The 143875-nt window shown below is 41.1% G+C and overlaps 4 protein-coding genes and 1 long non-coding RNA gene across 8 annotated transcripts in view; 2 read left to right on the forward strand and 3 right to left on the reverse strand.

The window, feature by feature from the left end:
* INSIG2 (insulin induced gene 2) overlaps positions 1 to 8476 on the reverse strand; it is a 12992-nt gene extending 4516 nt beyond the window's left edge. The window contains exons 1-3 of one of the 3 annotated variants that reach the window (XM_066190327.1): positions 8404 to 8476; positions 4090 to 4427; positions 1158 to 1282 (exon numbers count right to left, since the gene is read on the reverse strand). In XM_066190327.1, the coding sequence (XP_066046424.1) occupies positions 1158 to 1282; positions 4090 to 4333 (369 nt within the window). In that variant the 5' untranslated portion in view covers positions 4334 to 4427; positions 8404 to 8476. Of the gene's footprint in view, positions 1 to 1157; positions 1283 to 4089; positions 4428 to 5246; positions 5935 to 7892; positions 8076 to 8403 lie in introns of those variants that run through there. The other 2 variants (XM_066190328.1, XM_066190329.1) reach the window with 2 other exon arrangements.
* A 35738-nt stretch (positions 8477 to 44214) lies between these two features.
* Positions 44215 to 79138, forward strand: CCDC93 (coiled-coil domain containing 93). Its single transcript, XM_066190330.1, has 23 exons — positions 44215 to 44369; positions 45397 to 45510; positions 47195 to 47289; positions 49814 to 49925; positions 52424 to 52522; positions 53548 to 53604; positions 57071 to 57171; positions 58240 to 58279; positions 59668 to 59760; positions 60237 to 60287; positions 61289 to 61375; positions 64365 to 64481; positions 65927 to 65989; positions 66176 to 66249; positions 66794 to 66875; positions 67892 to 67963; positions 69053 to 69124; positions 69393 to 69501; positions 72035 to 72117; positions 75156 to 75193; positions 75987 to 76071; positions 76726 to 76839; positions 77959 to 79138. Exons 1-23 carry the CDS (start codon positions 44328 to 44330, stop codon positions 78010 to 78012), a joined length of 1854 nt encoding a protein of 617 aa, XP_066046427.1. The 5' UTR covers positions 44215 to 44327; the 3' UTR covers positions 78013 to 79138.
* A 19-nt stretch (positions 79139 to 79157) lies between these two features.
* LOC136293500 (5-hydroxytryptamine receptor 5B-like) lies at positions 79158 to 90922 on the reverse strand. Of its 2 annotated transcripts, none has more exons than XM_066190332.1 (2): positions 89917 to 90922; positions 79158 to 83165 (listed from the first exon to the last, which is right to left on the reverse strand). In XM_066190332.1, exons 1-2 carry the CDS (start codon positions 90688 to 90690, stop codon positions 82839 to 82841), a joined length of 1101 nt encoding a protein of 366 aa, XP_066046429.1. In that variant the 5' UTR covers positions 90691 to 90922; the 3' UTR covers positions 79158 to 82838. The 2 variants fall into 2 exon arrangements, with proteins under 2 accessions (XP_066046429.1, XP_066046428.1); XM_066190331.1 differs by having other exon boundaries at positions 79158 to 83171.
* A 5448-nt stretch (positions 90923 to 96370) lies between these two features.
* Positions 96371 to 105757, reverse strand: DDX18 (DEAD-box helicase 18). Its single transcript, XM_066190333.1, has 14 exons — positions 105581 to 105757; positions 105280 to 105468; positions 104154 to 104294; positions 103503 to 103638; positions 103107 to 103207; positions 102805 to 103004; positions 102605 to 102719; positions 101652 to 101791; positions 101281 to 101442; positions 100221 to 100373; positions 99448 to 99561; positions 98914 to 98970; positions 97746 to 97923; positions 96371 to 97109 (listed from the first exon to the last, which is right to left on the reverse strand). The coding sequence occupies exons 1-14, from the start codon at positions 105696 to 105698 to the stop codon at positions 96967 to 96969; spliced, it is 1947 nt and encodes a 648-aa protein (XP_066046430.1). The 5' UTR covers positions 105699 to 105757; the 3' UTR covers positions 96371 to 96966.
* A 16470-nt stretch (positions 105758 to 122227) lies between these two features.
* Positions 122228 to 138329, forward strand: LOC136293011 (uncharacterized). Its single transcript, XR_010722047.1, has 3 exons — positions 122228 to 122285; positions 136297 to 136420; positions 137831 to 138329. It is a non-coding gene; the product is annotated as an uncharacterized lncRNA (long non-coding RNA).
* The last annotated feature ends 5546 nt before the right edge of the window (positions 138330 to 143875 follow it).

Consider the following 143875-nt stretch of genomic DNA (forward strand, 5'->3'; position numbering starts at 1 on the left):
AATACAGACAGTACATTACTGATGTCCTGGGATATAGGCAACAGCTGTTAGAGAACTGCAGGAAATTTGCTGTAAATCATCAGACCTGTGTAAAAAGGAGCTGTCAACTCTGATTTCTTAAAAGCAGCCAAGTTGCCATGGGCTCACCCAGCAGGTACAGGCCAGGTCAGTGAGAACCACAGCACCAGACCAGTGCATCTCTGGCAAGGAGAATGAGGTTTGTGAGGGACAGTGGGAGTGACTTGGAACCTTGGCAGCTCCAGCTCATCTGGCCACACTGGATGGCAGAGGGTGGGAAAAAAACCACACAACAACAAAACCCACCAGAGGCCAAACAACCTCAGTGAGAATTCGGCCAGCTCTCCCAGCTTTCACTTAACGTGCCCTCTCTTCCTGGGAATGAGGAGATTCAGTAGCACAAGAACAGAACTCTTAGCAGCATTTTTGTGGACTGTGTTGGAGCTGACAGGGATGGAGATGAGTGTTGCTGAGATGAACACCTTTCTCTACAAGACCCCACTTTTCACCAGCAGACTCTGGTTTTAGCTGACAGAGGCGGCACTGGGCATAACCGCAGAAAGCCTCTCACACCCACAGCACTGCCAGTAAGGTGCACCAGTCCATGAGAAAAGCATCCTGTAACCCAGAGTACTCTCTTGGCATCAAGGAAGGCATCCTTTGCAGAAGGGGGTAGCAGCATTTCCTGGCATTGTGGAGTCCTGGGTATTCCTGGTCCTGAGTTTTCCCCACTCTTTGCAAAGTGCATGTGCTTCACTCATGACCTCAAGACAGGGCCTCAAGCTCTCAGAACGGTATTAAAAGGACATCAGCTTGCAATGTCCTAAAGCACTTTTCTGTAATACCTACTGCATGATATCTTCCCACACTAACTTTAATTATTCAAAGAAAATAAAGTCTCTAAGTAAGACAAAGCCCCATATTGAGACATTCCTAATGAAAATATTTTTCCGAACAAAAAGACGTGAGACTCATCGCTCCAATACTGCTACAAGTCTGACACTAACACACATTCTGCATTTCTCTTGCAAAAATGCTGCATGTTACACCTTTAACACCAATTCACCACGACTGACTGTGTGAGCTTTTTTTAGAGGAAAGGCATTTGTTACCACCAATGTCATTGGATTACAGGATACAGCACTGGCATGATTTATTCCCACAAAGACTGCTACACATCTCATTACACTGGACCATTCTCTCTTGAACTTATGTGGCTCTCCCAGATGTCTGTCCATGCAGGGGTACAATAACCCAATCACAGCTGTGGAGACAGCAAAGAAAAAAGGCCCTGAAGTTAAAGCACTGGCAACATTTAACTAGAATAAAGGCTATCTAGACTTTGACAATTACAGTCACTATTACAACACTTCTTTCAAGGATAAACAGCACAAAAACATACATTGTAAAAGAAGAGGTATTTCAAAGAGTTTCGTTATTTTAAAAAGCCCTGTAAAGTTAAGCAGCATCTTCAGACACTGCAGCAAAAGTAGCAATACACAGACAGTCTTTACCAGGGGCAGAGGATGACAGAGCTCTCCTCCACACCAAAATCTGCACTGTCGTTCAGAAAGAGCATTAATAGCTTACAGGTTGGCACTTCCAAAAATCCCACCCATCAAACATGTTTGAAATAACTGCAAAACCAACACACCACAGTACTGGTTTATAACATCAATATTTTGTGTTTTCGTTTGTTCTTGTTACAAGCAGGCATTGGAGAATCTTTTTTCTTTCTTCAATGCTGCTCTCAAGCTCACCCAGAAGAAAGCCAAGAGCCTATGGGAGCTGTTGAATACAGAAAGCAAACAGGAATTCCAGCCCGAGGGAATTGTGATGCTCTTTCAATGCTTCTTCACAAATGTGTTCTCTACTGCAACTGCAGCTAAAAGGACTTTTACCAACCCCACTAAGGAACAGTAATGGTGCCTTAACGTTAGACTGCAGTGGTGTGAGCACAGCAGAGCCTGAGCCATCAGCAGAGACTCCAGTGCCCTCAGTCCAGCACACTGCTGGGGGTAACACTGCAAATGCTCTTTATTCTGCCACAGAGGAAACTGATCTCCAGGATTCGAGAAAATAAATCATCAGTAAAGCTGGAGCGGAAAAAAAACCTCCCTGAGCAATTTTCCTGCCAAAGGCCTTGGGCCAAACTCATGACTAATAACGGTGATGGATGAAAGGACTTCTCTGAATGCAGCCTCCATCACCACTGATTATAAATATGCAAAATACCTTTATTCTGTTCGCAGTAATAAACCATAATGCAGAGAAATGTTCACATCAATTCCAGGAAGGCTGTGCAAGTACAAATGGTAAGAAAATGGGTGAATTATCAGCATTTACCACAGAGGTTCCCTGTATGTATGCTAGCAGAGAAGATAAAGAAAGAAAATGGAGAAGAGACTGATAATGAAAGAAAAACCCCAGAACACCTCAACAGGGGGGACTCCTGCTGGGAAAAGCCAATTAAGGCTGTAGTATCTTTAAATCAGGTGGCTTAAAATCAAGTACTAAAATCAAACAGTACACTTTACAAGCCATATCCGGTCTCTCCATCAAAACCACCCACCCCTCAGACCCAGAAAGGCTCACAAGTTTCTTGTGAGATGACGGCAAGGTGTAGCATTCCCAGGGTCCCACTGGCAGCTGTACTGTTCTCAGCTAGCCCAAGAGAGCACAAGGTGCAGCCTGATGCAGACAGTGCAAATGTTGCAAGGAACACTGCAAACCTCGTGCACTGCTGCTGCAGCAAGTTGGGGCTCATTTCCACACCCACTAATCCATATATAAGAGGCTTATTTGTCAAGGCAATCAGTTTAATAAGTTTAAAGCATTAAAAAAAATGCAGGAAATGCAAGATATGAACCAAAAGCTAATCAACAATCTTGGCAAGACAAGAAGAGGACTAAGATAACTACAGATAAAGCAGGTATGTAACTGCCACCATAACATGCCAAATGCATTTCCATTGGAGAACACAACATTCAGGGACCTGTTTGGAGGGTTTCCTTTCCTTTCTCTATGACATCTGAAGTGTACTATTTCAAGAAGGTATCAAACAAAAAAAAACCAAACCAAACAGTCTATCAGGAAAAAAACAGACTTAAGCATTAGCATTAGTTAAACAGTGATGCCATCTCAAAAGCAAGTTTACTGACTCACACTAATACTCAGAATGATGAGCTTCTCAATCTAATTAAAACCTGCCATTAGGAAGATACCCCCTGTAAGAACAGATTCACCAAAGCAGAGTCCTCCAGTACTGGCTGCTGAGAATATTCCCCCAGTAAAGCATGAAACTGACCCTAAGGACCAGTGATTTTCAGAGCCAGGCAGAAAGTCAAATTCTATCACGCCTGTAACACGGAAAATGCCTTGAGATACTTGAGAGGAGAAAGAGGGTATTTCTTACTGCCTACAGCAGTCCACTCACTTCAACTGGCTGAACACAGAGAAGGCTCAACTCCCTGCATGGCCATGGGAGAAATGGATCATGTTCACATCACAAGACTGCATGGAGGTGCTCTGCTCTGCACTGGGCCGCTACAGCTGCCAACTGCGTGCCTGCCCTCAGCTCCCAGAAACACAGGCAGGGCTCTCAGCTCCACAGGGATACAGCTGCACCCTGGACTGGAAGGAGGAACAAATGGAGAGCTGGACCGCAAAAGGGAGCATTTCTCAGGGTGGTTTGCTGTGTCCAAACAAGGCACCGTGTACTGCACAGTCGGACACCACAAGGGTATTTTTAAGGGCTCTCTGGGAGCACACCCCTATAACCCAACTCCAGGTCAGCAGCAGCACCACCTTCTCATATCTGTTAAGCTCTAACCCAGCAGAAAAAAACAAAGGTTATACTCTGCTAACAATATTACAGTAAGACAAGTTAGCAAAAAACTAATTCCTGGACACATACAGATCTGTGTACACATGGGGAGATCAGAAGGACACAAACACCTCAACAAGGACTGTGATGCTGAAAGGGAATTTTTTATCTTCCCCACATCTCACAGTTTTTACAACTACCTAACTACCTCAGCACACCAGGCATGCACACAGGACTGAACTTACCAGATGCTGTGCCACAGCAAGGTGGCACCCACCAAGCTGAGGAGAAGATGCTTGTGATCACGTCAGGAGGGAAGAGAGTAACGTTCCTCTGGATCTGAAGCAAGTTTAATACTAATGCAAGAAATACACCAATAAAAAACAGCACTATGCCACGAATTACCAAATTCATGCCACGACTGGTTACAGATGAAATGTATGGGCCACACTTTTTTGGTAAGGTTGGCATTGCATCATTTTCTGCCATGACTTCTTAAGTTATCAGAGGCATCCAAGAGGCTGACTGAGGATTCACTTGCAATCAGTATTTCCACTCTCTTCAATTAGGAGACACCCAAACCCTGAAAAATAACAAGAAAGAGTGAAAATTCAGATATAAGAAACATTACATGTATTTTCCTCTTAACTTATTTGGAGATTAGGTTAAAAAAATGCCTATTATATTTTTTCTGAATTTTCTTAAGAGGCAGTTAGTCCTCTGATAGCAGAATCAAACACAGCTGCAAAAAAGCCTTAGAAAGAACACACATTTCACAAACAACTTTTTCTTTTTTTTTTTTAGGAGACAGAGAAGTAAACACGTGGGATGGGACAACTCTAGGAATGTGAAAGTACATTCCAGGAGGTGAAGAAATGACACAGGTATCAGATGGAAGAAAGGCTTGCTTTTCAGTAAGAATAAATTAGGTTTTTTGCCCTCCTTGAAGCAACAACTGGAGGTTATATAATTCAGCAGCACACAGCCCTCAATTCTAAGTCAGCCACAGAGGTTCATAGATCTCTCTTCTTGAAGAGACACCAAAAAGCATTTCTCAACTGGAAAGTGAAATCTGGGAAGTAAATTTCAGGCTGGAGTCAGAATTTCACCAATCCTCCAGCATAAGTGTTTTGTAACCTCCAGTAAAGAGCAAACAGCTCAGCAAACCAGAGCAGTAACTTCAACACAGAGAAACATTTACTGAAGTAACACACAGGCCTGGTGAAAACTGCCCAGTTTTACATTACTATAAACCCAAACTGTAATCAGGCACAGAAGCACCTGAGGGCAAAGGAAAAGGAGCTCCACCTGCACTAGGAAGCCTCTGACATGAGTAACTGCCAGCACTACAGGAATGGCAGCGCTCCCATCCCAATCCCTTCCTTGAAAAAAAAAGCAAAACCTGTCCATCATGAGTCTTGTTACACATGGATTCAGTGCCACAGTCGTGTACAACAACGATTGTGATCGACAGCTTAGCCACCTGGAACTCGGGGAAAAAAAGCCCTGACATTGTTTTTAAATCTGAAACTGCCAGCTGGTAGCGGATTCTGTTAACTCTTATTTATGGCACATGGGGAGCCAAACCAGAACATCCATCCCCTTTCCCCTCAGCTCCAGCTGATCCCAAGGAAGTTCTCTGGAGACACAGCAGCAGAGCAGAGGACTCGGCATTCATTCACTTCTGCTGACTGAAAGCCAAAAGGGAAGTTAAATACATCCAGGTTAGTTAAGATACTCCAGTCAACTACACAGATGTGATGCCACACCATGGCAAACACTCCAACACATGAAAAAAGTTCCAACAGACAGAAAAAAAGAAAAAAAAACAAAAAAGTTCTCTTTGTACAAAACTTCCCACTGGCAGTTGGGGGTGGCAACAGTGTCTTCCTAAGGACGCAGGTCTCTTCTACACAACCAACTCTCCACATTCCTTGTAATCATGAACACATCTTTGGGGGAAAGAGAACCACCAAGGTGTCAGGCTTCTTAGTCAGCTTCCTGAGTCAGACTGCCAGCCTTGGTGTCTGTACCAAGGCTGGCGCTGCAACACTTCCTTCAAGCAAAAAGAGGTGCTCCACATTTTTTTTCCCTGCTCTGGATGGCAAGGCGCTGGAGCTTGGATCACACGTTTAGCCTCCAGCAAAGAAACCACGGAGTCACAAAAACATCATTTCAGCTGAGAGTCTCCCTCATGTCCCTTGGGGCTTTGTCCACCAGGTGATCACTGGAATTCTCAGAATTTACAGGAGTCTTTTCAGCACATAGCATTGGAGGCTGCAGCTCACAATTCTTTGCAGGAATACTGTGCCTAACACGGGTTTTTAAACTGTTATGTCCCTTCTCAGCTTTAGCTCGCCTAGGGAAAGAAGCTAAGTTCTTAACTCTCCGATTGCTTCACCATCCCAACAGCTTTTGGCACTTCCTAAAGTCTGCATATCCATTTTTTTAAATGTATGACCCAAGCTGATACATAACAGAGTTCACACTTTTAGGTCTTTCTTTAATGAGCAGCACACAGTATAACTGTTTCTTTTTTCAGTCATAAAGTGGTTTGCTCATGTCCCGTGATCCTTTATTACATTCAGGTCCCTCTTCTTTCCTGTTACTGAAGTCCTTGTACCCTGGTACCAGCTCCAGGCCTCACACACTGCATTTCAGCCTGTAGGTGTTATTTAATTCTGACACCCAACTTCAATCCGTTTTTCCTGCAGGATCTCTCAGTCTTCTTTGGCCCCGCAAATGTTGCCAGCTTTGGGTGATCAGCAAGCATTTTACTGCATCCTATCTTGTGCACCAAGGTGATCAACTAAAATAGAATCATAGGATGTTTTGGGTTGGAAGAGACCTTAGAGATGACCTAGTTCCACTCCCCAAATACTGAGAGAGATCAGCCCAAGTCCCTGTCTTTGATGAAATCTACTAATAATTTCCCTGCATTGACTACTTCCCCATTTTACACTCTCTCTTGGTATCTCCCTCTAACAAGACTCCACTTCTTGTAATTCTTCAACTACAGGAATCTTCAGCCTAATTAAGAATCATCAGCTGTCCCACATGGCAATACTGATGTGAACACTGATCAGCTCTTACTGGTTTTTGTCCTAAAAATGCTGATGATCAAATGGAAGTCCAACTTTATTCCGGTATAAATCACTTCCAAATCATAAAACCTGCATTTGTATAATTTCCACTTTTTTAATATGCCATTCAGCAAAAAGATATTTAATTGTAAAGGTTTATCTAAATGCAACAGGAAGGAAATCACTTACTGTTTCTACACAACCACTGCAGGTGCAAGTTATTCAAGACACGAGCAACGTATTTTTATTAGCAGGTAAACAGCCTGACCACAGCGAGGACACCTGGGTAGGTACATATTGACAGATGTTTATAAAAGTAATTCAAGGTCTGCAACTGGCATGATGCAGCCATTTGCACCCGGTGGTTTCTCACCCCACTCCTATAATTCTGAGCTGTTTTATCAGTTTCCAGATTTTCCACTGACCCTAAGACTTTCTGGCATGCCACAGAGCAACTGGAAATGATCAGTGCTCAGGAAAGATTCTTCAGTGCCCCAGGCAGCCTAGGCTCACAATGCCCTGGCACAGCACAGATATATACTATCATCACCTTTCACGGAAATTAAATTACTATCCCTAAAGACTCCGATTCCTTCTGACTAGGAGGCCCCTGTTCCTGCAGACAGTGGAGTCTGTCTCCTTTAAGCCTTATGTTTTACTGCAGGTTTCCTCTCCGGTAGGAACAGATCACAACATATTGAACCAACAAGACTTCCGAGCCTTCATTTCTCGGGACTGCACATTCCCAGCTGTAACACCGCACCGAGAGCTGCAGGCTTGGCACTGCCCGAGTCTCAGCTGCACTTCCTTCCTCGCTGGCACACATGGACTCCAGCCCGAGCTTTTCAACACACCGTGCTCCATATACACGACTTGCAAGGCGGCCACAGGGTGTCTGGCGTGGCGCAAAATGTTAACAAGTAAATTATCACCCTAGACATTTTTAAAACACTTAGTCACTTAACTGTCTTCTAAGGAGAGAAGATCCGTCCTGCTCGCCCTGTGCTCTCCCTGCGCACCGGGAGCGATTCACAACATCTGACACCACACAGACCAACCGGGCACGGCACGGTGAGGCCGAGAACGAGAAGATTTATTTGGTCAACACCACGCAGGAGATGGCAAGAAACACATCCGCCTGCAGCGAGGCAACGCCGAAAGCAAAACAAACCATCGCCTTTCTGGCATCGGGCGCGGCGGCTCTGCCCCGGACCGCGGGAGCCCAGACCGCCCGGGCAGCGCCGGCACCGAGGGCCCGGCCCGGGCGGAGGGACCGCGGGCCCGGGCGGCCCCGCCGGGCACCGGCTGTCCCGGCGCCGCGGAACGGCCCCGCCGGCCTCTCCCTCCCTCGCCCCCAGCCCAGCCCCAAAGCACCGCCCCGGCCGAGGGGCGCCGCTACCCGCCCGGCCTAGCTCATCCCGGCTTATCCCGGCTCATCCCGGCCCAGCCCGGCCCCTCCGCAGCGCAGGCACTCACTCGGCCACCGCCATCTTCCGCAGTCCCCGCCCCGCGCAGCCTCCGCAGCGCCCGCCGGGCCTCGGCCGGGCCGGGCACGGGCAGCGCGGGCGGAGCGCGGGGATCTCCGCCGGGACCCGCCTCGCACAGCCCGTGGGTACCGCGGGGATCTCCACCGGGACCCGCCTCCCACAGCCCGTGGGTACCGCGGGGATCTCCGCCGGGACCCGCCTCGGACTGCCCGCGGGTACCGCGGGGATCTCCGCCGGGACCCGCCTCCCACAGCCCGTGGGTACCGCGGGGATCTCCACCGGGACCCGCCTCCCACAGCCCGTGGGTACCGCGGGGATCTCCGCCGGGACCCGCCTCGGACTGCCCGCGGGTACCGCGGGGATCTCCGCCGGGACCCGCCTCCCACAGCCCGCGGGTACCGCGGGGATCTCCGCCGGGACCCGCCTCGCACTGCCCGCGGGTACCGCGGGGATCTCCGCCGGGACCCGCCTCGGACTGCCCGTGGGTACCGCGGGGATCTCCGCCGGGACCCGCCTCGGACTGCCCGTGGGTACCGCGGGGATCTCCGCCGGGACCCGCCTCGGACTGCCCGCGGGTACCGCGGGGATCTCCGCCGGGACCCGCCTCGGACTGCCCGCGGGTACCGCGGGGATCTCCGCCGGGACCCGCCTCGGACTGCCCGCGGGTACCGCGGGGATCTCCGCCGGGACCCGCCTCGGACTGCCCGTGGGTACCGCGGGGATCTCCGCCGGGACCCGCCTCGCACAGCCCGTGGGTACCGCGGGGATCTCCGCCGAGACCCGCCTCCCACAGCCCGTGGGTACCGCGGGGATCTCCGCCGGGACCCGCCTCCCACAGCCCGTGGGTACCGCGGGGATCTCCGCCGGGACCCGCCTCCCACAGCCCGTGGGTACCGCGGGGATCTCCGCCGGGACCCGCCTCCCACAGCCCGTGGGTACCGCGGGGATCTCCGCCGGGACCCGCCTCCCACAGCCCGTGGGTACCGCGGGGATCTCCGCCGGGACCCGCCTCGGACTGCCCGTGGGTACCGCGGGGATCTCCGCCGGGACCCGCCTCGGACTGCCCGCGGGTACCGCCGCTGCGGCTCTGGAGCAGGTCCAGAGGAGTGCCACGAAGTTTATAAGAGGAGCACTTCACTTTGAGTCCCGTATGCAGGAGTAGTGGGCACAAATTAAGACAGGACATTTGGGTTGGGTATCAGGAAGAAGTTCTTTACTGGAGCAGTTGCCCAGGAGGGCTGTGGATGCCCCAACCCTGGCAGTGTTCAAGGTCAGGCTGGGTAAGGCCTTGGCCAGCCCCGTCCACTGGGGAGGTGTCTCTGCCCATGGCAGGGGATGTTGGGACTGGATGATCTTTAAGGTTCCTTCCAACCCTTAACATTCCGTGATCCACTAGTTAAAAGAAGAGCTGGATGTGTTGGGCTGTTTGCCCCATGACCACGCTCCCAGCTGGGCTGGGGTCAGTACCACAGCCTCTTACACCTTCAGGCACAGATGTGGTGGGAATGAAGTCCTCATCCCCCGCTGAAGCTGCCGCCCAGCTCCCGTCTTCCTGAGCACCTGTTCCCACAAGGACTTTCCCGTGCACTTCACTTTATTGATTGAGGACAAAATCGCACTCCTCCGTATTCCAGAAGCCGCATTTTCACCTCCACTTTGGGCCTTTTGGGGAAAATGTGCAACATGAAGCAGAAAACAATTTGCTTTAGCCTGTCTTAGGGATGGTAAAGGCATCACAATAAAAAGCACCATTTATATACGTGAGATGGAGTATGTGAGAGCAATGGTGTGACATTCATTTGTACATCATATATATTCATTGTAACATTATATTCATTATTATTTTATTAAAGAACTCTTCCCTTTCCCACACTGATACTGAATACTGTTTATTAAAATGATTTGCACATTCCCCCAAGCTTGGTATTTCACTGTAAAGACTTTGACAGAGCTTTCCATATTACGACGTCTGCAGAGATTCGGTGCCTATCCCCTTACAGTTCCCAGAATAATGACTGGGTAGGATGGAATTTGTAGCTGTTTGCTGTAGTGGCATCTTTAGTGATAACTGTGGTTTCTCTGTGCTGGTATGTCGCGACCAGCAGTGTCACCAAACATGTACAAACTCAGAGGGGAGGATATGGGTCTGTAATAGACATAAGAATGGTAAAGCAAGATATTTGCAGCAGCAGAAACCCGTTGTGGTTTAGATGAGCAATAAATGAATTTTCAAATCGTTCAATTTTGGCTGTTGTAACACCGAAAAAAAAGTCTTTTTATTCTCAGTAATTCTGCTGAGCTGCCTGCCGTGTCTGTGGTTTAGATGGTTGTTTTGCTGTACTTGAAAGCCAGATTCTGGATTGAAAAAGACAAAAGGTTTTTTTAATCAAATAAAATATCTTTCCTTAATGTCAGATAAATGCCTTTGGCCAGCCACATGCCTGAAGCAGAACAAAGTGTCTTATCACTTTGTGCCGTAAAGACCAGGACCATCAGAAAGCCTGTAGTCAGAAACTTTGGGAGCATGAACTCTGTATGGCATAAGTAGATGGAGAATGCCAGTGACTGCTGGATCTTTCCTTCTCCAGACTTGTGTAAATATAGTCAGGTAGTGACTTGTAGATCAATAAATTTGGATTAGTTCCAGTCAGGTCTGCTGCTGTGTTTGCTACTATAAAATCACAAGATCTTAATTCCTACCAAAAAAAAAGTGACAAATATGACAAGTATCAGCCATACTAATAGTGGCGTATTAAAACTAATATGCGAGAAAATAAATAACCAGTGTTGGTGTAAATCCCTGCAACTCCAAGGACTTTATGGCATTGCCAACTCACAGCAGCTGCAGTCTCAGTCCTTACACCCATCTGGTTATCTCAGAGGGCACAATATCCTGTTGCACAAAAATGGGAGAAGCATGAGGGAAAAGCATACAAGAATGTATCTGAATTGGAAATTGCCAAAACAAATGCATTGTCAAATAGTTCTACAGAGAAAGGAGGCAGAGATATGACCTGCAGAGAAATGGCACTTGCTCTGAATTGACTGGAATTGCTATGAAACATCATGGGAGAATCATCTCTTGGAAAGCAGCACAGAGTTGTTTCATTGCGCTGGCTGCAGAACATGATAATACAGAATGTTCTGAATTTAGTTTGGGGACGTCGGTATTTCTCTGGATATAATAAATCTGACAGTGAAAAACTCGGGGAAGTTCATACAAAGCAGAGGAGCCTAAAGCAGCCACATACCTATAGAAAAGGTGGAATTGCTCTGCTGTCCCTAACAGTGGCTTTTTAAAAGCTGTACTGTGTAAAGGCCTCCAGAGCTGCCTGAGACACTGGTTGAGTGAAGCAAGGTCAGTTGGCTTGACTGGAGGTGTGTCCACAGCAGGACTATAAAGGAATAGTAAGAAGATAATGGATACACAGATACAAGTTGGATGGGTGAGAGGGTGAAAAAGAAAATAAGAGTAGGTAGAAAAACCTAACCCAGGTCTTTGTGTGGTGATCCATAGTTAAATATCAGGTGTTTCTGAACCTGTATCATGTGTAACTTGGGAAAAGTCTATGTGTGTGGCAAGAAAAAGCCTTCTGTAGAAGTCTGGAGCTGATTTCTGGTAGGCTGCCAGAATTCATATAAATAAAGGACAACATCGGGTCAAAGTTTTTTGTTCTTTCCTGAGGCCTTCACTGTGTCCCATAGTGGGGCAACCACAGACTGCACTCAGTGTAAGAAAACCATCTGTCTGGGAAACTTGTTCCCGGGGATTTAGCCGGGTTTCCTTTCTGTCAGGTGCATGAATGAATGTCCATAGAGCTCCTCATGCACAGCCTGCAGATCCTAAATATCTATGACAGACCTTCTGCAGAAGCCTGTTTGTGAGCTGTGCTGAAGCATGGCCAATGACCAGCAGCAGTTTTGCAACAAAGAATGCCTGTCCCTCCCTCATTCCACTCTGCAGACAACTATATCAAGTACTGCTGTTATCTGGGGCCTTTAGCTAGGATGGTTAAAAAGAAGGTACTGTAAATTCTAAATATTCTTTGGGAATATAAATCTCTTCCAAAGCCTTTTTGGAAGGTCTCCATACATACAGAAGCCTTCTGGAAGGCCTTCATAAATAAAGAATAATAGAACTGGGCACGTTTTCCAGAAATGCCTTTTATCTCAGCAGCTGAGGATGCTGTTTTGTGTTTTTTTATCTGCAAGAGGAGGTGCAGTAGGCACCTAGGTTAGCACACAGCTGGGTCACAGGCAGAGAGCAGCTGACAAGTCCTGCAGAACAGGAGCTTCTTAGGCACGAAGAGCAGCATGCTGGGAACTACTCTGGGGTCTTGGCAACAGCGCAGCGAGCAGTGGACAACTTCTATAAAATTGATTTTCCAATAGTGTTGGCATTTTAGAGAGAAAAGGGAAAAGAGACAGCAGCAGTGTGAAGCCACTGGATCACACGCGTTCTCACATATGAAAAGGGCTTGTGCTTATCTCAGGTTAGCAATAGGATATGCAGTTTTAGGGCGGCCATCAAAGGCATTTTTTGTTTATTTCTTTAGCTACTTGCAAAAGATGCTGGATTGTCAGCTCCAGTAGCTGAAATCCTTTATTTATGTGCTGAAAGGTGCTGCATGGACGAATGCAGCCTGGGTTTCCCTGTGTCACTCTGCCAGCGTGGCTCAGCCCTGATCTGGTTTCCACACTCATTCAGCACTTGCTGAAATAGTCACCTAGGGAGTAAACACTGCCAGCCACAGCCATGGTTTTGGAGATATGGAGTCCAGCCGAGTCAGAAGTTTGCCAAGATAACCTCATTGCATCACGTGTCAAAGAACCACAAACAGCTGGAGCACTGAGGGACTGTGACATTTAAACAAGATACTGAAAATGCAAGGTAATCATCATCATGTTAGAATGCATCCAACTGTGGAATTTAGAAATTAAAGACTTCCCACCATATTTTTATAAATGCACCAGGCAATATCTAGGTTCAAGGGACAGACAAAATAGCTGGGACACTGACCTTCAGTTGGGCATTTTTATTTCAGTGGTAATTTTTTCTCAGTGGTGGTTTCTGGTGAGAAGCAAGGACAGTGTGGAGCCTGAAGGTACCCAGGGAATGTACATGAATGCATTCTAGTCCTGTGAGTGCGTGCATCTGTCCTAAGTGTGTCACTTGCTAAGAGTCAAAATAAGGTCAGTGCAGATGAGTAAGTATTTGTAGAAAAGGGCAGGGAGGAAATTCATGTCAAATCAAGCTAAAAGTAGATGGCTGAGTGGATGAGGAAAATGGCATAAGAAATGCAAAGAGAAAAACTTCAGTCTTAGAATGAAAGCAGCCTTGCACAAGAAGTTAAGTTTTTTTCTGGGCTTGATTGAAAATATTTTAAATATATGTCTCATTGAACTTAGAATGAAAATTAACGTATTTAAATTTGGAGGTTCACAGTTTCTCTCCCCACGAAACTCAGATTCTCTCCCTTCCTGCCTCGTCTCCCTCCCTTCTTCCTCTTCCCTCTCCTCTTTTGTGGCATCTCAGGTCCACAAGGAAGGAGAAGACTCTAGGAACTGCACTTGAAAGCTTCTGCCCAGGATCCCAAGGTTTTCCATGCAGTTATAAGCAGGCAATCACAGTGACAATTGCATTTGCCAATACTGTTTGCTGAATTTATTTCAATTGGCACTATATTTGTAGAGGTACAGACTTTATACTTAGGCCAACAAAAAATATCAACAACTCATTTTAAACTATTGTGTGATAGGACAACAACCCACCCTGTCTTGCCCTTCAGTGTGCAAAGGCAGAGTGTGAACCTCTCAGGCACACATCCTGGGGTGGTGCTGTGCAGGCTCTGCAGTTGGACTCGATGGTCCTTGTGGGTCCCTTCCAGCTCAGGATATCCTATGAATCTATGAACAAGGCTACTCCTGCAGAGTTTACAGTCCAGAGAGAGCAGCAAACACCTTTGCAGGTGGTAGAAGGAAATAGCACACACAAAGTGTGATGATCCTTGTGCTCATTTGATACATCTATTTTTAGGTTAAAAAAATTATCTTCTGGAGAGACCTGTTTCTTTCCTTCACCTGTTGCAGATGCAAAAGGTACCAAACTTCATAGACATCTAACTTTCAGGCCTTAGAATCAGGAGATAATGATGTTATCCTGTGTAATTTGTTCAATAGCACAGGTTATCTGGGTCAGTGTTGAGGAATGTTTGTGTTGCAGCCGTCTCAGTCACTTCCGTCAGACAGCAATCACTGCTGGCATTGACAGTCCTGGGAAGGACACATTACAGAGCAGTTTGAAAAATGTCTATTTCTCTTAGCCAACGGAAATCCGCAAATTTACAGTGACAATTCAAATATCACAAGTTCTCATTTCCAACAAATATTTTCATTTTTCAGCATTCAGCTTCCTCACAAATTTGACCTTTCCCTCAGAAAGCACAAGATGCAAATGCAAAAATAAAGGAACCAAGAACTCACTTAGAAACACCATTTTCCATTAAAAGCAGTTTTAATGAAATATATTCCATCAGCTGGACTAGCTTTTGACAGTCAGTAAGCAATTCAGGTGCCTAAACACAGAATTCATGGTCTGTCTTAGAAATATTTTAGGGCATCCAGGACACCTGCATGGAGCTGGGGATGTGACAACCACCTGCAAGACCCTTACCTTGCTGAGGCTGGGCTGGAGCTGGGGAGGGACACTCCAGGGCATCTGGAACAGCACTGCACACCCTGTGGCTGTGCAATTACTCTCAGAATCTCTGCAATTTCAGACAATAAAACATCCCATCTGATGCCATTACTAACGGGCTGTCAGAGCCTGATAAAAGAGAGGAGGCAGCAGCACAGTGCCCTTGAATCTCACCCTAAATTCATTACATTCTTTTGGCCCTTTCTGGTTATTTTGCACCAGAGCAGCCAAAAATTCCTGCTCTGGCAGCTCCGTGCTGTGACCTCCAGCAAGTGCTGAGCACCAGGAGCCAGCTCACCCACTGCCTCCATGCCAAGGCCCAGAGCAGGAGGCAGGGATGCAATGCAGGCACTCCCAGCAGGAGCCCGTGCTGTCCTGGGAACACTCCGAGCACATGGCACACAGCCACAGTGAGCTCGGCAAGAAAAAAGCAAAGTCTGGCGTTGGGCAACTGAATTGTGCAAGGAACACCGGGATAAACAGAGCAGTGCCTAGTAATCAACTCTGTGTGAGTCTCCCTGGAGCTATAGAAAGACAAGGAGGATTAATAATCCTTGTCTGAGTCAGCATTATTATATGTATATTTTAAGTCTCAGGGTCACAGAGGCAACACTGGAGAGAGAAAGAAGACAAGAACATAACTGGTCCAGGTTGGCTGCAGCTCTGAGCAACCTGGTCCAGTGGAAGGTGTTCCTGCCCGTGGCAGGGGGGCTGGAATGGGATGATCTTCAAGGTCCTTTCCAACCCAAACCATTCTAGGATTCTATGGGAATATAATAAAATTTGAATTGGTATTGCAGAGCTTTCAGGCCTGTTTCATAATTATATTACCATTTTGGCTATAATCCCTTCAAAGAGATATGGAATTGTCTCTTTATTTTGTAGTGACCTGCTAGTTGGTGTCAGCAAAGAATTGTTAGGCTGCCCTGGATTTCTGAGCTGCTACTTAAACTTGACCTTTTCTGATGAAAGCAGGGGCTTAGCCCTGTTGTGTAAGATTTGATGTTACTACCAGAACACGGCGTATGAACCTTCTGAACTTACATCTTAATGTGATGGCAAATGGATCTGTTAACAGAATCAGTTGTATTCTCTTCACATATTTTAAGGTTTAATGAGGAAGCCTTAAGAAGGTTTAATGAGAAAGGTTTAATTCTTACCTCTTTTAGTTGAATTATCACACACAGGTTGAACTAAAGTACACAGGACTTCAGTGGCAGCGAAAAATATGTGCCTAGCTGTGTTGCTGATGTGGAACACTGAACTATGACCAGCTTAAAGTGGCTTCTGGATTTTGTCTTAGTCCTTTACTCCTATGCTACACATTTTGAATGTGAATTTCTGCTGGCATTGTGAATTTATCCCAGTGAAGAATTTGGCCTTCATGTTGCAGAGACAAAATCTCAGTACTGTGTTTGTGTTTGGATTGTTCTTAGTGGTTTTTTTGGTAAGTTGTTTTGTTCTTTTTGCTTGAGTGATTCATTTATGAAACAAGATGATGAGATTCAGGTTTCTGATGGTCTTTCCATTACCCAGGAATTGAAGTACTCTGAGCAGGCCAGGACTCGCATAAAGATAAACACACATACTCAAAGTGAACAGAAACAGTTTAAATACAACTTGTGCCCTGTGCTATTTACCCTGCTGATCTTTTGCTGTGGATTTATGGCTGTTGTCACAGTACTTTCTTTTCTGGCCTCTCTTGGAAGAAAGCTTTTTCAAGAACTAAATTAATTAAATTCACAGAGTGTTAAACTAAAGATACTGTCCGTGCAGATATGCACGTTATATACATGCATATACCTACAATTAGAAACCAGTTCTTCTGGAGATTTGATACAAATCTGGCTGATTAGATCATCTGATAATTAGTTTGTTTTGAGTTTGGATCTGCAGGGTAGATGCTGGACTCCAGATAACATAATTACTTTGGGAAAGGGCACCAGCTTCTCATATGTGCATCCTTAGAGTCTTATGAAGATCCATTGCAAATAAATTCAAAGCCATGGGTCAGTAGCCAAATATATTATTTTAAAAAGGGGAATTTCATGCACCAGTCTTTCTGAGAGTAATCTGCTTCTACGATTTCTGCACTCTTAGATCATTTTCCAGCATTTGTGGTGCAGCAGAATAAAGATCATGTTTTATTCCAGTTATGAGATTTTAGCTATATATTATTAGACACTTTAAAAGTAGTTTTACATGCCTGTAAGCAGAACATGGGCCAAAATGTGTAATGTTTTGCCGTTTCTTCTGCTTCAGAAAAAGTGATCTTAACTTCACAACCAGCAGTGATGTTACATCTTATATCTTCAGATGAAACTTGGTCTCTTGTGGCTGTGCTAGAAAACTGATACATTTTCTGTTTGCTCTATAGGCAGAATTTCAGTCATTCTGGCTTTCTCTTTTTCTGCATAATAAATAAGGAGTGTCATTCAGGTTTGTTTTTTTTTTTTCTTATTCATAAATAAGAAATCTCATCTTCATTTTGTGCAGAGCCACTTCAGATGCTTTACTAACTTTTTATTGTCTGCCTCACTAACAAATACACTGTCTACCCACAAACAGTGTGGCTTCCCTTAGATTGTTCTATTCATTTGATTCAAGTGGACAATAAAACATTCTGAATGACAGAGTGTCACTGATGACTAGAGAGCTTTAAAGGAAAACCATTCTGCCTCCTGCCTTTTCATCCGTTTTCATGTATCTGAATGTACCCTGCACACACACACACTGTATTTTAATCACCTTGTTGATATATTTCTGTTAATTTTTAGTGATTAAAAAATAAGTGAAAATAGGTACCCAGATGTTGAAACAATCTGATATTGAGAAATGTTTGTTACATGTATTTTTGGTAAACTATTCTGCAGTACTTGGAAAACTTGTGAAAACTGAGGGAGGTCCTTTAAAAGGAAAAAAAAAAATATTTATTTTTTCATCTGCTTTGGGCATAGATGAAAGAGATGACTGAGAAATTCCAGTCTTTGGCTTGTTATCAGGGTGTGAGTTGGTGGAATACCTGCATTGGTAACAAAAGACATTTCTTCCTCTCAGGCTGGAGTTTGCCATGCTGCAGAGCCTGGTACAAAGCCAGCACCTCTTGTGTTCCCTTTTCGCACACACTGCACAGGTCTCATGTGCTGCACAGGGAGAAGGTGTTTTTTACATTTTTTTTTTCTTTTTTCACTCTTCCTAGTCAAGCAGAGGTGTGACCGTAATTCCTCTCTCCATTAACTAGATGTGACACTTCAGCAACTTTTGTCTGACATACATCTGGTTTTCTGGAGCCCCTTATCCTGAGGGATCTACTGGACCTTCAGATGCCCTTCAGGTATTAGATACCCACTGTGTGATTTTCAAGGTAACTCAGGAGAGATTTCTTTCTTTTTGAAATGCAGGTAGGGGTTTTTTTTTGTTTTGTTTTGTTTTGTTTTGTTTTGTTTTTCCTTTTTATCATATATTCAGGCACTGTAAGTGTAAAATACAGACACATTGGGAAGTAGCAATGATGGCAGCACAGGCGAGGTAATTAAACGTATTATCCTGGAGAGGGGTGATACTGGATGCTCAGAATGTTACAGCTCCCCACCTCTTAAAATTACATGCGCTATTTACAACACCTCCTGATTGAGTAAGAATTTATTTGTGTTGCTGCATTTGCAGCTAAATGTTAACTATGACGTCAGGCAGTGCTGCTCTGTCTCTGGGTGAAGGTGTGAGTGGAAAGATGTGCACAACTTCCTTCTGTGACATTCCCATCTACAGACACACATGAACTGATAGAAATAACCTTTCCTAATACCTGCAATTTTCGGTAGTTCTAATTTTTATTGTGCCTGCTGCCTGAGGGATGATAAGACTTATTCATAAATTCACACTCCAGTGGTTTGATAAATATATAACAGTCTGAAAAGGAGTTTCTTTGTGCAATGCATGTTATTTATCAGGTCTCAGTTTTCCTTGGGTTTGGTCCTAAGGTTTGTTGTTGGGTTTTTTTGTGTTTTTGTTTTTTTGTTTTTTATTTTGACATTTTTGCCTGACTTCTCTGATCCTCTTCCTACTAAGAGCCACAAGGAAAAATAGCACTTGGGACAACTAAAACTAAATTCGTCGTGACAAAAAATATGTTTATATACCTTTATTATATTATCTCTTCCTCTCTATCTGATAAATGAGGAGGTGAGAATATTGTAAAGTGATATTCTATAGCAAGCACAACGCTTATCAGTTACTTTCCTTTGACCTTCTGCCTTAGAAAATTAATTCACTTGAGCTGTTCGTACACTAGAACATTAGGAAAAAAATAATGTTAGCACTGGTGAATATAATCTCTGCAGGAAAGCTGGGCAATTATTCAATGGTCTAATCTTATCTCTTGTTTCATTTTTATATGGCAAGTCTGCATTTAAAGTATTAGATATACTGTGCCTCTGCTCAGTACCATCAAACCCCAGTAAATAAACGCTGCTAAGTGCCACCATGAGTGAAGGAGCTTATAATGAGAAGTGTGAGCAGCCCTGTGCACCATTCATCATTCTGTTCAGGCCCATATTGGGGCTCTTTTTATCAGCACTACTCGGAGCGGTGTCATCACCTCTGGTATAAATCTTCTGTCAGTGTCTGTCGTCCCCGTGCCCTATTAAACTCATGCTCTCACATAATCACCAAATGACCTTTGGATGTCTTTCATTAACCTCTGACCTGAACCCCGCTGCCTTCTTGTTGGTAGGTAAATCTATAACATGACATTTGCTTATGGCTCAACCTTTATCCTTGCTTAATAGTTGTGCCTTTCAATTTTTTTCTTTTTTTTTTGTTCTGGAGCAAAAAGATAGTTACAATCTTTAGGAACAGCTTGGATTTTAAAGGTTGGAACACAATATTCACCCAAGTGTCTCCTAATAGACTTTCTAATATTTTTCCACAACTGCATATTGAATCTTATCAGTTGTAAACTGATGCAGGATGTTAGCCTCTCAAGTCATAATTTCATTTCTGATAGAAGTTTTCTTTCCCTCAGATATTTTCTTCTTGCTGTGTTTACCTAAATCAGGGATTAAAGATTGATTAATTCGAATTAAATTGTGCAGCTGTGCCACAGCTCAGCCTAAAATTTCTGATCCTGCAGATGAGAGTAGCTACTGCACAAGAATAATGACAATAAAAATAAGGCAAGATTTCGTTCCCATGAGGACCAAGTGGGCTGGAAAGTCGTTCCTGCACTGCTCTCTCTGTGTTGCCGATGTCTTACTGCAAAGCCTTGGTCAAGCTACTTGCCTTTTCTATGACTCATTTACCTCACTTGTAAAACGGGCCATGGTAAAACTGTGCCTGCAGAATAAAACATGAAAAATGGCTTCTATTTACCTCTTGTGTGCTCGGGAACCAGGCTGATGCTCTTATTAACCCTGCTCAGCTAAGTGTGTGTACAGAGTTGAAAGCATACTGAATTATATTTCTCCCCCTTCAGCCCTCCCTCCCCACTGTGAATGAGCCTCCAGTTACTCTTAACTATAATTAGTACCAATTAACTAAAATTCTAAGCAACTGTAGTGCTGTAAACCCATTGATGAAAGGGATTCTTGGCAGTGAACAGGAAAGGAAGCAATTGGGGTTTGTGCAGGCACTGGAATGAGGGGTTTGTGGAAAAGGCAGGAGTGGCTGCTGTTCACCTGGCTGGAGGGTTGGAGGAATGGGCTCAGCTTCTGATGGGAAACGGGAGACAGGGAATGGATGTGGCACCAGAGCAGCTCAGGGAACAAAAAATGCAGGTGTTAAGGGTGAGTGAGATTGTGGGGAGAGAGCAGGGTGGATGGGTGTGATGGGGGTCTGTCTGCAAAGTGCTGTGGTGCTCATTCGGTCTTTGGAGTGACCACAGAAAAGAGCACAGGGCTTCCTGTGGGAAAATTAGAGTAAAATTAGTAAAAATATGAGTGAATGTACATGGATGGCTTTTGTAATTCTCTGCTAAAGTGCTGTAAATCATCCCAAAGCAATGGTAAAGTAAGAAGAGATTAGATGGCTTTATCTTCTCCTGAATTTTACACATACCTTTAATCAGAATATTGTAGCAGAATTGTGTATGTATAAAAATTTCAACTAATTTATGTGATGGTGACAGTGTTTCCTGCTCCGTATAATGCACACACTCATTAAATCTGTCCTGATTTTGCTATGCAGGATGCTAAAACAAAAGTGCCAGCAGTTTGTTCCTGAAATTTTCTTTTGCTGTATTCAGGAATGGCAAGTAGGTTACGATTCTCTTTCCTGTTTTGGTATGAGGCTGTCTCCTCACAGCTGGAAGGCCCATCTCTTCTCAGCTTGTGATCAAGCTCCATCAGAAATGGAGACAATTTCAGGGACTTGGGAATGAACAGGTAAGCAATTTGTCTCCTTTTTAACTTACAGTGTTTTGATCTAGCATTTTCCCCCGGTTTTATCGGCGTTGCCCTCATTTCTCCTTTTTCTCTCTCATTTTTTCCTGTGCTTGGGTTTGTGTTTTTTAATATCAAGGGCAAAAAACCCCAGTGCTGATATTTTTTCACTCATAAAATACCTGGAACAGGTTACAGGGGTAGCAAAGGAAACTGGAACAAAGCACTGTGCCTAGTGCCAGTCTTCACTTGGGCCCTGGTGATGCCCAGCATCCCTGGTCGTGCCCATGATGTGACCTGGTACCTGGGCACAGGTTTACTGGACAGGGATTTGTCATGTCAGGTTTCATTGGGACTGTTATAATTCCAAACAATGGTAGCACTAGGGACAGTAGCAATAAGGTACAACAGTACTCTGGAGCTCTAGCTCTGGATCAGAATTATATTGTGCTAGGCACAGCAAAGCCCTTTCCATCACCACTGGAGAGTGGGATGAATCAAATCACAAAAGCATGGGAATAGAATTAGAAAATAAAGGACTGTCTCACTCTACTTTTTATTTGGATTTACAAATACATTTGGAAATGGTTGTCAGAGTCAAATTTGGCAAAATACAGTTGAGAACTCCTGGAAAAAAAATGTATTTTGAAGAGAAATGTATAAAGTAAATCTCTTAGGTGGCTCGGTTCCAGAAACCTGAGTGTCCTTTTGATCTGACCATGGCAAAGCAGAAGATTTTCAATGGATGACAACAACTGAGAGGATTTTGGATGATGGCAGCAAAGAAACACAAAGGGGTGGTTAATTGTGTGACCCACAGGGAGCACTGGATGACATTAATGGGTATAAAGAGGCCATATTTCCATAAGTGACCATTAGTCTTCTGCAAATGTTCCTCGAAGTATAAAGGAATGATTTTCTCTCTCCAATTAATCATCCTAGAAATCCTCCTTCGTGTAATCTTGAAAACACGGGAGAGGACTTAGTATCAGTAAATGTTGCCAGATGTACAAAATGGCAGAGTAATGTGTTGTATAAAATGATTTTGGGTGGCAGAAACTGGATAGGAAGCCAAGAATACTGCACCAACATTTGAGCTTTTCTGTGAGAGGCGTTGCCAGCCTCAGGAGGGAGCACTGGATAATTTATAGGTTAACATTTTCTTTTTATGTGAATAGCATTTTTTCTCATTTATAGTTAATTAGGTTAAGCATGCATGGGGAGTGAGGGAGGAAAGACTTTCAGAGAGAATCTAAACGATTAGTAATTTGAATGAAGTAAAAGAATCTGCTAAAGGATGTAGCTCTGGAATTAAATATGTTGCTATAACAAGTGTAAGTATCAGATAGGAATTTTAAAGGTTCGTACATTAATTATACCAGCAGCATAAAAAGAGATAGAGCATATTTACAGATTTGGCACATGGATTCTTTTCCCAAGTAGCTGGTGTTTCATTTTACTAGAGGAGGAGAAACTATTTGTCCCACCATTTCACAGGTTTATATCTTTTGCACACATTTCTTGTCTCAGGGGTTTTGCTTCACATACAGGATCAGTTAAGGTGAATTACAAAGTAAAATGAGCATTCCCTTAACCACTGAGTTTCTTCAAATCTTTTTTCCTGTATAAAATCTTCTTGACACTTTCTGGTTGGATGAATATTTTTTTTGGCAGATTCTGTGTGTCCATCTCTACTCAGGGACCGGAACAGTTTCATACAGGTCCCTCTAAAAATGTTGCACCATATCTAGTCTGGGACAGACTTCTATGAGACAGACACTCAAATGGCTCAGGGTATTGAAATCACCTGGGCTGCACTTTGTTTACTGGTGCACAGACCTGTCAAATCCAGCATGTTGATGGTGAGGGTTACAGTGTGGGCTGGCATCTCCCACCAGCAGGGTGGTGCAGGTCTCCTTTGCAGCGCTGCATCACAGGCTCTGTCCCATCCTGATGTCCCATTTCCCTGGATCAACTGGCTGGTTTCAACCTTAAGGCTTTTTTCACTCTCTGCCTCTGTTGAGTGATCCTGACATAGATGCTATGGCCAGAGACAGGATTTTGTGCTGCAGGATATCTGTGATGAGCATTTTCACCTGGAACACTTTCCACTGTGTAATTTTTGAAAATGCTCAAAACAGCTTTTAACTAATTTTCAGTACCGTTAAATGTTGGGTGGAGTTTTTAAATGTAAGTATATAAGTTCAAATTTGAGCACTTTTGTCCAAAGGATCTGATGTACAAATTCTCCCAGCTGAAAGGCGTGTAGTACTTCTGATGACCAGGCAGGACTTTGAGGTAGATACTAAATATAGATTTAACAGTTTATCCCTTGACACCCAAGTAATTCAAAAGGTGAATGATTTATGATTTCAAGAAATGAGTGATTATTTATACTGGAAAACACTGCCATTTTTATTGCACATGAGCAATTTCACATGGAGAATTATTCAAAGTAGTTTAATATTTGTCCTGTGCCCATAAATGCCAGTTTCTTTTTCTAGACAAGGATCTTTAAAATATCCTAAAGGAATTGAATGCTGAGCCCCAGTGAAAGTCAGGGAGAGACAAGCACTGAATTCCCTAATTTTAAAAGATCCCCATGTTTATTGGCTTATCCCCAGCTGAGACAACAACATTTTAGGATAAATTTTGGGTTCTTCTAACATGACAAGTGTGGTGCAGTGAGTTTAACTGCCCTGCCTTGGGTGACCCAGGGAAGAAGAAGCAGACACAGTGGAACAGAGTCACCTGACTCAGAGCCCATTCACCTCCTGAACCACAGGCCTTCTCTCACAAGCCAAGGGGATTCTTTCACATGTGCAAGGATAAATGTCAGACAAAACAACAGTTCAGCCAAGCTCATAGTGGGTTTGGATAAATAGGTTTTGGCCGAGCAGTCCATGCTGAGGAGCAGAGCCCAGACCTTTGAGTTTGCTTCCTGGCTAACTGCACCTGTGCCTCTGGTGGCTCCTGGCAAGTGCTCCAGCCTGAAAATCTGCGCAGAAATGACTTACTGAGTTGTGAGAATTAGCTAACTAACACTGTGCAAGAGCTCTTCCAGGGAGCTGTTCTGCCCTCAGTGGAGAGCCTGATACATGTGCTGTCTCCAGCCTCTTGCAGGGTCAGACTGAATTGCACCAGGGCTCATCTGTTGCTGCTGAGGTCGTTGGGAGGTATTTTGATGCATCCTTCAGCCCCTTGACTTTCCCAGGCAGCCCCATGGACTGAAGAGGGCTGAGACTGGTGCAGTTTAGGTGTTTTGAGCATCAACTAATTCCCACAGGGCAGCTCTGAGAAAGAGTTGCAGTGATCACTGCTGCTCTGGTGGAGCAGCACCAGGTCTGAAGGGCAGCATGAGCTCTGCTACACCTGATTGCTGCACCTCTAAAGCAAGTCCATAGCTCTCCATGAAGAGATTCCAGCACAGTTAGAATGTTAACAGCATTTGTCCCTCTGCCCACGTGTTGGTTCCCATATGTGGCAGGAATGGTCACAGCAGAAGGATCCAGGTGAGGAACCACAAGACTTTATTTCCTGGCATCCCTTCTGCTTAGAGAGTCAGGCCAGTTTGCAGGGGGCAGCTTTGGGATTAGACAGGTGGACTCTGCACCTGCTGCCTAATTTGTCCCAGCAGCATCAAATGTCTCCTCTCTTCATCTGAGAGATGCAGGAAGAGAAGTAGGCATATTTTATCAGTGGTAAAAATGGCAATATCCAAGGACAGGGATCAAGGAGGGATAAGAAGGACTGGTGTGCATCTCTTCAAGACCTGGATCACACCACTGGCAGGTGAAATGCTTCTGCTTGGGCCAGTTGGTTTTCCCATCTTTGGGAATGGCTCCTTCCCTTGCACCTGGGCTTTGTCTCTTCTCCACTTCTATACTTGATCATCAGGGCAGTGGGAGGTGCTGGGTGCACTAACAGTGCCTGGGGAACTGCACAGCTCTGAATGGCTTTTGCTGTTTCCTTGTGGGATCTGTCCTGGAGCCTGTGCCAGTGGATGTTCCAAGGCTTGGCTCATAGTAACATTCCTTTGAGAAATAATGGTTTCACTGGGAGAAGTTGCCAGTACATTAAAAATGTAAGAAGGACAGCATTTTTCACACAAACACTCGCTGTCAATATGGATAATGAGCTACGTGCTGCTGGTTTCCTTCTTGGGGTGGGAGACAAAGGGGAACTGGACTTTGTGCTGAATGGATGCTTGTGAGAAGCTGGTACTATTCAGTGATTCACGAGCAGCTTGCAGACATCAGGAGTAAAGGTTCGTTACATCTCTAATTTTTTTCTTCCTTTGGGCAGGTGGCCTAACAGCCCAACAGCTGATCCTACTTTTTAAATTTAATTTTAATTGAATGCACTGTTAGAGATGCCTTAAATTGACTCTTTTTGTTTGAATTTCCTAAGGGAGTTTGCCCCAAGACCTCTATCCTAGTGATAACTTATTCTGGCCAATGGAGCCAGTGTGTATTTATTGCACAGCTCTCTGTCCCCTCTCTGGCTTCTGCTCCCATGAACACTGCAGTTGCTGATGACTAGAAAATTACTCAAGTGTGAACTGTTTCACTGTCTGTCACTTTGCTCATTAGGCTAGTGAGAAAATGTATCTATGGCTCTGTCACACACAGCCCTCATTAGGTTAGCAGCGCATTGAGATCATTGCCTTTTTTAAAGATGGCTGCAGGAAAATGGCTGGGTATCTTGATGCTTCTCAGTAATAAGTGGAAGTAGCAAAACCAGGGCTCGGTGCATTCCCTTCTGAGATAATTGCATTGTTTGCAGAGCCTGATCAATGGAATGAAGTGATACTGCCGGGCAAGGCAGCATAATCCCAGTTCTTGCTCTGAATGGAAGGGGCAGAAGGTGCTCAAGATAATTCAGTGTGCAAAAGAGATTGAGGACAAGTACACTCCATTTTTTGCAGCAGCTTCTCCTTGTGCCTGTTAAACTGGAGGAGCCCTACTGAGGGTGGTGTGCTATTATTTGTATCGGCATGACCACAGTTTAGGTCTATCAGCTATAGCTCTAACTGGCATTGAGGACTACCAGGGATTTCTAGTTCCTACCTCCAGCAACTAGGCAAAGTAGCGCCAATCAGTATAGAACCATTTTAGCCATTCCTAGAAGGCTGCACTTAGACACTCACTGGCAAATGTCTATGTCTGTGCTGTGCTTCTGCTAGAAAAAATGTGCTAAATGACCACATGCCTTCTCTCTAATTAGTGCTTTCTTTCTAGCTTACTTCTTTTCCTAAGCAAAGAGTGCCACTAACTTCCACACTGGCATTTCCCCTGAAGCTGATCCATTAACTGTTATATGCTCTGGAAAGCCAGGTACCTGTTTACTCCAACCATCAGAGCAGTAGGACTTGCCGTAGGACCACAGTGTAGGATGGGACCATTGTATTGAGGGGACCTGCTGCTTGCTTTGCTGCAAAGGGTGATTGTGGGAGCTGCAGCACAGCCTTTTGTGCCATGGCTTTGGTGTGGACAAAGTCTAGTTCACCATCTTACTAGATGCTGTTAGCATTGATAGGTGATGGTTTGCATGTCACTACAAATGCTAGAAAAGTAATTTTACATAAGGAATTTCTTCTATGCTTTCATTGTGAAGTATTTCTACTGGTGATTTGCTTCTGTGTGGTGATCCCAAAGACCTGAAAAGCAGTTTACACACAAACTTTTGCATCCACTGAATCTTTGTAGAAGTGTGCGGGGCAGTGTCTGGTCACCCCACTGGACCAGGAGTGCTGATGATCCATCTCTATTCCACCACAGGAATGTTCATTAGAGGATCCGTGATGTTCTGTTGCTAATTAGGTTCATAGCAGATACCTATTCCCTAGGGATAAGATGATGAAAAAAAACTTAGGGCCTTTTTGCTTATTTAAAGTTGATATCCAACTCCAAGTTAAATTGGATATCAAATTCTCTTCAATTCCATATACATAGGATTCTTCTCATTATCTGCATTTACAAATTCAAAGGCAATTAGCCCTGAAATAGCTAGAAATGTAGAGAAAGAAATATTTGAATTTTTATTTCCCATAAAGTTCACATTTTCTTTTTCATTTAAGTGGAACTTTAATTTCTTTTGAAGCATGTAAGACAAGTGTAAAAAAAAAAAAAGTCCCTCATGGGATGGAAGGCTGAAAAGGACCATTGCCATGAAATAGAATATTTTCTTCCTAGGCTAGTGATTCAAATATTCTTTGAGAGGCTGAGTCTGTATCCACATGTTGAGAGTTCTGGCCCTGGGATGGCTGGGCTCTGGTGTTTTGGTTCTCCTGGCAGCTGAAGCTGGGCTGGGAGCAATGCTGGGTGTTTCTAGAGGCCAGACTGATTTGTGTGCTCAGTATCAGCCTACAAGGTCACCACAAAGCACAGCCAGACCTGCAGCACCACACACACCATCTGCTGTGTCCAGCCCGTCCCTGCCGTGGGCTGGCATTCAGCTGCCTCTACAGTCCCCAGCAGGAGCTCAAATTGTTATCCAAGCCTGTGCAGGAATACCTGGGTTCAGTCAGAAGCTGAGGGGATGTTAAGAAATGTGGGAGCAGAAGAAAGGGCTCAAACTCTCACTTAAGACATAATCCCGGTGTAGCTTATGTGAAATAGGCCACTCCGGTTCCAAAGGAATTGGTGTCCTCATACTAAGAATGAGCAGACTGAGGAAGCTTGGCCCTCATGAACCCATAGGATAGAAGCCAATTTCTTGGATTTTTCCTTTGTGTCAGAATGGAGCCAGTCTGGTGAGCAGGAAAGCCTGAGCTGTGGCTGCAGTGCCTGGGTAGGGGGGCAGTTCTGGGACCTGTCCCCAGCTCTCTGCCATCACTGCATTCCCCGCAGACCAGGCTGTCCATCCCTGCAGGGCTTCACAGGGCTTGTCCCACCTGGCCACTGGGAACAACAGGTTCATGATCTGTGTTGATTTTGCAGTTGTCTTCAGTTTTATGTAAATATTTAAGTTTCCTTCTCATACATAACTTGTCTTCAGACACACCAGCGTTTCATGAAAGTAATTAATTTACAACAATGTTACTTAGTTCATCCAGCTGGCTGGTAGTGCCTTGTTAGTGCGCAGGAACAAGACTGGGTTTTTCTTCCTTCTGACAGGGATTCTTGGAGCCTCAATGAGCAATTAGTTTAAAAAAGCTGTCCTGGGGAGACAGAATTAGTACTAAAAAGGCCCAAGAGCTAACTTGAAAATCTTTGAGATGTCTGCGATTGTGTTACTCTTTTTATTCATCAAAGGATACATTATTAACTAACAATCTTCCCCAAATACATATCACCTATTAAAAAAAATTAAGGTTTACCAGTTAATTTTAATAATTTTAAGTAAAAATACAACATCATATTTGAAGAGATGAATGAGTATACTGCTAAACAGATGATGCTTCAAGTGTTTGGGGTTTTTTGTAGAATGACATTTTTATAAAGAAACTTCCCAAAGCAGAATTAATGCAGGAGTTGGCTTGCAAAGAAGTTGGTGGCATCAGTTTCCTCTTTTTTTTGGAGCTGGTGGGACACAAGACTAGACTGTAGACTTTTTAACTTCTGTAAACTCTGCAATATCTGCTGCAGTAGGAAAATAAATAACCAACAGTAATACATGAAGACATTATAGGTAACATGGCCTGAACTAGTACCTCACTAATGTGTACATAACCTGCTTTGTAAAACCATATCTTATCCAGGCTAAGGACTTAATTATTATTGATTAGTTCTGCCCCCTCTCCAATATCAGTCATTATTGAAATAATCTCCGTATCCCTCATTAAACATGCACCTGTTTCCATGGGAATGCATTTTAAAACAAGAAGTGCTATTTGAATATTATTGGTTTCACTGGTTGTTGAGGCACTTGGTACTGTGGTTGCCCAATCTGTCATAGTTAATCAACTCTCATCTCTTAACACTGGCTGCAGTTATCAATGAGTTGAGGATTAATATTCTGGGCGAAGCAGATGATAAATCATTTGTATATAATTAGTGTACAGCAAGGTTACAGCTGACATGAATTTTTATCTTAATTATGAGAGAAATTTGTTCCATTAATTTAATTTAGTTTGCATGAGTGGCTAGACACCTAACAAAGTTAATCTTACACCTGTCATTACAACAGTAAGGAGAGGCTCATTTTCAAGCTGTAGACACAGAAACTCTGGTATTTAAGGATAATGTTGCTCATTCTGATGTGAAAATAGATGATCGTAGACAGAAGATACAGAACCTACTCTCCTTAAAGGCTTCCCAAAGGATTTATGTGTGAATATTACAGGGATTCAAATCTGGTTGCTTCTGCACCGAGCAGACTAATTTTCCTTCATTCTCCTTCTGCGCTTCTTCACGAGAGAAGCAAGCAGTGCCTACAAACAAAGACAAAGATTTCCCCTTTATTTTTATTTTTAATTAGTTTAACTATATACATATAGTTGCCATGTGACAATGCCATAGCCCTTGTATGACATAATATCTGCATTAATAGCTACGGGTGAGGAAATTGTGCTGCCTGCAATCCAGCCTTCATATTTATGTGAAAAAGAATTATTCATAACTTCATCTACTACACAAATGGCAATTATGCAAGCATTTCTGAGGTTTCAGCAGACTGAATAAACCTAAATTCTGTGTTAATTATCCAAGCAATTATCAAGTCTGATAAATCATACATGATTGATAGATAAGGTGGGGCTGTTTGGGTAACAGGATATGGTGTTAGTTATTTTGCTGATAATTAACCAAGCATCGAAATGAAAGAAGACTATTTGTGGCATCTCTTATAAAAATGTTTATCTTTATAGATTTGTTGATTATAGTTATTTTATTCTGGTAGGATGACATGAAAAAAGAAAAGCCAATACCTGAGTCTTCTTACAGCTAATGAGATGAGACTGAATACAGTGGAGAGAGAAATAAAAGTGAAAATTGCATTCTGCACTAGCTCAAGTCCAAATACATATTTGTAATACAAGCCACAGTCTCCTTCACATTTGCAGCATGAAAATAACCCTCAAACAGAAACATTAATTGAACAGTAACTCAGATTAATGTTTTGTAATATTAGTCCACAATTATTACTCTCAGCTAAGGTCAAGAAGTATATAGTTGGATATTCACAAAGAAATGACTGATTTAAAAACAAAGAGCTCTAATGGAATTCAATAGTGCTTTTCAGTCATTCCAGTTGGCATCTCTATTACCTGAAATGATTCACAGTCCATTATGGGAGCTTCCATGCTAATAGAATGTCTATCTTCTGTAATACAGACACATCAGGGCACTAACTGAGAATCTGTCACAATGAATTTCATCTAGATTTCACTTCATCTCTTCATGGACTGTAAAATTTGCTCTTGTACAATGCCTAAATTTACTGTGGGTAATTGAGAGAGATCTATAGATGCAGCACACAGTAAAAAGCAGTTTTCCAAAGATCTATTGTAAATTGTGCAGATTTGGTTCGGTTGGGAAAAGATTATGAAATGCTGGACACCACTGGCTGCTAATTAAATGTTTTTGGTGAGCTCTGAAAATATTTTGAATGGATCACGATGAATAGAAAAGTGAAAACAGCAGACTGGGTAAAATATCTCTCATGCAGCTAGAAAGGCAATGAAAAAGCTTTTGAAATCTAAGAAACCCAAAAAAAGAGGTAGGCAAATGAGTAAAAGTAAGCTCCATTACCCCTTGTAAGACTTATGGATCATATCAAGTAGACCTATGATATTTTTTATCTCTCTTGTGTTTACATAGTGCAAAGTGGGATATTATCCACTTAATCTGACTTCTTCTAGTTCTTTAGAAAATCCTTCTTAAATAGGACAGGCAACTCCATTTTATTTTTGCAACTGAGAATATCCATCCTATCTGAAAATGTTGCTGTTAAGGTCTATGCATGGATTCTTAATAAAATATTAAAATAACATTTAATGTGAAGCTCATTTTTTCCCAGATGAATACTTGCTCCTCTGCTCATGAAATAGATACCTTGAGCATTTTCAACCATTTCTGTCTATTTTTTTTTTTAATTTTACTTGTTGTCATTAATAGCTAAACAAAGTTATTGGTATTCTTACTGATCACAGACACTAATATTTGTTAGCCAATTGCAATTGTGATACATTCTATAGCTTTTTTCCTAAGCCACAAACAGAATAATAGCATCACGCTTCACTGCAAGTGAAGTGATCTCAGCCTTTACATTAGGAGAAAATCAGAATGGTATGACTGCAGTTCATTACTGAAATAGGTAACTGATGAACTGAAAAGACAAAGGGCATTGTTAAATGAAATGTCATTATTAGAGCTGCTCATGTTTAACAAATGTACTGTAAGTTAATTCAGTGGTGTTTTCTCCAAAGTTCTCTGTAGGACGTTCACGCCTCATCCTTATGTCTTCACATGTTCAAAGTATTTTTATTTTCTTTGTGGAAATAAACATTAACTAAATATTAAGTAAACACCAGTTAAACTGTTGTAAGAAAAGCTATATCAATTTTTGTCCATGGTTTACTTCCAGAGCTACGGCTCACACCGTTAGCTCTGAAGTACAAGCATTTTTGAATGTTTTTGAATGTTTCTGTGTATTATGTTTGAACAAATACCTTGTTTTCATTGAAGGAAAACAGCAGGTAAATCCAGAATTTCACGGGAAAAAGATTTAGTCTTTAAGCTCCAATTCAGCAATTTGTGACTATGCAACAAAGCACTTTGGCACGTGTTTAATGTCAGGACCTGGAGCAACTGTTTTAATATGTTGCTGAATTGGGGCCTTAAAGCACAAGCAGAATCTTGGACCTTGTATTTTAAGAGCCGTGTAAAAGTGGTGTTCTGATATCAAATAAAAAACATATCATACTCTCAGCATCTGTGGGAAACTGTTTGCATTGCCCCAGAGGTGATAAAAATAATTTATGGACTCAGTATTTTTCACAACAAGGAAATGACCTCAGCTTTGGCAATCTGAGGTAGTTAGTGAAGCTTTTCTGCTACATTTATGGATTTACTTGAGCTACATATTCTTTGACCTGTATTTGAGATTTATTGGCAGATACATAAGTCACAGTGAATAACCTAAAAAGAAATTGATGCTCCGTGCATTTTGTGCATGGATTGACTGACAGATTATGAAGGGCTGCTTCCTCACAAGTGATTGAGACCTGTGCCCTTGCTTGTTATAAATATGTCTGCTGGGGTGTCATGTGAATTTTTTAACTAAAAGTTTTAATACAACAGGAAGATTAAAAGCATATTGAGACTACAGGATGTGTGAATATGAGCTTGAGAAGGGAATATATGTTATGGATGCCACAATAAGGCATCAAAGCATCAAATTCCTGGGAGCAGTCCTCTCTTCTCTGAGCAGTCCCACTGGCCTGGCACCTCTCTGAAGAAAAGGACTGCAGAGTCCAAGTCTGTGTTCCAGAGCATTAATGATCCAAAAGAGTAGGGTTTCTCTGGTTCCTCTTCTCCTGCTGTCCAAGTAGTGACACTCAGGTCAACACTGAGAACAGCTGAGGCTTCACTCAGAGCTCGCTTTGTCTTCAGTGGGTTTTGAAATGAAGTTCTGGGCCTTCAAGGTACACATTCAAGGCACTCCTCAGTGCTTTGCATAAACCTACAGGATTGAGTGACTACCTCGGTATGTGAGGGAGGGAGAGTCCTCCTGGGTTTCCTCAGGTGGATCGAGCACTGAGCAGTAAATAAGGGGGATAGATGCTTTATTTGATGGTCTAGCATCTGACTGGAAATCACAGACCACACAAGCATGTTTTTTCTCATGACACTGCCATGGAACCAAGCTATTAATGACATTACACAGATATCCCAAACATCTTGTCATCTCCTTTTCACTTTAGGCAAGGAACTTAGAAGTTGCAATCAAATATCTGTACTGACAGCTCCATCATTTGCCTGATGGAAATTGGAAAACAAACAGCCCCCTCTCCCATCCTGCCACCAGAAGTGAGATTAATTTAAAGTGTAAGGCAAGACTGTAAAAGTTTACTCTCAATCTCTATTCTTGTGGCCTTAATAACCCTTTCACACAGATTTTTGGCAGCAAAAAAGAAAAAGAAATTGGCAATCTAAAAGTTTTAAAGCAACCCATGGTGCTGTATCTTCATTGTCTCAGAGGAAGCACAAGACACATAATAAAGAGTAAAAGTTTACTCACTTGAAACTGAGCTTCATCCTCATCTGTTCAGCTATGCATAGATTTTAAATGTATGAAAGAGGGATGTAAGAAAGAAATGATAACAGATTCTATCTCTTCTACTGTTTCTGTCACCAAAGACATCAAAAACAAAATAAACATGACTTGGACTACAAACAGCTATGGATGAATTAATATTTTCTGCCTCCTGAATGTGCTACAAGAGATCTCTGGATTGGAAATGAACCTCGCACTGTCCGAATATGCCCGGAGCCCTCTGAGCTATCTGCAGCAACACCAGCCACCAGGAAAAACGTATTTTCTCGATTTATTTCCACTCATTTATTTAACTTCACTGCCATCTGCTGTTAAGAAAGAGAACCTGGCCTGCGGGCCTAGGAAATAGCTGTGATGTGCCCAGGTATGACTTGCCAAAGCACTTCCAACTCTTACACAATTTTACTGTGTTGTAAGAACAGGAAGGAAATAGCTGGTCATAAGGTTTGTGTTCCGTGCATCTTTACCTTATCCAAGGGAGTGTTTTATCCCTTTCACACCTTTTGAAGACTCCAGCAACACTAACCTATGTAATGCCACCATTCTTTGGGCACGTTTTCCTTTTGCATCTTCCTCCCACTTTTGCTCATGTTCTTTTTGACAGCACTATTGCCCTCTGTTCCTTCAAACAGATCGTGAAAAAGTCACATCTTTTCCACCCAGCTTAAAAGTACCTAGAATAAGGCCTTGAAAAGTAATCTCTCATTTTATCAGGCCGAGAGTGCCGGAGCAGATGGATCATCAGCTCTTGTAATTCTCTATGTCAGGAAGTTCCTTCCAGTCTAGTTACTCGATGATGGCATTTTCACTGCATCTAACAAATAACACTCAGTGTGGATAATGGGTTGCATTCAGGAAAAAAAAAACCCCACAAAACAAAACAAAACACCCCCCCCCAAAAAAAAAAACCAACCAAAAAAAATCCCAAAAAAAACACCAACCAAAAAAAAACCCCAAACCACTTAACCAACTGGACAGCACCCACTCAAAAAAAAAACCCAGAAATATATATGTATACTTAGGCTATGAATTGAAAAATTAGTTTGCTTATGGAAAAAGATGTCAAAAGTGGAATATATTCTGCTACTGCTGGGTGCAGTTAGAGATAGGAAGCCTGTAAAAGCATGACATTTTCTATTACTTTCTATGTACATGTTTCCAGCTTTCACTCAATGACTTAATTCTTTGGCCTGATTCAATGCAAAACAAAATTTTCCTTTGATCACAGCAGCCTTTGGCTGAGACTGCCACCAGAATTACAGTGGATGACAAAATGATATTTGAAGATTAACATAAATGTTGTATTTAGATAGTTAATCTAATGGCCTTGAAAGGTAACTGATATTACAGTTATATACATTGATTACAAACGGCATGTTTTCACTCTGCAATGTCAAGAATAGGCTCTTGTCAGTGGCAGTTTACTACTCTGGGATTAAATCTTTCCTCATGGCAATGCTTTCAATCTCCTTGCCTTTCTGCTTCGTTGTTTTGGTTTTGTATTTTTGTTTGTTTGTTTTTATTACTAAAAGGGCTGATAATCAGTACAGCTATAGAAAAGGCAAGGTATAGTCTATGTCCTCTTAAGTCCAAACAATAACATTGCATTTCGGCCCTGATCTCAGAATATCTGTCACTATCAAAGCTAAGTTATGAACTATATGGCTGAAAAAATGTAGCTCAATTTTCAGATCCTGTGTTAAGTGCAGACCTGGCAGTTAGAAAAAAATTATTCTGCCTTATCAATGGGGTGAATTTGATATGGAGTTCAGTGAATAAGCATCAGAAAGGAATGCCAGCATGCCAGTTCCTTAGTAGAACAACATCCCTCAGGGCAACAAGATGCATGTGAAAAAGTCTTGTCCAGCATTTGGTAACCTGTTAGCACAGGAGTGTGTTCTGATGGGTGGAATGTAGTGACAGTCAAACTCATGTCCAGATCTCCTAAAAAACCTCAGTATGAGACACGGAAACAGAAGACTCTGAAAATGAAAGAGTTACATAAACACTCTGCAAAATAGTTGGGCTCAGGTTGACCATGGTCTAAGGCCAGAGATGTTGCTTCTTTGTTTTCCTTTATGCTTTATTTCTCCATAAAATACTTTAAATACTTGTTCTGACTCTAACCCTTTCCCATGCGTTTCTTTGTTTCCTCAGTTTCTCCCATGAAACAAATGGATGCTCTCCTTAGAATCCACTCTTCTGCACAACCATCCAGCATATGTGGAGGCAGACTTCATGAACTAAAATCTCTTCAGAACTGGATCCACATTTGAAATTCTGCTTATTGGCAAGTTCATGGAAAATTACTGGTACTTGGTAGTTCTGACTTACTGCATGGCACAAGAGCCACTGCTGTCCTTCTCACTTTGGAACTCCCAGTTCACTTTGTCTTCCTGAAAAGCAGGCTGGGATGTTCTGCCTCTCACAAACCAGCACAGATCTGTTTTCTCCGAGCCACTGTGAAACATGCTGCTTCGCTTCATACACACTTCCAGCAATAAAGGCAGGTGAATCCTGATGTGCTGTTCTGATAGAGCATATGCACTCAATTCATCCTACTTTCTATATCAAAAAATGGCAGGATTTCTTTTGGCTATACAAAGGGAAGAGTATAGTCAATGAATTGACTAGATGACAGCCAGTTAGGGAAGAAAGACTGACAAAAAAAGAAAATGCACTGTCAGATTTTTCTTTAAATCTGTAGTAGAAAGGGAACTGGGAGACAGTTTCAGCAGAAGATATGAAGACAGTGAAATGGCTTTAAGCTCAGTAGAACATAGGCAAGGTAAAAGGTTAATTATTCCTTTGGTGGAAGTTATAGTTCCTGAATTAATGGGAGCAACTTCATCTCCCTGCTAGAAGCAGTTCCTGGATTCAGTCATTTCTGCTCCCCACAGCTCCAGTTATGGCACTGCTCTGTGCTCACTGCTCAGCTTCCCTCCAGCCCCAGGCTTCCCAAAGTGGAAGGAAGTAATTTCTGCTGAGTCCATCTATAGGAAATGAAGAGTTTGGCATGGCTTTTTAGTTTACAGAAAGTCTGAATAAGAGAAGCAACACATTTCTACAACCGCAGGACATCACAGCCTGGAGTATGGTAAGTTATCAGAGCAAGGCCAAGAGATGGGAAGCTGGGAGAGGTTATATTCCCTCCCAGAGACAGACTGAGGAAACGGGATGTAGCTGCATGTCTATTTCTTATACTGAGTAAAACTAACAGGGATCCCAAGAAAGAAGGCAGCAGCAATGGGCAGCAGAGCTTGCTGGAGTTTTTCACACTTGCTTTGTGGATGAGCTGTGGCTTTAACAGCCATCCCAAACAAACTACACCGGACAGCATATGGCATACCCCAGGTGTTTGTGTACCTGTAGGAACTTTCCTCTTAATTTCAAAAGTCATGGAAGTTACAAGGCATCCTTTTCCACCTTGTTTCTAGAAGGCATAGTCCCTGACAAGAGGGCATGCTTTGGAGATAAGCAGTGTAACTCCAAACATTACTTCCAGCCTTTCAAAATCTCAAGGATATGAACTGCTGGAGAGAGTGGAGAAATTGCTAGGAGAATTCTACAACAAAAGACTTCATTAGCCCTGAACTGTAAAAAGAAATCCAACACAGTCACTGGAGTCAGCCATGCTGCTGCTTTTGAGGTGACTGATAAGAAAAACGCTGACAATCTTAGAGGTAAATCTTTCTCTTGAGTGGGCCTGCATAAAGGATGTGAAGTTGCATAATAAGGTGTTGACAATTCTTATTTTTATTATGAGCCTTGCAATATTTGATGCTTGTTTATAGGCCAGCTCCCAGGATCAAGGGATTAGGTGAAAGTCTCTGTTTTAATTAAGAAACAATAGTTTGCTTCAGAAGGTTTTTCAAGCCACTGTTGTGAGATGCTGGGAGGAAGCACATCATATCACTTCCATGGTAATCATGAGATGCTCTGTGCTGACTTATTCAGACATGCTACTCAGTTTTATGCTAGGTGACATTCTGTTGATTATCTTTCACTTTGGTGATGTAATGCTGTATGACCTTACTAAATAAAAGATTAAATCAGTATTATGTGGACCAGATTCATATGATAAATTTAAAAAATATTTGGTAATTACATGACCATTTCTTCATAAATGACATACTTGAGTTAATTACAGTTCAGAACTTCCATGGTTTCAACATTTTTGACCTTTACCTAGCTTTTGGCAGGGTCCCCTGATGTTTAGGGGCTTTGCACAGCTTGTGAAGTGTGAGAGAATCAGTCTGCACAAACCCCAGCCTTAGAAAACCAGTTCTTTGCAGACTAAAATTCCAGAAATTATTTTCAAAAGTTATTAGAAACACTGACTGCTTTTATTAACTCCTAACAAAGCTCACATGAAATGGGTGCCATCAGCATCTGGAAGAACCCATTCAGAAAAATAATGTATTATATTTGTTAGCATATTTGGGTTCTATTTGTGCTGAAATGAGATATGATTTGCAAATAATAGTTAAGATCCATCCTTTTTGCTTACCTCTGAATATTTAGAACAGCAAAAGGTAATTCATTTTTCGAATAATTGCTCCTGTGGAAAAAGAAAATCTTTGAAAAGACAGCTCAGCCAAGTTTCTTGAACACTGTAAAAAAATACTTGGATCGCACTCTGAAAAGCCTTGAACTGTCCAGTGCAATAAAACTTGGGACTGCATTTCATGGTGCCCATAAAACCTGCTCCAAAGCCTCCTAAAAAATGTCTCAGAACAATTCAGAAAATGTTTGATTCAAATTACAAGAACTCAGTGATTTAAGGGACAAGAAGGAAGGTCACTGTCATCTCTAATTTGTTTTCAGGACGCTCGCTCTGGTACTCCTTACGTATAACTGAATAATGAATTAAAACACACTAAACCACATCGAGGCGGCTTTCCAGGGCACAGCCTGTACTCCGGGAATGCGTTTCCCGCTGACAGCAGAACACAGCGGTGTGCCTGGTGTCACCAGAGGGTGCTCTTCCACCATTTGTCCAAGGGTCTGCCTCAGTGTAAGCAGGATTTGATTGTTGAAAAGACTTCTACTGGCGGTTTTGGGTTACGCCAGAATCCCCTGCCTAGAGGCAGTCTGTAGATGGAGGGAGTAGTAGTGAATGGCAGCAAAGTTTGCTTTTCAGTTGGGGTTAAATTGCAGTCAGGCCAAAATCCTAAATAACATTGCTTGGTGGGACTGTTTCATTTCAAAATGCACACATCTATAAATTACTTAAGTTAAACTGGATGTCTGTCCAGACGGTACATTTTTTTCCTGCAGGCTATTTTCCTTTTCATTTAGCTTTTTCCAAGGTTACACTTCCAATGCTCACCACGAATCTCTACAATTCTGTCTTTTTTTACTTCTACATCACTGATACTTTGTCTTGCTTCTCTTACCACTTGTCTGTCTTTTCAATTCTCTTTCAAAATATCAACATGGAAGAAGAAAAGCCAAAAACACCTCCTCCATCTTAGATCACCATTCTCTTGGGAGTGAGGTGAACCTGTGAGAAGTCTTTTACTGTTTCAGACACTCTCACTCCATTGGGAAATTAGCTGTTCATTCTTACAACTATTTTAAGTGAAAGATGTGTCATAGTATTATGGCATGTAGAAGAAAAAGTCTAAATCCATATATCTTTGCCTAGGAATGCCACAGTGAAAACAGACACCTCTCTGCCCCTTTGTAAGGATTTGTAAATCAGTAATCCAACGACCTGTAGTCTCTTATTCTTTGAACATCAAGCGAATCTTACTAGTGATTCTGCTTGGAAAAGTTTTACCTTTCAGAAATATTGTAAGTTCCCAGGCATTTAGTTTTCCAACAATTCCATATCAGATTTGCTCAGTCAAAATATAAAAATGGAGGGAAACATTTCTTCACTGTGTGAGCATCACAGAGCTGTGATCTGAAATTTAATATCCTGCCCCAAAACAAGGAATCTGCGATGCACTTACTGTGCAAAGGTTCTCATTTTGTTTGTTCCTTCTCAGGTGAAGGCTCAGTGAATCAGATTTAATTAGTTGTTCCATGGATGATAAGTGAGCTAGAAAGACCCACTTCATTCTCCTGGAGATTAATTTCTTTTGAGCATAACAGCTCAGATGACCTGAGACTTTCAGAAGAGAAGATGTGCAAAGGCAGTGTCCCAAACAAACCTCTCTGTGGGTGACTGCTCTGTGTCAAGGTGTGCTGTGCCTGTCCTTGTCTGGACCTTGCAATGTGTAGAAATTGAGAAACCCCTCAGCAGCCTGATTTTAAAACATGGCACAGTCTCACTCTCTGAAAATCCAGCCTCTCAAAAAGTGAAATTACCCAAAATGATTGGCTACTTGCATATTGTGACTACAGTCTTTGAGTCATGTGATCAAAATAATGACATTGCAGAAAGAGAAGTCTGGTAAAAATTTTATATTCATCACATATTTAGTTATAATATTCTCATTACTCTCCAGGGAGATTTCTAGACCTGGCCCAGATGAAATTGTAGAGGACCAGCCACCAATTCTGTCAACTTCCGTCATGTAGACCATGAGGGAGTTGTGATTCTTTTTCTTACTAGAATCTCAATGTTTCCACTATCAGATTACTTTTTCCTCTACAAATTCTACAGGACATAAAGTCTTTCCTCTTCCAAGTAAGTGAGCTAAAAATGTTCATGTTCATATTGCCACTCTTACAAAAAAATATTAAAAATCACACAGACATAATTCTCAAGAAAAAAAAAGGTCTTCTTGTCTGCCTGTATGTCTTAAACTATTAAGTGCTGAAAACAGGAATTGTTCAGAGGAGAGACTGAACAAGACATTGGCTGGACTGGACCTTCTAAATATCACGCATGGGTACAAGAGTGAGCATGTTTAAAACGCCACTATTTCCTGTTACATGTGAATGCTGAAACGGCACAGTACCTTGCAAAGAATATTGGGTGGTTTGATGGGATGCAATGGTCTGCTGCAGCCCCTAACACAGTGGAGACTATAACAGGTCTGTGACTTTTTTCATTTCACAGTGCACAGTCTCACTTTCACTGATGATAATTGGGAATTTGCAGTCGCCCACTGAATGGTTCTCTATGTCGAGTACATCTCAGGAAAGAGATGAAGGGGAATTAAGTAACTGTAAGGAGATGGGATACAACCAAAACACCAAATTGAAGGAGTAAATGCATGCAGAGGAAGATACTTGTGCTATAGCCAAGAGTACAGCTGATTCCAGAAACCTGGATGAAAACCTTCATCACAAGAATCATTTCATAGGGATCAGGTTGGAAATGATTTCTATGCTGGGGCTGCCAGGCAACAAAATGGGTTGAAGAAAGAGCTCACCCAAGATATGAGCCACAGAAAACAATGCAAAATCTGATAATGAGTTAGGAAGGCTTGGGTTTAGTTCCCTACCAATGGCTTCAGCTTCTCCTGTGAGTAGGAATCCAACTGGGAAGATGCAGTCATGGCAGTACTAAGGTCCATGGCCTGATGCAACCACTGAGATCCTTTCCATTTACTCCAAGATCTGTCCATGACACTTTGTTTTACAGTATCCTTAAAAGAACACTGCACCCTAACAAGAAGATGCTGTACAAAGGATCATTGCACAGGAAGTTATACATACTTTATTTTATCTATCATGCAAAATGGAAATAAATCTCTTCTCAGAATAGAGAGCATTGGAAAGTTACTTAAGTTACTTTGTTTGTCTAACTGTGTCTATTCTACAAACAGCAGAGCCCTTGCTGTTGCTGTTACAACTCCATCTCACATTTTTTATTCTTATTACAAGAAGAAACAAATATGTGCTAAAGGATTTAGTGAGACCTACTGCTACATTTTCAATGGTGACTGAGTTTAATGTTGTCACAAGTCCAGGCTGAGCAGCAAAATAAATCACATGGCTATATAAAAAATGAGGAAGCTTTTTAGCTCAGCTTTGTGGGATCAAAATCAATGAAAGAGAAAAATCAAGACAGTACTGTTGAAAGCAGCTGCTCCAAGAACCAGAGCTCATCTTCACAGATCAAAATAAAGTAGGGAATGGGAAAACTAAGCCTAAGTTGAATTTGCTAGACATTTGCAACTACAAAAATCTAAAAATCTGAGGGAAAGGAGGTTTTTCTTTTTTAGATGGTAGCCCTCTTGGGACTCTTTTTAAAACTAATTGGTATTTAGAAGATTGATTATCCAACTGTCATAGGGGACAACAGCTCTGTCTGGGTAACTGAGTGAATTTGCATCACAATTAGGTGTTGGGAAGCAATGCTTTTGCAAAGTATTTTATTGAGGTTCAAGTGATCCAAGATGAGTTGTAATGACCATAGATTTTTGTATTTTCATGCCTTTCCTTTTTCTTTCCTAACTGCATAGCAGATGAAGGAAAATTCCATCCAATAAAGGAGAAAAATGTTTCCAGTCCTTGTGGTCTCATAGACATAGAGCAAATTAAAAGAACCTATTACATTTCTTTAAGTACATCATTTCAAACCAGCTTTGTGATTTTGGGGGCCAGCTGAATAAGTTTAAAAGTTCAGAGGAGTTAATTAACCCTGTCTCCCTCCTTTGCCTTACTGTACGTTAAAAAGCCAGAGAAACAGTCCCATTTCCCAGGTTAGGTTAGTTCCCTCCCTTGTCTGCTACTCAGTTACTAGTTAAGCCCCTAGTTCATACTACCTTTGGCTTTTTATTTATCATTTTTCTTTATTCTGTTTCTTTGAAAAGGAATTTTATGATCATATTATGGCACAGAAAGATTTTTTTTAAGTTGATGTTTCTTCTCAGCAGTTACCTTACAACCTGCACTTGTTGTTGCATGTGAAGGTCATCTACATCCTTTCCTGACAGTCTCCTGTTTCAACCCTTCTCTTTGTCCCTGCTTTTTGTGGGCGTCAGTCTTCCTCTGCATGGCAAAAAAAATTAGAGCCATACAGTTGTCTGTGAGGAGAAGGCAGACAAAACACAGAAAGCCCATATTACTATGGTGACCACATTAGTCTCTAGGGCTGTGAAACAATGTTCAGCAGCTCTAATTAAGCTGTGGCCTGTGATTACACCAGTACATGGCATGAGCTGGTCTGGCCTATTTTTGCTATTTTTATTATTTTATTATTATTAGTAGTAGTAGTAGTGTTATTGCTTTGATTGCTCTGTCAGGGCAGCAGTCAGAATGGACTGCTCCTGTATGCTCTGCTGCCCTCCAAAGGATGGGAATGCTGCTTTCCTGTCCCTTCACCTTATTGAGATGTTTCCAGCCACAGCTGAGGGCAAGGTATTTTTTTTTTTTTTTAAATAGTCTATGTTTGGCAGAATCTGGAAACAGAACACCTGTGATAGACTTGAAAAGACACCCCTGTCAGGTATTTCTGAAGCCATTGCCAACAAGGATGCTACCCATGAAATACTGCCATGGTTTGCTACCTGGCTGTTCAGCCCATCAAGTCCCTGTGCGTTGGTGTGATTTTATTCACTAACGCAACGTGTGTTGGCAACCAGCCTGGGCACAGCATCCAGAGCCCAGCGCACCCATCACTCTGCAGGGTCTGCCCAAACCCGGCACGGGAGGCTCCAGCACATCCACCTTCCCACCCGGGGATGCTCCGACATGGCCCCATGACGTTCCATGAGCCGGCACAGATTGAGGGGTTTTTTGCCGAGGGACTGGAGCACCCATCTGTTGGATTTGAGCAGTAGCTGAGGGAGTGCGGGTGTTTAGCCCGGAGGAGGCTCTGGGGTGACCTTTTCACTCTCTACAACTCCCTGACAGGGGGGGTCGGGCTCTTCTCCCCGACAACCAGCGACACGATGGGAGGACACAGTCTTGAGCTGTGCCAGGGGTGGTTTAGGTCAGGTATTAGCAAAAAATTTCTTCATAGAAAGAGTATTAGATATGGGAATGAACTGCTTAGGAAAGTGGTAGAGCCACCCTGTTAGTCTCTAAGGAAATCCTGAAAATGGCACTTGGTGACATGGTCCAGTTGCCAAGGTGGTGTTCGATGGTGGACCTGCTGATCTCAGAGGTCTTTTCCAGCCTAATTGACTCAGTGATTCTGTGACCTGTGTGCAGGAGATAAAAAGCAGAATTAAACCCCACTTCAGCTGTTAGGTCACCGAAGGAAACACGGCTGGCAATGAGAAGTGTCAGCGCCCAGCGGGGCACGAGCGGCCGTGAGGCGCCTCGCAGTCAGAGCGCTCAGTGACTCGTCCTCCATGCTGGCGGGAGGCCTCAAGACCCCTTGCAAAAGGGAAAAAACGGAGAAAACTGCGGCGGGCGAAGGGCAGCGTCACGCAGGGGAAGCGCCCGAGGCCCGCGGAGAGGAGCGGCGCTCGGAGGGCCCGCGGGCACCGGGGCAGCCGGGGCCGCCCCCAAGGGCGCAGCCCGCGGGCGGGGCCGCGGCCGTTGCGCTCCGCGCAGCCCGTCAGTCACATGAGCCGCCGCCCTCCTTCCCCCGCACCCCTCGGCCGCGAATGGCACGGCCCGGATGCGCTTGTACGCAAGGAGGGTGCGGGCGAACCATTGAGCGGGGGCGGGGGAACCCGGCAGCCGCCGGCCGGGAACACCCCTTCGCCGGGGCGCTGCGGCGGCGGGGAGCGGACGTGACAGCGGCGCGGCCGGCGGCGGAGGGCGATGGGGGTCCCGCGGGGACAGGAGCGCCAGGCCCCGCAGGAGGTACCGGAGCCGCGTTTCTCCCGGCCCCCCGTCCCCCGGGCGCTGCCGAGGCGCGGCCGCTGTTCCTCCGGCCCCGCTGCACCGGCGTCCCCGGGATCCCCGCCTGCTCCTTCCCCTCGTTCCCGGCCCTGGCTGGGAGCGCGGGGCTCGGTGCCGCGCAGCGGGCGGGGCGCGGGGAGGCCTGTGGGGCTGCCGGCAGCGCCGTGCGGGTCACCTTCGCTGCTCCATCGCCTCCCCCGGTCCCCTCTGCGAGCACGGCTCGCCGGGTGCCTGTGGGAGGGAGCGGAGAGGAGCAGGGTGCCCAAAGGATTGGAGGTGGGAAGGGTGTGCAGGTGGGTCCCTGCAGCCCCTCGGGGCAGACCTGGAGCCCTGTCGCCGGCTCTCCGGCCTAGGGCCGAGGTGTTTGGGAGCTCTGTGGCTCTAGGAAATCCCGTGTATCCCCGGAGCTGTGGGGTTTTATCCTGTAAGGTGGGGACAAGAGCCCTGGGACGGGCTGGCTGTGCTGGTGAGACTTCGGAGCATTGAGGCTGTCCGGGCTGCCCGTCACAGTTTACTTTTGTTACTGTTGTGCTTTGAAATTGTATTGCCCAAAAAGTGGAATTCCGTGTGAGTGCCTCCTCCTGCTCTTATAGCAGAATTAGGGAAGAGTGTCTTGGTTTTATCTGGGACAGAGGTTAAATTGAGGTGTGTGATTTTATGAACCCTGAAATTGAAAGACATGTGTGAAATGGAGAATGAATTAACCGACCTATGGCAATAGGACAATCTCAGTGGCTGGAGGCAAGCAGTGGACCAGGAGTTTGAACAGCAAAAGCAGATTAAAGTGTTTAACTGGGTGGAAATATGTGTTGTTAAATCCATGTCGAAATGTGTTACCTGTTTAGTATCTTTCAAATTAACAGTCAAGGGACTAATGGAAGGCACGTTTTCCCTGATCTGTGGTCTGTGCCAAGGTTAGGCTCGGAAAATGCTCGTTTCTCAAATGAATGAGAAAAGCTGAATTAGTGTTCTGTTGTTTGTTTGTCAGGTTGAAACAAGAGAAGATGAGGAACAAAACATCAAGTTGACTGAAATCTTGGAACTCTTGGTGGCTGCTGGGTATTTTCGAGCAAGAATCAAAGGGTTATCACCCTTTGACAAGGTGAGGCCAGTTCAATATTTTTAAACCCCTCTTCTAAGTATAAGAGGCTTATACGTTTTGCCAGTTATGCTTAGCAATTCTAGGTGACTTTATAAAAGACAGTTGCAACCTATGAGGCTTCCCTGTGTGAATAATTCTGCAAATGACCTAGTTTCAGACAGACAGTACCTCCTCAGTCTGGAAAGACAATTTTGTGCAGCAAGGCCTGTTCTAGAGGAGACAGTTGGATGCAAACTAGCTGCTGTCTGCTTTTTTGTGGGTGCTATGGCCTGTGCTAGAGTTGAGTACAGGGAATTTTCCTCCCTCTCCCAACAGCAGTTAGAAGAGCTAGTCTTTGGATACTTGGAGATAGCATGGTAATTTTAAAAACAACCATTGATGAGAAATGAGGAAGTGTCTGTGTAACAATGGAATAGTTAGCCTGGTGAGATTATTTGGGGGCTGTTTTTACATATCTTTAGAATGTCATATTTGTTAACTTTTCATTGTCCTACACAGGAAGTGTGTGATACCAACAGTGAGCAAAGTTCAGGTCGAAGAGAGATTTCTGAATTGCTTTAATGCTGACTCTGTGAGAAATTCCTGAACCAAAGTTTGAAAACACAGAACTACGGCAGCCTTGCAATGGATTCTTCTGTTTCCTGCTCTATCTTTGGTCATAGCACAGCCTCACTTTACAATGCAATTTTATTTTATTCAAACTCCTTGGTATTGCTAACAGTCACTGCTCAGGAATCTGTGCTCACAGAGTGGTTTCCAGGAGACTGCCTCTAGGATGTGACATTGTTGCATTTATGTGTAGAAATCACTTATAGATACTTAAATACAGTTGCAGAGTTACCATTTCATGGCATTTCCCAACCTCACCGAAATGAGCCTTGCTGCTGAAAATGATCCCAGTGCTAATGCAAAAAGGATTTGTGGGTTATCAGTTCCGGAGGGGAGTGTGAGAGGAATAATGTGTCAGAAACCTTGTTAGAAACCAAGGTTCCTAACATGCTGCGTGATGTTGGCAAGTTACTCTACTTTTTAATCCCCTTTTCTCTTCTTTGCCTTTGCATACATTTAGGTTATCTTGCACATGTTTATGCAAGGTTGTCTTTAAATATTTATGTAAAGTTGATGAAATGGCTCAGGAGTTTAAATGTGCCTGTGTCAGAATAGGGCCTGAAATAGAGATTTCTGCAGAGCTGGGGATTTCATTGCTGTGCTGATACTGTGTCTAACACTTTGTGTTGCGTGTGTGTCAGCAAGCAAGAAATAATAGTAGCAAGGATGTATATAAAAGGTAAATATAAGACTGCAGTAGTTATAATCCTTGATAAAACTTTGATATTGTCACTTTTTAGAGGTCATGACATTTAACATACTGTTGTGTTTTATCCATTTTTTTGTTTGCTTTCCTTTTTTGAATCTGAGAGCCGTTTCAAAACTATTATATTAAGCTAAGAGAGGAATTCAGATTGTCAATAACTGCAGGGTTGGTTTCTGTCTTCTTGTACACGTGTATTGTGTGTAGTATTGCATGAAGTTGATATGGTTATATTATCTGAGTCTGTCTTAGAGCAGAGAGGGTAGTGAGATTACTGAGATGTAGTTTCTAAAATAAATAAAGCCTTGAAGATGTATTTGGGTTTAACTGCAGTTTAGAATGGCCCTGACCGTGGTGTTGCTCCTTTGCCAGGTGGTGGGAGGCATGACGTGGTGTATCACTACCTGCAGCTTCGATATCGACGTGGATTTATTATTTCAGGAAAACTCTACTATTGGTCAGAAAATGTAAGTTGATTAAATGGCAAGTAGGGTTTTTTCTTCTTAGAAAATAAAAAGTGGATGGGGAGGGGAAAGTTACCTGCTGTATTTCTAAGGAAGAGTTTTAGTTCAAATTTCCTGCTTTTAAGGACTGCCTGTTCACAAAACATTGCACAGGTTTCTGGTTTTCTCAGGCTGCAGTTCCACAAATTTTAAATCCAGAAGGAAGCTTATTTTTAAAAAGGCAGGGCTGCTTCCTTTGGGCTGCCATGTTCTTCTATCCCTAATAGGCACTGAAAGCATTTATGTGGCTGTACACTGAACTGAATTGGGAGCTGATCCAAATTAAAACCTACCAAAAAAACTCAAAAAAAAAAAAAAAAACAAAAAAAAAAAAAAAAAAGAAAAAAACAAAACCCAAAACCCAAAAGAAGAAAAAAAAAAAAGAAAAAAAGAAAATAGTTTTAACATGAATGAATTCCTGGATCCAGTTCTCTGTGCAGCTGCACAGATGCTTGTGCTGGCACAAAGGGATGATGCAGAGGCCAAAGCAAAGGGCAGAGGGAGACCACGCTGCTGGAAGCTGGAGTGCAACATTAGAAGAGCTTCCCTGAGTTCCCTGTGTCTGCAGTTCTGCTGTGTAAATAACCTCTGACTCCCTTTTATGGTTCTGGGTTGGAGTTGTAGGCATCAGCAAACAGAATTTAAAGCATGTCATTGTTGCCAAAATAGTTACCTGCCCCATACTGAGGAGGAGGATTTCCTTCCTCACGGTGACCCAGTGAGAACATTTTGTTTTGATTCATTTCTTATGTATGGAATTTGTTCATAAGCCAGCTAATTTCTGTACCAGGGAGGTTATAGATGTTGTTTATGCTGGAAAAGAGAACACATTCTAAACCCCATCATTTCTTTATGTGTATCTGTGATAAAAGAGCCATAATTAAAATTTGCAGGAAATAAGATTAGCCTGACAAGTTACAGTGGTATGAAGAGGCTTATTTACTCAGTGGAGTTAAAAAGAACATCTTTCTGTGTTTTCTTGAAAGTCACAGAGCATTGGCAATGCTTTCCAAAATAAATATTTGTGGGTATTGCAATTGCATTTGGAGACACTCAAATAATCATAGATAACTAACTACATAAATCATTGCTGAGTGCAAAGAATTAAGTAGAGACTAGGAATGAAAATGGTGGTGGTAGTTTTTTATCTTTGTTACCCTTAAGAACAACAGAGTAGGAAATAGTTAAGTTGTTCTCAAAATGTTCCTTTTCCAGCTGACTGGATGCAAAACTGGCAAAACAAAAACCAGGCTCCTCTCCCAAAACAGCAACAATGATTTATTTGTAAATCCAAAGTGTTCAGAATCATAGGAGCATAGGCTGTTTTGATGTCCATGTAATGTTTGTGTTGGTAGAGGCTCAGGGCTTCTGTGATGTTTTCAAGATAAAAGTTAAACTGTGTTTTCTCAGTATTATTCCAAAGTGATGGTGTTACACCCTTGTGATGGTGTCCTGTTATTTAATTGCTGGGCTGAACTAAGCATGGAAACATCTGTTAGGAGAGGATCTTAACATCTATTGGAAAAATAGCTTTTGTTTTAATTGCATTTGCTTTGATTGCACTTCACTTCCCTGTAGGAAGTAAAATGTTTCAGGTTCTATTCCCAGAGTTTGGTCACTTGGTCATATCTCTCGATCCCCTTTTGTTCTTCCAGGATCTCAGTTGTCCATTTGGACAGTGCTAAGTATCATTGAGGTCAGTACTGGACCAGTTAATTGTTTTCCTTCATGGGGAAATAGCTTTGGTTTTCCAAGTAAAATTTTCATCCTCAGTGGTTACACCTGCTTTAAAAATGTTCGTGTCAACACTGACAGCAAAAAAAAATTCTTGCCCTAAAATTAGGTATTCAGTGGAAACAGGCTGAATTTCTTGCAGATGGATCCCTTGTGGCAGGGTAATCCTTTCTCTTAACCAGCTCTTACTGAGCTCTAGAATGAGATTGCTGCCAGCAAATTCAGTTTTAGTCACTTGAAAAGCATGTGAAGTGTGCTGTGTATTTAGCTTTTCAGTGCAGGATGTATAGAAATTCATAAAGCTTCAGGAGTAGCATCAAGATATATTTTGAGAGTTCTGCTAAATAAAGTTTGAAGTCCTTTCATTTGATTCTGGACTTCCTTGGAGTGCACATCTCTTCCTTAATGTAACTGGTTTTAAAGCTACTCTCTTCATGTTGGGTACACTATAACATCTTATATATCTTATATGGGTATTTTATCTGTCCAGACATGCAGATTTTAAAATTTCTTGTAATAATTAAATGAATTTCCAATGTAGGAGCTTAATCACTGGGTTAATAACTTCTCCACAGACTGATGATATAAATAGTGCCTGTAAAAATTGTTTTGTAGATGAGTTTGATTGCTTTTCAATATATATAGTGGAAGTCACTAGAGGGATTCTTTGAACTACTGTGTTTGCAAAAATAATCTGTAATTTACAAAAGAAAATTGTAGCATCTATCCATCTGTCTTTCTGTTTTTATAATAGTGCCTTAACTGAAAAAATCGTGTCAGTATTACCAAAAATGAAATGTCCACATCGTTTGGAACCACATCAGATCCAGGGACTGGATTTCATTCACATATTTCCTGTTGTACAGGTAATAATTTTATGGTGTATTGATGCTTTGCTGAAAAAGGCCATAAAACTTGCATAAAAAATGGAACAAAGCTTTGAATTATTGTTTGACTCTTTATTTAACTTCAGAATAAATAAGCACAGAGGAGGAGTTTAATATTTTCAAAGAATGAAGTGACGTTGTGGATGACAGAATTTTTAAGTATTGTTTGATCCACGTTTAGAAAGTAAACGAAGCAAACTCTGAATTCTTTGCAATGGAGTCAGATTGTACCTGTTGTGAAATGCCTGCTTAAAGAAAGCAAAGTTTAATCTTGGTGTAGATTCTGATAGTCTGCTTTGGCAGACTAGGAAATAGAACAAATACCTTGCGGTCTGTGTTTAGGCTTATGGAGTAAGTTATGCAGATAGGCCTTGAATCAGAAGGATGTGATTAAGGCAAAAGCCTCTGGGGTCATTTCTTTAAGCATAATTCATCCTTATTTCCTATCACTTAAAAACTGTTCTCTGACAAGTGATCCTCTCACTTTGTGTTTGTTGAGCGCCACTAACTCATCATGTGTATTGCTCTCAAGTTTATGAAGATGTAAGCTAACACTTGATGTGTTCCAGTTACCTGTGGTATTTGGAGAATCCTTGGCATGCTGTTACCAGTTTTTTGATTTCCCTTTCATCTAGAAGCAGGAAGGTATCTTTGACATAGAGGTCAAAGTTAAGTAAGCTTCTTTTCCATTAAATATCTCCTGACCTCATGCCTGTGAAGGAATTCAGCACGTAAGAGTTGAATCTAAATTTCAGTCTATAAGAAGTGGGGAAAACTTCTGGTGCTCTTTCCTGTTACCTTCTAGTTGGAGGCTCCTGGAGAAAACCACACTTCACTGCACTCCCCACAAAACATTCTGTGGTGTGTGCTAGTCTTGCCCAGCTTTCAGGCTATGATGGTGCTGCTTAAGGTGGAAAGGTTGTGTCTTGCTAATGTGAGTTTTTGCTTCTGAACCCTTATTTCCTACACAGAAAAAACAAATATTCAACCCAGGTGAGTTTCTTGCCCTGGTCACTCGATGGCACTGAATGGTTACATTTATCAAATACTAGGCTTCTTTCATAGGAAATCTAATCCTCCTCCAGTAAAAACAATAGCACTAGGGGCTCTTTTCTCTCACCTGCTTTATCCCAAATCCTGGTTTGGGATATTACTTCTGGAAAGGAGAAATACTAACTTTAAACAGGGAGGAAATCTGCTTCTGAGTTTCTGTGAGAGCAGTGACTCTCAGTATTTGTACCTGGCCAGTAGGTGGTAGAACTGACCCATACTTGATGATGAAGCCTTTTTTGATGGGCTTAGTTTTTGGTATGAAGGGGATCTTTGTTTAAAAATTGTGGTTGTCAGGTCCCTGTGAAGTTCTGTCTGCTCCACATATGGCAGGTTCCTCTTTTCATACCAACCAAGACTGACTTTCAAGAAAACTTGTTGGTGTCACTAGAATACTGTGTTCTGAAAAAGACCATGCAAAATATAAAAATGCTGACTACACCATGTAGGAATTATGTATTTAATAATGGCGCTTTATTCAATGCCCTGGTAAATTAAAGATTCCACTTGCTATCTGTAAACCTCAAATCAGTTTCCAAATAATACAAAAAGCTTGCTCTTAAGCCTGCCATTGTGTCCCATTAGCTCTGGCACTGTGCAAGAATTTAGATGGATCCTTCCCTACAAGAAGGAATTAGGCTGAGTTGGCTCACTGCCATAGACTGTAGCAGAACTTTAAAAAAAAAAAAAAAAATCCTAACAAATATTTCATTGGGCAGAAATGTCATTGTTCTTCCTAATAAATTCTGCTTATGATCACAGGCAAAAGTATGTACATAGTCTTGTGTTGAGATGTGCTTGGTAATTAATAGTCTTCATTTTCCTCTCTTGTTGTCATCATGTTCCCCTCGCTTTCCAGGGGTCCCTGGTTACAGCACAGGAAACACTTGCTGGTTCAAACTTGGATCCCACAGTTGATCTCATCTCTTCTGTGACCTCCTGCACAGGCTGTCAACAGCCTGCAAGATTTATCTTCTCCAACATTGTTTAAAATGTACTTCAATATTTTGTGGCTTTTTTGTGTGGTCTTATAAATGTCAGAAGAAGTCTTTTTTCTTGCACAGGCATGTGGTTCTTCATGAACACTTCATAGGCTTGAAGATACATCTTTTTATGGTGGAGCTGTAGTCTTTTAAACCAGTGAGTGATCTGTAGTAGGAGAATTTCATAGAAGAAACATATGCACAGAGGAAGAAGAAATGTTTGTGAAGTAGCAGATGTTTTTGTAAATTTATAAAGTAGCAAATCCTGGTGCATTTTGTTAGGATGAGGTCAAAGAGTTGCCATGTTTACAAATAAATCACTTTTTTTGTTTCCATGCTTAAAAATGTACTTTTAGCTTTTATCATGTATTTAAAAATTAGGCAGTAGTTTGGTGCTTGCTGCTATTATTCTTTTGTTTTCAGCTGATACATTTTTTTTTTCAGTGGCTGGTGAAACGTGCAATAGAAACAAGGGAAGAAATGGGAGATTATGTCCGTTCTTACTCTATATCACAGTTTCAAAAAACTCACAGACTGCCAGAGGTAAGATCAAGGCACTTCTTGTTTCTGTTATAATAAGTCAGATGTTCAGCTGCAGTACCAGCCTCACACTTTACCAGAGTTGCTTTTGCCATCATTTTATGAATGAGTCCTACAGGAATCCCCTACAAATTTATCTGGGAAAAAAAATTGAAGCATTATTGTGTGGGTGGCAGAAATTTTGTAGATTCTGATTAACTTTTGCCTAATGATTGCCTTAGTTTTTCTGCAGTATTTGGTATTTTTGTGTCATTCTAGCTGTTCAGAAACAGCCAGCATGCTGTGGAGAGGCTAATGTAGCTGAGAATTAATATGCTGTTAATACTCTAATTTGGGGTTTCTTTTGGAGTCCTGAAAGGCAGCTCTTGTCTTCCTGTATCCAAATCCCAAAATTTGTTCTTGAAAACTAGATTTTTAAAAAACTGCGTTCAAAAACTGAACTGTTCTTCAGCAATGATACGAAGTTTCCTTGGTAGAGAAGGAGAGATTGAATGAGCTTGGATATGTGCCTGTAGTGCAAAGCCATCAGTTCTGTGCATATGTATCTCAAGGCAATTCCATTTCTAACATCTAGAACCCAAGTTTTGTCCCTTAGTAACAGGATTAAAGGTAAATGTTCCTAGTGTTGGGATAGACAAATTTTATTAACTTGGGGTGGTTTTGATTTTGATTTTTTAAAAATTATTATCTTTAATGCGTAGAAGCTAAAATAACAGCAGAGGAAACTTTTTTTCCACATGAAGTCTATCCCAGCTCCACTTCTTTATAGTGTAGTAAAGACTGGAGATGCCAGTAGTGGGCTGGGATTGCTGTTATGTCAGGTACTGCCTAAGCAGGGAGCAGCCAGGCTGCTGATCTTGACACAGAAACAAATACTTTTTCTGTGTTACAGCGAATCACTAACATTTCACCAAATCCTTGGTCAACTGAGAAACTGTTTGACTGCTTTGTTGCACAGAATCATTAGAATGTTTGAGATTTAGTCTCCATTCCTGGTATTTTTAATTACCTCCACTAATGTCTTTCAGGATGAGGAGTTCATGCAAAGAAAAGAGAAGGCACTCAAAACAGTTACTGATATCTTTGTAAGTATGTTGGATTTCTTTTTTTTTATGACCAGGTGTGTGGTTTTAGTAATGAAATGGAGGTGGTTAATTGTGTTTTATGCAGCCAGTCCTGGGTTTTCTCATGAGAAGATCCCAATGTTGATCTTCATTCTTGAGACAGGTCTGGAATGCCAATCTATCAGATTGATAGGTGTGCATTGTATGAGGAGATGAACCATATCCACTGCCTGCAGGGGGTGTATGGAATCCTACACTATCAAACAAAAGTCACAGGGTAGCTTACAGACTATTGAACCCCCAGCAGACTTAAATGTGGGTTTGAAGCTATCAGCAGTTGTGCTATTTGTCTTGAAATTAGTTAATATGGTGATGATCTTAATTACCTGCATTTCAGAACTTGACGTTTTTACTTCTTGTAATTAGCAGTGAAAGGACACACCCTACTTCAGAAATCTTTTTTCTTCAAGTAGCAGATGTTGGTTGGGAAAGGTGGTTTCACCTGTGTTCTCCCTGTTCACATGCAAATCCTCTAACTCTTGGATAAACTGTTTGTATATATTTTTTGAAAGCTTGTTCAAGAATGCTACAGAGAGTGGCACATAAAACACCCAGACTCTCACTCTCATACCTGAATTCAGCTAGCAACTGGAGTTTCTGAATCTAGCTGGCAACTGGAGCTTCTGTCCTTGCTTTCTAATTTCCCTCTTTGCTTGGGACCATCAGTTCACCATTTCTGACTCATAGTAGTTCACCACTGGTTAGGGGTTGTTTTTTTGTTGTTGTTGTTGTTTTTTTGGACCATCTTGATAAATTCCAGGCCAGCATTTGACAAGAGAGGAGAAATCTGGGTTTGCTTTGAATGGGACGTTTCCAAGGCCCTTCAATAGAATGAAAGCCTGCTCTCCTGAGAAAATCACTGTTTTTCAGACACCTCTAGCCAGGCACCCTGAGCTCTTCATGCACAGATGGAGGTGCTCAGTGCTGGTGTAAGGAGAGGTTGTGTAATGGGCCAGGCAAGTCACCCTACTCTTTTGTCAGGTTTTGGAGGGAGGTAGTTGTTTTTCTGTACAAATTACCTGAGTGCTACTGAGCCTAATATACATGGTTGAATTGCAGCATGTGTTTGTAGAATAACATTGCAGTGAAAGTCTCCAGGTGATGACCAATGTAACTCCTTTGTTAATCTATTTGAATAATTAACCTTGCTTTGGAAATTTCAATTACGGTCTCTGAAGTGTTGTTCCCCATGATTTGATTTGGTTTTTTAATTATTAGCAGATTTACAATGAGTCATTTACTCCAACTAGAAACACTTGCCTTTCCAGTGAGATGTATTCTGTTTTACAAGTTAGCTCACCCTCTACATAGGTGTCATTACATAATTTATACACCTCTATAGCCCTTTACACTGAGAGACAATGAAAACCCGTGTGAGAAAGCAAATTCCAAATGTATGTTCTATCAAGCAGAACTTGAAACTCATTGGACTTCTGCTTACTTTCAATTTTCAGAATAATTGTCCTGATTTTTCAAGTGTGCCCTTTACCTGCACTTTCTTTGGCACTAAAGATTCTGTATCCAAGTGTCCGATCTTGACCTTGTTACTGAAGAGGCCAGAACAAAATAATCACAATACTGTTATGGGACACCAGTACCTAAAATTTTCAGTGTAATTTAAAAAAAACAAAGAGGATATTTGATTAACAGTGATGAAGGGCTGCCTCTGGTTACTCAGAACAAAAAGTATTTGTAGGGCTTAGTGTTTATACTCTATTCATTTGTACTCTGTCTTCTATTGTGTCTCACAAATCTTTCATTTGTAGGTGCATCTTCATGGTGCATAAAGTTTTTGCATTTGTTCATCATTGCTTAGAGTGTCATTAACCAAACACCTTTTCCTTAAACAGATGAGCTCTGTCAGGATCATGTCTTCCACAGCTGGCACCTGATCTTCTTAAGGAAAGATTAGTTCATGAGATCTGTTAAGGCATTTAGGCATGAGTACAGTCTAGAGCACACAGAATGAATTTTCAAGGCAGAATGTGCACAAGCTTTTTTCCTGTCTATCTATAGAAACTGGAAGGAGAAGAAGGTGGCCGTTAGATGAAGGTTCTTTTGCAGGTCATCTTTAAATCATTGTGCATTGGAATTTGAAGAGAAATCCACTCTCCTGAAAGAGGATCAACGAGTGTGAAAGATTAGTTGGTTGTGTGAATTCATTATTGTAACTGATCTAAGGACCTGCCCTTTTTCCTCAAGGGGACAGTACACTGGGATTCATGGTCATGATCTAAAGGTTGGAAAAGGGAATGTTAAATATCAGTGATGGTCATTGGAATGAGGACTGCTGCTACTGAAAGGTGACTGGCTGAGGTTATCTTGCACTGGGTTTGTTCAACTACTCAATTACCTGATGCCAAGACTAATGTTTATGGTGTGATGCCTACACTTCCTGTAGCACAGGTATAAAATAGAATGTCATCATAAAAGCTGTAATTATTTTTATGACTTACATTGCCTTATTGTAGATGTGAAAGTACATTTATTTAGTGTGAGATCCTTGGTTATAAAAAGCTTTTTCATGTGACAGTCGAAAATGTAGCAAGATTGAATAGCTGCAAGCAAAGATGACAGAAATCAATATTAGAAATTAAGTAAAAATTGTAAAGGACAACAGACAAATTCAGGTGAAGCTTGCCAAGGAACGTTGTCAATTTTGACTTGTTTGAAATCTCCACTTTGGGATTACATCATTGAAAAAGATGGAAAACCATTTCAGCAGTGTTATAGTGCGGGAATTGTTTGTTGAAAATAATAGTTTGTGTGGTACAGAAAGCCAGATCAATAAAGAAATGTTCTCCCTTTTGTTTTTAAATTGGAAGCAGCTCTATCAGTACAAAAAAGTACTTTGGGATCCTTGTTTTATTTGATGGACTGTTGTCCAGGTGTTGGATTACACTGGGATAGCAGGAGATTAAAGTCATTTTGCCACCAAACTTCTTGAGACATTTTTGTTCCTTAAATTGTAATAAAATCTGCTTTAATTCCATTGTAACCTGTGATTCATTGAATAAAAAATAACTGCATTTAATTATCTAATCAGAGTTTAAAAGTAGGACTAACTCACAAAGGAGGTAACAGTTCTGGACATGGCATTAGCCAAATCATTCTAATAGATGTTCATTGTGTTACTTTTTACTCTTCTACTCTTACTCATGACAGAGGAGATGGCTGGGACATTGTTTCATGTTAAATATTCATTTATAATTTTTTTTAAACTTAGACAAGTTCTATAGAAAATTGCTTAAAAATTGATTCTGTAAGGTTTTACAATGTAGTTCCAAAAAGACAAAGTGAAGGATGTTTATTTGGGTAAGTATATTGAGTTGGAAAGCAAACAGTGTGGATACCACTTTAGATAACAATTCCTCATTTATTTTAGAACCCCCTTTTACAGGCTCTGAACTCATTCACTGTCTTGCAGGAGGTTTACAAACCCCAGAGAAAATACAAACGTCAGACAGGAGCTGAGAAACTGCTGGATGAGGAGTCAAAGGTTCATGCTACACTTCTGGAATATGGCAGGTGAAAGGCTTCATTTAGCTCTCTCTGGGTTTTATCGTATTATAAGCAGTACAGATAAAATTTGGATTGTGGTAGGGTTTTTCCTGTTCAGAATTGAACTGTTTCAGATTTACTCCTGTTTGGTTTCAGATTTTGTTTCCTTACCCTATAAATTCTCTGGAGACTGGACAGTCCTCATATTTGTGAACTGTATTTTGTACAGTGGGAGACTTTTATGCTCCTTCTAGAATGGGGTTTTTTTAACATATTTGTTTTTTTTTTAAATGGCTTAAATACATCATCCTTTCAGGTAGTGTGTGTCAGTCAACATTGGTTTTTTGCAAGTAATCCACTAAAAATTTGGTAAAAAAGGACCTGCAGTTGCTGTTGCTTCTTTTCCTAGTTCTCATGTGGTTCCTGCATCGGGAGGCTGAATCATGGTTGAATGTTTTGTGTCTCGCTTTCCTGCAAGCTTTCATTCAGAGACAAACTTAGCAAGGCTTTCACTTTTCCATTGTCTCTGAAAGTCCCTCTGGTGTACTGAGAGCTCTCCAAACACATTAAAATGAAGTTACAGAGCTTCTATTTCTAGTTTCTATTTCCAGTTTTCTTTTCACAGTTTAGTGGTAAGGACATCTTGTCTGCTGTCTGAGCTCTTAATACTTAATGAGTGCAGATGACATCTGAATTCCATTTTGTATCTTCTGGGGTTTCTTTTCCCCCCAAGCCCAAATCAAGAAGATTTTTTAATTTCTCAAAACTCATTGTTTTGAGTAGTTTCCTTTTAACAATGAGATGGACTGTAGTCTTTCAAATGGGAAGACAGCATTACTTTTTCATGAGTTTTACATGACAGTGTTTTATGGAAAGTCAAGATTTGCAAATCTTGATGGAAGGAATAGATGGATCTGAAACCATTGTGTAAATATGCTCAAGTACCTGCTTATTTAGTTTACTTGAAACATTTCAAAATTACTTTGATCCTGGGTCTTGGTGCATATCTTATGTTGAAAATTGATAAAAACTTTATGTGTTTGTGAAAGTCATAAACAACAGTATTTTTCCTTCATGTTACTATTGTTCTTTTAGGAGATATGGATTTAGCAGACAAGCAGGAAAAACAGAACAGGTAAAAAAATGTACTAATTTAAAATACTCAAGTTGTGGGAAGAACTGTATTGTTGAAGTGTTGGTTACTGTTAAATCTTAAAAGAATACAGCAGAATAAACAGCTATAACTTCTCTTATTAACAGAGCTTAAAATGGTTAACTGGAACTAAAAATCTGCATGCCATGAAAGGTGGAATTGATTACCATTTTTAAAGGATTTCCTTTATCTCTGCTCACAGATCACATCTTGTAAACTTTTTTTTTTGTTTAGAAGAAAGAGGGTTTGGGCATTGTTTGTTGTGGTTTGACTTTTACTGTTAGGTAATGACATATTGTGTCTGTTTAGTATCTTTTGACTGAGTGTTCCATGGTATGATCATTAAAGGGTTTTTCTTTTTAAAGAACCATTCAGTTTGGTAAGAAATATTACAGACATTTATTACAAAACACTTTGTTTAATGTGATAGAGAAAGCTGATACCACGCCATAAATAAATCTTTGCCCTTCTTGAAAATTAGCATCCTTGTTGTGCTTTGGATGACTATGGAATTGTAAAATGTCCATAAAATACAAGGGTACCAGCAGTTTTGTTATTGCAATGTAGATATTAATTTGGCTACGTATTTTTATTACAGACAGAGATAATGAAGATAATGCATTAAACACATCATGGACCCAACAATACATTGAGTAGATTAAAGTTGCTCTTCTTCATTATCTCAGTATTCCACATAAAAATGTCACATTTAATTTTTTTATAAATGGAGATATTTTCCAATCTAGGCATGCCTGTTTTCCCCTCAGAGTAACTACTACTCTATAGAGTTCATTTTGTTTCTTCAAAAATTCTGTTGCCGTTGGGAGATTGTATATTAGATGTTCATCACAATTGTTGTGGAAGCTGAGTCCCAGCCAGGCAGAAGTGGACAGAGAAATAGGTCAGTGGTGCAGCAGAGTGACCTAGAAATTGAGTCTGGCTGTCTCCAGTTCCCTTTACTTTGATGTTGCAAATTCTCCTAACTGAACCAGGCACTTTAGCACTTTTTATGTTGCATGTTTGTTACACCGAAAAGATTTATGTAAAAAAAAAGTCAGTCTTGCCCTGTGTAGTAGGCATCACATTCCATGTTGTCTCCTGAGGCTGGCAGCTCTCAGAAGGCAGTTGTGGAATGAGGAATCTTTGGACCAGATAATTCACAGGAAGCCAGAGACACAGTTGGAACACTTGTGAGAAATCAGGAAGGCTTACATTTCAGTTGGCATGATTTGGAGGGTGAGGATGTTCCAGGAGCTGAAATGTATTCAAAAAAACAGAACGGCTACATTCCAGTGTTCTCCTTGATGTCTTTCTTAACACTTTAGAATAATGGAACTAGGTATAATAAAGTCTTATTTTTTCTTTAAAAGGCTGAAGATAAAAAAGCAGTGCTACCTCCAGGGCTTGCAGCAGCAGGGAAGGCTGAGCCTTGTGATGAAGATGACCTTCAGGCTGCTGAAGAGGTGAGCCCCAGACACAGTGGACATGGGAGGTACTAATTTGTGGGGAGAACAACAATTTTTGCTGCCCAGTCGTTCTCCAAAAGAAGGAAAATTTCCATGGTTAGTGGAAATGAGAGTTGCTTCCCACAGGAGAATACAGAGCCTGAAATTGATGCACAAAATTAATGCTTGATGAAGTTTAATACCCAAAAACTCCTTTTTCTTTTTTTTTTTTTCCTTGAATCTGAGCATTTTTAAAAGGTTGATTTTTGGTTGACAGTGGGAGCTGAATAAACTGAGTGAATCTTTACTGTTACAAGAAATTTTCCTTAAATTTGATAACTTTAGCCACCTCTTCTTTTTACAGACTTAGTGCCCTGTTACATGCTTTAAAATACACAGTATATGATACTAATTATATGTTTGTGTCTCTGGCAGAAAAAAGCCAAACAATAGAAGTTAAATTGTTATGTGTAATTTTTCATATTTTGCTCTAGCTTCGCATTAAAACTCTGATGACTGGAATGGCTGCCATGGCAAAAGAAGAGGTCAGTAGCATTAAAAACTGATACAGCTTTGTTTAAATTATGGTTGATTGTGGTAATTGTTCTTAAAATCATACTGCTGATTCAGGTCTGAAGTCTTGGAATGGCTATGTTTAAATTTTCATAAGCAGAGTGCATAAAAATGGAATTGGGAAGACAGTGAATTTTACAAGGCTAATTAGTTGCCTTGTATCATTTAGTATCATTTGCCCTGAAATGACAATGACAGTATAAATAAATGCCTCTTTTGAATGGTTTCTACAAGAATTTTGGGGGAAAGACATCACTCTGCAGCTACCCAAGATGCACTATCTTACTTTATTCATCTTGCGAAGTTATTCAGAGGATTGCTGGGGAAGAGTGCTGGAAAACTCTGTGCCTTTCAAGGTTCTTTTCAAAGCACTTGTAGATAAACAACAACATTAGTCCAAGGCACAGGAAATACTGGACATGTATCTTCTTTTCCTAATTTGTTGTATTTAATGATATAATGGAACTTGTTGTCTGTTCTTTGATTTCTGGGTGAAAGGATTGGGAGTAAATTCAGTTCTAAACATTGTTTCTGTTACGCTGGAGTCAGCGTACCTATGAAATAAAAGGTAATAATTAGTCTAGTCACAGAATTGATTGACATGCTTTTTACTGAAATCCATTGTAGAATTAAATTTTGTTTGAAAACTGTCTTTATACATGCATGCAGTTTAAAGGTGAATTCCTGCACATGCCTGCATGCTTAGAGGTTTATTAAGCAAATGCAAAATTCAGTATAAAGAATAAAAATTAAGTTTCTGAAATATGAATAAAAGTTTGCTAAGAGGATTTAAGTGAGAAATATCAGCAAAATTGGGGGGGTGGGGTGGTGGAATGTTTCCTGGACTTTTCTTACGATTAGAGATTTTTACTCATTATGCAAATTTTTGTTTAAAATTAGAACTTACTGGAAATTGTCATGTAAAAGTACAGACAGTTCCAAAACTCCAAGCGTTTTCTTGATACAATTGCAGGGCAAACTGACAGCAAGCACAGTTGGCCAGATTGTTGGACTCCAGTCAGATGAGATCAAGCAAATTGTGTCTGAATATGCTGAGAAGGTGAGTGTGTTACCTGAGTGGGTTTGACCACGTGGTGTTTGATGGCTTGTTAATTTAGGCTTTAAGCTGTCGACTTCATTGCCATGATTCTCTTGAAACACACTTTTTAATACATGCTGTGGGCAGCAGCACAGCCAGAGTTCAGGTAAGTAGTTTAGAGAGACTTAAACATATCCAGGCTTTTAGCGTGATAGTACATATCCCTGAATTGCATTCATGACTAATTTGGGTTTAAGCACCTGCCTAAATGCTTTCATGGGGCCCGAGTTGTACCTATTCAAAGCAGAGGCCTAAATTCTTGATATGCTTTAAAATGTTCAGTGTTAAGCACAGAAATACAGTTCTGTGGGCCTGCTCAGAGAATAGTCTGGGCTTGCTCAGAGAAAAGTCTAGGCTTCCTCCACTCATTTCCAGGTGTTTGCACTGGACTCCAGTTCTCAGTCATGCCCTGGCTCTCAGGTTTTGAATCTCATCTCATCAAACCCAAACCTTTGTTGCTTTGAGAAGTCAAAGCAATTAAATGTGTGTGTTTTCTCCCGTTACTGTGTTCAGCTGTGCTTGTTTTTTGAAGTAATGTGAAAAGAAAATCTCACTCTTCAAGCAATTAATGCATACAATACATCACTGCCAGATATGAGTTATAGGTCGCTCTTACTTGTCCAATAGTCTTCTCATATTTCTTCTTTTTGTTGACACCTTTGAGGTATGGAGCTTTCCCATTTTGGAGATAAACCCTATAGCTCAACAGCAAAGTCTTGGCCTTTCTTTATTATAAAAGATTAGAAGAACAGAAGCCCAAGGGTCGTATTTCAATGTTACATTTCTTCTGTTCTGAGAGGAGGGAGCAGGACCTTGACTATTATAGTAGAGCAGTGATTAATACTCTGAAAAGTAAGAACTGAGTCAAGTCAAACCAAAAATAGATCACTTTTCAAATCTATGGGACGTGATAAAAATAAAAATAGAATTTCTGTGCACGTATACATGCACCGGGAAAAGAATTAAGGATGTTATCAAAGAGTTTATCAAAGCATCAGCAACATTTGGATGTAATTCTAATAGTCTTAGCCCCTGGTAACTGTACATAGCCTGAGAAACAGAGCAGTGCTTATTTGTTTACCAGAGTCTTAACAGAATCCAGAAGCCCAGTGAAGATACCTGAGAAGCCAAATTCTAGGTCTGATGTTGCCATGAGCCAGGACCTTTCTTACAAGAGGCATTTTTGCAGATGTCAGATCAGTGCTTATGATTTTCTGCATTTGCCTTTCTCCATTCTGCTGCCATGTTAACCTGCTGAGTGAACTGCAGGAAGGATTGTAGTGTCCTTCCTCACCTTCTAAAAACACTGGCAGAAAATTATTAACAAGTAGCAAATTGATCATCTTTAAACAGTCAGAGGCATTAGGGATGGTTCTTTCCCATTTTCAAAAAGCAAGCTGTAAAGTTCACTTTCTGAAATATGATCCACTTTTTTTTAATGCCAAAGCTGCACTACATGGATTTTTACTATTTCTGCAAACATCGGTCTCAGACTGGTTTAGCTCATGTTTCTTTTGCATTTCCATTTTTCTTCATTTGTATCTTATGCATATAAGAGGCTAAATGTGTGAGAAGGATGAGGTTTTGGAATGCATAACATGAAGGACTGTGATTTGACTAAATAATGAGTGGAATAAATAACACTGAGTGTGTATTTGTTGAGTAGTTCAGGGTCACAGGTGTTGCTGAGAGGCACTTCTTCCTTTCCTAACAGCAAAAGCAAAGCCTGTGAATTGTTGGGTTAAGCCATCAGAATTGGTCTTTTCTTGGTGTGAATGTGAAAGCAGATCATTAAGCTGTTCTTCAATATGAATAACATAGAAAATGGAGAGGAGGAAGACAGGTTTTGTCTCTTATTTTCATTTAAAATTAAGCTGCTTACCCATCTGTATAGAGTGGAACCAGGAGCAAATATGAGTGAAGAGTATATCACACTTCTTGTAGCATTTTAGCTGATTATGCATTGTAGCAGTTGTCAACATTTGGTAATTATTCAAAAAGCACTTACTATTGAAATCTTTGACAGGCTATAAATTAGCACTTGAGGTACTTGAAAATTAACTGGTTTTCTAGTGAAGTATTGGAAAATGGATTAAGTGAAAAAAGGAGTGAGTGCATGAAGCAAATTACCAAAACAGATGGATTTAAGTATTAAAATGAAGACTTTCAAAAGGTACAAATAATTTTTGGGCAAATAATCCCTTAGAGGTCACGATATCACTGGTTTTTAATGATTCGTTTGTCTACTGCAAATATCCAACTTCTATTATAAAGGTTGTTTTTGATAAAGAATGTTTCTGTCAGCTTTGCTTTCACAATTCAGAGAGAAGAGGAGACTGGATCCAGATTTCTGTCTCTATTATGCATTTATGGGACACTCTTGGCAATGTATGCTGGATTGAGTAGTTCTCAAAGGCTGGTGTCAGCAATACACAAAAAAACCCCAGAGTTGTAAATGCATCTGCCACACTGAGTATGTCATTGTCATTCAGCATGAAGATGCATCCAAGCCTCTGTTTCAGAATGCACTATTGTTTAAGGCTTCTGAAAATTCTGGAGCCACTTACTGGGGTGTGGAACATCTCTGATTCAACAAGTTCAGTGAATACACTTGTATTTTTTCCCTTGCAGAGCTCTACCAGGTTTAACCATAATGCTGATGCAAAAAAAAAATTGTCTGTCTTCTTGTACACTGTAGTATTTTCTACCTGTCCCAAGGCACCTGACTTTTTTTTAGCTTACTTTATTTTTGTAAATTTTGGAATATAATTCAGTTGTTCAGCTGCTGCTTTATTTTGGTGTGAGGTAAATCAGTCATTCTTTGGATAGTGGGGCACAGTTCCTGATAAGGAATATCATAGGTGTGTCCCACTCTGGTATTTCCTGAGCTTCTGAAGAAGCAGAAAGCAATGCTGTGAGCTCCAAAAGGCTGTTGTTATTGTTTTTTCAGCAATCTGAGCTTTCTGCTGAGGAGAGGCCAGAAAGGCTTGGAGCTGCCCAGCAACACAGAAGGAAGGTGGCATCTCTCAACAAGCAGATTTTGCAAAAAACCAAACTCCTTGAAGAGGCAAGTACTGTGTGTGTAGTAAAGAAGAAAACATTGATGAAAGTGGTTGATCACAAAGTTTTTGCCATCCAGAAAATACCTGCAAGCTATCTTCTGCACCAACAATTTTGAACACTGGTTTCTCTCCATTGCATCTCTCTTGCTTGCATTGCCCTTGGATTGTGAGAACAGGTTGTGTTCTTGGGGGCAGTTAGCTCAGCCTTAATTTTGGGGAGGACCATGCTTCTGCCATTTTTACAGTTTGAGGGCCCTTTAATTCTGTGCAGCTTGTTTTCAGCACATAACAATCTCAGTGCTGTTTTTATATGGGGAAAAAATGTACTGACAGCTGTAAGCCAAATATAATCCCTTTATCACTTTACTAAAGTAAAAATTTCCTGGCTGAATTTCATTTACCACTTGCCAAAAGCAGCTTTTGAAATCAATGACAGTCAAGAACCCCGCCTTTTAAAAAATACTTTTGGAGTTCTGGCTTCAATACTGCAGTAAGTTTTGGCAAGATTTCTTAAAACTAACAATTCAGGTCAATTTTCATGAGATGTGGACTGCAGACTTAAATTTTTTTCAGTTAATTAGAATAGAGTTTATTGGTGAATTATTGGTGAAAAATTATGAAAAACAATGAAAAATCTTTCTTTTTATAAATTTGGCTGTGGAAAGGGAAGAGTGGAGCATTAAGTCACAGCTCTGTGCTGTGAACAGCAAATTAAAGCAGCATGAAAGCAAGTGGAATTGAGCTACGTGTACATTTTTTGTTTGCACATTTTTACTCTACATTTGTAAACTACGTCCTATATTTTTTACTATCTGCAATGTTACCCTAAGTCATAAGGAGTTTAAAGAAGGATGTTCTTCTAAAATTAGGCTCCGTAAATTAATTGACAAGGGAAATACCTAATATTTGATCATAATACATGTGTTGCTAACTGCCTTATTAGATTTTCCATAGTTACACAGAAGAAAACCATAAAGCAGCTTGGTTATTTGGTGTGGAAATGTCTGTGGTTTGGTGCCATGGTGCTTCTGTGCAAGTCTTGAATTGCCCTGACTTATTTGGAGAAGTATTAAATGGGACTCATTCTTAGCCTGGTGTGAAACTAGGCCAGTACAACCAGGCTAGAAAAGTTTGAGCAATTTAGCAGGGATTCTGTCCAGTAAGTCACCATTCTGTTGGCTCTATTTTGTAAAAGCTGTTGTTTATTCTGGGACTTTATACACCTAAACTGTCAGGTGGTGAATGTTTGCTGTTAGTAATTAAATATTCAGTCAGAATTCTTGCAATCAGATGCAGGAGTAGCTGACAAGAGAAGCCAGTGTTTGTTATGCTTGGCCTGCTGTTTGACAGACAACCATTATGAGCAGCTCAAATATTCTCTGTTCTCCATTACAGGTGTAATTAGTGTGAATATAGAATCTAACTCTTTTTTTTTTCTCTTTTGTAACAGTTGCAAGCTAAATGTGCTGATCTGCAGGCAAAATGTACTGAAGCGAAAAAGACATTAACAGAGGTAATCTTTGGGGTTTTTTCTGTGCTGTTTGTAGCTGAAACTTTCTTGAGAAATTCTGTGTGTGAAGGGATGTATTAAACAGTGAAGGTTTTTGCCAGCTTAACTCACTGATCTCATGGTGTGGGAAAGTCAATTTATTATTAATCAACGTATTATCATCAATTTATTATTAATTGTAACCCTTAGGTTAAGAGTTACAGTGAAAAGCTGGACAAGGAATTGGCAGCCTTAGAAACAATAGAATCCCAAGCAGATTCTAGGTAAGTTTCTTCCTATGTTACCTTTGAAATTCTAAAAAATAATGGTTTTAAAATTATTCAATGTTTCTTGCTTTGTCAAGCTAAACAACTAAAATTAAGAATTAAATAATTCTCTAGCTTGCTTTCCACAGACAGGGAAATATTACAATAGGATTCAGTCAAAATGAAAAGTGTCAGTCTGTAGTTCAAAATAATTGTAGGTGTTTAAAGCAGAAGAACCCTAGACATGTCTGACAAGTACATGAGGCCTTCTTGATTTATTTTGTTCATATTTGAAGCCTTCATCTCACATAAATTAAAAAGAAGTCTCTGAAAACTTATACAGTAATGAGGTTAAAACATAGCAAAGCTATTAGAATATTCAGTGTAACACTCCATCTTTATTTTGACCTTGGTATATCAGTGCTGATATTTGGGGTTTTAATTCACCCAGATTTATTGTAAATTTATTTAGAACTAAGCTTGTTTTAATATATGTAACTTCTCCACCTGTTTAAATGAGAAACTGAAAATCTAACATAGTTTACTGGAACTTCAAATTTAGCATATTACAGAGTCTGCGAGCACTGGTGGCCATGAATGAAAACCTAAAAAGCCAGGAGCAAGAGTTCAAAGCACACTGTAGGGTAAGTTCCAGTGTCTCCTAGGATTCATTTAAAACTTGGTAAATAAGCACTTTACTGGTGTGCTGTTGTGCTGTGTGCCCCTGTCTGTCATCTGTCCCACACCCCCAGCCTGCAGTACTGCCAGCTCCAGGTTTATATTGAATATTAGCGCCCCTGGAGCAGGGAGGAGTGAGGAAGGATCTGAGTTAATCCAGAGCAGGTCCTAGACACCACACCTGCCCTGTGCTGGTCAGAGCTGTGCCTCTCGTGGCTCCTCTCCCTCCCATTCCCCCTCTGCTCAAATGCGAGTGTGGGGTTGGGCTGTGCTGTCACAGCCTGGCATGGATCATCTCTCCCTGGGTAATGCAGCCAGCAGGGACCTAAGAGACAAGAACGAGATGGAGCTGTTGCAGTTTCCAGAGCATGTTTGAGCTTTACTGCTGCAGTGCTGTGTTTGGTGTCCTGCTGCTGCTGGGTGTATGGACTGCCCAGAGATTGGATCAGAGTGAAGAGTTTTCATCTCCTGTTCAAACAACAGTGGATGGAATTTAATAGAATGAAAAGAAGTAAATAGTGTTCTAAGGACTAGACTGAGTATAGAGCCTTGTTTTCCCATATGTACTCCTTTGGAAAGCTCAGAGGGACTGTTCTGGAAACTTCCTTGCAAGGAACTTAAGGTTCATTCATTTCTCCAAATGCCATACATTGCTTTCCCACGTCACACTGTTGTAACGTTGCTTTGCTTCTTCAGTTTCATTTTCCATGTCACTCATTAGTTGTCTTAGCTGGATCTGGTGTATTTGCAAGTAAGAAATAAATCTGTTCCAGTGTTTGTTACATTACAGTTTAATGTAATGAATATTAATGGATGCCTTAGCCTTAAACAGGGAATACTGTTTAATCTTCCAAATTTAAATATTATGTGTGTGGTCACCTCTGAAATTTTGTTAGAAGTGTGTGTTATCAAAATCCTTCTCTCCCCTCTTTAAGGGAAGAGGTCTCAGTTTAAAAAAAATCAACTTTTGTTTGTTTTAAAGGAAGAAATGGAGAGACTACAACAAAACATTGAGAATTTGAAAGCTGAAGCAGTGGAAAGTGGGGAGGAACAGGTAACAGCAAAACTCTAAGTTCTTATTTTCAATTTGTGTTTTGAAATGTTTGTTCAAGTCTTTCTGACTTTTGGGACATTCTTGTAAGTATTAAAGTATCTGCTGGAATATCTAAAAACCTCTGTAAAGCCACAGCTCAGGCTAATAATCCTAAAAATACAGGAGTCTGAAAACAGCAACAGCATTATCTGTTATTTTCACAGAGTCCATGGGGCTCTGCTCATAGATGCTTTTGTGCCTTTTACTTCTTTCTTTGTAGTACCAGAGAAGAATCTCTGGGTGTTGTGCTGAGAGCTGTGCATATCTCCGACAGAAACAGGTCTTCCTCAGAAAGAAAGTCTCTTTGCTTGGATTTTTCTTAGAAGTGCGGTTATCTGAAGGATGAAAGCACGAGCTTTCAGTGGCTGGGTGCACTGCATGCAGTGAGCAGCTGTCACAAGTTAGGCTTTAACACAAGTGCATCCAGACTGATGGCAATGAATAATGAATGAACAGAAAAGGAAAAGCTTCAATGACTCTATTTTCAGTGGGTAAACATTTGATGCCTTCATGCCTCTGGAACAAGGCAGATTACACTTCCATGATGCTCAACACAGCATGAAAAAATTAAAGTGCAAACTGAAATCTTGAATCTTTTAGCAAGAAAAAGTTACCTTGAAGCCCACACTGCAGGAAGCCTAGAACACATGTCAGAGGGTTTATGTTCTGTTCAGGTGCCTTGTTTATTCTTAACCCCACCACTGAATCAAAGTATAAATACTCAGACAAAGGGTACAGTCTTTGGATTGGTATCTTCATAAGAAGTGTAACTTCTGTAAAGCAGTGCAAAAACTACTGATAACTCTTAAAAACTATAAAAAACCAAAAGTTAAAAGCTATCTAATTGGCCTTGTTTAGAGTAAATGATGTCAGGCTTTTAATACAGATAATAATTATTAAAGAAAAACAACAAAACAAAAAATGAATAGTGGTGTTATTGTGGGAGCCAAAGATAGGCAGAACAGGAAAACGAACCCAATCTGCCATTTTTGCACTGTAGCTCTCATATGCTACTGTAATACACAATTGTTTTGGGTTCTCAACTTCCAGGAGCCAAATAAGATCATAGAACAGCAGTACAAAGCTGAGAAAGAGAAACTTCAAAAGCTCCGCCTGCTACTGGTGAGTTGCTCTTTGTATTCTTACTTGTACAAAAATGATGATGTTTTTCTTGTCTTGTAACTTCTAATACTTCGTTTTGTTGTTCTAATTTTAACAAGTGTTTCTGTAACAAATCAATTGCAAAAAAAAAAAAAATTGATCCTCAGCCAATGCTTTTTGTTTTTAAAATCAGTTATTTAATAACAAAGTATTGCTGGGGGGGCTTCATCCATTTTAAGAAGAGAACAAGAAGAGGCTTTGTTTTCTCCCCTCCTAACTTTCTATTCAGGCACGAAGAAACAGAGAAATAGCCATTTTACAACGCAAGATTGATGAAGTACCCAGCCGAGCTGAGCTCACACAGTATCAGAAGAGATTTATTGAACTTTACAGTCAGGGTATGTATATCAAACAGGACCATCCTGCTGAAGGCTAAAGCCCTGAAAGGAGGGCACTTGCATTTTAAGCATATGGCATGTAACAACAGCACCTGCTAGTTTGGTGGTATTTTAAAGGTTTTTGGTATTCACATTACACATCGTATTTTTGAGCTTTTATAAGCTGGGCTTTAAGAATTTTCCTGAGGGTGAAACTCAATGCACAAAATCTCTGGACTAAATTTTGTCTGCAGCAGGTTCTGTCATTTAGGGTAATGATCAGAAAGTCTTTAATTCACCATTTACAAATGAGGTTGCTGTAAGTTTGAATCATGTTTAATTAATTTGCCTTACCATTAGATTGCTTGTATTGTTTTCACTGACATGACATAAGTGGTTCAGAACCAAATTATGTCAAGAACTACAAAGTAAAAACATTCTCTTGAGGGGATTGTTTTTTTTCATTTTTTTATTAACGCAATCCTGCAATATCTTGGTAGGAGCAGAATACAAATTGTCTTTAGCTTTTATGGTCAGAAATTATAAAATTGGAAAAGGTGCAAATGGAATAAAATTTCAAAGTTGTTCCATTAAACTGGTAACAGACCAGTATGCTTACTGCTGTATATTTAACTAGCTTGTGAGTTAGCATAAAAAAACCTAGCTAATGATTCAGAGGTATTCTGTATGTATTAAATGTATGTGTGAACCAAGCTCTGGAAGGGTGACCAGTTTCAAACTTGTTATGTGAGTGTGATCCAAATCCCTCACCCTGCTGAGGCATCTCCAGTGGCACAGTCCTGTGCTGTCCTCCACATATATTGTGTAACTCAATCCATGGAATAGGTGTGAGTACAAGTCCAGTACTTCTTCCCCCCTCCTTGCTGTGCCATGCAGTTTATTTAATCAAGTCCAGCTATAAAGAACTTCGGTGGTTTTCCTTAAATTTTCTGCACATTCTCTGTCATGTCTAATTCAAAGTCTCTGGTCAGAGCTACCTGCTCAAAGGCTGGAGCTTCCTTTGTCTGCAGTACAGAGAGACTAGGATCAAAGAGACTTGTGCAGCTTTGGGTGGGGATTTAAGATGCTTTGAATTTTATGGGACTTTGTTTTCTAAAGTACAAAGTGTGAGTAGTATCTCAGGATAACACACTGCTCAGTCATGGTTGGGAACCTGTGTGGTACAGGCTAAGCTTCTAGAGAAATGAGCTGGAAATCTCTAGCCAGTTTTTTCTGTGAATTGTGACATTTTTACAGGTACTTAGAGGCTTTTCATTTTAACCAGATTTAGGCGAACCTTCAGTTGCAAAAATGTGGGTTTTTTTGAACTTTGATTCAGAGGGTGTTAGACAAGACAATCTTTAGCACTAACTTCAAACCTCAGTGATTTTATGATTTTTTTTGTACCAGAATCCTTTTTGGCTACAATATTCAGTGCTTTGGTTTTGACCTAACTGAACCTCTTCCACTGAAAACATTTAAGAGTATCTATGAGCCAGTTGGTTCCTTCTTCCTCTTCTCCCATTGTCTGTTTTACCCTGCATGGGTTCTGGTGTGTGCCCATAAGGCTCCGTCAGTTGACACATCTTTCCAAAACAGGTGAAATCCTGAAAGGTTTTCTGAGTTGTTATGTGGAATCCACTCATGAGAGCCTTGTGACTTTCCAGAGCTGCTGGAAGAACAGAAGGAGTGGCATGAAGGAAATGGTTTGGGGAAGGCCTCTTTCATTTGGCAGCAGTTCTGCAAATCCCAGGCTAATGTACATGATTTCACTGAGGTTTATCATTTTTAATCCATACCTCTTTTCCAGGTTCTGGTTTCTAGCCAGAATGACTTTTGCCGCCTGTTGACCTCTTTCCTTGGGAGTCACAAATATATTAGATTTCCTTAGGCATTGAAGAACTAGAGGAACACAGCAGATTTGAGTATCATGTTGTAGGCCCAAGGGAAGGCATGTCTGAGCCTTGCCTTCCCAGCTGAGCTCTGACCAACATCTGCTAAAACCACCTAAACCAGAAAGTATTATTTCATTCTATCACCACACATACATTATAAGAAGATAAAAAGACTTTAAAACAGCTAAAGCTTTGTTGGGCATCTTGCACATGTGTAGCTTGACATTTATAGTCTAATGCCTTTTTTTTCCACACAGTACTACCAAGATTATCTGCTCTTCCCTGTCCCTGCTGAGCCTGTGCCCCTCCAAGAGCACAGGCAAAGCCGCTGTGAGCAGCTGCCTGGGTGATGTCAGGGTAAAGTTTGGGAAGGAAGCACAACAGGCAGCTGATGGTGCCAACATGTGTTGGCAGAAAGAGCTGTCAGCAGTCGGGGCTTAATTTAGACACTGAGCTGTGTTGTTCTTATAAGAGATGATAGCTGGAGACCCTGCTGAGAGAAACTCTGGGAGAATGTTCCCTCTGCATGTACATTAGCCAGTGTGTTCCATTATTGATAGTGGAAAATATGTTATATAAAACCTAGGGAGTATTTTTACAGATTCCATTTTACCTCACATTCTTTCATTATTCTGCCCCTTTTTTTTTGTTGTTTGCAGTCTCAGCAACTCACAAAGAAACGAAGCAGTTTTTTACTCTTTATAATACACTGGATGATAAGAAAGTATATTTGGAAAAGGAGGTAAGAAAATGTTACTGCTATTTTCTAAGTATTCAATCTTTGGGAAAGGAAATAAAAAGTTTTTGCTTGGCTTTCACCATATTCAGTCCTGTCAGAGCAGAGTTACTGGTCTTGGTAAACAAAAATGGAACAACTGATTCATAAGAATATTTGTAATCTTGGAGGGGAAATGGTCTGTGTTGTAAAAGAACTGCTGTTAGTACAGCATGTTTAAACTACTCACTGTGCTCTTGAAATATGAGTAACATTTGATCAGCAAATATCTCTGTCTGGCTATCAAAGCACCAAATTACCCTTTTTTTCTCTTTTTAGTCAGTACCTTTTATTATGAACCCAGGCCACAGTCAGTAACTTTAGGGAGCAAATTTAAGCTGCAGTCAGCAACATCAGATTTAGTTCTCAGGGTCTGAGCTGCCTACACTTCATTTGCTGGTGATTTTACTGGGTCAGAAGAGTAGTTTTCATGAAAGAATTTTTTTTTTTCCCTCCTCTTTCCCATCTGTGTAGAGTTCCTTTCTTTCTTGGGCATAACTGCGTGATTTCAGTCTTCTTTTTTTGCAATGACAAGTGTCTGATTTCAGTAAAGATGGAGAAATAGGAGGAAACAGGAGATAAAAATTACGACTTTTAAAATACAGAATGTTTTGTTACCTCAGGTTTCTCTGTTTATTCTAATAAAATGAGATTAGTGAGTTTTGTATTATTTAGATATATTTCTTCAGTTTGTGAGACAAGGAGTGGTCAAATTTCTGACTATGTAAAGACACTTTTCAGTGTCCTTTCACATCCTGTTTTGGAGATGATGAGCAAACATTTCCTTCCCTTAAGCAGCTGATTCTAATCCATGTTAGGTAGTTTTCATTTTTTCCATTCAGAAAAGTCATATATCAGATTTTAAAAAATGAATGATGTAGAAGCTGTATTACTTAACATTACTTTAACTTCTCCCCTATATTAGCATTTAATACAGATTTATTTGTTTGGGCTTTTTGTTTTATTTTTGGTTTGGTTTTTTTTTTTTTTTTTTTGAGGGCAAACCTGAAAGTTTAAAATTATAGAGACTGGTTTTGAAATGGAGACATAAAAAGCAGATTATAGAGAATATAGAAACAGAATATGGAAGAGATTTATTTCACTGTTGTATAAACTGGGAGTACTCTTGCCAAAACAATTCAATGCCTTTTGGGGGTTCACAGAGGGAATTCTAAATGTCATCTGGTGCCATCTTACCTTAGTTAAATGTGTAAAATCAATGAGATTTCCTTGAGATGCATTTAATATTAGAACCAAGGTTTCAGCAAGTAGATTTTGTCTAATAATGTATAAAAAATGTCTTTGGCATCTGTGCCTCACAGAGATTTCTGGAATATACTTGCACTTTCTCTTGTACCTGGGTTTTGGGGAGATTTTTTTTCTCCTCTTCCTCCTCCCCAAACCAGCCCTTTTGTAAAACACACTGAGCATCACTGCTTTAAAACAACAATAGTAAGAATTGTTCTACAGCTGAATTTTGCCTATGAGGGTTTTAGTTCTGACATGAAAGATCTCTGTGATCATGGTTCATATTTAACCCTATTTTGAGAAATATGCATTTTTTAAAAAGGCTTTAAAAGTATTTTTTTTTCATCATGTCTTTCAATTTAGGGGTGTGTCTGCTGATTTCACTGTAGTGTAACACATCCACACTCTTCCTATGCGGTGGTTGTGCAGCACTGCTGTGCAGTGTTTATTGTGGTATAAACTGTAATTATGTTCCCAAGCACAGGCTTAGTGGAATTATCTTGAGGCAGGGATGCGAACATGGCAAATATTGATGAGTAATGCAGTAATTTCAGTGCTGTAAAAAACAGGAATTCTTAAGCACCTTGGCTGCTTGGGAGTCTGTTCAGAATTTGTTTGAATTTTCCAAGGGAAAGTCAGGAACACCTGCAGATTCTGCCATGCCTGTTTATTGCTGTCTCATTCAGGTGGAAGATTTTAGATTTAGGAGAGATGAGTTCAGCTTTCTGTAGTAGCGGGGCAGGTGATTGTTTGCAGCCTTTGGGTTTGCTTAGTGCAGAACTCTCCAAATACTCATCAAAAGGAGAAACTGCTTGGAAGGCTTAACCACAGGAGACTTGCGAGATGTATTCAAAGCTGAGAGAAAGGATCACATTAATTGCCAGTTGTTGAATTTTAATGCTCTCAGCAGTATGTAAAAAACAGGAAAAAATCAAAGGCAGTTAGGATGTATTCCGTATCGTTTTATTAGTTGGGGGAATTTATACAAGCAGCAAAATATTCTTGGGATGCTGTTACAAATGTCTATTTTTGTCTTCATTCTGTGCAATGTTACTGTCTTGTAAGAGCAGCCACACCTCTGAAATGCCATTCTGTACTTTTTACGAGTTCGCCTTTTAGCATCCAGTAAAATACACGTAAGCAAAGTGAGTAATGATGCATGGCTGGTAGGAAACCTGTAAACCTGATCTGCACAATGAAAGCAGGGCAGGAATTCACCTGCTGCTCCTGCACTACTTGGAGAGTCTTCACAGCCTTGTGTGGAAATAGTTCTTCAGAATCTGTTGAGTGATTCCCATCTCAAAGGCAAAAGTGGTTTTTTCCTGTTCATTTATGATGTGCTTGTGTACAGTCACTGTTGAACACTGGACCAGCATCTGCACGGTGCTTTTATGTCAAAGTTCAACACATGACGAACACATGTACAAGCCATTTTACTTTATTGCTTTAGTTTGGGAAGGCATCGTGCTGGAAAACTCTCGGGAATAATTGAGTGCCAGTAGAATTAAAAATCTCAGTTGTGGTCCAACACTTCTGCTTCTGTCATTCCACCAGTGGGATAGATTTTAATAAATCAAAAGGATTGTGGTTTATCTTCTGCAAGAACACTTGCTTTGTGCTTTCTTGTACACCTGTCTGCTTTTGAGGGCATTATCTATATAGTAACTTTCTTTAAACTAAAATTTATCTTATTGTCTGTGAAAGTTCATACCAGAAAAGATAAATGTGTATTTTCTTCATTTTTTTCCAACTCACAGGTTAACTTACTGAATTCTATCCATGACAACTTCCACCAGTAAGTTATGGTTCTTTATCTTTTAATAGTTGCAAAGAGTGGTAGAGTTGGTTGGACAAATGGGAGTGGGCATCAGTTATAGAGACTAAAAATTTCTTAGAAGATTTTATGGTCATAAACTGATTTATAGAATAGTTTATTAACTCTGTTTAAGCGAGTTTGGGGAATCACAAACTTGGAATTATGTAACTTTTATAGCCAACATATGTTTTTAATATCTGACTCTTTAGATGTGGAAGTTCAGTCATAATTTTCCTGGAATTAATTTTTTTCCTCCTTTTTGTGGAGTTGTGGTTATTACATTATGTACAAATATTAGACTGGGACATATTTCAGACATGTTTATTATAAACTACCTCTGTATTTGAAGATTTTGATATAGTGTGGAAACTAGGTAAAATTGTGGTTGCCTTAGAAGTTCATGGTCAAATATCCGTCTGTGAACATTTGCTGTTCCTCTAGACCTCTATTCACCTCTTACTATTCACAACAGAGGCTTTTCTTAAATGATGTTTTTATTTAGTCATTAGCAGTTGATTTCTGTAGAGCACATGATGAGAGCAAGGACTTGAGCTGACAGGGAGAACACCTGAGCTCCCTCTGTGCCCATCCCTTTGGTAGCTCACACCAGCTGAAGAGCTGCAATGTCAGTGGCACCAGCGATTTAAAGGATGAATTTTTACACAGAGCACTAAGCAATGAGAACTTTGGACATGGGTAGATGTGCAAGACAGGTGCAGCTGAGACACTGTGTCCCACATCCCTGTCAGGTGATCTATTCTCTTCTTTCCAGAGCCATGGCATCGTCTGGGTCTCGGGAGCAGTTTCTGCGGCAGATGGAGCAGATTGTAGAAGGCATCAAACAGAACCGAATGAAGGTCTGACTCCTCTCACTTTCTTCGCTAGAACCTGGGAATTATCTCAGCAAAGCCTCTTGGATAATGATTGTGCATAGAAAGATCTGTTATATGAGGTGCAAATTAGGCAAGCAACTAACAAGTATTATTTCTTTTCACATCCCTCAGAAACTTCTCACCACTAAATGTCAATGAATAGAGTATTACAGAGGTGTTATAACACCTCTGTCCTGACAGGAATCTTACACCCCTCAACTTCATTACTGGCAGTGTAGTGATTTAAATGCCTGAGACAGCTGAATGCCACTGAAATCAGTGAGAACTCTTCCAATTTGGACTGTGTGGGTGCAGTCAGACCTGCACCTCAGGCACAGTTTCTCAGACTGTGGGAGCTGACTGAAGCTGCTTTCTGCTGCTGAGGGTCAGCCGCACCTCAGAGTCTCAACCATTATGTGCCCTTGTCCCAATTGCACCTAGTGCCACTGGTACTGTGTCTTCAGCATTAGGCTTTTAATTTTTAAGAGCTGACCTAAATGTTCATTGCATTTCAAGCATGAGCCAGGTGTATCATTTATGAAGTGTCTGTGTCCCCGTGTGTGTTATAGTTGTTACTCATGCAGTATGTCCATGTGTATCCCATACATATGATCTCTCACCCTTTCTGCATACCAACAGATGGAAAAGAAGAAGCAGGAAAACAAAATGAGAAGAGACCAGTTGAACGATGAATACTTAGAGCTTCTAGAGAAACAGAGGCTTTACTTCAAAACAGTGAAAGAATTTAAAGAGGTAAGAACACTTTTGCTGTGTTCAACTGTCATGTGTTCAGTGACTTGTGCATTAAGGTATGCACAAGATTTCCTGATATGATGCTTATCACACCATGTTCATGATGTATCTTGGTCATTTTCACCATGTGAATCTTTGACCCTGAATTTGATTCTGGGAGTTCTTTCACTGCTAGTTTGGCACCTCTCCATGTTACAGGGAGAGGTTATCAAGCAAATGGTGTATTTTGGTTTTCAGGGGGATCTCTTGAAGATCTGTGAGCTGTTAGGTATTGGAGCAAAGAGGGGTGTGGAAATGTGTGTGAATAAGGAGGAAATGCAGGGTCTTGGTCGTTCATCTTCAGGAACCAGCCTTGTTGCCTAATGACTGTGAAAGCACTGTACAACACTTCATTGATTTAGCCCTTCCCAAGCTTTTAATCGTCATGGGCTTTTGTTACTTGCTGTCTCCGTGAGAATGAATGAATGAAAAGGAGTGCTGCAGACAGAATTGTCGTTTGGCTTCATATGTTTGAGGAAGAACATCTTTGTGCAATTATTCCTGCTTTGTTCTGAGACAGTTCCTTCCTGTTTGAGACAGTGTACTCGGGCAGAACGACAGGGGTTTTTCAGCTACTTGCCTGACATACAGAATTTTACATCCTACTTGCAGAAATTAGATAGATTTATTTTTAGGTTTTTTACCTATTTTTCTTCCATTGCCACGTGAGGGAATTTCTGCTCAACTCTGCTACCCTTAGAAGTAAAAGAAGTCATAGTTGTGGTACTGAGCACAGGAGTACTTATGTAAATATATTTCCTGACCAAGAGTTGTTCCCTGAGCACTGACTCTTTTGCAAACTGTCCTGCAAAGTTCCAGATTACCTACAAGTAATCTCCATTTCAGATTTATTCTATTTATAGGTAAAAAGCTGAATTTGCTTTAGCTACATGTAACAGCTTCAGATGGGTGGTCATGCAGTGTTCCTTCTGGCTTGCATGTCATAAAGTTTTTAATGAATATTGCCATTGGAATAACATTATGGACGAATCAAAATGAAAGAAAGGGTTTGGTTGTGTTGGTGTGGAGATGCAGGTAGCAGAGCTGAGACCAATTCCTCCGTGTTTGCTCTGTTAACAGGAATGCCGTAAGAATGAAATGCTGCTGTCCAAGCTGAAAGCCAGTTCTTCCTGAAGAACTCCAGCTGGGGAAATTGATAGAAGATTGTTCAGTCCATTGAATCTCTTTTGTAAGGTGACAGTTATAACTGCAATGTAGATGTATATATATAGATATATAAAAAATATATATATACACACAGCTGTAAAAGTCTGGTTTTTCCAGTATGTGTTCAGTTTACATTCCCTCATCACATGGCTGTAGTATTCATTATTGCCTCCACTACACAGTAAAGAGTTAACACAGTACAGCAAAATAGAAATACTGTCTAATTTTATTTATTTGGGTTTGGGTTTTTTTGATTTTTTTTTTTTTCCCTACAGTAAGGACAGTGAGAATGTTTTTTATTTGGGTTTTAACACTGAATTAGGTGAAAATTCTGGAGTAAGTTTACATGTACTGTGTAGTCTGTCCACCATCACACAGGATGAGCACTGCAGAATGCAGTAGTTTGTTAATTTTGGCCCAAAAAAACCCCACAGAATGAGATTCTTCAAGCTCGCTTTACCAGCTAATAACTTCACATTATTTTAATTTACACTCTAGCCATAGATAGGATTCCAAAGGATAACAGTTAATTTCTAATGGCTAAGAAAATGAAAACTTACCTTGGATAATTCCTGGTGTAAAATTACAGATCTATATTTTTATAAAGTCTAGCTGTTGTATAAATTTCTTTGAAATTTCATTTTTATATATAGAAAGAGTGTGCTTGTTAAATTAATAGTTCAGGAAAAAAACACCTTAATATTAGGATCACCACGTTATCCCTGGCTGGGATGAAAATCCAAGTCTGTCACCTGTCATATAGGAAGATAAAGATTGAATCATTCTGCTCTAATGAACTGATGCTCACCTTTGAAACAACAACCTACTTACCCTGCTGAAGATTTTGCTCTTGTAAGTTCAGAAACTTTGTGAGACACTTTCTGAGACATTTTTATATCTGTATATACAGTATTTTATAATTCAAACAGTTGCTTTTTGTACTTAACACCAGGATTTTGGACTGACTTCTTAATGTACATGACAACTTCAGGAGAAGAAAACCCATGTTCCTTTTTCCCACTGACACTGATGACAGTGCTGTTCAATTACTTTCTATGACAACAAATAGAAAATAAAGAATCTTTGGAACCCAGTGACATTCTGCTGTTGTGTTTTTAAGGTGGAACTTGCCTTAGAAGCTTTCCCAGGCTCTTGAATTACAAGTGCATTAAAAGATGAGTCGTGTCCATAGTCAAATGAGTCACTGTGTTTGTGATGTCCTGTTCCTTCAGCATAAACAGAAAGAAAACCTTCCCACTGAGCCAGCTGGAACCTTGCTCCCCCACACAGGTTAGTGAGGGAATAGATCTGGGCTGCTCCTCTTTTATCTGTTCAAAATGTCAGTCTGCCCAGGGCTAGCAAAATAATGAAGGCAAAATCAGATTCCAAGTCCCTTCAAAGAAGGAAAAATTTACATTCAGCATTCCTTCAAAGAAGGAAACCTGCATTGAGTGCTGCTTGCAGACTTTGTGTAGTCAGTTTTGATATTAGGAGGCATTATTTCTGTCTACAAACTTTGCCCTCTATAGAAACTGTAAGGTTCTTTCTAGTTTGTAAATTGTGTAACTCAACTTTGACACCAAGGAGACTTGTTTGGGAATTCGAGATGTGCTGTGTTTATGTACCATGCAACTCTAAAAAAATAACTTGAATGGGCACTTCAATTTGGGATTTATCATTTTAATCACAATTGCTTCTTAGCATTAAGCAAAATTTCCTAGGTAAGAGAAAGATCTTGCCCTGACTTCACTTGGTGTTACCAGGCTTGTAACAATTACAGTACTTGCAGCAAAACTTAATTTCTTTGTTAGGGTTTTTAGCATTGTCTGCTCACACTCATCTTCCAATGGCCTTTCATTTCTGCACGTTCTGTGCTCCCACAGCACAGCTGCTGCAGGATTCTCAGAGCCTTGCTTCAGGATGCAATAATGCCATTCTGCTGAGCAACAGGCTCCACTAAGTTTTTCTAGGAGCAAATTCAGTGTCAGGAAATAAAGCTTAAAACTGGTAGTCCACTGCTTACTAGCAGAGATGATTGGCGTACTCCAAATTGGCAGCTTCTGTTGGGGAAATAACGACCCTAACATCTTAGCTGTGCCAAATGATGTCCCTTTAGAATACCTGATTTTATTTTTTTATTTTCTGTTTGGGTAGTCAGGATACTGTGTCGTTTATCTTAGTTCATATGGGAGCATCCAGCACACTGGGCAACAACGCCTGATAACATTTTCTTTACCCCACAGAAAGCTGTGATTAAACCCTAGAATTTTAAATCCTGAATATGTGCTGCTGCTCTTCTAAATGCAGTCTGCATTTAGAGCCAGTGTGGGAAGTCGATTTTGTTAAGTGCTTTCTAAAGCCACTGTAATGAAATGAGAGCTCTGCCTGCCTCTCGTCGCCTCTGGGTGCGTAGGGATGCTGGCTGTGTGAGCCCATCACTGTCACTGCTGCTGGCACAGATGCTTGGGTAGGCAGAGCACTGGCTGCTTATCTTCACAACTTCTCACAGCAGAATTCCAGAGGCCCAGCCTCGCCTCCTAAGGGAGCTAAATTCATCCTTGAGGAGGAGGAGAGCTGTGTCAGTGCCCTGCTGCAGCTCTCCTGCTTGCTGAAGGCACTCTGCTGCAGGTCAGTGTCTGCAGCAGTGCCCTGTATGTGTGCAGCTGCAGGAACTGCACAGGGGCCCTGCAGCTCTGTGCTGTTCTCCCAAGTTCTAGAGGCCAGGCCATGGCAGAACGTGCCTTCAGGGCCTGTGTTGCGTCAGGGAAGGGTTCTTGAACTGGAGCCAGGTGCTGTTCCAGTCGGAATGTGCAGCTGGACATCACTGCAGCTCCTGCAGCCAGACTGGGATAGGCCAGGGCACCAGGGTTGGCATTGGATTTGTGTCATAGTAATGACTTCGCTTACCAGGCTGAGGGAGTACAGGCACTAGAATTTCTCCAAAACATCATTATTAGAAACTTCACGAGTGCCACATGCAGAAGATTTATATGCTTTGCAACACCAGCTCAGGTTTTAAAGCAGTGACTCACATGAAAAAAATTCAATTGACTTGAAAAGTTGTCAGTAGTTCTGAATGAGGCTGCAGGTTTTCGTAACATTCAGTCTCTTACATATGTGCCTTCCTTCTGGTTTAATTAAACCTCCAAACACTGGTTTGAATGGTAGCTATTCCATATGCAGACACGTTGAGAGTCACAAGGGAAAGTCATTTAAATTGGCATTTGAGTCACTATCTAACAACTTTGAAATTCTAGGTTATTAAAACTTCTGAATTCCCACTGAAATTGAGAGAAGCATCCTCTACAGGAATGCAAGGCTCACAGGTGGCTGTGGCTGTAGGCCCAGCGGGTCACACTGGACAGTCACAACAGTGCAGGTGTGAGGTACAGCACTGCCTGACCTCACCATACACAGCTCCTGAGATGCAGCCAAGCTCTCTGAAGCCTCCTGGGAATGTGTGTCGGTAAAAAGCTGCCATGCTAGAAATACTCAGAGATGCTGTCAGCTCTCCCACTCAGAGCAGGGGAGGAAGTAAAACCCACCAGAGAAACAAATACAGAGCAAGATGCACTTGGCAGTATGCAATGAAATAGGTTATTTATGTAAATATTACATATATATATATATATATATTTTCAGGTCAGGGGTGTTTGTGAGATCTTGGGAAAATGATTTAAGGCTTGGGTTTGAATCCCTTTGGGGTTTGGGAAGTCACTTAGATCTGTTGATGGCGTCAACACCTTTGTTACAGGAGGAAGTTGGTGCCAGCTGACAAATTGTGGGCTACAGCCAGGTTGGGTGATGAGCACATTTATGGTGCAAGGGCTCCAGGCACGGTGCAGGCACTCACCTACACTGCCAGGCAGCTACACTGCTGCCAGCACACCTGGTGTGACTGACCATCCTGTCTGGTGTTTGTAACACAGATGCCTGCTCAGTTTTATGGTAGCATGAAAGCACCGTGCATACAGTCCCCATTCACTTGGAGGTGTTGGTGTCTATCTTGAGCTCACTTGGGTTTCATGAAACAGGGGCAGTCTGAGCCTGGCAGCATGAGAGAGGACAACACAAGTGAAAAACCCTCACTAGAGCCTCCTGTGGAAGCAGTGAGAACACATGCTCAGGGGCTCTGAATAACTCTGTACTTGCCTCCTAAGTTTCACTTAACCCCAGGGGACACAGCTGACCCCTGTTTGACCAGGCCTGCCCATCAAGCCCTGCTGCTCGCAGAGCACACAGCCCCTCAATCCTGGCAGGGTGTGCTTCTGAGCTGCTTGTTCATCCACTTTAATTTCACATCAACTCAAGGACTGATTGACTGCAGCAGGTTTATTCCCTTTCAGATAAATCTTAAAACCGAAGCCAGCACGCTGCCCGTATCACAAACACGTCAATATTGCTCAGTTAGCAGCTCCCACCGGTGCCTTTGCTAATGAGGAGAGCTCCAGCGCGGCCCCGGGGCTGGGCGGGATCAGCCTGTTGGGTGTGACAGCCGCGGCACCGGACGCACACAGAGCTCCGCTGGCAGACCTCAGCCTGGGATGATTTGCAGAGCAGACGGGAGGCATTCCCTGCTTCCACCTTCCTTGCCAAACCCTGGCGTAGCACATATGTATTTCTAAGGGGGAACTGTAAACTCTCAGTAGGTTTATATCCAGACATCTTCCATCTTCTTTTTCACTGCTCCTACATCCCCTCAAGTAGCTCTTGTGCATGAAAACTGTACATATCACAGGCATGCTTCCCTCAAGAAATCTATTATGCAATAATTTTCTCCTCTGTGTCCCCTTTTATCTTTGCTTTACAAAAAGGTTCTTGAAGGCATTGTTGTAATTTTTGTTAAATGCTGTATAAATGAGAGGATTAAAGAAAGAATTTGAGTAGCCAAGCCAAAGAAAGATGCTTTTCCAGACGGGCGGGATGTTGCAGGAACAGAGGGGACTTATTAATTCTGTGATGAAGAAAGGGATCCAGCACAGTACAAAAACTCCTATTAAGATGCCAACCATCAGAGCTGCCTTTTTCTCTTTCTGTTCTCTCCAAGTTTCTCCATCTGTCTGGAAAGTGATAGCTGCACGACGAGCTGTAAACACCATCTGTGGTTCCTTCGAAGCTTCCTTCACCTCAAACAAAAGCAAACACAGTTTCTTACCAAGACAGTTTGTTCGAGTGAAGTATTACTTTTAAATGACAGCACAACATCTGTGCACCTACCACAAAAGGCCTGGACTCCATTCCTTCCATGCTGAAAGAAAGCAAATGCCCCAGAGTGCCAGAGTTACCAGGCTTCTCATTACCCTGGAAAAGCTGCCAAGTGTAACTGACAGAGCTAAATAAAGAGTACCTGGTGCCATGTGTATTGTGGGATTCTTTTCCAGTTTATTTTACTGGAAGTCTTCATACCTAGGGGGAAATCAGGTTGTTAAGGCAGGCTAACAAAGGCCTGTGCCTGCTGCCTATCCCTGCACCACTCATGCTGCTACATGGCCTTTAGACCTGCTCTAGGTGAACTGCTTCAGCAGGGATCTTGGACTGGATGATCTCCAGAGGTCCCTTCCAAGTCCAACCATTCTGTGATTCTGTACTTTCTCAAAAAGTACTCCACTGCCAGAAAAACACCATTTCAATTGGCCTTCGGTTCAAACTCTGGCTTCAGCAGAAGCTATACAAGAGAGGAAAAAATTTCAGCTACTCCTGGCTGTGAACAGTGCTTCTTGTCCCCTCTCACTAAGGGCAAGACATTCATCTCTACAGTGAGTACAGCACAGTGCTCTGGGGCAGAAGTTATCCGTGTGCTTTGAGTCTGACCAGATGAAGACACTCTCTAGTGATTTTAATCAGAAGATTGAAGAGTCTGTGATATTAAAGTTATTCCAGGCACTACAGTTATGAAGAGAGTGCAATAAAAGCAACAGTTTAAGGCTCTAAAATTTGCCTGAGTGATAATTCACAGGCACTGCAGGACTTTGACAGCACTTCAAATATGGGTCATTGTTAAATTAGCTACATATTGCACATGCATGTGCTACCTTTGTAATAGATGGAGGGCCTCTGCTCAGGATGAGCACAGCAATTCAGACAAGGAAGCACTGGCAGTGGCTGAACAATCACTCTTCAGGATGGATATCCCTGTCTGTGCCCTCAGCCACGACACGGGGCTGCAGAACGCAAGAGCAGCAGATTATGGGTGCAGGCAAATAATGGAGGAAAATGAAAATCACATCTGTTCTGACAATTAAAATGGGACACCCCTCATGTAGCAAGGATCACACCATTTGTCAGCAGAAGGACTTGCTCTGCATGTCCTTAATCACACTCTGCAAAAAGGGATGAATGCATGACACGAGGACAAATCTGTGACAAGCAACCATGAAAGATTATGTCTTAGCCCTGAGGAATAGTTACAGAAGTGCCTCTTGGGAACAGCCATACAAAGGACGTTGTCATGAGCATCAGGCACAGTTTGGTACTGCATTTAACCTTCAGCTCTTGCTCAAAAGATGGAGCTTGCTGTGTGCCATCATCAAATCACAGCCCTCTCACTACTTCTGACTGCAGAATTTTCTAGCAGTGACCCTTTTATCACTTAATGACATATTGTAAGAAAAAGTTATTTCATTTCCTTTGCGAGAAGATACCTCAGTCCTCAGGTGTTTTCCACAATGAAGCCTGCTTTTGCAGCCTGGTCAAGCTCCTGCTGAAGTCAGAGGAGTTTGTACAAATTTCACTCGTTGTTAGGTCGGGCTTCTGAATACAAAACAGCAAGTGAAAATAGATCATGGTACAATTTGTAAATTACTTGCTTGAACTAAATGCAGCTCTAATTGTACCAAATCTGCAGTTCCCAGTGCCAGTCCCAGAGGCTCTGCACGACTCCAGCTTCCAATGTAAGTCACAACAGCCAACCTTTATCCCTGTACCACACAGAGCAAAGGACAAGTATGGAACCTTTACCCCCATTTTGGGCTTACTGATGAGCACTAGCAAGCAAGCTCTGACAGCAGAAGAGGTGGTCACAGACTGTAAATTAGAGCAGTCCATGGAGATGCCTTGGGTTGTGCTGGAGCCATCTCTGCAGCATTGCACACTGTTCTCACTCGGTGTCCAGCAGCACACTTTGCCTCGGGCACAGATTTCCTCCCATCTGCACAGGCACTGCTCCAGGAGCTGCAAGTCAGGAGCACTGGGGAAATAGCTGGAAAGGACTGAAATATTAAAGGACTGCTACTCTGAGGCTGGAATTTGGTTCTGAACTCATGAAATCAGCTATTTCCAGGACAAAGGGCTGTGAGAAGTGCAGAGATGACTGCTGTTCTGTGAGAACAGTAGAGTACATGAAGGAAATGAGCTCAAGTACAAATCCTTCTACAGTCACAAAGGAGTTTGGTTTTAGTTCCAGAATTTATTCTTCTGTACATTGATCAGCAATTACAGTTCAATGCTCCTTCTATTGTTTGTCTGTCCCCAGTAAATTACTGTTCCTAAATGGCTGCATGTTCCCAGAGCTGTATGTTCCCAATGCCTGTGTTCCTAGAATGTCACAGAAAACATGCCACCAAGGAGCTTCTGACAAAACCCCTTGATTTAAAGTGTTCCTTATAGCTTTAATGATTGTTATTACTGGTCCTTTGTGGCAGATGTTCTGTCCGTGTTTGTCCTGCACCTGCAGGGTCTGCAATCACAGAACACCACTAAAGACGATAAACATCAATCAAATCTGGCTTAGTACCACAAATTCAGAGCTTTGCCTATCCCAGTGTGGCTCAGCAAAGGTCATTACTGCCTCAGTGCAGCCCTGGCTCTTTGAATAAGAACACAAGAAACTAAATGCACAACAAAGGATCAAAACACTGAAATGTCTATGCTCTCTTGGATGCTCCACCAACATGACAAACAGTTCATTTGGCAGGGAGAAGAACACCCACTTTCTCTCACAGGATTTTCTTCTGCTGTAAGCAGTACAAACTGTATTTCTCCCAAGAAATCACTACCCACTCCATTTTGCTTCCTGCCTCAGTCCTTTCTGGACATTTTTGGCAACTCTTCTGGACAGCTGAACTTTGTTTCCTGACCCATCTCTTCTACTTGTAAAGAGGCAAAAATAAGAAATAAATGGCCTGTGACCCCTTCAGAAAAGAAGAATCTGTTTTATCTCCCACACTGTCCTGACTGGTTAAGTGAGTTGGAGAAGCTGAATGGGCCAAGGTGCAGAACAACAGCACCTCTGGAGCTCTGGGGCCTGATGTTATCCAAAGTGGGAAGGACTCTCACAAAACTCAAAGGTTTGGATCATGTCTAATGTTTTTATACACTATGTAAGTACTTTGAGAGGGGGGAAAGAAAAAAAAAACCCACCCCAACAAAACCTCCACCAATCATCAACAGAAATTGATTTTTAACTCCTCATATGAAAATTCAGACCTGATTTTGCAATTGCTACATGTAAGTAATGCAGACATTCAGATCCCATCATCCTTGGTTTTGCTGGGCTATCCCTATGCTACAAGGGATTTCATTGATTTAAAAGGGCACTAGCCAGCAGTATCTGCTGTTTTTCAAGCAGTCTCATTTATTTCAATTGGACTGTTTAGAGAGAGAATTATTGCCTGCTGTCAACAAGGTGTGACAGAGCATAGCTCTCTGTCAGTGATGGTATGTCACTAGATTTTTAATGAGGGTCACCCACATCAGTGTTGCCTGCAGCATTCACTTTTTAGGGAGTTGCATAATTGGCAAACAATTACAACAGATCCAGCTTAATTTAGGATCCCAATTCGGCAATTATTTTATTTCAAAGGAAAGTAAAAAAACAAGCTCTCATTAAAATCTGAAGCATCTCAGATGTTTCATGTCCATCTCCCTCACCCGAATTTTTTCAAAGGCTTCGAAAAGTATTTTTCAAAAACACAAGTAAAATTTTAACCAAAGAATGACTCAAAATAGTTATTCTATGGCTATTCTGTTCCGCAGCTCTGTGAGAGTGTAGGAACATAAGGTATGGATGCCAACACCCAGTTTCAAAGAAATGTCTGGTCTCTGTGAAAAAAAAAACCCAAACCATTACATATATGTATATACACACACTTATACATAGGAGCAACCTGCAAGGCACTTTGGTGCCTGACTCTGTTGGCTGACAAACATCAAGGTACCACCCTCACCGCTCCACTCTGTGCATTGTTTTTTTCCAAGGCATCCCTGCTGGCATCTGAGTGCTGTGAACTCAGATCTTTTTCAGTCCTTACACATGCCAGAACTCACCAGCTGGCTGTACCTCAGGCCGTGAGCTGCAGCCCTGCCATGCAGTTCCAACCCAGCACTACCTGACAGCTCATTCCTGAGGGCAACACAGACATTTCTCCCAGCAGGGATCACTGCTGCTAGTGCTCACCTCCAGGCTGGGAAGCACTGCAAGCCTTTGGCCCAGTCTTCCAAAAAAGCCCTGCTAATATTCCTCACAGCAACTGGTGCAGGGCACCTGGAGTGAGAACTGACAGAGATGCAGAGGGGAATTCACATCCAGAGTCACAGTGACAGAAAGAAAATGTTGCCAGGGTGAGCATGACAGGTGAGCATTCTCTGAGAAGGAAGAGATGGAAGAAAGCAGAGGGAGGAGAGATATTAAGGGAGAAAGAAAGGGAAAATTAGAATGAGCTGATGGGCAAACCACGAGAAGCAGAACAGATTTTGCCCCATCACAGAGCACAGAGCTGATCCTGACAGCCTGAGCAGCCCTGCATGCGGAGAAGCAAAGCTTGGCAGTGTTATCTTTGTGTTTCCATGTTAAAAAAAAACAACAGGGTTTTGCCAGAGAACAGTAGTGATGTGTGTGAAGATTCCCCTCCAGAATTCACCAGGGAACTGCTACTCTTCCTGTGGATGTGATGGATCCTACTACCACAAGCTTAAAAAGGATCAGGATAACACTCAGTGAGTAAATCTCAGCATCTTAATTTAGAAAGAAAACAAGAAATGCATCCTGAATGCCAGCTCGCTTGATCTATGAGTTCATCTAATGTACACGTGTGTAGCATCAGCTCTTCCTTCAGGAAAGGAGTAAAGTTTGCATCTGAATCACAGAAGTCTTTTAATTTAAGTCAGCAAAAGGAGCTGCTGGGACAACGGAGGAGAAGTTAATATGTCAATCACACCAATATGAGAAAGAAAACCTAGTCAAACAAAGGCTTGAGCATTTGCTGGTATTGCAATAACCCCTCCAGAACGGGTGTTTAGCTCACTTTGGCTGAGCCCTTTTGTCAGTGCAGCCTAAAGCAGCCCCCAGAGGTTGCATCAGCAAAAAGCACTTACCTGGCAGCCCTGCTGGGCCCACTGCAGGCAGAACTGTGACGATTTGCAGCCAGACTCTGTCCTGCTAAAACTGTCATTGGAAGTGTCTCAGCTCATTTCGCTTCCAGGAATTTTAGATTCCAAACAACTAGTCCTGTATGGGTATGTGTGTATGTAAAAGGGCATGCAAAATCACTACAAATAATCAGCTGGCTTTTGTGCTTGAAGAGATCATACATTAACTCCAAGCAATACTTCCATCATACTTAAAGCAATTTGAAAGAAATTTGGTGCAAACTAGGGGCTGAAGATGGTAGGAAAAAAATGCCACTAGAAGAGACATTTTCTAACAATTTTTTTGCTTTTTCGTAGAAGATACCTTCATAAATCAATATATATTAAAAGTATCTTCAAGATATTATGATCCAAATCTGCGAGTCTAATCCCTCATAATTTCCAGTGCTGTTATCTGTTGCAAGAATCTGGGGACAAACCCACACACTCTCACTTGGGACCATACCAATGAGCTTGCCTGACTCCAAATCAAAGATAGGATTTTGCAGGGGAATGAGGCTCTGCAGGATTAGCCCCAGCGGAACAGAAATGTTCTCTGTAGGTACCCCTAACAGCTCATCTTTGGCTACTGGGAAGGGACTGGATTTAGGATATGCAACATGCAATCACAAAAACATAAAGACAGGTAGGAGTGAGAGCAAGAGCATGTGACAGAAAGCAGGGAAAGTTTACAAGCACGGTGGAGGCATGGAACAGGTGACAGCAGCATCATGCAGAGAGCCTGATTTATGGAGCACAAGGAGCCAACCCCAACCCTTTCGAGGGCACACAACTTTCCCGTCAGCAAGGTGTATCCCCAAAATGAATGCGACCCCCCAAATGGCTAGGTCACTGCAGGATTACAATCTTTGGGATAAGCAGAACATGGTTTTGAAGCCAGCAGGTAATTTTAAACCAGAAACGATTGCTCATTGCTTCAACACTATGCAGTGAGCAGTATTCAAGGTAAAATATCCAAAGGACATATATATATATGTGTGTATATGTGTGTGTGTGTGTGTGTGTGTGTGTGTGTGTGTATGTATATGTATGTATGTATATGTATATGTATAGTGCATAACTTGCTTACCAGAATCTATTCAGACACACAAAGTCTGTCCTGGTAGATAAATGTGCATTTATCTTGGTACAGGACCTGGGGACCTGTTCATGTCCTATTTTTACCCCGCCAACGCTATAAAAAAACATAAAAGAGGAAAAATCCCCAAGGAACGGCAGATTCAGCACAAAGAGACAATTTTCAAAAGTCTCTCCGGACTGGCAGTGAATGCACCTGTCCCTTACTCTTGTAACACACAATGAAAAAATGAGAATAAAGCTCTTCTCCAGGAGCTGCACTTTTTGACTGGCTGAGTACTGCTCACATCCAGCCGGTGACGAAGTTAAACGCACACGGGAGCCCCAGGGCACCTCTGAGCCCACCCCCGCAGGGGTGAGGAGCTGAGGAGCAGCAGGATCGCAGTGCCGGGGGGAGCAGCAGGGGCTCCTTCCCTTGCCCAGCCTTACCTGGGCAGCCTCGGGCAGGGGCACCACGGCGTTCCTCCTGCGGCCCCCCATGTGGAACTTGGACGCCTTGTAGATCTTCCAGTAGACGAAGAGCACCACGCAGAGGGGCAGGTAGAAGGCCCCGCCCGTGGAGACGATGGTGTAGGACGGGTCCTGGCTGAGCTGGCAGCGCTCCTGCTCGGGGCTGTAGGTCTCGCCCCAGCCCAGGAGCGGGGCGAGCGAGATGGCGGCGGAGAGCAGCCAGGTGAGAGCGATCATGACGTTGGAGATGCGGCGGCGGGCGAGCAGCGTGTAGCGCAGCTGCCGGGTGACGGACCAGTAGCGGTCCAGGGCGATGGCCGTCACGTTCCAGATGCTGGCCGTGCAGCACAGCACGTCGAAGCACACCCACACGAGGCACAGCTCCCGGCCCAGCCGCCACCGCCGCCCCGCAGACAGCTCCTTCACCAGGCTCAGCGGCATCACCAGGGCCGCCACCAGCACGTCCGACACCGCCGTGGAGGCCACCAGGTTGTGGGGCACCCGGTGGAAGGCTTTCACTCGCAGGATGGTCGCCAGCACCAGCAGGTTCCAGAGGAAGGTGGCCACGGTCAGGAGCACCAGCAGGGTCAGGATGAGGACGGTGAAGACGGAGAAGGGCTCCCGGCCCCTCCACGCGCTGCCGCCCACCACAGACGAGGAGGCGTTGGTGTCCATGTTGGCGGACGAGGTGTTGGCGCCCATGCTGGGCTGGCACTGGCCCCGTGGGGAGCAGGGGCTCAGAGTCTCCGCCATGCCCGGGGCCAGGGTTCGACCTCTCACCGCCGCCCCTTCCCAGGCCGCCGGCACGGTCTCCAGCCCCGCTGCCGGCGAGCGGGAGCCCCACAGCGGGACGCGCCTCCGCTCAGCGGCCGCCCGCCATGTGCCGCCGCGCCGGCGCTGCCCGCGGCTCCCGCCCGCCGCTCCGCACGCCCGTCCCGGGCGGCTGGAGAAGGGAGGGAGGGAAGCGCGGCAGAACCGCGGCGACGCTCCGGCACGGGCAGCGAGGACGGGCGGGCGGCACCGCCGCTGCCGCCCCGCCCCAGCGGCCGCCTCGGGGGCGGCGGCGCGGCCGGTCCGTGCGGGGCGGCGGGAGGCGCCGCCTCCCCGGCTGCGACCGCGGCCCCAGGAGGGGAGCGACACCCGCTGCTCAGGGAGTTCTGAACTGCCGGGGCTGGGAGGGACCTCTGGAGACCGTCCCGTCCCACCGCCCTGCCCAAGCACGGTCACCTCGGGCAGGTGTCACAGGAATGCGTCCAAGTGGGTTTGGAATGTCTCCGGAGAGGGAGACTCCACGCCCGCCTTGGGGAGCTTTTAGTGCGCTGCCACCATCAGTGTAAAGAAGTTCTTCCTCATGCTGAGGTTAAACTTCTTGTGTTTTAGTTTATGACCATTACTCCTTGTTCTGTCACTGGGCACTGCTGTAAAGAGTCTGGCACCATCCTCTCGGCATCTGCCTTTGAGATCTTAATGTGCATTAATGAGATCCCCTCTCCAGACCGAACAGGACCAGCTCCCGCAGTGTCTCCTCATAAGAGAGATGCTCCAGACCCCTCATCACCTTTGTGGCCTCTGCTGGACCCTCTCCAGTAGCTCCTTGCCTTTCCTGTGCGGAGGAGCCCAGATTTGGACACGGTGCTCAAATGTGGCCTCACCAGGGCTGAGTAACAGCAATAGTCTGTGTCCCCACCGACCCAGGTGGTGACAAGACACCCCCTTGTCCCCATGGACCCCATGAGACTACGGGGCACTCTCTTCATCCACAGCCCCTTCCTGCCGTGTTCCCTCAGTGCTCCCACCAACCACTTCATTGCTCTTAAAATGAGCAATCAAATATGTGACCAAGGGCTTGGAGACGGACAATAGAATTAGCAGCGGGAATGTCATCTTTCCATCTGGATGTTTGGTTCTTTGTGGTGCTTTTGAGAATTCTTGAGGGGTGCAAAACATAGAAGAGTGGAAAACAGCAATCTCTTCTAAGTACTTTACTTTGCATCTGTTCTCGCTTTTCCCTGCTGACCTGAGAATTGATGAGAAAAGGACTTGTGCCAGAGGCGAGGAATTGCAAAATATATTTCCTAGTCCTCATCACTTTACCAAACATCACTTCAGGACTCTCTTTAACTGAATCTTTTCGGACTCAGTCTTGTCATGATATTTCTGTCTGTCTGAAAGTCCTTAACTTGGCTTAACCCTCCCTGCATCCTTCTAGTCTGTGTCCAAGCTCCCCTTTGCTCAGCTGTGCTGAGGAGGTGCGTGTCCTGCCCAGGGAGCAGCTGCCCAGGCCAGCTTTGTTACAGCACCATTTCCAAGCACTTCCAAGGACAGCACGCAGCTTAGAAACAGCTCTGGAGGGTGATGATTCATCCAGATATAACAGAATTCCAACCCATTTGGTGAAGTGATGCCATATTTTTATAGCATATATATAAAATTTAATGTTACATTTTCCAGAAGTTTGTTTTTATCCGCTAGAGGCAGATTATTTTTAGACCATTATAAAGGGACCACACTCAGCTTGACTCATTACTTTCCATTTTTTGTTTTAGATTCAGAAGTGCTCCAAAAGGTTCTAGCAGATGCAGCTTAATTCCATCTGCTTTAACAGAAAATCATTCTCCTTTCTAAAGCATTTTTTAGAAAAGTCAGTTATATAAACCTGCAATTAATTTGAGAAATATATAGAAAATTTCAGCTCAAGACAAAAAACAAACCTTCCAAATTCCTTTGACTGCTGGTTCCATACTTTTACGATTGAAAATGTGATGGAGAATCTAGATGTCACATAGATGCCAGCTAGTATTGATTTTATTAATAATTAAAACATTCATAGGTGATTGCAACTACGCATAGAGAAGCCCAGAAAGCCCTGGGTGTCTCAACATCTTCAGCTGACAATCAGAATAGACAGAAGTTTGGAAGTTTTGTAACTGTTATACGAGATTTTGCAGAGCCAACAATTTATTTTTATTTTTTTTTTATTTTTTTTAATTTTTTTAGGTTCTGGCCAACTGGGAAAAAATAGTTGATTTTTCAGTGTTGCAGCTTACAAAAGCATCTGGAAAGATGGACTGCTATTGAAGAGCATGCTAAGGTTTTGGGGATTTTTTTTTGAAAAGTGAATGCAGTTCTTAAGCTGGATGACACCGATATAGCAAAGTGAATGTGTTTCTAGACAGGACCCTGATTTTCCATTTGTCTTCCCTTCTTCTAATGGCATCTTTCCTCCACCTCTCCTCACAACTCCATATCAAAAGTTTATTGTGGTGGCTAAGAGCAGAAAAAAAAATGTAATCTCTTCCCCACGTGGCTGTGCAATAAAGAGATTTGACAGAAGCAACAGCACGGTATTTATGACTTTGATGCAAGCCAGCAGATTTTTTAGCAGCTAAGAGCATTCCAGTTCAAGAGGCTGGATTCTTATTGTCAGGGCTCAACATCTTCTATAAATCTAAAAGCATCAGTCAAACAAAAGCCTCAGTAAGTGTTGCATGAATTCTCATGTCATCCAAAATCCGGAGAAAATCAAGCTAATAGAGCAAAAGCCAGGAGCAGTGATAGATTTCATTCTGTATGCTTAGCCCCTTGATGATAGGCTTCTTTCAGTATATATTTGGAAAAAATCCAAACCCAACAACCAGCCTACCTTTCAAGGGCTAATAACTAGCTCTTTTCTGGCTGTTTTCAGGGCTCTGTAAAGTCCCTTCTAAGTTTTGGGCACTTGAAGTGACTGGACAAAGATCTCCTAAGCAGGGCAGTGGTAGAACCAAAACCCAAAGTCACAGACCTGTACAGTATCCTGTCAGCACCATGTCTTCCTTCACAGTGGGACCTCTACTATTATATCATTTTTTAAAATCACAGAGCCCTTTTCATCCGTCTTGAGTTGCTTTCCCTGAGGCTCAAATCACTGGCTTGAAAGCAAATCATCAGAGCTTTCAGTAGCTTACTTAAATTGAGTCGTCAAGTCATTCATCAAACAGAAAGGCTGATTACTGCCAAAATATAAACACACTTATTTACAGCAGGCCTCAGTAGATAATATCTTACCCAGTTCTCAACTATTCTTGCTCTAGAGGGTCAATAAAGGTGCCTTCTACCTGTGACATCCACCCTAAAAAATTTGATGGGAACACTTTCTGCCCAGTGTTGTGCTTGTCTGTAACTCGGCAGCTTTATGGCACAGGAAACTCAGATCATGACAAGATTTTTCACAATTATGAGCAGTAACTTGGTGGCAGAGTGCTCCTTTATGGGCCTGTTCCAAGAACTGTCAAAAACCATCTTCCAGTTCAAGCAGGACAGTTTTGATCACCCCTTTAAGTGGTTTAAAGAGTCCAATTTCTTTGTCAAGGTTCTCAGAGGAAGAAAGCAATTTCTCAAGGCACACAGTATTAGTCCCCAAGCGATTGGTCACTGTTATGAGACAAGCCTTGAGAGCCTGATGGCTGAGGTCTATTAACTGCTCACAAGATTGATAACAGGGGAAGCTGCAAAGGAAACCTCAGATCTCCAGTTTGACAGGCTTGCATTTCTTGCAATACCATGGTGAATAGATGCTGCCCAATAGAAGATATTTCATCAGAAACTAAGTGTCATTTATGATTTCATAAACAAAGCAAAAGGTATTTGCATCTGCACAAGACAGGAAGCTTTTCATTCCCACTCAGCTCATGAATTTCTCTTTTCATCAGGAAATTAAAGCTGACTTTGTAGCTACTACTGGCAGGGTGAAGCCATTACACATCGATGTTTAAATAACAATGTTTGCTTTTTTTTTCTTCAGTGTAAGCTACTATTACTCTAGAGCAATACCATCCAGCCTTTCCATCTCCTACAGAAGTTTGTTTCAAAGGTTTCTTTGTATTAGAAAATTAGGAAAATACAACCCAAGTATCACAGGGAGGTGTTGTGCAGGCTCTTTGTCAGTTTTCCATGGATCAGACTTTAGAAGTGGTGGGAATTTTGATGCACTTTTAAGCCCAACCAGTTCAGGCCTTGAGCACTTGGTCAGACAGCTGGTCACTGACTCCATATCCCAACTCTTTTCCTGTTCCAAACCAATACTCCACACTACTGCAGCCACTGCTTGTGCCCACATCACCACACTCTGATCTTCACAGTGGCTTACTGCAGCTTTGCTTACATCTCTTTCCCAGTAATTAATTTTGCAGCTCATCTAATGAGTCCCTCAGCATTTCTTTTGCTTTAATGGAAGTTAATTCCTATTCAGTAACTGCACAGCTGGCAGGTATAAACAGAAGCCTTGAACTGTATGATGATGTAGATCTCAGAAAGAACTCCTAAGATGTGCTATTAATAAAGACATGAAAATTACTTTGACATCTATCAATTTATAAGAAAACCCAGAATCAAAGACTAGAACTCCATGAGACAGGCATCACATTTAGCACTGCTTATGCTTCAGAGAAGATTTTGCTATTTCATTGCACACTTAGAAGCACAAGACATTCAAATTCTAGCAACAAAATTATTTCAGCATTAAAAATCTTAAAAGCCCATTAGGGTCTGAAGTTAACCACTTCATAAGAGGGAAAACCAGACAATGCTCAGTTCTGAATGGTGGAAGCACTAGAAACAGAATGGTCCCATTATTTCTCCCCATCTGCCTTCCCCAAGGATGAAAAGAAAGTCCACTGATTTTTTAAAAAATACTTCAATGCATGTATGTTTTAAATCTGACATGCTACCTCGAAAGACCTAAGAAATAACAGCCCAATTTATGTTGGAATAGCTACTTATGCTTTTGTATTTGTAACTACTTCTGCGTTACATTTTAAATGTAAATTAAAAGCTGTTTCACTGTAATTGCGCATGGCCCACATTTCTGGATTTTGTGACATTTTAGTCTTTCCTTGACACATGAACATTTTTTAAACACATCCCACCCTGCTACAACAGCAGAGAGATGGAAATAATGTATGTAACACAATTACTCTTTTACCAAACTTCTGTATTCTCCTTGTACTAAAGTCTCCACATTTTTTCCTGTCTGTGATATGTATTCCACCCTCTTCCATTTCAGTTTTTTATATTCCTCCTTCAAAATACCTTTCTAGTATATTTACACCCCATTTCACTTTTTCATTTGAGTCTCTCCCCGCGCCCTAGTCCTGTGGCAGTCTCTTTGACTTTGCTCATTGCTGATCTGATGTACCAACACTTGAAAGCAATTCACTTTTGTAATTTACAGCTGCAGAACTTCTCACTGCATCAAGGTTATGAAGCATCTTAAAAAAACACCGCCTGGGTTGAGTGCTTTAATTTATGTAATCTGCTTTAATTCTTTGCAGAGTACACTAGATGTCACCAGATTAATAAATTCAGATTTAAACTGAACATGAAGGAAAACCAAATATTTCACTAGAGTGTTACCATTATATCACATTAAACCAGTATTAATCATGTCCCAGAATTGATGTAAAAGATCTGTTTTATTTTGGAGACTGTACTTGTTATACAGATACCATGTCTGAAATTATTCACAAGCTCATACAGCCCTAATTATTCATCCATGGCTGAGTTCTAAAGGAATCTTCCTATATTCTTCAGCATATTTGATGGCCAAAGCAGAGTTCTGTAGCATTAAAATCCTTTGCAATGATTCATGTGAGCAAAACCTTTTTATCTCACAACGTCCTTATGTTGTCCACTCTCACAATTTTCAGAGGTATGCATACAAAGAAGGGTAAATGTAAAGCAAATTCTTCTATAAAACCTAAAAGTACTCTTCCGTTCTTTAATAAAAAATCTCTGTAGTACTGACTTCAGGTAATTTAAATCATCTTCCTTACAACCAAATATGGAAAAATTCACTGGCCACCTTTTCCTTTAGCCACAGTTCTGAAGAGTCTTCCTGAAGTGAAAAATAAAAGATGTTCCCAGAAAAGAAAAAAATCCTTAAAGAGACCTAAAAAATGGGAAAGGAGCTGTTTAAATGGGAAGTAACTGCCAGATAGTTTTGATCAAGGTGGGCTACCCCAAGGCCCCGAGGCATTTTAATGACCCTAATTAACGAGAAAACTGCCGATTGTCAGATTTCCTGCTGATGTGTTTGAAGATTTTTGCTTTGTGGACGTTCTTTGATTTCTGGTAGCCAAATCCCCCACCTCCACCTCTTTTCTGTAGTCTCCTGCCATGGTTGCTGTTCACATCTGAAATTTTATTGGTTAAAGAAATTAAAAAGGAGCAATTTGAAATACTGCATTTTGGGTTTACTAAGGGTTATTGGTGTGAGAAAAAATAATTACACAAAAGGCTGAGTTGCCTAATAACAGAGAAGCCCAGAACTTCGTGCCTGTGGTTCTAAATACTCCTCCAGCTGTCCAATGAAACTGCCCAAACTACTGCTTTAAATTCCATCCACTGTCAGGTCTGACGGTAATTTAGAGTCTTCTAGTCCCTGCTCTTGCCCCTTTATGCCAATATTTCACGACTATGAAACAGAAGCAAGTGTATTTCAATCAAAATAATTTTGCATGGAGGGGAACAATACTTTGGAACATGGGTGCATTCCGGAATCTGCCCCACAGCAACAGAAGCCTGTACAGAATGTACATGTGCTATAAGAGATGTTTGTAGGCATTTTTGCAGTTGTGTTATTTGCAATATTTACATTTTCTTTGACAAAGTTCTGTTGGAGAATGATGCATTTTTTATGATTATTGGCAGAAAAACTCCGACCCCAACAACAAAACAGCAGAACCTGAGGTACCATAGGAATTCAGGCGGTTGCACTGAACATTTATAATGCAGAAATTCAGCTTTGAAACACTGCAGTAAAAGGATACTGAGGTCAACAAATGGAGGAACTTTAAAACCAAATGACAGGCTGACTTTGGGAAGATCCAGATTATTGACATCATAGATCTGCTTCAGAGAATGGGAGTCGTAAGCTCTGATGTAAGCTTTGTAAGCCTCCTGGGCTGACTTGTGGAGGAAGTAGTTCTTCTCTATCAGTTTTTCCAGCTGGTGAGGGGAAAATAAAACCATTAAGACACATAAACAATTATATAAACAATTATAGCTGTTCAAAGTCTATACATTATATTCAGACTTTTCTACTGTGTGAGTGGCAATGACATTCACTCCTCACTTCAGCCAAACTGCCCTGTGACATCAAAATGCACATACAGGTGTAAAAATGCTTTTGTAAAAAAGCCTGAAGCTGAGTTATAGTACAAACAAAGCCTCAAAAATATGAAAATTTACAGAAATATTCAACTGGGTTGTCCCGAACAAATTAATCAAGGACAACACACCTGCAGCCACACCATGAAACCATGTGTATGAGAACTGCCAGCCTGACATCTGAACCATGTGGTTCCATGCAATTCCGTGCACAGTCTGATCTATTATGGTGCCAATGCATTGTGAAATCAGCAGTATTAATTCTAAACCAAAAATGCAGGTGCACCTTAGTCTACAGTGTAGACTAGGACCTTTTATTTGATGTGGGCCAAGTTCCCAATTGATACTCATTAGATCCCAGTGTCTCATTTGATGTTTAATGTACATTAATTCAGCATTCTAAAAATAAGCCAAATTAGGCGTCATTTCTTCCTGATTATGCTTCATTAGGAACCTCTCTCTGAAAGGACTGTCTTCACTGCTTCCTGTGCTTGCTACTTTAAATTCAAGTTACTGCAAGGAAACTTTACAGAACTCTTAGCAAAAGAACAGCTCACAGAAGTAATCACATCTTCAGAATTATCTATGCTATTCCACTCAAATCAGTGTTCCTTGGCTGTTTTTGTAGCACAGGAGCACAAAAGAAGTTTAGCTGATGCTGGGCTTTACTAACACCAGCTAATTAAAAATACACACGAGCTTATATACTAACATTCCTAAACAAGCACACATATTTTTGAGTTGCAGTCATTATAGACTGCAACATCCTCCATGCAAATTATAATAAAGATATTCAAAGTAGCTGAAGTATAAAAAAGCATGTTATACCTGAGACTGGATGTCTGAGATTTTTGACCAAGAAAATTCAAATTCACTTAGTGGTACCTTAAAAACAAAAGAAGAAATGAAGTATTAAAATTATTGACACTGTGTAAATACAGTGAATGTGTTTAAGACCAAGGACAAATAGAAAACGCCCTGCTAGATAACAGATGTTTTTAATACCACAGCAATATCTGTAAAGTGCCTTTACATCAATATGACAGTATTATCACTTCATTTAAGCCAGAGTAATAGAGACACTCAGTGTGACACCATTTTTTACCAGTTTTGCTTTAGAAGTTAAATCACTTTAGTTAAAAGCCACAAAGCAAGCTCATAAGGAGAGCAACCAAGAAACTCTCTTTATTAAACAGAGTTCTATTAAAATGATTACCTTTAGAAGAAGACTGTGCTCCCTTTAGAATTAAACAAAATGAAAGTGATCTTTGAAAAATCAAAACTAACCAAAACAAACCAACAGGTTTTGCCTTTAAAAACTGGATGTGCAGTAAAAAAAAATACATGTAGACAGAAGTTTACCCTGGCTTGTTTCAGGTAACGAAGGAAGCCCAGTTCTTCTGGTCGTAAAATGAGCAGAGCATGTCCTCTACCATTTATTCCTCTGGCAGTCCTACCAACACGATGGATATATTCCTTTTGGAAAGAATAACAAGCAACAAGGTCAGGCAGTCTTAATAATCAACAAAAAATACACCAAAGTTAACCTCAATGTAATGTAGTGCATCATTCACTATTTGGTAAGACTTTTTCTTGGCACTGACACATGGATAAGGGAAAACAAGTGCTGAAGGTGCAAAGCAACATCAGGCTGAGACAGAGCCCTTGACTAAAGCATTTTATCTTTTACTGAAGAAAAAAAACCCTTAGTCTGCAGTAACTGAAAATTAAACCTTGATTTTGGAGGTTTTTGAATTTCCCTTGTTTACAGACTTTTATTCCAGTATGAATGTTACCTTTAAACAAAAAGCAAGTTTCAACTGGAAAAGCTCAGGGATGCATATTGTAAACTCACAATCCTCTTGAGAAGTGTTTGGTTGTTTAGCTGATTAGATTTTCATTTCACAGCACAAACAATATTTTAAAATGCAGTTCTTGAGAAGGCAACAAAGGTCTTTGCCAAGGGCAGCATTTGCTAGGAGCAGGTGAAGGGCAGAGAGAGAAACCAGTAGCTGGGTATGACCATGGCTGAATCCTGCCCTCTGACAAGCAGCACTTTCAGCTCTTCTCTGCAACTAAGTTTGTAGCCACAATTTGATTTCTTGCTGTGACACTTGTCTATTTCCTTAACTTACCTTTGGATCATCTGGAGGGTCATACTGGACAATCCAGTCAACCTCAGGAATGTCCAATCCTCTGGCAGCCACATCAGTGCACAGCAGTATTCCAGACTCTGCATTACAGAACTGGAAAAACGTTGTAGTACGTTTGGTCTGTTTCTGCTTGCCCTGAAAGGAAACAAACACACTGGGGATGAAATATCAACTAAAAAAATAATTTGAAACATCTTTCCAAATCATGGTCTTGTACAGACCAAGCAGGACCATTTTGCAGTGAAGAAACAACAAAATAAACAACACAGGGTTACAAGAAGTGGCATCCCTCAGAGGTAAAAATCTATCTCCCAAAACATTAAAAATTGCATAGACATTCTTCTCATGAGCCCAATATGCATGCTTCAAGTTCAGAAAAAGGACATTTGCAAGTCTAGGAATATGTTAGACAGATTACAGGTTAAAAAAGCAAACAACCAAACAAAACCAATATTTGTCACAGTTCTATCAAAAGAATAGCAAGAAACTTCCCCCCAAAACAAATTAAAAAAGGACATTTGTGGTCAGTTGTAACTGTTTCATAGACTTTCAGTCAATTCTTTGTTCTAAACTGTGCATTTTGTGGTTTTGACAAAAAAAAATTTGCAACACTAATCCAAATGGTAAGAATTGGCACAGTAAATCCAAACATCACCCTGGCCTTAGGAAAAGCATCAAAACACTTCAGGCATCAGAGTCTGGATTTCTGTGACAAGAAATTCGCTCCACATATTGAATTTTAGTGCTTGTGAAAGGTATTTTCTTGAAAGAAAACAGAAATGTTACTACAGAGAGAGCATAAATTAACATCAGTGTTCAGTGCTGGTTCAAAAAAAAGCGAGTCTGATTACTGAGTTATTATTACATAATCTCTGCTTTATCTCCTTCCTCTACAGACTAATCAAGACCATTATCAGTTTTGTGAGCAGGCTGGCTCTTTATTAGAAACTGGACTGAAACAAACCAGGCAAATGTAAAGCCAATAACAACTTACAGGTGTTATCAGAATAATTCAAAATTAACCAGTGAATAAGATACTTACATGAATGGCCAAAACAGGCAGATCAATGTAGTTGAGTAATTCATAGTGGTACTTCACTGACATACAAGAAGAAAAAAATACCATCAGTTTCTTCTTCCGGTTCTTCTTGAGGAATGTGAAGAGCAAAAGGAATCTTTTTTCAGATGGACACACCACATAACCCTGCAAAACATTTAAACATTGTTAAATAAAAGTAGTAAGGAGCAGACTTGTGTTTCAGTAACACCATTACATCAGGGAAGGGTTACTTTGTGAAAAAAAACCTCGCCAAATAGTTCAACAGTGAAATACACCTGAATTATCCCAAGTAGAAAAATTTTAGGGCTTGGTTGGTTCAGAGATCTCAACCCTCCCACCAATGTTTGTTTTACCTGTTCCAGACCATCTACTGTTGCTGTCTCCTTGTTATCATCAACCCCAACATACAGTGGCTCTTTCTTCAGAGAGATCTTTGCCAGATCTTCGACCTTTCTGGTTTGTGTGGCAGAGAAAAGCATCGTCTGCCTGCGCTCTGGGAAACATTTGAAAGACATCCTCAGTTTTTAAAGGAGAATTCAAATAGTGAGTCCATAAAATCTCTAACTGCAAACTTCCCTGGGCAAATCTTCCAATTAAATTCTAATTCAAACATACTGCTACTGACAAACAAAGAGGTGTACACCATATTTATTTCAGCTGTCCCACCCCCAAAATCCTAACTACTATCACAACACAATGTTTTCTGTAAAAATGTTAATAATCATTTGCAATCCAGTTTAGACACAAAACAACAACTTAAAGAGAGATCAGTCTTCTAATTCTAAATTAATTTCCATGAATACTACAACATTTTTGTTTAAAAAACCAATTCAAATTGTGTTTAATACATCAATTACAAGGAAGAGCTAAATGAAAAATTAGGGAAAAAAATTAAGGTAGATACTTAAACCTCTTTAAGATACTGGTCTTGGAGGTATCAGAAAAGATTGAACTGCAAGTCAGAAGACCTTTTTCTTTGTATTTAAACCTTATTAGGAAATAATGAATTGCAGGAAATAAACAGGCAGAGGAAGATGAATGAGAAAATGGAGACGTTAAACTAAAAGGATTTTATATGAACAGAATTATATCTCTGAAGAGCATTTGAAAACTGTTCTTCAGATAAATGATGCTGAACAAGTAATATATACGGGCTAGCAGAAAAAAGGACAGAGTAAGAAAACCACTATGAAGTTCATTTACAGAACTATAAAAATTAATGACTTCTCTTATAATAATTGAGTCAGAAAGAAAATATAATGTTAGTCAAGTGATTTCCAGGAAAAGAGATTTTTTTTTTTCTTACTTGGTAAAAGTTTTATGATCTGTTTCATTTCTTCTTCAAATCCAACCTCCAAGATTCGATCTGCCTCATCAATTACCAAACACTGCAAGTTCTTGTACATGAAACCTGGAGTGTTCTAGGAGATTAACAAACTCAGTCAGAGAGGGAAAGGAGTTTTATTGTGTTTTAATAACCAGATTAGATATCAATTTTGTATCTACCTGCATGTGATCCAGTAGTCTCCCTGGTGTTGCTACAATGATGTTGATTCCATTTCCAAGCTTCTGTGCTTCTGCTGATCTGTTACTGCCCCCCATGATCAGCCCATAGGTGTGAACATGATGATTCATAAGTTCTTTAAGAACACCATAGGTTTGCATAGCCAGCTCTCGGGTAGGAGAAAGAATAATAACACCCGTTCCTAAAAAATGCATCAAGCAGACAGGAGAGTCAGTTAAAACTCATCCCACCTCCTAAATCGCTGCTTTACAGTAAAATTCAGCTGTGAAATGAAGAGCCTTACCATTCCTAGGCATGAATTTCAGCTTGTAGATGAGCTCCACTGCAGGAATGAGAAACGCAAGTGTTTTTCCACTGCCTGTTTTTGCAGCTGCTAAAATATCCCTGTAAGCAGCAATGTTAGAAAAAGAAGTGTTTAGCTGGCCATACTGAGAGAAGAACAATCTCACTCTGAACCATGCTGACAATATAAAAATCTAACATGGGTTGAAGAAGACAGCAGCTTGCTGAGGCAGGTCACAGCAATCGGTCAGTGAAAGGCTGGGCTTGATGATCATGAAGGTCTTGTCCAACCTTAATGATTTCATGATTTCATTTTATGATTCATGTATGTAGCTTGCCAGCAAAATTTATAAAACATCTGGGGTCATCAGAGTGACTAAAAAGCCTTATTTCTTACCTGCCTTCCAGAAGGGGCTTAATGCTTTTATGCTGAATTTCGGTCATGTGTGTAAAACCCATGTCGTTTATGCCTTTCAACGTATTCTCACTGACAGAACCAGCCAGGGAAGCAAAGGAATTGTCTTCAAAAGCACCTGAAGTGAGGGAAAAAACGAAAAATATTCAAACTTATTTCTTCTATTTCCTCTGCCATCTGAGATTAACCAGTTCAAATTGACCTACATGAAAAAAAATCAATGCACTTATTGCATTCTACCACAAAATCCAAAGACACAGGCAAAATACTCCGTATTAATGAGTTCATGAGAAAACTACACCGAGTTAATAAGAATGAAGATGAATGCACTGCTGCTTCTGTCAGATATACTAGATCTACACCTCCAGCTTGCTCTTCATGGAGTTCTTCCTTTACAGATAAGCATGTGTGTATATAGGTACACTTCCACTAGCAATTGTAGGACCAACAGGTGTGTATACAATGCACATCACCAGGAACAGAATGTGGGTGAGAGCTGTACAGCTGCCACTGTCACATCATGTATTCAAACACCTGACTCACAAAGCTCACTTGAAAACTGCAACTTCCTCTGCAAGGAAAGTGTTGGACCTTGGGATTTTGCCCCTGCATGAAAAAGAGAACACAAGATACCTGTAACACCTAGTGGCAAACTGGGCACTTCATCTTCCTCCTCCTCCTCGTCCACTTCTTTCTCTCCAGAGTCCTGCTTTTGTCCATCTTCTACCTCTGCAGATTCATCTTCTTCAGTTTTCGGTTTTTTGGTTTCTGTATCTGGAATGTTATTTTACAGAAGACAAGTCAGTCAGAAATACAAAGGTCATGGTTATCATGGAAAGTTGTTCCACAGACTGACTTTCCTTTAGTCAGCAGACCATGTACAAAGATACGATTTTCCATGGGGTGGAAGGGGGCTGGAGGAGAGACAAGGTTTCTATGCAATTTTTCTGAGGCAGAGAGCGAAAAATCCCCCAGTTCCTTCCACACAGCACACTCTGCATAGTGAAACAATGTAGCTTAATGTATGTCATATGACATCTTGTGTGGATGCAAAATAAATTGTCCTTAAACCAGTTACAAAATTCTTTCCCATCTGCAATGCAGACACCAAATTTCCCACACCATCTGTGCTCAGGATATGTGCAAAGTTGCATTTTAGGTACCTGAATCTTCAGAGATGAAAGCACCTCTTCATTGGCATTACCATGATGCATGTCCCAAAAATCAAATAGATTCTGGAAGCTTCAATTCCTCATGTATGTCTACATACATATCTGTAAATCTATACATATAAAAACATATGCAAACCTAGCAATATTTGATATGCTTTTTTGGGGTTTTTTATGGTAGTTTTCCAGTATACTTCAGTTGCATAATCTATAAATGTTGCCAAAGGCTGGACATATTGCTGAAAAGCTGTTTTGGCTGCACAGCCAAGTACAGAAAGCACCCGTCTACCAGAGCCCTGAAACACGGGGCATGTGTTTGAGTAATAAACAAGCAAAACATCCAATCAACGTTACAAAGCAGAATTCTATAAAAAAAATTAATTGGCAACTAGTATGAATTAAGAATTCAAATACCGCAGCTGGAATGAAAGAGGTAAAGCTTTAGACCTCAGGGACTTTAAAACGCACAGCTGACCGGCACATGCCGTTTCACTTTTCTCGACACGGCGGGAACCCTAGAGAGGGGCTTGTGAGGTCTCCCAGACTAAATCAGCCCCGGTAGACACGTTGTCTTTACTAAGAACACGCACCATCTCCTCCATTGGCCACCGCTTTTCTCTTTTTCTTCTTCTTTTTCTTCTTTTCCCCGCTGCGGGGTCCGGCTGCATCCGCAGGCTCCGCGCCCTCCTCGGCCGCGGCAGCCACCTCTGGCACCGCCGCCTCCTCCACCTCCTCCTCCTCCGGGGGTCCCTGAGAAGCCCCTTCGCTCGGCGAGGGCACTGCACGGCGGAGACAGAGACAGAAGCAGGAGAGAGGGGAGAGAACACAAAGTTAGTCAAGGCTCTGCCGGCGCTCACCGGGGAGAGGCTCCGCGGCGCCGCCCGCCCGTACCTTCCCCCTGGGCCGCCCGCAGCTTCAAGTTGCGCTGCCGCAGCTTCAGGTTGCGCTTGTGGATCTTCCTGCGGAGCAGCCGCATGGGCAGGTTGCTGGCAGCAGCCGGCACCGACATCGCGGCAGCGCAGCGGGAACCCCGCGCTCCCGGCACACGTGGGGAGGCCGCGACCCGAGCCGCCGGAACCGCCGCCCGCGGGGCCTCACGGGCACCGGGCAGCGCCCTCTGCGGGCCCGGCGGAGGCAGCGCCGCGCGGGGCACGGCCCCGATCCCGTCCTCATCCCCGCCCCGATTCCCGTCCCTGTCCCGGCCCCGATTCGTGCCCCGATCCCGGCCCCGATTCGTGCCCCGATCCCGGCCCCGCGCCTCAGCCGCCCCGGCGGAACACGCCCCGGGTTTCCCTAAGGAGGGGGCTCGCCGTGTCCCACACAGACTCCCCCCCCCCCCCCCCCCCCCGCTTCACAACACCCCTCTCCCCCCTGGTGCTGCCTCCACCCGTGGTTACGTGTGTTCAACGGGAGAAAGAGACAGAATTCAAGAATCAGGTTGGAAAAGAACTCGGAGATCATCGAGGCCAACGTACGGCCAAAACCACCGTGTCGATTACACTGAGTGCCATGTCCAGGCTTTCCTTAAACACTTCCAGGGATGGTGACTCCACCGTCTCCCCGGGCAGTTCATTCCAATGTTTAATCACAGTTTGTGAAGAAATTTCTCGTAATATCCAACCTAAACCTCCCCTGGCGCAGCTTGAGGCCGTGTGCTCTTGTCCTGTCGCTGTAGCCTGGGAGCAGAGCCCTACATGCCCCCTCCCTGAACCTCCTTTTTTCCCCGGCTAAACACCGCCAGCTCCCTCAGCGCCGCTCATGGGACTCGTGCTGCAGCGCCTTCCCCAGCCCCACTGCCTTCCCCAGCCCCACTGCCTTCCCCTGCCCTCACTCCAGCGCCTCGGTGTCCTGGGACTGAGGGCCCAGAACTGGACACAGCGCTCGAGGTGTGCCATCACCAGTCCCCAACAGAGGGGAAGCGTCACCTCCCTGCTCTTTCCTACGGCTGATTCCCGAAGGCTGACACACGGCAGCTTCCCGACAGCAGAGGGCACAGACAGCTCAGGGATGTGTCGCAGCTTTGCCGCCTGCAACCAGAAACCAGCGCCTTCTGAGAGACCCAAGACTACAAAATGGATAAGGTTCAGCCCTTGGATACCTTGCTGTAACTCAGAATAAACTGCGGAACTAATTCTATATTAAGTAACGAATGTAATTTTTCACCATCTGTAATAATTGTCGTGCACAGGTCGTTTGCATCACCAGGATGAAAATTAAATTTGTCTTGCCAGAGCTTCAGACTGTGAACCATGCCGTCCTGTCCGGACTTTCACACACTGGATAATATGTCTGGCCACTGCTTTAATAAGTTGAATGGATTGTTGCTATTTCCATTAGCTGCATTTGAAACTAAACTGATCCAGCCTCAGCCAGAAAGGCTTTTGGTACAGACTCCAAAGGAACTCCGTTTTACCTGCTTAATTTTAAGCAGGTGAAACTACCTTGTTGCAGCTCAGTGTAATTTAGGTTCTGCGAGTGTTTTCTCCCTGGCTACCTTATATTGCATTTGCAGAATGTATATTTAAGTAGGCATGGGTTTACTATTCCTAGTCTGTACTGATTTATATGGATGTGACTAGGTTTACTGTTTGGATCCAGATTTAAGCTGGGCAGTGCTTCTCTCTGAAATATGGTCATTGTGCAGATAAAATGCATAAAGGTCTGGACAGCGGGGAGCTGACACTGATATACTGAGGGAGGACAAAGTTATGTCCTTTGGGCATGGCATGGTCTTCATGTTCCCACCTTAACCAGCAGTGGCAGGATCATGACTATTTTTACTTTCACCCACGTCATCACACCCCCAGCTCTGCCAAGAATTAGGACCTGGAAACTGGTCAGGTAAAAGCCTTTAGAAAGAACTCACCTCAGTGTCCATGCTGGGTTCTAGTTGACTTGGCAAGTCTTTGTGAAATTGCATTAGTGTGGCACAAGGCCCACATTGATAAACTGTCCTGAAAAGTTATGTCAGATCTCACTGACCTCCTGTGTCTGTTGGCTAGAATCAGCATGGCACAGAAGGAAAACTTTCTAGAAAAAAAGATGGTCTTGCATCTGTGTACACAGATGTCAGGGCACCCTGTATAAGAATTCAGCGATCACAGATTTGTTTTAGGTGGCAAATTATCATGACCTCCAAAATTGATTTCTATCAATATCTTGTAAAACATGTTACTTAGAGTTAACAAACAAATCTGCTTCTCTGGAAATTTCAAAACATGCTTTTGAGCTTCCTTCTTTTAGCATTTGTTTTTCTTCAAGCTGTTTATGTGGAAAGTCACAAAAAAAAAAAAGACTCAGAAGATAATAATGATAATATTATTGTGACAGGTCTAGACAGTAATTTAAGCCACTAACTCATGTTAATAGTTTTTCTCTGAATTTTGACATTTCTGAGGTAGCATATGAATCCCCTTTAGTATAAGTGTCATTTTTGTCCAATACATTCATTCCTAATTGCTTGAGTTATCAGGCAATCATTACTAACAATAGGATTTTCTCAAATGGTTATTGAGTTGTTGTCAAAATGTCTCAAATTTTATGCACATGATCTTGCAGGAAGGTTTGTAGGGAAACATGTTTTGTGTGAATAAAACCTTTATAGAGCTGAGTAAGTCCATATGAGATGCTCTGAATTTGTTTCTGAAGATGGATGCTTTTAATGGGCTGCCAATGTCATTATTTTATCTCCCAGAGTTAATTCGTCCTTAAAGCCAAATTCAGAATATTTGTGCCTACTTAACATAAACTAACTTGCATTGTTTAAAATGTAAAATAGAGGTAGTCATTGATTTCAGTTGTTTCATTTCAAGTAGAAGGTGGTAATTTATACAAAAGGTGCCAAAATCCCATCTAGAAAAGATCATAAAACAAAAATATGTGGTCATTTTTTTTAATACAAGATTTTGGGTACAGAGCTGAATTAAAGAAGACAAGTTTTATTTTCAGAAATTAGAATTTCTGAAAAAAATACTTTTTCAATGTCTTAGGTTGGTCATGAAGAATATCAACACTGATGTAATTTATGAACATCTGCACCATTCATCTTAAAGTTCTGAACTAGAAACCTAAAGCTTTTATTGCTTACAGCCACAAAGTGGAAAACTGTTCAGAGCTATCTTTTAATTTTTAGCACATGATTATTTTCCAAGTTAGAGCAAATTTATCTGTCAGACAGTAATACAAAGGGACTTGGTTTAAATTCAGATTTTTTTCCCCAATGTGTCTACTTTACCAATCTGTGTACATATGCAAATGATGGATACAAAGGTATCTGCAGAAATAATCAATTTTCTAATTTAGTGGAGATATATAATTCTGAAATGTGGACTTTGACAGAGAAAAGTTACCCAAGCCTGAACTGATATAAATTGCGTAGATACAGATATATTCAGATGCATCACATAGAGAATAGATGAGTTGATTTATAGAGGATGTCAATGTTAATATGAGTTAGAAATTGCTGGTACAAATCATGTCTTTGTAGGGTATCACTGAATATCACTGAACCTCTGAGGGAATTCAAAGTATGGCTTACAAGGAGAGTAAGGGATCCATGTTTGGAAAAAGCAGGGAAGGCTATCACAATCACATCTTTTGAGGGGTTTTGTTTAATACTGCCTTCAGATAATGTCTCCCTTGTGCCATATGGAAGTCTGGTCTCAGTTATAACTGTCATCAGCAGCACTTTGTGGACATGGCAGCAGAGCTGGATTCAAATCACATCTGTGACTTTTTTTAGTAAATTTCTCATCCAGCCCATATTTTACAGCTGGAACTGAAACCATTGCAAGTGTTCTAATGCATAGTCTCCTCTTTGACTCACAGAGGACCGAAGTCCCGGAAATGCCACCTTGTATGAAATGCTGGAGTTCTTCCTTGCAGTAAGATATTGTTTTATGTTTATCACCTACACACTGCAGACAAAAAATCTGTTTTGAAAACAAGGTCCTATACACATTTTTATCCTCACAGAGGCAACGAGAGGACAAAAACCTACATAATCCGAGAGCAGTGCACAGTTGTAGTATACCACTGGCAGGCAGGAGGGTACCATGAGGATTACTGGAGTGCAACATTATGCATGGCACACAGTTTAAGGGTTTAGAAACTGTTTTATTTTATTTATTTAATTTTAGTTTTATTCAAATTTTGTGTTGGCATTTGTAATTTAAGCTTACAAAATTTTTTGGGCCCCTCAGAAGCTGCTTTTCTAAATCAGATGAAATAATAATCAAACATTTTTGTCTTTGATTTTAGGAGGCTGTTCACAGTTGTTTGCTTCCCCTGTTCCACAAACCCTAGCAGATGTGGATAAATAGCCTGTTTTGCACATGACAGTAAGCTACAGCCACTTTTATTAAGACAGTGTCTAAATTCACAATATTGTTTTACCTACAGGGATCAAATTTTTAACATTTTTCTGTTTTTAAAAAACTTAGTGAAGGTTTTGCAAAATGCTGCAAAGGCTATGAGTAGGATCAAGTGATTTATTAGCAGATTAATCAAACTGCAGGTGTAGCAACTAGTTTATAACTTACAGACTGACAGGTTCATAACCCTTAAAATAATAATTTTCTCAGGCATAAAAGGCATCTCTTTCACAGTGCCCTCATTAATTTAAAGAATCCTAGTAAATATATTACTGTCTCCTGTTAAGGAGTGTGTCTTTTATATTGCTTTATCATTTACAGATCTTCTTTTAAAACAGCTCTGTTCAAACGATATAAAGTCATGATTAAACTCAAAGAGAGTATGAAATCTGATACAGTAAGGGAAATATATAGGTTCAGCTAAAACTCTTTGCAGCTCTTTTGAAGATAAAATTTGAAGGGGAGGGAGATTCTGGGCGCATAGCCGCTGGATGGAGGCTAATTAGTTGCGGTTTGTGGCTGAAATGAACACAAGGTGTCACCCTCGCTGTGAGAGAGCTCCAGCACACAAATACCTTTAGTTGAAGAGGAAAGAGAAGGATTGAGGTTACCTTTTTTTTTTTTTTTTTTTTTTTTAGGTTGTTCATCAGGTGTGTTCCTTCATTTACCTATCCTGGAACACTGTTTCACCGCAAATTTTCTCCACCTTGCTGAGTATTTATAAGAAAATATGAAAATATTCTCTCATGACATTTATCAGTTTTTAAATTGCTTTTTTAAAAGTAGGTTCTGGAATCTGGAATCAGATTTTACTTCCTTGAGTAGTTACCCTATGTTTCTTATACAGCTAGTGAAAAAGATGATGGAGAACAAAGTGCCATTTATTTCTGAGTTTTCTTCAGTAACATTAATTTTCATACATTTACCCAGAAGTCTTAAAGCTTAGAGAAGGATGGAACGGTAACTATTGTGAAAAACTTTCAGATAACTCCATGAGCTGAATCGCCACATTTCTTCCTAAAATGTGTAAACCTTTTTGTGCTGAAGAGTAGTATTTTCTGTATGTAGCAGTTTGAAATTCCGTTTACTTTTATTCTAAATAATACAAAATTCTTCCTTTGAGGAAGAAAAGGTTTAAAGTCTTGAATTAAACCAAACATTGATTAAACAATGGCATTAGCATTCTTCTAATTATAATTTAACTCCTTGAGCTCAGGTTCTGAATTCAGTAATGCAGACAGCATGCCTATGTTTAAAGTGACATTTATGCTTTAAATGTTTGTTTCCTTGAAGACACCCCACTTGTGGGACTTTTGAGGACAGACCTCAATGTCTTGCTGAGTTGTAGATGCTCCTGTTACCTTAAGTGGTCGTTCTCATTTCGTTTATGTCATCAACACGGTGGCAATATCTTCATCAGTAAGGTGAGGATAGCCATAGTTCTTTACTCCCACTGCCTGTTTGTGTTTAGATTGCAGGGCCTTGAAGAAAGAACTATTTTAAACAAGGTGTTTGCATGGGATCTAAAGAGACAGAGTCTGTATTGGACAGAGAAGACCCATGTGTATCAGGGAGCTCTGGGTACTGTTGTAGTATGGGTTAAACAAAAGTGTGTTGCTCTTAACCACCAAAATTTAAATACAGAAGTGATAGTAAATACTATTTTATTGAAAAGTGTACTTCTAGTGAGAACAAATTCTTATCAACCTGGACAGAGGAGAAAACTAAAGAGGGAGCACAGACCATGTCAAATAATCTGTGACACCTCCAGCTGGCTGTCATTTTAGCTCATTCTTGAACACCTTCAGGAAAATATCAGAAGAGTTCATTCTCACATTTTCCTTAGAGTGGCTCACCTCTCCCTTGCCCAATATCATTATTATGCTCATACATCCATGCTTTTACAGTAATTTGCTCTGCATAATTCTGCATGTTCTTATACCTGGTATAAATCACTTTTACTTGTAAGACCATTTCAGATTGGCATTTAAAGGAGATTTAATATCCCTGAGAATGAGAATGGTTGTTTCTTATCAACTATTATGTAATATTGCTTTTTCTGGTTGAAAGTCAGCAGACGATTGGAGAGTCAGCTCTCCAGAAGAGAATGTTTAAGTAGCTTGTATTACTGGACTCTGAGCTTTTATGGTTCAGGCCTTTATAAACTGTGTCAAGCTGTGATAGTTGTAATTATTGCACACGTTGGCTTAACCTATATCGTGCAGTCATCATGCATTAGCCTTTCCAGCTTTCACTTGCCTGTCCTTTATTAACTGTGACATTTTCCCTTAAAGGTTCAGAGCAAGCATGACTTTATGATCAACCATAAGCTTTAACTAAACCGACTCTTTTTTCCCGAGGAAGACTGTTGTAGAAGAAACCAGGAGATGGCAGTCTTTCTTAATGGATCACAGTTTAATCTGTTGGCGACTACAATTTCTGTTCTTGTACCCCAGGATAGGCAAAAAATTTAAAATGAGGTGAAGGAAGAGCCACATTTCTTGTCTTGTTTGCACAGGTAACCATTGCACGCTCTGGTATCTTCCAGAGGTTTTTCTTTCAGTTGTCAGATCTTGAACTGTCATATAAATCCAGAGGGAATTGTGGTTCACATTTGCCTTAGTGCAGTTTTCTTACCTGGCTGTTTCAACATACCTGAATTACAGTTCTCTGTTCCCTGGTAACACAGAGAAGAAGCCAGTGAGTAGCCAACCTTCCTGAGACTGTGCCCTTGATCTGAAGGCAGGCCATTTCACAGAAAACCAGTTTAGAAACAAAACTCCATTCATTAATGTATGTTTAATCAGCAAAGCACAGTAATCCAGAGATTGTGTGACCTACTCTGTCTCACTGTTAACGTGTCCTTCAGTTTATGTGTCAGCATTCTTGGACAACTCAATTCCTCCTCACAGAATCAAGATGGTTTTAAGTGGTTGTGGTGCTTTTGATCTCAGTTATGTAACATAGTGTCAAATCTGTTTATAACCCAGTGGAATAACACTATCCTGATGTGTTATCCTGGTCTGTTCTTACTGGAGAAATAATTACTTTATGGCAGTATTAGATACCAGGTTATTTGGAGCTGTTGGCTACAAGCATGAGCAGAAACTTCTTACCTTTCTGTATATTTTTCTGTAGAGTAAGCACCAGAAAGTGGCACAGGAGAGCACAAACATGGCTTAAATTAAGTCTTTGTTTCTACTGACACAGTGCAGCTCAAATGGAGCCTAGGAAAACCATGATCTGCATTCAATTATTTACTACAACCTGTGATAGATTTAATTCTAACTAATAATCTTGTATCTCCATAGCCATCATGGCCTTTGGCCTCCCAAAGCTGCCTCTCAGCATTACCAGTGCTCCCCTTAAGCTTCAGTAAGATGCATGGGAATGGCAAGTGTGGAAAGATCAAGAGCAGTTATTCATAACCATATCAGGCTCATACATTGATTGGACCAACACTTTGTCTTTCAGTGGGGCAAATTCTTGCTTTGCACTTTAAAAATAGTTCAAATTCACTTAAACAACACATAACTGACTAATAGAAATATTGGCAATAATAAAATGAATGCATTCTTTTAGACAGTGTTAAATAAGGGGAGCAGATATAGGAGTTAGCTAATGTTTATTAAGTATTCTAATTGCTACCTGAACTTGTTGCAGAACCAAGCAGAGGGAAAGCAATACATTGCTCCAAATGTCTGGCTAAATTCTTGCTCATCATATTTGTCAGTAGTGTAAGGGAAAGGTTTTGGTTTTTCAAGTTAGTGATAACAGACCTCCAGGTCATATTTTTGTGTAAAGGTTCTTAACCTTTCTTCTGCAGCTCACCATGTTCAGTTTGGTGCACGTTACTCAATGTCTTGGCACTATTTTCCTGAGCACCCATGCCTGTAGACATCCTGCAGATGACGGTTTCTCCCAGCACAGCCCTATTTTTAATTTCCCATGCAGGAAGATGTTCTGTTCACATCTAGAACACAAATGCCTGCGGTTGCCAGGATTCTGCAGGTAAGAATTGTGTACATGGTAAGGAGTATCTGGGTACAGGTTTGGAATACTGAAAGTTTAGATACACTGAAAATGTAAAACTGTTTGGTGTGGCAAAACTCCTTGACGTATGAGTGACACTGAGTGTATTTACCAAAGTTTGTTATTTTGTCTGCATCGCAAAGTATCGGAAAGAGTATATGACATTTCAGTTGCTAGGCAGCATCATGCTACAGCCCTCTAAAAGCCATGTCAAACATTTGGCTTAATCATTTGCCAGAAGTGTTTAAAAGCATAATGTCTCATTAATAATTATTTAATCATTGAGTCATTCAAAGAGAGGTGTTCCATCTTTACTTTCATAGTGGTAAAACACAGGTCATTTACTGGGTATGCAAGAGCACATCAGGTATTAGAATTACAGAGCCTTATTGGAGGATATGCATGAATCAAAGAAGAAAGTTATGGTATGCAGCCTAGTTTCTGCACTCCCCCATCCTCTGACAGCTCAAAACGTTCTCGTGTAAATTGATAGGTGTAAAGAAACAACATTAATAACATAACCAAATTATTTCTGTGTTGGCTGTAGGACTGGAACTCAGAAAATACATGTGGAGCTTCTACCTTTGCCACAGACATCCTGCATGGTTGCAATAAATCATTCATGGTCTCATTCCTGCTGTCTAACCATGGACAGTATCAGAGACCCTGCGTTAAGGGGCTCACTTCAAGCAGTTCCAGTGTCACATGAACTCCACAGTGGTGCCTGTCTCTCTTCATGGGCTGTTGGGAGCAGAGAATGAACAGGCTCTGAGTTGTCCTTCTGTGCAGTTTGGGAAATCATGCTGGATGTTTATCTGGGTTTGTAGGCTGTGAGTTTTACCTGGTTGAGTTGAAATGCTGTACTGCCCTAGAGTGTCACTCATACCATTTGGATAGATTTCAGTAACCATTATGCTTCCTTATCCGTGAAACTATCAATCCTTGACTGGGGCCCAGGGCATGGAGGGAATCCTGGACACTGTTAGAGACACGGTCTGGAGGCCTTTCTCATGTCCTTCTGCTAAACCCTTGGCCTCTCAGGGATATGTTTTGGCAGTTCAGACTTAGGACACACACAGATATTGGCCCCCTCAGAATAGACATCCCTTTTGAAAACATCATTTTCAGTATTCTGCCTACATGATCTTGCAGTACTCTGACTCTGGGTGATGTTGTACAGCTGACTGTTGGTCACTGTGAGGCTTTCTCCAGAGTCTGATTACTTGAGATAGGAATTTATCTGCAAAAGTAAAGGCATTTGTGTTGTGCCACAGAATTAGCGTTACTCACTTTTTTGTTCTGAGAGAAGATAAAGCATTGAATAAATCTGTCACGGGAGGTGATGCTGAGAGACACTGGGGGATATGTCAAATCCAATTCCCTGGCCAGCCTGACTTTACTGTGGAATATTTACTTCCTCCAGGGAAGTTAAAACTCATCTCAACCACACACTTCTACACATCTACACCTGCAACTTTACACCTTCTAGATAGTTAACTATCTTTAAGAAGAATAAACAAACTAATTGCAAATAATTTTTAATTACACCATTTCGAACATCATCTTGTCTTTCCTTCAAACAGCACAGCTTTAGCAGAGACACAGACCTGTGAGACAGCAGATGTGGATCTGTTTATCTTTCCTTCATTATTATTGTGTATTTTAATTGATTTTAAGTTTCATACTCAAAATTATCTGGCAAATTTGCACACACAATTTTAAGTGTGGATGATTTAAAAGCTCCCAGTGTCTCCATCTGACTTCTCTGATTTTGCTGTTTTGTCAGTAGCAGTGAAGGTGCAGAATGAAAACCTGCTTCAAAGTTCTGCCTCCCTCTTGTTATATTGCACTTAATGGAAAAATGTTTATAATTTCAGCATGTAATTTTCTGCTATTCTCAGACAGCTTTACTGGTATAAGCAGTACTCACAGTGTGTTTGAGAGATACACTCTGATTAATAAAGATCAATCTAGGGAACTAGTGTGAAGAACTGTAGAAAGATTAAGATTTTCCTATGCTGTTGGAATGGAAATCCACCCTTGAGTAAAATATTTCAGGAAACAAATCCATTAGGGTCCAATTTAAAGAGAAAGTCCACTTACATGGATAAGTAGAGGTTTCTGACTTTTCCTCTCTTTCAGAATTTCCCCCTAAGTTATAAAATAAGAATAATTACTTTAAGCAAATTTTTCTGATCATTTATTTTACTAGGATTTTCTGGAGTACATTTTCAGATCACGGATTATGGGTACATTTCTCATTATCACTAATGAGAATTTCAATGCATGATATAATTTTACTGTGCTATTTTGTCTGACTTGTATTACACCTGTCAGTCTGCTTTCTCCTGCTATTTCATTAATATTTAAATATTAATATTTAAAGGTCAAACTTAGCCTTCAGTGATATTAAAATATATTATTCAGTTTCATCTGACTTTAGGAGAACATCTCTGGGACAGTTCTCAGTAAGACAGGGAAAAAGGTAAATCACCATACACTTTGCTGCCTTTTTAATCCAAGTTTTTTTCATCTCTTTCCACAAGAAATGGAACAGTTTCTATCTCAGAGGGGGAGAAGAGAGGTTTGTAGAGGAATGAAGTGTAATTCACAGTGCAGTCAATGGGATGAGGTGCCACTCTTCTTTGTGCCTGGAGAGCCTTGCAATAAAGCAGTTGCAGAACTGAAAGGCTTCACAGGATAACGTTTGTCCAGTAGGATTTCTCAGAGCATATCTCAACGATATGGCATCCTGGAATAAAAGGAAATGTTTTGTTTTTAGTGCATTGGTGTGATACAGGCAGTGCTCCAAATTGAGCATCACTTTTCTACACCGATGTATAGATACGACAAGGATATACAGATCTATATATCTCTTTCTATCTATATCTATCTATGTCTAAATATATCTATATACTACACAGATGTATAGAAGCTGAACTGTGTTTCAAATGTGTTTCAAATTTTGCATTTTGAGCAAAACCTGATTATCCCAGAAACTCCTTATCTGTGTAAATATTTGTGGCTACAGAATTAAAGGTTATAAGGCCACATTTGCAGAGAATTATGAGTACAGGGTGTAGATTCCATATAACAATGTTCTTTGACTCAAGACCATGCTAATGCTAATATTTTCATGTGACTGAATCCCCCTGAAAACACAAGATATTTTATGGCCTTTATTCACTTGCTCTGTTCCAGAACTTAGCCTGCTGCTGCTGAGAAGGTGGAAGAGGTCCTGCAAAGCATGGGATGGATATGCACAGATAATCTTCAGAGCATCAAAGCTGCTTCTCCTGTGAATTTCAGGGATTCTGCCATGAGAGGAAGGGAAAATTTGGGCTGTGCATATGCTCTGTGTGTGTAGATTGTTGCCTATACCCTGCACTTGCAGGAATCCTTGCAATTTTTGTTCATATGCACTCAAAAGGGTCTCAGAAAAGACCTTGTAGATGAGAAGTCTTCTTGAGCTCAGCCACTGCTCCAAGAGCAAGTGGGATTTGTGGCAGCAGAGAGCTTAAATGTAGCATATCTGTCCTATCAACACTGTATATTGATGCAGTTGGACTCGTGCTAAAGGACACCAGGGATCCAGCTTTTCCCACTGTCTTCTTTCAATACACATCAAGGGATTATGCAGATTTAAACCCAAATTGTGTCCACACAATGTGGACACAGTAGTGGTTTTGAGTGCTCAATTTTGAGCAGATGTTGGTTATAAATAGACACACCTCTGGTGCTGGGAAGCTGTGCAGCTTGACACGTTTTTATTGTAAAAGACTGTCAAACAACAGGGAAACTAGTCAAAGTGTCAAATATCTACTATGGACGTGAAGAGAAGCATAATTGTTCTCTTCAGTGGAAATAAGATCAGTCTCCAAGTGCCTAACAGTGAATAATTCTGAGCTGCCATCCTAAACCTGCCCTTGTATTTCACCACTGCTGATGGCCAGGTTGTATTTCTTTTTATACCAAGGAGCTACATATTGTCCCATGTGAGAATATATTGGTCTTCTAATGTAAAGAGATCACAGTCTTTGAGCTTGTTTAGGAATGCCTGGCTTTAAAGTGGAAAACTAAACTGGACTCTGTTTCTTTTTTCTGCAACTTTTTACCTAATCTGAACATGTTAGAATGTAACTATCCTTATCTGCAACATATGTTGGTGATTGTAGCTCTTGCTATCAAACACAAAAGTAGAAACTGTAAATGGGTATACCTTTAATTGAAGAAATTATCTTCAGCTATATAGCTGTTTATCCAAACCCTAATGTCCTTCTTATCAGCCTAGAGCTATCTGCTTCTGAAGGTCTGATGTAAATTATAATTAATTTTGTGATTCTCCTCAGCTTAGTATCATTATTCAGTGTGATTTTCTGACCTAGGCTGGTGCTGAATAATCAAATGCCTTGCTGTATTTCCAAACACTTCTTTTGAAACACAAAACAGCAGTAAGAAAGTACAGCTGCAGACACATTGAAGGAAATGTTCAAAGTGGGATATGATAACAAGTAGCTGATCTTTTGTCATGTTTTTCATATTATCAAAGAATAAAAAATATTTTTAATAAGCCAAATAATTCTTACTAAACTCACTAGTTGAATAATTCCTCTGGAAGGGTGTATATGAGAAAAAGAAACAAAACCAAAACAAAACAACAAACCTTCCTTTCTTCTGCCATAGAAACCAATCTTAACGAGAATGTTGTAAATAAAAAGAGCCCCCTCTGGCTTCATATTTATGATGAATATTAATTGCTTTTTAAATAGAAAAAAGTAATTTCTCAAGTAGATAGTCTGTTGACCCCCCCTTAGATTTGTCTGTATTTGCAGAAACAAGCTCAAGAAGTGATTTTTGACTTATATCCTTAAGAGTGCAGAGGTAGCCTGAGATTTTTACTGTACAGTCCGAAAGCTTCCACTGCATCTCAGCACAGAGCACAGCAGAGTGCATCTGTCCCCTTGCTGTGCCTTCATCCTTCATCTACCTGTCATGGACACTGGGTTCTCAACATTTCAAGTATTTTTGGTAATAAATCAAACATTTTCTTAGAGCGGGGCAGCTGACACAGCCACTTTCCTCTAGCTCACTTCTGATATAAAAAGGAGTGACTCAGGCTTTCCATAGAAAGGATCTAGTTGATGCTTTGATTGATGAGTGCCCATCTGACAGCAGTATTTGCATTGTCAAGGAGTAAGTTTCACTGAAGTGCCACAAGCTAAAATCCCCACAATGAAGGCACTGAAATGACAAATGAATTGCTCCCTCTATTGGCATGGAAATTTTGGCATGTATCAATCGCTTCTTGTCCAAAAAAAAAAAAAAAAAAAAAAAAAAAAAAAAATTAACTAACACATTTTTGCAAAAATCATAAAAAATTGCAAAAAAATTCATTTCATTTTAGTGTTGAATTGACTTTTATAAATCCCAAAGTTATTTTTTTAATTGATGAAATTTGAATTGTCAAATGATATTTGAATTGAAATGACAATATATATATATAGTGCCAACAGAGGTTAAAAAGGCTTTATGCCACTCACTCCTGCTGCTTCAGGAGGGACACCTGTCTGACTGCTGCAACTCTCTAGAATAAGCTGAAATGCTTATTTTAACATCTAAGAGTGAATCCAAGAGACAAGGCTGGGTATGGCTCACTCTGGAGAGCTATGGGGACGTTCATATATATATACATATATATATATATTTGTGGTCTATATGTGGTCCAGCTGCACCATTGTAGTGAGGAGACCTGGCAAAAAAACACACTTAGGAAGGGTCCTACACTGTTGTTTGTCTGTTGTCAACCATACAGCATTTCCACAAGGGTAAACAAGTAGGTGAAAGCAGCCAGATCCCAGCCTAGTTAGTTCTACATATTTTGCATTTATAATGGAAGGCAGTCAGCCTCCCACAGGCTGGGTAATGACAGTGGCTGATTGTCAGTAGGTAGAAAATACTGTGTCAGTTGCAAGAAATGTATAAATATATCCTGCAGTCACAGCAGGATGAAACTAGCAACATTCTGTATGGAAATCTGCTGTTCATTTCTGTAGGGTCTGGGTCAGCCGTCAAGGCTTTGTGAAGGACGTGCTGAAGCTGGTTGTTCATGCTGCAAAAGAAAGTATTTCATGATAGTCTTGTCTTTTTTGCCGTTGCTGGTTTCATTCCAGATGAAGCAGCATTTCTTCTCTGACTGGTCTTTGTGTTCTCACTCTCAAATTCATACTTCTACCTTAAAATGCACTGTAGATCAAAAAGTATCTATGTAATGATTGCCTCTTCCTTCGCAACAAGGCTGCACTCAGAGGATAATACTCACTGGCTAGCCTGACAGGAGACACCTCAGAATGATTTTTCACTGTTAGCACAGTGCCTGTGAGGTTTGCTCAGCCAATACCAGAAAGAAAAACACTTCTTTCCGTGTCTGTCTTTAGCATCAGACCCATTTGCTAAGGCACAGCTGTGCAAATACACTGACAGCCAGGATGTTCCACCGGGGAAAGCAAGCACCTCCTGCGACCTCCACAGCCTCCCCTTGATGAGAGTGTGCTACAAGAAAGAGAAAGCCAGTGTAAGCCTTAGGTCTCTCTGCCTTTCTGCATAGCGAGACTGTTCTTCCAGAGAAAGGCATGGTTCAGTTCAAAGAAGAATTAAATGCAGTCTCGGGGCCTTTTCCAGGTGCTAATGGCTGGGGTGTGGCATAGGATGCGGATGCCAAACAGGATCGGTGTTTCTCAGGGAGAAGAAAAGTCAGGGACGACACAAAGGCAGAATGTGGGGGAGGTAAAGAGGTGTTATACCCATTTTATCTCTTTGGTAAATGCTTGTTTGACCCATGGGTTGGGACTCTTTCAGGGCTCAGCGACACCTTCTACATTCAGAGATAACTTCAGGCAAACACAGGAAGACGCCCCATGGCATGGGGCTGTGCCCACAGAATGACTAACAAATGACTTTGGGGATGTAAGCTTGGACAGGTAAAAATTAAATACAAGTTATGGTATTTAAATTTATTCCCATTTCAAAATGATGCTTGTCTGTATTAACAGTCTACTTTTATTTGGAGCAATGAAGTTCATTATGACAGTTGCTTAGGCTGCAAAATCAAGTATTTTGAGGCTGAAAATTGCCAGATTTTTAGTTGTCCATGCAACATTAACTATATGTCCAGTGTCTTCAATTATAACATCCTATTTTATTTCTCTACAGGGTACCTGCCTTATTCAGTGTTCAAAAAGGGAAAGGAATCAGGGCAACTGAACCGGCCTTGACTAATTGCCTTGTGCCCAACTTTGTTCTTGATATTTCCCATTTCACTTGTTTTTTATTCAAATTATCAGCCGCCTATTGTTAGTCTGGTGACACCAGGCTGTTCTTCTGCCTGAAGACTTCAGAACCTTTATAATTGATACATTTCCTTTGCAAGCCTTCTGCAAATTAAATTCTTCATTTTACAAAGGCAGTTAGATACAGAAAAATGAAATTATATACTTGGACCCACAGGCACCGAGACTCAACCCAGAAATATAACCTAGATTTATAGGCTTCTGACCATCCATTCTAATAACAAATCTCTTGCTTTTGCCTAGTTATTGATTTTCAATACAAATGGGAATTAGAAATCTATGGTCTCTTTTAATAGATCTGTGGTAAACTGCTGACATTATATTTTATAAAATTTCAGGTAGGGTGTTTGAAACAGGTAGAAGTAATCAATCAGAACCAGCTGTAGATGTGTCTATAAATTGCTAAGTGACAAAATCTGAAAGTGAAATCCCTTCATATATCCAGCAGTATTAGTGGGAGAGAAGGCTTGCATGGAAATGGTTTTTCTTTTCACATTAACACCATGTGAAACTACAAGTTGGATCTTTATCTAAACCCGTATCTTCATCACAGTTCCATCTCTCTGCTTTCTTCTGCAGTGAATGCACTTCCCATAAATCCTTAACAAGAAATTATACTGTTAATCCCACCAACCAAATTTTCTGTGACTTTGTGGAGGTGGAGCTAGGATTGTGACTGCATTCTACCCCAGCAGCCAGCACAGCTGATTAGGATGGGAGTGGGAAGGCCCTAGATAATATTAATGCCAGAAGAGCAGCAGGAAATAGGTTGAAAGTTCTCTATGGGATTGTTCATGGTGACAGTCCAGGCACCGTGCTAAGCAAGGTGGATTTTTGCTTGAAAAGGTTAGTGTTTCATTAAAGGCATAAACTACCGATTTTTTGGCCCAGTTGAAAAAGCTTTATGGGTGAAAATAGATACATATAATCCTCAAAAAAATACATAGTACAAATATATTTTAAAAAATCTGATAGCACCAAAACAAAAGGTTTGGCTCTGGGGTGTTGTTAAGACCTTGGATTGTGTTTTTCACTCAAGAAAAGCTGGTGTTGTCTGAGGAGCAGAGAGACAAGAGAAAAATAGTAGAAGTTGTTCTGGCTGTAATTGAGGCTTGTTTACAGAATGAAGGATATGTTTATATGTCTGTGTGGAATTAGGCTGCCAAAATTCCTGCCAAAGCATAACCACCAAAAATAATCATGCTTGTGTCTTTGGTATTTTCTAAGCCAATTTCTTTACTTAGCATGAAGTCTGCAAGGGGATATTCATTAACATGAAAACCTACTGTGTAATTTAAGAAATAATATTTGTCCTAATCCTTTTTTCCTTCTGTCTCCTCTCCCTCCCCCTTCCTCTCTCATCCCTGCTGCACAGTGCTGTAGTTCTACTGAATGCTGATGAGACCACACCATGCCCAAGCCCCTCACTATTGAACAGCTAAGTTGGCATCATATCAGCATTTAATACTTCTGACAGGGAGGAGGTCGATAGAGAAGGCTAGTCATGATATTGAATTTTCGAGAGAAAATGGAACTTTTTTCATTTTAGTTTGTTTTTTTAATATATTTATTCAAGTCCTGCCTGATTATATTCCCTCCTCACCATGGCAAAGTCTTCCTGTGTTCAATCATCTCAATCTGTTTTCTGAAGATGCACATGCAGAGAGAAGCCAAGACCTTCCTTCAGCATGCAGTGAGAGAGATTTGTTGCTCATATTTCCTGCTATTTCTGTCCACCTGCATGCTTTAGTTGAAGTGCTTCTTGATCCAAAAAAGTTTAGAGATGAGACTAGCAGGTTCAGAAAGGAAACCAAGGCAGAGAAATACCAGAATGGAAGGTGGCATTTTGTAATTCAATATTTGTGCTATTTGAGACATATATACACTATATTTAAGTAAGATCAATCAGTGCAGAGTTGCTGTTGAGATTGTACTAAAGCTAAGAGGAATACCAGAGGCAGAGAGCAACTGAAAATAAGTATTTGCCTGTGGGTGAAGCAGCTCTTCAATGAAAAATATGAATGTATTAGAGGGAAAAAAAGGTGATCCTTGGCTCTAAGAAACAAGTCCCAGAACTCAGGAGCTGTAAGTATAATCAATAACATGCAAGTGCTGGTATCTTTGAATTATGGAAGCTTTAAAATATATAAAATATGAGTTACAGTTTCTTTGTGCATTGCCAAAGAGGCTGAACTCTTTCATAGACACATTACTTTGGAAAGAGAAATGGCATCCATTTTTTCAGGTACTTCTGTCTAATAACAGTCCCTAGACAGTAGGAGCAGTCACACTAATACACTGCAACATAAAGCATGCTTCAAAACCATTTCCCTGACTGCAGCTGTCAAACACAGCATCAAATGTGTTCTGCCTAGTGGCATACACACATTTCTTAAATTAAATAATAGACATCTCACAATTTCGTTGAGCTACCTCCCTGAAAGATGTGTAGACAATTAACCAAAACGGTAAATTCCATAATCCCAGAATGGTTGATGGTGGAAGGCAGCTCAGGAAATAACCGAATCCAGCTGCCCTTCTGAAGGCAGACACAGCTAAAGCAGATTGCTGAGGATCCTGTGAAAAAAGTTTTCTCTTATTTATAGATGTATTTGTATTTCAGTTTGTGGCCATTGCCTCTTGTCTGATCACTGGGCACTGCTGAGAAGAGTCTGAGTCCATTGTCTTTACTCTCCCATCAGGTATTACGATGCATTTCTGAGACCACCCTGCGCATTTCTTTCTCCAGCCTGAACGGGCTCAGGTCTCTCAGCTTCTCCTTGTATCTAGAAACCCTCAGTGGTCTTTGTGATGATTTGCTGGATCACTCTATCGCAGATTCAGGGCATCACATGTCTGTGTCTGGAGAATCCAGAGCTGGACACAGGACTCCAGATGTGTCTCATCAGGGCTGAGTAGTAGGGAACCATCACTCTAAGTCACAAGTATGCTCTGCCCAAAATATGTATTGCAAACCAGCCTGTCAAGATAACCCAAAGTGTAATCCGCTGGTCTGGAAGTGCAAGAGTGTGGCTTGTATCATTCCATTCTTTACCTTACTGATAACTGGTGTGTGTTCCTCTGCAGCTGTAAACATCTCTGAGCTTAGTAGCACATTTCATTTTCAGAAATGTAGTTTTAGAATGAAATCCAAATCATTTATTACAGAAAGTTCACATTAGAGCAGATCTATATGTGCTGCCTAATGGTGGTGTGCTGCTCTGATCAGTTCAAGGCAGTAGAATTATGCTGAATCAATTCTTATCAGAATGAGATGAGAGTATCCACTCTATTCCTACGTTCTATGATAATGTGTGTAGAGTTCTTCCAAATTAGAGAACAAGTAGATAGTTGCTTAAGCAACTTGAATTTCTACCTGAGAGGTAAACACTATAAACCAGATCATCTGTATCTGTTTATATTTTTCCTGTTTCCCTGGGTTTTCCTGGGTTTTCCCTTTTCAAGGAAAGCTTAAATGGTGTGCATGACACTGTGGTGCAAAATGCTTCAGTTGCTGCTGAATCAAAGCTACGTTTAGCTCTGGCTGAGGCTTATGAAAAACAGTGTTTACCTTGATCTTTATGCGCTACTCACTCGCTGTGACTGTGGCTGTTTTGCTTCCTGGCAGATTTCTCGCTAGTCGTGTAAGAAATCTATGGCAAATGATTTGCAGGGCTTTCCTTCTAGGTCAGCAGTTTGCAAACACTCTTTCAAAAGCCAATTAAAATGTTCCATTTTCTCATTGGCATGAGGATAGTAAATGGAAGAATTTCAAGGCTTAATATGTCTCTCTCTCAGAAAGCGGCTTGCACAGCTGTGAGCAGAGGCGCTTTATCAGAGATTAGTTAGTTCAGATTTCCTCCTGAAAATTGTTAACAAGGATTCGATTACTGTTGTGGGGAAGGAAGGTAGAAAATGAAGGCAATTGCTGGCTATTTGCTGAAGGAATCAGTTAAAGTAATAGTATCAGTTAAAGGGAGTTGGTGCTGCTTTAGAAGTTCCCATTTGCTTAATTGCAATCTTTTCCAATGTACCATCAGGTGAAAATAGAATTCCAATATGTCCTGCACTTCAAGTTGTTTATATCTTGTACCAGGTCTTTTCTCTACTGTCTACAGGGGAGATCCAGAATGGGAGAGGGGGTGTCTGTGCCTCTCTTCTGGCAGACAGATGTTGCTGTGCTGGGCAGTTCAGCACCTTGGAGAGGAAACGCTCCCTGTCTCCTCCCTGTCCCGCAGTAGCTGTGGGGCACGATTCAGCTCGCAGCCACCCTATGTCCCTAGCAGCCTGTACGGCTGAACTGCACCTTTTCATCCACTCACAGCATTGCTGTCAGAGCCATGGCTTCATCCAGCAGTATTTACTGCTCTGTGCAGTGAATTCAGGCTCAGTTAGTCACGCTGCCCTTCGGCACACAAACTGTGCTTCTGCTGAAGAAAAGTTTTTCATTGAATAGAAAAAAAGAAGTAACTTCCTGCTTTTGTCTGCCCCTCACTGCAAGTATGGGACTGCCTCCTGCTTACCCCTGCTCTTTTCACCCAGATATCAATGATTTTCATACGGCCTCCCTCAGTTTTGATGTGTTTCACCTTAGGTTGATTATGTTCAGCCTTCCACGGGTATCCCCTGGATTGTTTTCTCCAGCAGAGGAATTGTCAAGGTCATCACTTCTTGCTGCTCTGTCTGAACTTTATAATTAGCTCTGCCCTAAGGTCTTGTAAGCCTGAGGAGCCCTCCATTGACCAAAGTGGGTTTGCTCCATAGAATAAGTGCAAATTGTCTGAGTCTTCCCTGGTACCTACTCAGCCTAGCTTATCTTTGCATTGAGCTCCCTCATCTATAATTAATACATGTCAGAGATGAATCTCTGCTATGAAATTTTCTTATGAGGATAAGTTCTTCCGTGAAAATATTTATCAAGTTCTGCTCACCTTGACCATAGCAGTGAATTCCTTTGTTCAATTATTCACAGTCCTGTGAAGGACTCAAAAGTTCAAATAGCATTTTAATCACAGATTGGGTGGGATATGCCATAGGCTTTGTACACTGAGTCTGTCTTCAGAAGAATTAAAGAATTTTTTTCATTGATTTGTTTTGAAGGCCTTATTTTAATTACTTGAAGAAGGTAAGTCAATACTGACTCAGAATTACTTCTAAATATGTGAAATTTTGGTGCAGGGATATTAATAACCTGACTTTTCCCACTGTGCTTAGTCTCTGCAGCCTTCATTAACTTCAGAGAGACTTGCAGTCACCTGTATTTCCAACCATAATTTTTCAAGCTTTCTTGACTCATCAGTGACAGAGATGGGAGAATGAGTCATATTTTTTCATTAATGACTGGTGGTTTTGAATATATCAAGGCTTTAATTTCCAGAAATCTCACAACAACCCTTTTCTTTTGCTTGCCTTCCTCCCAGCCTTCCACCTAAACAGCATGGTCAAAGAGCTTGTTTTGAAAAGTCAGGCTTCTTTATATTCAGGTTTCAGATTAAAACTGGAAATGCAAAGTTCTGAACAGCACCTGCCACTCACAAAGGTCTTGGAAATGACCCCTTTCATTTAATTTCATCACCAGCATTCCTCACAATTCATTCTGCCGTTTCTGTGAAGCTGATTCTAGTGTTTTCATCCCATCCTGCTAAATTGAGAAGAAAATTTCTATTGATTCTGAAAGCAGGAGGATTAAGCTCTAGTGCATGCTTTGCTCCATTGTGCCAGGGAGTGCCTTATAGCCAATTTATGACAGATGCAGCTGTGGTTTTCTGAGTGCAGTTCCAATATCTAACTGTTTACATCAAGGGTGGCTTTCTGACACCGAGGGTTATTTTATTTTAGGTGATACAGTCTTTATGGAAATTAAAATTATTATTATTTTTTTTTTATCTTCTGCAGCTGCCTTAGTAAAGAACAATCAGTTTAAGAGCATCTCTCTGACTCACCTGAGCTGGGTACAGTTGACAGACATCTGATTTTGGCACAGAAATAGAGCCATAAGGTCATCTGGGTGATCCTCTTCTTCAGTAGCCTGTGCTTGGAGAACTTGTGCTTCTAGTTTTCAATATTCTGCCCATTGAAATAGTGTGATATCTGAAGAGCTACTCTCAAACCAATAGGATTAGGAGCAGTGCTTGTTGTTGCATATTTTCTGTTGGACTGAGACTGCTCACTGTGCTGTTTCTCAATTCTGAGTTTCTATAGACCCAACACTTGAATGGGCAAGAAATCGGTCACTCTAATGGTTATTTTTTTGAAGGCTGTGATAAAGGACCTTTTCTCAATTTTATTATACTTAGCAGTATATATTTAATCCAAGCAAAAATTGAACTACAATAATTCCTTGAGGTGAGGGTGGAATCAGGCTAAGTCTGCTTAGATAAAAAAATATATGACTCTGTTTGCAAATATTTGGAGAAAAGAGACCTACAAGTGTGAGTCAGCACTTCTGTCTTGGGCATGGATTGTCCATCACTGGTAGAGAGGACTTGGAAGGTGCTGTTTCATCGTTGTTCCTTATGTTGTCTGTTCTCCCTCGTAAAATCCTGGGGAGCTGATAGTCCAGGTCATGGCAGTGAGGTTTGGTGGACAAAACACTGGGGTGGAGGTCTGCGCCTGCCAGGGAGCACTGGACACCATTTCCTTGTAGCCAACAGGAATATTCCTCTGCCTCTTGGGAAAATGAGGCTATGTAAGGCATGCAGCCTTAAAAATGTGAATGGTCAAGTTCCTCAGCTCAGCACTTGTTGGAATATTCTATGTTCGAGCAAGGGCTGCCAATTTTCCCTGGCTTGGCGTGGGGCTGCCGCATCACTGTTTTCCTCGAACATGTGCCTTTGGAGGCTCCCTCCTCCCAGGTACATTTCTGTGCTCATAGTTCATGGAAACACAGAGATCACAGAGCTCCTTCTTGCACCTGGATGTGGCTTAGGCTGCCAGCCTGGTGGTCAAACTGGTAAACCTCAGTGAAAATGAGAAGGCTGTGAGCACTGCTGCAGCTGCCGTGGGCTTTACACAGCATCCCCCGTGCCAGGGTGTGCTGGTGATGCAGAGACCTGGTGTGGGCTACACCTGCAGACTCATTGCACCTGCATCATGAGAAGATGTCACCCTTTATTGAAAGCTGTGCTTGAGAAACAGCTAATTAACACCTAAAGCAGATGGGATAAAATGGCAGAGATTGGTACTTTGTTGTGCTGTAAACTCTCTTTGGAAAAGAGATATTTATCTGGGTTTTGAAATGTTTAGTTCTTCATTTCTTTTTTTATGTTACACCAGGAGGAGAAAATGAGGAAATGATCAGAAAAATTGCCTGAATGCATTTTAATAATAATTTTAAACTTAAAAAGGGAAAAGTCATAATTTTGTTCAAGTAGTTCATCTCCATTCAGACAATACAGAGGTTATTGCAGAGCTCATGCCTTTGATTTCTTACTTTACTTTGGCTTGTGTACCAACCAATTCTTGTTAAATATTTATGGACAAGATTAAAGACTTTATAAAACTTAGCAGCTGGCAGCTGTCCTCGCCCAAAGGATAATGCAGAGTTTTCGTTTTAATTGGATAACCGTGTGACTGAAATATGCAAACCCCAAGGGGAACACAAGAACTGAAATATGTAAAATATTTTTTTAAAGAAAATACTCTTTTACATTCTGTACTTTCTTTTTCTCTTAGTAGCTTTTATCTGAAGGTGAAATTGCCATTTCTTTTCTGCTTCTTCCTTTTTAAACTTGTATTTAAAGTTGGTTGGTTTTGAGTTGTTTTTTTTCTACTGAAGTTAAACTTTTTTGATGGGGTTCCTTCTGTTTGTTACAGGCCAGGCATGGATTAATATCCTGTATTCTTTCTTCTGTATTTTTTTCTTCTTTCTCTACACTATTTCTATTTTTTATCTTCTTAATTAACTGCACCTATTATGTTGCTGGGAATTTTTTGCGTTCCACCCTTTGAAGATTATCCATCTAAACAATCTTAAAGGCCAAGGTCTTCCACATTAGCTGCCCATGCACACACAGTCCCCTTCTGTCTGTCAATGTTTCACATACACCTTGTGGCCCAGCTAAAAGGAAGGGCAGCTGTAGCTGAACAAAAACTGAGGATCATATTTCAACGCTTTTTCCCTGTGGACCCATTGCTTCTGCCTTTCTAAAACTGTTTCCTTCAGTGTCTTAAACTGTCCTGTGGCTACTGAAGTCCATAAAGCAATGTTTGTCTCTGCATGAATGGCTGCATGGAGCATGGCAATAAAACAACAACAGTTTCTTTTTTTACCCATTCATTACTTCTCAAAGATTATGGAGAATGGCCTCACAACGACAGCAATCACTCTCTTAACAACCTCAGTGGATGTTGTCAGGGCCCATCAATTTCTAGAGGTCACATTCCTGTAGTAGTTCAGTTTCCAGCTCTTCCTTCTGTGATGATGGGGCTGTGTTTGCATCAACCTGGAATTTCGTTCCTAAAGCCTGGGTCCCAACAGTGCTGTCCCAAGAGTGTAGCTTAGCTTTGCCACTGAGTGGACTGGATTTAAAGTTACTGCTCATCACTTCATCCAGGACATTGTGACCTAAGCTCAACCAGATATCTACTGTCCCCATCAAAGGCATGACACTTCCTATCAGAGTTCAACAGGTGGAGAAGAGAGCACACAGGACAGGGAAACAAAGGTCTAGAGTCTGTGGAGTGTCACCTGCATGGTGCTACTCAGGACTATAATGTGGATTTGCATTGCTCAAATGGAAATTAAGGCTGTGCAACCAAAGTCTTTCTTCAGATGTGTCTTAAAATGACACTCCAAAGTTCATAGCTGAAGTGCTTATCAGAGAATAAACCCCCAAATTTGCTTTGTAAATTATAAATTGACATGTCCCTATGAGCCCTGTTTTTTTTACTTCCAGTATTACTTCTCTTTTCCCTCTTGGCACCTCAAAGCATTGCCATTTTAGATTTGACACACAAACGTGTCATTAAAATGACCTGCAAAAAGCAGGAGTCTTTGGGGCTGCACTGGAGCAGATGTACCTTTGTGCATTTTTTATGTGTTTTCTCACCTTCCAGCAACAAGAAAAGGATAAGGCGTTTTTGAGTTTTATTTAAGGATGTAATTGTTTCCCAGGCTTGCTTCTAGAATAACATGGTTGCCTTGCATTTGTTATGAAATGATTACTGATAGGATTATTATCGTGAAGAAACATTTAATTAAAATACCTTTATTATTTGTTCTTTCATCTCATTGTAACAGATAACCAGAATCAACAGATTATATTACAGTAATTATGATTTATTTTAATAAATTATTAAAAATTTGTATAATATTTCCTCTAGTTCAATTTGTATTCTTTGAATACATAGGAGACTCTTATTAGAAGGTGTGAAAAAGTTTAGCTGATCTTTTTGAAATGGAAAAACCCCTTTAAAACACTCTTATCCAGTGCTGTATTATTAGTGTATCTTTTTCTTCTTCTTAAATGTTGGGCTGGCATCTGTAATGCCAAAATTCTTAGTTGGATATGAGGATCATCAATAGCTGTGGAAACAGCTCAACAAGGGTTTACATGTAACAGATCACAGGGGTTAGAGTGCATCAGGGGGCACTTACCTGCCTTTTGTGCTTCTGGGAGGAATACTGACCTCAGGGTTTAGAGCACTGGGATTATGCTTTTTTTCCCTTCTGTAGCAGAACTTTTAAACTTATAAGTGGTATTCAAGTTCCCTTTCTGTCTTTTCCACTTTCACCCATCTTTGTTTTGACTGTGATTAACTTCCACTCCGTGTGGAGATTCAGGCACAGAAATTTCTGGGTTGACTCTTGTAAGGATTTAATATCAGCCATTTCAAATAGGGACTCTTAGCATATACATTAAATGGACATTATCCATGCAGATTAGATACATTATTTGGCTGCACTATGTCTTGTATACTTTTTAGCAGCTCTGTGATGGCATCTCTAATATTTGATTTTTAAAAAAAGGCCTGTCACGTTATCATCATTTTCCTGCTTTGTGACCCAAGCACTGCAGAGATGCATCCTCGCCCCAGTTTTCTTATTTTCTAATGGAATTTCTGTGATTGAACAAATATATTGAAAGAAAAAGAAGGTAGGTTATACCCCCCAATTTATTATTCTCATAATCACATTAGCATTACAAGTAATGTCATCCAGCTAGAGTCACATTTTTACTCTGCTAATACACTTTCTGTGACAGGTCTGAGAGGTAGATAAGAGAGTTGTGTCTACTGAAGTGAGTTTTCTATTAACTCTTCTGATTGGTGTTTTGGATATATGATATTTGGCAGTTTTACTGCTATCTCTCTTCATATGATAAAAAATGTTTGTTGTATATGGTTCCTGCAACCTCTTACACACTGGACATTTAATCAAGATGTGAAAAAGTGATGAGAAAAGGATATCAGAAGTAATTTCTTGAAGCCCTTATGATGTTCCACTCTGGTTATGTTCTGTTTTTCACAGCTCTTGGGTTGTCCCTATGTGTGAGAGTGCAGGAATAGAAGGCAGAAATCTTTTCTATTGCATTTTGTGAGACTCCTTCACTGGGGTGCATGGCCTAGAGAAGTGTGCATCTCAAAAGCATCAAAGCCACTAGTTTTGGATCATGCCTGTGACATTGCCATCCCCCAAGACCCTCTATTTTTTTTTCTTTAAGTTTTAAACAGGAAAAATTTAAGGAAAATGTTGAAAAACACTGCTAAAAAGTTTAAAACATTGGTGATTATTTTTACCCTCAGTTGTGTCTAGTTTAGTCTTCCCAATTCACATAAAGAGGAGGAACTCTGCAAGACCAAAAGAAGCAGGGAAAAGCAGAATATTCGTTTACTTGGTAATGCTGTAAGAACACATTGGATGTGCATAAGCCTTACATGAATTAAAAAGAACAGTTAGTGTTTACTTTGTTGCAGCAAGCAGAGTCTCTGTATTACTTTGCCTCACATGAGTTACACAAAGGATTGTAACACACTGGTGAGCTGAAAATTATGGTTAAGGGCTCCATGGAGGAATCTGTTTTGCTTGAGGATGCTGGAGAAAGGTGTATTGTAAAGGTCTCTGAGGTACACAGTTGTAACTCACAATGAAAGGGATTTGTGGGTGCTTGGCAGCACGAAGAGGTGATACTGATTAACTGCAACTCCTCTTGACCCAGCCTCTCTCCAAGACCTCTGGTTTAGTCCCTGAAGGACATCGGTTTTATCCTGAGGGACGTCTTCGTTCCAGTCCTGTTCTCATGACTCATTAACTCAGCAGCTTGTAGGACTTGGTGGCAGCTTGTCAAGGTCTAACAATAGATCATCTTCTGCCCTGCCACTGCCTTCAAGCTGGCATCTGTACCTGCACTTCCCGTGTTGGCTGCACCCAACCTTTGCAAACTGGCCTGTAGTTTCAGAGATACTGAACCATATTCAAACCAGGGAAGAAATCCCTGATACACAGCTTTTCCCCCTGCTGTCACCAGTTCTTCAAGGTGAGTACAAAAAGCTTTTCAGAGATGAGCTGTCTGCATGTGAATTGTCACCTCTGAGGACACCTCTTTGCAGTTACGAAGGACTTGGGAGTTTTGTGAGAAAACCAGATCCAGGGCTGTTGCAAACAGCTCTGCCTTTGAGCTGTGCAGTGGAATGTACTTTGAGAAGGGAAATGCCAGCATTGCTTGGATGGGTTACATGCAATAAGGGAGTGACAGCATCCCCTCACCACAGGGAGCTGAGGAAAGAAGATGTGACCAAAGGAGAAGTAATAAAATATTAGGGAGATTTCTCATAAAAGAAAAGAGAAAGGAAAGAAAAATGCCAGTGGAAAAAAAACCCAACAACAACTAAAAAAAAAAGGTGGAGGAATGAGAATTCCAGAGTGGGCAGAAATATAACAAAGCCTCATAAGGAAATGCAGAATAGGGAGACAAAAGGGGGTCAATGAGATTGAAAAGCCCCCACATCTTGGGGAGCCTTTTTATCTGCCATACAGCCTTCAGCCTACAAGAAAGCTCCCTACTGCTTAAAGGAGAGACATTGGAGCTTACATGACCTACAGCAAGGTTTCAATGAAATTGATAATAAGTAGGTCAAAGGAAAGAAAAGAAGGTGGACTTCCTTTTGTCATTAAAATCCTTACGAATGTAGTTTAGTTTTCTCCCAACTCTCAGCTTTTGCTTTTTTCATTTTTACATTTAGGTTTTAATTATCAGGCAAATTTAACATATTTCTTTTTTTCTGATCATTCGGATGGAAAAGCAGGACCTACTTTTTGACTTTCAAGACTTCACACTGAATCTCCCTTAGGGCATAAGAAAACTTGAAAAACTGATTACTTTTCTGTTCTCACCCTTCTTCCTTCCCCTACCCTGAAATTTCAGTAGGCTTTTGTCACTGTACATTCAGATTGAAAATGAAAAAAGCAATTAGAAGGAATACAGCGTGTTCCCTTGGGTCCCCACAACCTTATTTATCTGCAGCCTTTGGCCTTAATAGCAGAAGCCCAATATCTGCTTTCTGCCACAGCTTCCAAGGATGCTTATGCATAATAGCACTGGCATGGGGAAACTTCTGAAATGAGCAAGGAACTATGACTAAAGACCCTCCTTAGGCATTGCCTTGAAAAGCAAGCTCAAGATGAAGTATCTTGTTGCTCACAGTTGGAACAGCAACACTTAAAATATATAGCATGAATTTAATCAAGCTTTTTTTTTTTTTTTTTTTTTTTTTTTTTTTTTTTTTTTTTTGGGTCAGACTACATGGCTGTAGGAAACCTCAATTTTTGTTACTCCCAAGTAATGTTTTATGAGTATCTCATATTTCTTAAGTGGGTAGTGGAAAGTGTTCCAAAGTGCTTCGAAGACTGAAAGAAAGATAGAGTGTTAGTATCAAAGGCAATAGCAGCAAAAATAAACACAAGCAAACAGAAGACCACATCCATTTTGGGCTTTGCTCTACTGGACAGTTGTTTTACATCAGGGAATTTTTTGTCCTGAAAGCTGAAATAAAACAAAAGAGTAAGTAGTAGACTGATGATGAGGCATTCCTTCTACAGATAGTAAAAGGCAGAAGCAGAAAACCAGAACTTGGAGTTAGATGTGTCTTTATCATCCCCCAAAGGATCTGGGGGGAAGAATGTGGGATTTAGAGAACACTGTTTTTATCTGTTGTCTCTCACTTGCTGGGAGTGATATGCCCAGTTCATGAATATTTCTAGTTGTATTTCTCAGGTGTGCAGTCCAGTGGGAGTGCAGAGACTGAGAATGTGCTTCACATCTTCCTCAATATCCTCGTCTGTTAGGATTAAGCAGAGGATGCTGAGATTGGCTTTTCTCTCTTTTATGTGTCCTGGAGAAGGCAAGGTCTGAGGAACGCCACAAGCAACAGATTAGCAGAGCTGTGGGGGCTTTATTCCCTATTTACCCTTTTGCATTCACCTAGGGTTAGACTGTTACCTGGCATAACCAAAGCAAGGCTCTGGCAGTCCAGGTGGAAGCTGGCTTCTTCTTGAATGTAAACTCTCTAAATACTCCACTGGCCCTTAGGTAGCTTCTGCAAAGGAAGCAACTTTCTGTAGATATATCTTTGCCAGGTGCTTGTCTCCTGGTAGGAGCCATCTTTCTTTTTAATACTTGCAGACTGAAAATGCTCGCTATAGATGAAACAATTCACTGATAGCTTTGAAGTCTACAAGGTAAAATTCATATTTCTTCATTATCCATTCCAGATGAAGAAATTAGTTTTTTTTCATAATGATGCCTTGCTTTCTAATTTCTCTCTCTGGCAGTCTAGACTCCCAATCTAGAGACAGACCAGTTTTATGTGGATGTCGAAGAGTTCCCTCTCCCAGAAACAGGAACAAAATAATTGCAAGGTGGAAAAGCAACTTAAAATCTTAATTTGTGGATTGGAATGCTAAAATATTTCAGAAAATATCTATCATGATTTGTTTATAAGAGAGCCTGGCTGAATTTATATTTTGTGGCAGCTTGTCTGTTCACTCTCACCACGTGATTTTTCTTGCACAATCTGTCTTCCTAACCTGGGGTCCAAGGTGGTCTGGTACAGCCTTGAAGATCTAGCTGCTGGACAGAATTGCTCTTGGCAGCTGCACTGGCTTTGTTAAAGTTATTTGGGCAGGTCTGTGTGTGATGTGTGCTAAGGTTCTGAGGTACTTTGCAAATCTCCAGGGGCAGCACTGTTTGTGTGATTTTATGGGAGTGCTCAGCAGACCACGTTCCTCAGTATAAACCTGGCACATGCCCTCACTGCTCTTCTTCCTCCCCAGCTGGACTGTCTGCCTGCAGGGCTTGGGCCCAGCCTGAAAGAGTTAGCAGGGCTGTTGAACTGACATTTATCCTCCCCCCAGGCAGTTAGAGAAGAGGCAGGGATGTGGTTATAGATTTTGTTCGCTGCTAGAGCACTGGCAGCTTGGCAGGAGATGAGGTCGGTATCGGGATCAGAGAGCTGTAAACCACCTGTCAGGAGGAAGAGGTAGGAGAGGGATTATGACTGTGATGAAGTGTGGATTATAACGCTACCTGTTATTTGTGACTGTGCCTAATGACAGGATGCAGCTCTGTGAAGGCTAAAAAGAAAATATATAGCCAGGAATATGTGCTGGGGTGTATATCCTCACGTTCTTTCTTCATAATCCTTGGCATGGGGGTGTCAGAAGACCTCATTTTAACCCGGCAGAGAGGCAAAGTTGCAGCTGGGTGATTCCTTTCCTCCGTGAGCATCATATTTTTTGTTTTGCTGCAACAAGTAAACCAACAAAGTTAAGCAGGCTGGAGCTAATGAGAGGCTACTGGAAAGCAGCATGTGAATAATGTAAATGTCTTACTGTGATAAGATGATGTATTTTCATTAGGTTGGAGCAGCATTGACAGGGCAGCTGAAGGGCCCTTTGGCAATATGAAGGCTAATTACTTACCATGAAGAAAGGAAAACTTGTCAAGCGGGAGCTCTGTCATTGCTCAGTTCAATAAATCAAGGTAATAAATCATGCTCAACAGAGTCCCTGTGCCATTTTAGGCTACTGAAACGTGTGTGGGAGTGGAGAAACCAAACACTGAAACAAAGTGTCATCTCAAAAAGGAGCTGGGTTTATATAGTTTATGAAAAATTATAACCACACTTGGATTTTATTGGGACTTCGAGTAATGCACATACACTGGTTGAGGTGGAGAATGGTGAAGAGGGTGCATCCATCCATTAATATAAAGGGAAAATGAACATACAGTGAAAGCGGTTTATGGTTTTCTCTGGTTCCTCACTGTGTGCCCTCCAGATGAGCTGGTCAGGAGTGCTTTCAGAGGTACAAATAGCACCTCTGGACAAACTGGTGATCAGTGGTGCCTCTGTTTTCTGATGGCCTTTTGGACCAGGGGACCACAGAATATCACTCTGAGCTGAGCACTGCTGTTCCAGCTCTGCTGCCAACCCTCCCAAGCTAACACTTGCTGCTCTTGTGCTGTAGCCTTTGGTAAAATGAAGGAAATGACATGTGCCCAATTTCTAAACTTAACTGAAAACTAAATATTAAGATACTTCATAAAAATTAGTAGTTAAACCTTCTTTATTGTTGGTTTTTTTTTTTGGTTTTTTTTTTTTTTTTTTTTTTTGTTTTTTTTTTGTTTTTTGCGAAAGAGGTTATTAAACCAGGATACCTAAATTATCTTCACTAGTGTCACAGAGGTGGATTAGAGTCAGGCTGAAGAAGGTTTCTGTTACTGCTCCTTCTGTTACTGTCCTACTGTTACTGCTGTTACTGTTGCATGATCTGATTTGCAATTGCAAATGTTCTCCAAGGAGATCTGAAGAAGTCCTTTCTGATCTCTCTGAGGTGGTCAGCTTCTGCTCTGTCTGCCTGTTACTTTCTAATTGAAACAAACAATTCAGGAGTTCAAAGAGAAATGTTATTCTTGCTTGGTTTTGGCTTTTACTTTTATATTTATTCTGAACAAATACTGTATTGTGTATTGTTTTCAATATTGTTTTACACACTTTCAATTTCCTGTCAGTGATCACAACAATTTAATTTCCTCACAAATTATGAGTGTAATTATGTGGCACTCTTCTACTTCTGTGGTAATGTTTATTTATTTGCTCAAAAAATTTGTTATGGCTGAAGATGAGAGGATCTGGGATTAATAGTATGTAAAATCTGTAACTGTCAAAAATAGCCTAGATTCAATAAACATTTCTTTCTCCTTTTCCATTAATTTTAAAATATTATAAATATTGTTTCTTTTTGTGCTGAAAATGAGGTGACTGTTGAGATTCTCATTGTATTTTTAAGGGGGCTGTAATAGCTGACAAGTAAGATCTTTGTGTTATTGTGTTGGGAAATGCCAAAACAGCTGCCCAATCCCACACAATCCCATCTTCCTTCCTGCGTACAGGGGCTGCAGACAATGAGCTGGAGAAGAGGAATGCTGGTGCAATGGCAGCAATTGACATACAACTGGAAAGTAGGATCCTATGGAAAGGGGATCTGCATGGTGCAGAATAAACATCCAGAGGAGTTCATACATAAGGAAATTCCCAACATACTGGTAATGACCTGAAGGTAACCTCAGAAAAAGCTAGATCACGAGTATTACCTGAAATTTCTGAGATAAGACTCTTGATCCCTTTTTGTTTCTGGGACAAAAGGCTGAAGTGTTGTAACTAAATGCAATGTTAGAGGAAAGAAATTCTGCACTGAGGTTATTTTGCCAGGAGTAGCAAAACATGGCCTGGAAGATGGATCCAGTTGGTCAACTTTCAGTGTTTGGAATAACAAGGTTTCTGCTGCTGAGAGGAAAGCATAAAGGTGTTTTTATAACTAGCACTAAAAAATTGGAACAAGAAGCATTAGGTCTAATTTAACCCTACTGTAAAACCAGGAAGAATGACAAATGTTTTTGTGGAGATGTGTTTAGTCTATTGTGATACAACTGTAGTTGTGGAACAAAACAAAACAAAACAAAACAAAATAAAAAAGAAATTCCTTCTGAAATTCCCTTATCTTTACTGGGAGCTCATTAAAATCTCATTAATGGAATGGTTCAAGTTTTGTCAAATTCCTTTAGGCAATTCTTTTTATGGAGATAGCAATTTTTTTGCTAGCAACTGAAAGGTGAATTACCCTCGGGTAAAGCATGGAAATACCCTAAGATCTTTTCACAGTGAAGAGACTGTATTAGTGGTGAGGTTTCATTCTCTGCTCCTTTTCTTAAAATTAAATTGTAGGTAAGGAATTTTAAAAGCATTGGCATATATCATATTGCAGAGTCCATCAGCAGTTCTATGATAAACTTCCATTTTTAGGTTGGGTTGTATAAAATCTCATTTTAGGCTGATAGTCAGCAGTAAAATAAGTTGGAAACCATGCTGCATAAGAGCTGTGGCATATTTATCTCATATTTCAAAATCACTTCTCAGAAAATGGAGTCCTGTATTTAGGTCATCAGTAAGGTCTGAGTGTAAGCCTTTTGTAAGAAAAAATGATAATTCCTAGCATAGGGAACAAAAGCCTGACTGGCTGAGGCAAAAGAGGACTTACAGAATCTCATTTTCAGAGGTATTTAAACTCCTGACTCAGCTGAAAACAATGGGAGGCATCCATGTAGACGCCTGTAGAGTACTGAGTCACAGGTATGGCAAAGCTTGTGCTAACATGGATATCCCAGTGCATATCTCAGTGCCTGCAGGAGGTTCAGGGATGCAGAGTTAAACACAGTAAAAGGGGACCATAAGGCAAGCTCTTTAAAGTGCTGCCTGACCTAGATGGACACAGAATTTGGGTGTCTTTTAGTCTTGAACTCAGAGCTAAAAAAGGATTTGGGGAAGGGTTTTATAAGGCTGCTAAGCCAATGTCTTAGTTCAAAATGTGTCTCCCAAGCAGCATTCATGCTTAGGGAGGTGCACTGGCTTTTTTTGGGATAAGGCCAGTGTCAGAGCAAGGTGTGTGAGAAGCATGTAGCTAAAGTACAGGAGGAGATGGTGGAGCTGGATTTCAACAGTGAGACAGGAATGCTGCAGTCCAGATTCATTCATAGGAGCCAGCAAAGCTACAGTGCTGCACTGTGCTTTGTACCACCCGGTGCCTGAGACCTCCTCTTTCTATGTGACCTCACTTTCCAGCTGAGGAAGAAGAGAGGGCAGGAGCGCTGTGACCTCATGCACAAGCTGTGCACACCAGGAAATGTGGCTTAGATCTCCCTTTGCATGTGAAGGAATGTTTAATGTGTTCTCCTCTTCCCGGGAGGACACTGTAACCACTGGATTTCAGAGGTAGCCTCCCTCTTAGCCTTCCCTGCTGAAGCCAGGTTGGTGTTCAGTGGGGAATTTGGCAGTGCTGAAGTGGTGATGAAGAGCAACCCTGCCCATGAGTGGTGAGCTCCCTAAGCCTGAGGTGCACAGGGGGAAGAAAACGGCTTCCTGAGTCTGAGACAATGCCCTGATCCAGCCTTTGAAAATCCCACCCTGGACTACTTTTGCTCACCTTTTATCTGGGACCACAAATACTGCTTGAGGTGAAGGACCTTGACATGTGGGCAAAGCTGTTCACTAGGAAACTTCAGAACTTCCCATTGGTTTCACAGGGGCCATCATGCTGCTATAAAACAGAAATAAAGTAAAATCTGGATCAATTATCCAAAGAAGAAAGATCTATTATCTCTGAGATGTTATTAATCCCAGCTCATCCAGTCTAAATATATTTCAAATTGATTAATATTCTGACCTGTAGCTGTAGGGGCATTTTGTACCCCTCTCAAGCTTTCCATTTATGAGCAGGCTAAATTTACATCCACAGAGTGCAGCTTAAAGACAGGTGATTTTCCAGTGCTAACAACAATCCTGTACCTAATTTGCATGCACAACACTGTACACAGCCCAGCCAATCAATGCTGATTACTGGGAAGCAGGAAAAGAGAAATCCACAGATAACATTTGAAACCACTTTCAGAAAAGAATCCTCAGGACTTCTTAATAAAATGTGTGTAAAAGGCATTGTTTTCTCCTATGTGGGCTATGTATTAGTTAATTTTTTTATGTTGTGTTTTCGGTAGTCCCTGATGTCCAGGCATCCATCCACACCCACACTATTCCCTCTAGCACACATCCTGGGAAGTTCAGGAGATCAGCAGGGTCCCCGTGTCGCTGATCACTCTCTGTGGATGTCAATGCAATGCAGCAATGGCAATGAGATATGAGCTGCATTTTCCATTGGAAACTTTATTGATCCATCTGGAGAGAAAAAGGTTTTAGAAGTCAATAACCTTTTTTTTTTTTTTTTTTTTTAAATGAGAAAATAGGTCCTGATCAAACAGTTAATGAGGTAAAGTAGAGCAAACATTTAGAAATGTTCCTAAGGGAACTTAGGATATGGGCCTTTCATTCTTTTGGGCAAGGAAGATTTGGGGAAGAGAAATCAGTTTTTCTGGGTTTTTTTCCTCATAAGTGGTTCTAAAGTCCCTCAGTCCTTTGTGCCTTGTATCAAGAGAAGTTTTTTTCCCCCCAATTCTTGGGATGGCATTGAGTGGAAGGGTTTACTTGAGGAATGTGAATGTATATTGATCAATAATTTCCATAACACATAATTTACTGCTTCAAGTGTGGATTGATAAAAAGATGATTTCTCTTTGTGGTAAAAAATAAACAAAAAGGCAGAAATTCTTATCTTACACCAGTTTACGCTTGTGTTTTGGGATCCATCTAAGTCTGTTCTGCCATACTAATTACTATTTTTATGCATTCTAGTAAGAGGTCCTGAGGAACTCTATAGAAATATGAAGAAGCAGTGGTCTTTGGGGATCTCACTGTCTAAAGCTGGCTGTGAGTCTTAACTTTCCACACTTTAAAAAATATTTTGTTTATGTCTGGTCCAGAGCTGCAATCCAGAAAAAATGAGAAAAAAAGGCACACAATAAATTTCATTTTGTGAAATGAAATGTGTTCCCTGCGATGTCCAAGAGATTAGAAGCAAAAGCCATGTAACTCTTCTCATTTTAGGTGAAACCTCACTCTCCAAAAAGCACCTGGGCTGCTGAATAATTGGATCTTTTGACTAAACACTTGCAAATACAGGTTTTGGTCGGCCTGAGATTTTGGAATTTTATTTAACGTCATCATCTTGGAACAGAAAGCTTGTAATTCTTAAGATCAAAGTTTTGTGACAGAGGAACTAGATCTGTGAAATGCCAAGCACTGCCTTGACCCTGAATTCTTTGATTCACAGTGGGATTCATAATACTTCTGGTTCCTTGGGAGCAATATTTTAAACGTTTCCAAGTTGAATGTACTCCAAAGTTGAAAAGTCTGACCCAGGTTTCCAGTAGAAAAGCTTTATAAAATTTGCAAATCTGAGCCTTCACCATGGAACATAATTTTTTTAGAACTAATTGTGCTTTTTCAATGGAAGTCTGTGCCATCATAAGGTTTTGACTGCTTGTAGTCATAACAGTGCAAAAGGTGACAGACAGTGGTGTGGGAAATTACTTCTTTTAGAAAGAAATAGCATTAAACTGAGCAGAAACCATTCCAGCTGCATGAAAGAGTGCTCAGACTGTCTGAAAATAAAGCCATTTAGGTTTAGGTTCTTCATTATCTTCCTGGCTGCAACATTAGAAAAATGACCAATGATTTCTAAAACACTGAGAATTTTTATTATGTTGTGATCAATTACATTTCTTATTCTTTCTTTTTTTTTTCTTTCCTTCTTTAATATTCAGAGTCATTTATCTCTGACTCATGTCACAATCCCTCATTATTTCATTGCCTGGCTTACTTGCAGAACAGCATGGACTCACAAAACTTTGTGCTTCATGATGATATAGAGTAACTATTAAATTCTAGTCCCTGGTAAAATAGCAGCTCAGTGACCAAACTGCAATGTATTAAATTACTTTTTGGTTTTATTCTTCTACAATGGCTCCCATGTTTGTGGTACGGTATAAATATTTTTAATATAAATAACGTTACTACTTTCTAAAACGTATTGAGATTTTTATTATACAGTGAAAGGTCTGAAATCCTCATTGTCTGTCTCTTCTTTACATTCCTTACTCCAAATAAAGGTAAATGACTCCTAGGAGTCTGTCACTTGACCATGGAAATATTCTGTTGGTAAAATCAGGTGCTGCCTTCTGAAAATTCTTTTGCAAAGTATGTGGAATGTTGCATGGAGGGAACTGACTTGCAAAAAACCCTGTTCTGCTGAAACTCTAGGCAATACTGAAACGCCATAAAACAGTTTGGGGAAGTTATTGTAGCTTGGAAAGCCTTGGGTCCTTATCCTAATTAAGCTGCATTCCCTGCAGAAGGTGGTACCAAGGTGTTTAATGACCCCTTAATTCTCTTTAATTCTCCTGTGCTGAGCAGCCTCTGCTGTGCTGCCACACGACCTCTAAATCCTGATGACTGCCTGGAAAGCTAAAGGGAATTGCTCGTATGGGAGGTGATGCATTAGAGATGCCAGAAATTACAGTTCTGTTCCTCTTCAGGTTGTCTCAAATAAGTGTGAGACCTTGCCGTTGTTACCCCGTGGTCACAGTGGCAATCCTGTGTCACTGCCTGCCCTGGATTCTGCCAGCAGTCACTGGTGAAGCACAGAGATAAGTGATTATACTAATTGAGAGGGGAGCGAGGTGCTCACCACCTCTGCACCTGAGAGACCCAAGTTTAATGCACCTAGTTTTAGAAGGGTGACCTTTTTAGTCTGCTTCAAGACATGCTAAGCAAAGATATTTAAATTTGTGGTCTTGGAAGGCCAAAATAAGCAGGGATTTCAGAAACTAGTTACTGATGGGAGAGGATGGAAAATGTAATAGTAGACTGAAACAATTTATTCCCTGATACATATATGCACCCTAACAGGCACCCTGGCATTACAATTAGTGATGCTGAGGAAGTCTCTGACTTTTTCCAGTGGTGTTCTTCCTTTCATAATTGTCAGCTCAGGTGGGGCACTGGTACAGAGTGATGATAATGACATTAACTTGCTCTTGAAAGAAATTGAAAATGGCACTGCTAATAATGCCTGAACTGCTACAGCATCTCTGCAAATTGCAATAGCTCAGCAGCACTGGAAGAAGATGTAAATAGAATGAGGTGCCATATATCTTAATATCCAAGGCATAGATATATGTCTATTTTACTGATTGCTAAATGTTGAAACCTTGGATTTGGAAGAAAAATTGCCCCTTGAAAAGGGCTATTACAGAACACAACTTAATCACTGAATCTAAGTTTGCTGTGCTGGCCCTGAAAACAGAGGGAAATTTCACTGTATTTATACAAAAGCAACATAGGCAAATGAAAAATTATCAAAGTTAAAGAGTGCAGTACTCTGGTTATGGATGCAGAAGAATTGGAAAATATTGGTTTATAGACAGGGCAATCAGTAAATTTAATAAGTCGCTGCTGTAGTTAGTCAAAGTAATTAACACAAGGGCATGTAG

This window comes from Chamaea fasciata, unplaced genomic scaffold (assembly GCF_029207755.1).
Source record: "Chamaea fasciata isolate MVZ Bird 193981 ecotype frontalis unplaced genomic scaffold, bChaFas1.0.hap1 SCAF_8, whole genome shotgun sequence".
Taxonomy (NCBI): domain Eukaryota; kingdom Metazoa; phylum Chordata; class Aves; order Passeriformes; family Sylviidae; genus Chamaea; species Chamaea fasciata.

Bases quoted from the DNA above. Each gene is read 5' to 3' on its own strand.
- DDX18 (XM_066190333.1), bottom strand. From the start codon at position 105,698: ATGTCGGTGCCGGCTGCTGCCAGCAACCTGCCCATGCGGCTGCTCCGC. The intron at 101,443-101,651 runs GTAAAACAAACA...AATGTTTTGCAG, and splicing joins CAGTAGATGGTCTGGAACAG to GGTTATGTGGTGTGTCCATC. The intron at 99,562-100,220 runs GTAAGTTAAGGA...TCTTTCCAAAAG, and splicing joins ACCCTCCAGATGATCCAAAG to GAATATATCCATCGTGTTGG.
- LOC136293500 (XM_066190331.1), bottom strand. From the start codon at position 90,690: ATGGCGGAGACTCTGAGCCCCTGCTCCCCACGGGGCCAGTGCCAGCCC. The intron at 83,172-89,916 runs GTAAGGCTGGGC...CTTTTGTTTGAG, and splicing joins CCCTGCCCGAGGCTGCCCAG to GTGAAGGAAGCTTCGAAGGA.
- CCDC93 (XM_066190330.1), top strand. From the start codon at position 44,328: ATGGGGGTCCCGCGGGGACAGGAGCGCCAGGCCCCGCAGGAG. The intron at 53,605-57,070 runs GTAAGTATGTTG...ACTGTCTTGCAG, and splicing joins AAACAGTTACTGATATCTTT to GAGGTTTACAAACCCCAGAG. The intron at 69,125-69,392 runs GTGAGTTGCTCT...CTTTCTATTCAG, and splicing joins AAAAGCTCCGCCTGCTACTG to GCACGAAGAAACAGAGAAAT.